The sequence below is a fragment of the Coregonus lavaretus genome (assembly GCF_964263955.1).
Source record: "Coregonus lavaretus genome assembly, chromosome: 15".
In the NCBI taxonomy this organism is placed as follows: domain Eukaryota; kingdom Metazoa; phylum Chordata; class Actinopteri; order Salmoniformes; family Salmonidae; genus Coregonus; species Coregonus lavaretus.
Genome location: NC_140002.1, coordinates 39,392,890 through 39,537,068, shown reverse-complemented (window position 1 = coordinate 39,537,068; position 144,179 = coordinate 39,392,890). Strand labels below are relative to the sequence as shown.

The following is a 144,179-nucleotide window of genomic DNA, read 5'->3' as shown; positions in this document are numbered from 1 at the left end:
ATCAAAAATCTCAAATTTGGACTCATCAGACCAAAGGACATATTTCCACCGGTCTAATGTCCATTGCTCGTGTTTCTTGGCCCAAGCAAGTCTCTTCTTCTTATTGGTGTCCTTTAGTAGTGGTTTCATTGCAGCAATTCGACCATGAAGGCCTGATTCACGCAGTCTCCTCTGAACAGTTGATGTTGAGATGTGTCTGTTACTTGAACTGTGAAGCATTTATTTGGGCTGCAATTTCTGAGGCTGGTAACTCTAATGAACTTATCCTCTGCAGCAGAGGTAACTCTGGGTCTTCCTTTCCTGTGGCGGTCCTCATGAGAGCCAGTTTCAACATTGCGCTTGATGGTTTTTGCGACTGCACTTGAATAAACGTTCAAAGTTCTTGAAACTTTCCGGATTGACTGACCTTCATGTCTTAAAGTAATGATGGACTGTCGGTTCTCTTTTCTTATTTGAGCTGTTCTTGCCATAATATGGACTTTGTCTTTTACCAAATAGGGCTATCTTCTGCATACCATCCCTTCCTTGTCACAACACAACTGATTGGTTCAAACGCATTAAGATGGAAAGAAATTCCACAAATTAACTTTTAAAAAGGCACACCTGTTAATTGAAATGCATTCCAGGTGACTATCTCATGAAGCTGGTTAAGAGAATGCCAAGAGTGTGCAAAGCTGTTATCAAGGTAAAGAGTGGCCATTTTGAAGAATCTCAAATATAAAATATGTTGATTTGTTTAACACTTTTTTGATTACTACATGATTCCATATGTATTATTTGATAGTTTATATCTTCACTATTATTCTACAATTTAAAAATAAAGAAAAACCCTTGAATGAGTAGGTGTGTCCAAACTTTTGACTGGTAGTGTGTGTGTGTGTATGTATATATGTATGTATGTGTGTGTATGTGTGTGTATATATATATATATATATATATATATATACATATATACATACACACACACACACACACACACACACACACAGGGTCCCTGCTCATCTTTCTTTTGGTGTTTTTCAGAGTCAGTAGAAAGGCCTCTTTAGTGTCCTAAGTTTTCATAACTATGACCTTAATTGCCTACCGTCTGTAAGCTGTTAGTGTCTTAACGACCGTGCCACAGGTGCATGTTCATTAATTGTTTATGGTTCATTGAACAAGCATGGGAATCAGTGTTTAAACCCTTTACAATGAAGATCTGTGAAGTTATTTGGCTTTTTACTCATTATCTTTGAAAGACAGGGTCCTGAAAAAGGGACGTTTCTTTTTTTTTCTGAGTTTAGAATGTTGTTGGGTCTGTAACCATGTTTGCCACCCATGTAATTCCAGTTGATATTGCGAGGGTTGTTTTGTTTGCGCACTGCGCGGTCTGTGTATCGGTAAAGGTCTATTGTCTAGAAAAGTGGATCCCCGTGATTTTATTTTCCTTCCTTTTTAGACCACATCAGATTAATAAAATATGTCAAATGGTAGGCTAACTGCGTGTGTTTGTGTGGTGACTTCAAGAAGAGTAAAGTTAAATTCAGCAAGATGTTGAGGTGTTATCTGAACTAACGTCTATCTGAATTTCTGTCAGTGTCCATTTTGAAAGTGAAGTCCATTCTGAATTAAGGCTTACCTCGTCGCAGCTCGTTTGCTTGCACTAGCTTATACTTAGAGCTCCGTGTTAATGATATAAGAACAAACATTATGAATCTACTGAACATAAATGTAATAATGTTTGTGTAGGGTTCAAACAAATGTATGCACTCACTAACTGTAAATCGCTCTGGATAAGAGCTTCTGCTAAATGACTAAAATGTACAAATGTAAAATGTTCAAAAGTCAACTCATGTCGGCAGTCATTATTATTGAAGGATGCGGTTTTTATCGAGTTACACAAATCCACAAGGAGTCAGTAGAAGCCATATTTATTTAAGCAAGTCAGCCATATCAGCTATGGTTTTTAAAAAGACAGAAATGAGGCTGAATTAATTGTTTCACTGCCAGATGAGGCTCCACTGATAGCCAGGTGTAGCAGTGGTAAGGATTCACTCCATGGTGCTGAAAAAAAAGCTCCGCTGTCGGGACAGCTTTATGTTGGCCCTAACAGTTTGTGGGCACCGTTTGCCACCGTTATTGTTAAATTAATTTATTGTTTAGTGTTGTGTAGTGTAGTGGCTTTGCTGGCATGCATCTAAAAAATTTTTACGTTTTCCCCACCAAGATTTACATGCTAAAATCGCCACTGATTATGACCGAATGACCAGTTACCGAGAACCTTTATGGGCCAAACACAAAAACGACCCTATCGCAAAGCTGTCTTATGTCTTTCTTTGAAATTCTATAATTTATCTTCAAAACCTTACTCTTGGGCTCCCCCAGCCTAGACAGACTCATTTATTTTCCACTGTAACATTTTTATGAGTACAGTATTGTGAGATCTAGATGGATGTAGTACAGCCATTGGTGTATTGGCTTGTTAATGAACAGGATTTGTGAAATTAAATGTTTACATGGTGCATCAGCCTAATTGCCAATGTTTATTTTATTTGCATGTTTGAATGTATTACCATCTTGGACGTAGGCTATTAGTCATGCTGTTGGGAACCTGTTTATCCTTTACATGTAAATGCTGTTGAGAGAAGTATTGACTACTTCAGATCTATGGATAGACTATTGGACGGATTAGCGAGTGTCCTCAGTTGTTGTCTACCCTAGGTGGATGAGGAACGGATGGAGGCTGGGGAATGCGATCGTGGGCCCCCCATAGTGCTGATGCTCAAAATCCCTTCCATACAAGCTTGTTTCAACTCCTGTCACTCACAGGATCATTGTGCTGCAATCAACCATGTCAGTTAAGCTAAGCCATGCCAATATAACTACCAGTATTATTGTTCTTATCAGATGTGCAGGTCTTGATGCAACATTCCTCTTTTAAACCTAAAGTACAGACTTTAGTCTGCTGTTGAGATAAAAGGCATATAGCCTTCAGGTTTTTACCTTTCTGTTTCTGCCTATTCTTTTTTGTGTGGTTGTATCAACTCGAGCACCTCTTCATATTTCAATATTGCTCTCAGCCTCTTCAGCAGGATTCATTTGATCTGCCCAATGAAGATTAATGTTATGACATCTCAATATTCACACTTGTTTTTTTTTGTTTAAGGTTGAATATGAAAGTGCCAATGTGTTGTCGTTAGTCCACACAGCTAATTGAAACACATTGATGAGATGGACCAAAATTAATGCCATGATCTACCTGCCGGCTTAGGCTACTTGAGGACAGTGATTTCCTCCTTGTTTGGGTTTTGTATGGAGTGTTTGAATTGCTGGGCTGTTTTTATAGTGCTTCAATAAATTGTCCTATGGGCAATTCCACGTTAACGGACTCAGGTTTTTCACTTAAAATGTATGCCAATCAAAAACCATTGATTTCAAAGTGCAACAAACCATACAACTATACACAAGGACTACTTTTAACTCAGGGCTCTACAGTGGCAACATTTAACTCGCAATAGCGCCTAAATATGTTGCTGTTCGACCTGGATTTTTAATTTAGAAGCACCAGTATGCCTAGGAAAAGTAAGGATTCTAGCTTTAATACCTCAAATATTGTCTTTGTTATTTTGTGTGCGCCTACATTTTTCAAATTAAGCACACGTGCTCCTTGTAAAAAAAGGTAAGCGTAGAGCCCTGTAACAATTTACACTGTAGTGGAACAGGTTGAGATCTTCAAGTTCCTTGGTGTCCACATCACCAACGAACTATCATGGTCCAAACACACCAAGACAGTCGTGAAGAGGGCACGACAAAGCCTATTCCCCCTCAGGAGACTGAAAAGATTTGGCATGGGTCCTCAGATCCTCAAAATGTTATACAGCTGGACCATCGAGAGCATCCTGACTGGTTGCATCACCGCCTGGTATGGCAACTGCTCGGCCTCTGACCGCAAGGCACTACAGAGGGTAGTGCGTACGGCCCAGTACATCACTGGGGCCAAGCTTCCTGCCATCCATTTACATTTACATTTTAGTCATTTAGCAGACGCTCTTAACCAGAGCGACTTACAGGAGCAATTAGGGTTAAGTGCCTTGCTCAAGGGCACATTAACGTCATTTAGCAGACGCTCTTAGCCAGAGCGACTCACAAATTGGTGCGTTCACCCTATAGCCAGTGGGATAACCACTTTACAATTTGGGGGGGGGGGGGGGGGGGGGGGGGGGGGGAACCTATACCAGGCGGTGTCAGAGGAAGGCCCTCAAAATTGTCAAATACTCCAGCCACCCTAGTCATAGACTTCTCTCTGCTACCGCACGGCAAGCGGTACCGGAGCGCCAAGTCTAGGTCCAAAAGGCTTCTCAACAGCTTCTACCCCCAAGCCATAAGACTCCTGAACAGCTAATCATGGCTACCCGGACTATTTGCACCCCCACCCCATCTTTTTACGCTGCTGCTACTCTGTTAATTATTTATGCATAGTCACTTTAACTCTACCCACGTGTACATATTACCTCAACTACCTCAACTAGCCGGTGCCCCTGCGCATTGACTCTGCACCGGAACCCCTCCTGTATGTAGCCTCCCTACTGTTACTTTATTTTACTTCTGCTCTTTTTTTCTCAACACTTTTTTTGTTTGTTTTATTTTACTTTTTTATTAAGAAATAAATGCATTGTTGGTTAAGGGCTGTAAGTAAGCATTTCACGGTAATGTCTACACCTGTTGTATTCGGCGCATGTGGCAAATAAAAATGTATTTGATTTGAAATATACCGATGCAAACCTTGATAACTGAATTTCGGTAAAATCTTCCTCAGTTTATGTGACCACGTTTTCCAAAAACTCTATCTGCTCCGAATTAAGATTCACCGATTTGGCTGAAATAATGGGGTGTCCGCTATGACATGACACCTTAAATTTGGAAAAAATCTATTTTGCAGTGTTTTCCACAAGTACGTAGAATAGCCAGCCAAACAGAAAAGGTAGCAAGCCAGGCGAATGCACTCTATTTTGGTGGATTCTGATACATTCTAATGCCTTGATTCCATCTGAAATACACAGCGAAATTGTTGTGGTATTGTCTAGAAAGACATGACTTTACAATTTAAATGACTGAACATGTATGAATTCAGTGTATTGTTAGTTATTTTGGATATCGTCTAGGCCTATATTATCTGGGCCCGATCCATAAAGCATCTCAGTTTAGGAGTGCTGGACTAGGATCAGGTCCACATCTGTCCATATAAGCGTATTCATTATGATCAAAAATTTTAACTGATCCTTGATCAGCACTTCTACTCTGAAACACTTTGTGGAAATGGGCCCAGGACTATTTTCTAAGGAACCTTTTACATTTAACCTCTCTTCTCTTGAGATTAAAGTCTTATTTACAGTTTTACTGCACGATATGAATTGCCACTGTTTGTTGTTCAAATTTTTTATTTTATTAAAACAGAAACATGAAGTAAATAGCCCACATTATCATGGAAAATAAATAAACGTTTATATAGAAAATATTAAAAGTTATATCAGTCTTAAGTATTTTCTTTCTGATTTTACATAGCCCAAATTAATTAAGTATTGTTAGGTAGGCCCTGTAAAATCCGTATTTTTGTTTTGCCTGATTCAGTTTTGTTCTTTCCCCAAAAAAATTTTTTCCTCTCAATCACTTTATTTTAAATAGTAAAGAAACAAAATAGGATGTTTTAAGTCCACAACCATTCTTAAACCACGTCAGGAGACCACATGAGGTCTGGGAAACATCTGAGAAATGTTCCTTTTGGGGTGTAATTACCATTTAATTCAAGTGTGCACCTAGCAAGAGGCTGTTGTTAAGCTGTTTATTTGTAGCGCACGTGTGATGGTAGAGTTTGCAAAACAAATACCCACTGGATTAATGAAAATAATCATATCATTCTGCCAGGTAAGCATAGGCTACTTTTGTAGTTAGTATTTAATTGAGAAGGTTTTTGGGAAAGACTATCCATCTACCAGAAGACTGTTTTTCATTAGCATCCTCACTAATGGCTACACAAAGTGGTAGACGTGCCCACCATACACACAGAAGGGGGCATTCTCGTTGCTGCTTCAGAAAGTTGCAGGAACTACGAATCACTGATTCATTCTGTTCATGTTTTATGATAAACTTGAGCAAAATAATTACATTAATGTAAAAAATAATAATACGTTTAGTTGATTCCCTAAGGTCAATACATTTTTGAATATTGTTGAATTCCGTTTTAATAACTGGATTTCTTGAAGGCCCTAATGACCATATTTGGACCAGAATGAGGCTCTCCACAATCTTCATAGAATGTTTTCCTAAGTTATCTGCAGATAATCGCCAAAAGCCTAGGCCTACCAGTGACATATGCAAATTAGGTAGCCAAATGAACATCTCTCTCAACGATTCGGTAGTATACACTGACTGACGAGTCACTCACTTTAGCGTCACTGTCAGGCAAACCCCGACATGCGAAACCATGGACATACATTACATGCTCTCTCTCCCTCCTCTGTGTGAAAAAATTTGACTGCAACCAACCACAGCGCACAAATTTTACCGGGAGGCGGGACAGACGGCAGACTGCCTTACCCTGTCATCACTCGCTTTGTGACAGACAGGTGCCTATGCTATCAATAGATCTCTAGAAGATGCATATTGTTCATTCTAGCGGAAGGGGGCTCGACGGACTAGAGAATTGAAACTTTTAAGTTAAAAGTAACCTAGTTAATATTAAGTGGAAAAATTAGCCGGCTAAAAATGAGTCTGTAACCGGCTGATTGAACTACAGCCAATTCTATTGCAGAAATTCTGTTACCGATTTTTCTGAAATTCTGTTAGATTTGATAACAGAATTTCGAGTTTTAATCACTTAGGGAATTCCGACCCGAGTTAAGCAAGTGTAAATTGAACGTAAACCACTAATTCCTTTTAATATACAGTGTTAAATAACACTATGTGAGAACAATATTTTTGGGAGAATCTGTTGCAGCTCAAGTCGACTACAAAATTCACAATGCAATGCTCTCTCTATGGGCGGGCTGGCTGGCTAGCTAGCAAACGTAGCTACACACAATAATACCAAAGACAATATCAGCATGTAACGTAGCTAGTTAGCAGTAAACTCACCTAAACAAACTGCACTATCAATTTAGGAGTCTAAAATCTCCCCATCTTCAAACTGCAGATCGATTTGCCTCAGAGTGGAGTCATTCGCAGATATACTTTTGAGGAGATAGGAAACGTTGCCCATGCCATGTCAATGGGACGTGCGGTGCATTCTGGGCAATTCTGGGACAAGGAGCGCTCTCCTTCAAGGAGTGAATGGAAGTCTATTGGGCGCTAGCTCAAAACCCAATATTAGCACGAATTTCGTCAACAAGTAGTACAACATTTACAAATATTTTCTAAGATGTGAGATAATGAATGAACTTGCTATCTATAGTATCTTATATCTTTGGAATCGTGACATTACGCACTTTCCTCGACATATACACTGACTTTGAGAAAGGATTGTGTGACGCAGCATGACGACGTGAACGCGATTGGTCGACAGTCTGCTGGGTGTGGCTTTATACATGCATTCATTTATTTGATTCCTATCTCTATTTGGATGTTGTTTTTTTACCCACTTTTTCTCCCAATTTCAATTACAATCTTGTCTCATCGCTGCAACTCCCCAACGGGCTCGGGAGAGGCGAAGATCGAGTCATGCGTCCTCCGAAACATGACCCGCCAAACCGCGCTCCTTAACACCCACCCACTTAACCCGGAAGCCAGCTGCACCAATGTGATGGAGGGAACACCGTTCAACTGACGACCGAAGTCAGCCTGCAGGCGTCCGGCCCGCCACAAGGAGTCGCTAGAGCGCTAAAGCCCCCCCGGCCAAACCCTCCCCTAACCCGGACAACGCTGGATCAATTGTGCGCCGCCCTATGGGACTCCCGGTCACAGCCGGTTGTGACACAGCCTGTCGGCTCCAAGTGAAACATCTTTATTTTTTCCGATAGAAATAACACCATTCTCCATGCGCTGTAATTTACAAATCGGTAAGAGCTAGGTTTTAATTATATACCTGGAGTCTTCACTATATTTTTTACAATTTGTATGGTGTCAAATATTAGCCACTCTCGGTAGCCACCGTCAGTTACTGTATACCTACATACACTGAGTGTACACTGAGTGCTCTTTCCATGACATAGACTGACCAGGTGAAAGCTATAATCCCTTATTGATGTCACTTGTTAAAACAACTTAATGTATGGGTATGGTAGTAGGTGCCAGGCGCACCGGTTTGTGTCAAGAACTGCAACGCTGCTGGGTTTTTCATGCTCAACAGTTTCCTGTGTTTATCAAGAATGGTCCAGTACCCAAAGGACATCCAGTCAACTTGACACAACTGTGGGAAGCATTGGAGTCAACATGGGCCAGCATCCCTGTGGAACAATTTCGACACCTTGTAGAGTCCATGCCCTGACGAATTGAAGCTGTTCTGAGGGCAAAAGGGGGGGTGCAACTCAATATTAGGAAGGTTTTCTTAATGTTTTGTACACATTTACAGTACCAGTCAAAAGTTTGGACACACCTACTCATTGAAGGATTTTTCTTTTATTGTTACTATTTTCTACATTGTAGTAATAGTAGTGATGACATCAAAACTATGAAATAACATATGGAATCATGTAGTAACCAAAGAAGTGTTAAACAAATCAAAATATGTTATAGAGTTGAAGTCGGAAGTTTACATACACCTTAGCCAAATACATTTAAACTCAGTTTTTCTCAATTCCTGACATTTAATCCTAGTAAAAATTCCCTGTCTTAGGTCAGTTAGAATCACCACTTTATTTTAAGAATGTGAAATGTCAGAATAATAGTAGAGAGAGTGATTTTATTTCAGCCTTTATTTATTTCATCACATTCCCAGTGGATCAGAAGTTTACATACACTCAATTAGTATTTGGTAGCATTGCCTTTTAAACTATTTAACTTGGGTCAAACGTTTCGGGTAGCCTTCCACAAGCTTCCCACAATAAGTTGTGTGAATTTTGGCCCATTCCTCCTGACAGAGCTGGTGTAACTGAGTCAGGTTTGTAGGCCTCCTTGCTCGCACACGCTTTTTCAGTTCTGCCCACACATTTTCTATAGGATTGAGGTCAGGGCTTTGTGATTGACACTCCAATACCTTGACTTTGTTGTCCTTAAGCCATTTTGCCACAACATTGGAAGTATGCTTGGAGTCATTGTCCATTTGGAAGACCCATTTGCGACCAAGCTTTAACTTCCTGACTGAAGTCGTGAGATGTTTCTTCAATATATCCACATAATTTTCCTTCCTCATGATGCCATCTATTTTGTGAAGTGCACCAGTCCATCCTACAGCAAACACCCCCACAGCATGATGCTGCCACCCCCGTGCTTCACAGTTGGGATTGTGTTCTTTGGCTTGCAATTTCCCCTTCTTTCCTTCAAACCTAACTATGGTCATTATGGCCAAACAGTTCTATTTTTGTTTCATCAGACCAGAGGACATTTCTCCAAAAAGTACGATCTTTGTCCCCATGTGCAGTCTGGCTTTTTTATGGCGGTTTTGGAGCAGTGGCTTCTTCCTTGCTGAGCAGCCTTTCAGGTTATGTCGATATAGGACTTGTTTTACTGTGGATATAGATACTGTTGTATCTGTTTCCTCCAGCATCTTCACAAGGTCCTTTGCTGTTGTTCTGGGATTGATTTGCACTTTTCGCACCAAAGTACGTTCATCTCTAGAAGACAGAACGCGTATCCTTCCTGAGCGGTATGACGGCTGCATGGTCCCATGGTGTTTATACTTGCGTACTATTATTTGTACAGATGAACGTGGTACCTTCAGGCGTTTGGAAATTGCTCCCAAGGATGAACCAGACTTGTGGAGGTCTTGGCTGATTTCTTTTGATTTTTCCATGATGTCAAGAAAAGAGGCACTGAGTTTGAAGGTAGGCCTTGAAATACATCCACAGGTACACCTCCAATTGACTCAAATAATGTCAATTAGCCTATCAGAAGCTTCTAAAGCCATGACATCATTTTCTGGAATTTTCCAAGCTGTTTAAAGGCACAGTCAACTTAGTGTATGTAAACTTCTGACCCACTGGAATTGTGATACAGTGAATTATAAGTGAAATAATCTGTCTGTAAACAATTGTTGGAAAAAATTACTTGTGTCATGCACAAAGTGGATGTCCTAACCGACTTGCCAAAACTATAGTTTGTTAACAAGAAATATGTTGTGGTTGAAAAACGAGTTTTAATGACTCCAACCTCAGTGTATGTAAACTTCCGACTTCAACTGTATTTGAGATTCTTCAAAGTAGCCACCCTTTGCCTTGATGACAGCTTTGCACACTCCAAACGTTTGACTGGTACTGTATAACTGTCACTGACTTTAGTGTTAGTTTCATTACATTTTGTATCATTCCATTACATCGTTAGTTTACGTTTCTTTCCTTTGTCACGTCCGTGTGGTTGTCCTGAGGATCGTTAGCAATAGTGGATCATGTTAGTCTAACGTATTGGGACATGTAGCCTATTTTAATCATTATGGAACGCAGACCATACGTAGCAGTTTAAATCTCGAGCCTGGTGCACGTTCACGACGACTGGACCGTTGTCATCACAGTTCCATGATTAGTAAGGATTATTAGGGAAGATTTATAGGACTACTGTTCAACCCCTATTGTACACTTTTCTCATCTTCCAATATTTCATGGATTGAAGAATTGAATATGGCAACTTCCAGGATGAATCAAACCACTGTATTTTTGATTGACCAATATATTTTGTGCGTAAAGGCGCTCCAAACCTGTTTTTTATTATTATTCATAAATACTTTTCTAACCCTAAATAATATACAAGATCAGATTATTTCAAAAACTACCAATTGGTGCTGAAAAGGAGACGAATATGCATGTATTTACATAGCTTTCTTTCACTGATCCCTAATATTCTGAATCATCTCTCCGTATATTCTAGTGAGTCTCTCAAATTCTAACCAAATTGAAAAGGATGGCCTCAGATAAATGTACTGAAAACCATATTGAATGAAAACTCCAAGAGAAAATCTGTTAGTCAGCAAGTGGGAGGGTTTTCAGCGGTTGAATTAAATGTATTCAGCACGCGCAATGGAACCACGCCTGCAAAGCCCGTTATGCACCTGCATAAGGTAAGTCTGAATATCAACTACTGAGATGTGCATAGGAAAGGCTAACATAGGAAATGTACACCTTTCCTAAGTCTGAATCGGGCCCTTAATAATTAATAAACAAAATTGATATCAGTAAAAACACTAACTAATTGATAGGTTACCTTTTACTTGTTACTTTTTCCAACTTTCATTATCTTGTCTCAAGAGGGTGAGAAATTAGGATATATCTTAAAGATATGTCGGTTTTTGGTAACCGAATTTAAAGGCACAAGGCAATGTTTCTTAAACTTACAGGAGGCAGAAAAAATTATCCTAAACTCAAACCTATTAGTTGGCATGGGTCTTTACTTCAACATTAGTGTTTTGTATTTCTAATAGCCTACCTTAAGACTTTTTCAGGTAGATGTTTTCTAAAACCCCTTTTACATCTGTTTGACAATAAATCAAAGCCTTTGCTTATTCCTAATTTTTAAGATGGAAAATGGTATTTAAAAAATGTGACACCCAACTTGACATGATCCTATGAACTTGGGACCTTTTACATGGAAATGACCCTATACTACTTGTCTATGCGACATGATGCTCATTGACCAAGACCCTTGGTACCTACTGTAGCCACATGGCTGTTCCATGGTCTATCATAGAGAAGCCTATGTTTGGTCTCATTATAGGCTGTGAGTGAGATCCTCCTTTCTTTAATTAGTAGTGCTGAAACACAACTTCTCTTGAAGGCTGCTGCTGTAGGGGAGGTAGCAGGTATGGGCTGTTATTATAGCAACTCAGTGTTTAGCTTGGCTGTAGTGGGAAATGCAGTTTGCTTTGTTTTTGAGATGGTGGTAAGTTTGTGTCCCCCACATCATCCGTCCAGGTATCCAAGGCAGCCAGGAGTTTTTCCACCCAGGATAGAGGGGGTGGGGGATCGGGGTTGAGTTTTTTGCAAGTTGTGGACACATCCGTTTGCCCTCACGCCTCCTCTGACATTGTGTCCCACGTTTGAACAAGTGTTCCTTATTTTTCCCTGTGGAGTTGATGCTGGGCTTGTGGAATTCTTCCTAAATCCCCCCCAGGTTTACTGCTGCTTAGAGAATGGCCTTCACACAAGTCCGCCAGAGCTCCTTTTGAGTCATCTCAAGTAAAGAAGCAACAATCTGTCCAACTGATCGGGTGTCCATCCATTGCCTTAAATGGAGAAGGGCCTGAGGTTCAGAGGTGGTACATGTTGTATCCAGAGCTTAGGCTGGGAATGATTGACTGTAGGGAAATCTGCTGAATGAACCCATATTGGGATCTGTGATGTTCTCAGTGACCTTGATTAGGCTGAAGGTCTGTTGCCCAAAAGCCGACCCTGACCTTCCTCCTACGCCTCATGACCCAGGCCCCGTGGGTCGCATTTGTGCTGCAGGTCACAAGAGTGCAATGGAGCACATTGGATGTCTCACTTCTGCCAATTTGGCTAAATTACAAATTCAAACCGAGCACAATAAAAGGAGGAGAATGGAGAGGATGAAAGTAATTGAGCTCTTAGCTTCACACTAAACTTGACTCTTGTATTGGAATGTAGCCTAGATGGATATAACACACAGAAGTTTCCCTTATTCCTAGCCAGTAAAGCCATAATTAACCTATTGCACAGTCATGCCATTTCTGTTACCCAGTCGTGGTCAAGTTTTGAGAATGACACACATACTAATTTTCACAAAGTCTGCTGCCTCCAGTTTTGATGATGGCAATTTGCATATACTCCAGAATGTCATGAAGAGTGATCAGATGAATTGCGAAGTTCTTCTTTGCCATGAAAATGAACTTCATCCCCAAAAAAAACATTTCAGGCCTGCCACAAAAGGACCAGCTGCCATCATGTCAGTGATTCTCTCGTTAACACAGGTGAGAGTGTTGACGAGGACAAGGCTGGAGATCACTCTGTCATGCTGATTGAGTTAGAATAACAGACTGGAAGGTTTAAAAGGAGGGTGGTGCATGAAATCATTGTTCTTCCTCTGTTAACCATGGTTACCTGCAAGGAAACACGTGCCGTCATCATTGCTTTGCACAAAAAGAGCTTCACAGGCAAGGATATTGCTGCTAGTAAGATTGCACCTAAATCAACCATTTATCGGATCATCAAGAACTTCAAGGAGAGAGGTTCAATTGTTGGGAAGAAGGCTTCAGGGCGCCCAAGAAAGTCCAGCAAGCGCCAGGACCGTCTCCTAAAGTTGATTCAGCTGCGGGATCGGGGCACCACCAGTGCAGAGCTTGCTCAGGAATGGCAGCAGGCAGGTGTGAGTGCGTCTGCACGCACAGTGAGGCGAAGACTTTTGGAGGATGGCCTGGTGTCAAGAAGGGCAGCAAAGAAGCCACTTCTCTCCAGGAAAAACATCAGGGACAGACTGATATTCTGAAAAAGGTACAGGGATTGGACTGCTGAGGACTGAGGTAAAGTCATTTTCTCTGATGAATCCCCTTTCCGATTGTTTGGGGCATCCTGAAAACACCTTGTCCGGAGAAGACAAGGTGAGCGCTACCATCAGTCCTGTGTCATGCCAACAGTAAAGCATCCTGAGACCATTCATGTGTGGGGTTGCTTCTCAGCCAAGGGAGTGGGCTCACTCACAATTTTGCCTAAGAACACAGCCATGAATAAAGAATGGTACCAACACATCCTCCGAGAGCAACTTCTCCCAATTGTCCAATAACAGTTTGGTGACGACCAATGCCTTTTCCAGCATGATGGAGCACCTTGCCATAAGGCAAAAGTGATAACTAAGTGGCTCGGGGAACAAAACATCGACATTTTGGGTCCATGGCCAGGAAACTCCCCAGACCTTAATCCCGTTGAGAACTTGTGGTCGATCCTCAAGAGGCAGGTGGACAAACAAAAACCCACCACTTCTGACAAACTCCAAGCATTGATTATACAAGAATGGGCTGCCATCAGTCAGGATGTGGCCCAGAAGTTAATTGACAGCATGCCAGGGCGGATTGCAGAGGTCTTGAAAAAGAAGGGTCAACACTACAAAAATCTTTGCATAAACTTAATGTAATTGTCAATAAAAGCCTTTTACACTTATGGAATGCTTGTAATTATACTTCAGTATACCATAGTAACATCTGACAAAAATATCTCATAACACTGAAGCAGCGAACTTTGTGAAGACCAATACTTGTGTCATTCTCAAACTTTTGACCACGACTGTAGAGTAATGAAACCTAGCTTTAGTGTAGTGTTCTTATTGGTTGTCCATTGTGGAGAAATGGCTTGAGGGATTATCTATGTATAGCCAGGCCCGTCCTGTACAATATTGATTTGCTCCGGTCTCTGGGCATTTAAAAAATTGCAGTTGATGTTCTGTGGCTGTAGCCGTCATGGTCTTTCACATTTGTGACTCGTTTCAGGAAACTAGGCGTAAGTCGCAGATCACTACTTCACAGGTGCGCCATTTGAACGTAAACTTTTTTTAATCTAAATGCGTTTTTTGGCAGAAATGCCTTCTGGAACATGTGAACTTTCATGTGCCTTAATAACAAACTTGTATGCCATCTGTAAATACGAATAAAATGGTTAAATTACGAGCCTAGTTGATTTAGCCACGGAAAAAAACGGCAACCTTCCCGCTAGCCATGATTGGCTGAGATAATGAGTAGGCTGGACATGCCGAGATATGAGTTTGGATTGGTCTGCCATGTAGTGCGGTTCTGTCTATAACATGAGCTGGTCAGTATGTGTAGGTAATCCTTTCTAACATAGCTTTTTTGAAAGATATCACATAGGAGAACTGCATAAGTTTTGCTCTCCACTTTCTGGAGGACCGAGTTTTGAATTCAATGGAATTAGAGTATGATAGCTAAGGAGATGGAGGAAATTCTGGCGTTTGATTGCAAATATGCAGACGGAGTCGAAAAGAGAACACACAGAAGGCTGTTGTATAAAACACCTGTCTCTGGATTACATCTTCAAACTAAGGGCAACCATGGCATCCGTGACAGAGAGGGAGAAGCGTCCATCCATGTATATGGGTAAGATAGTCTAGCTAGCTACATTTTCAGATATTACACGTTTCTAATTTTGTCAGTTGTTTTCATTTCAAATTAGTGTACTGTTAGCTAGCTAGCTAACGTTAGCTGGCTGGCTAGCTAGCTAACGTTACGTTTATGATCTGTGTAGTAATATTATTCGTATCTCAGAGCCATTTGCATTGCTAGTTATAGCCTAATGTTAGCTAGCTAACATTGAACCTGGTTGGTTAGCTACCTGCAGATTCATGCAGGGTAGTAACGTTATGAGTTGGGATTATGGTTCATTGTTTAGCTAGCTAGCTAGCTAGCTACATGTCTGAACAAAAGACTCCACTATGCAAGTAACTATTTCAATAGAATGTTTATGATGTCACTGTGACAACTGTTTATAGACATAGCTGGTAAATTCGCTCTGGCTATCTACTCCGATTTCAGAGCACTCTCGTCTTAAGTGTGCCAGAGCGCAGAATAACTGACAAATTTACGAACGCTCAACACCCATTGAATATGGCTGGTGTCAGTAAACGTTGGCAAAAAAGCGTAATTAAATTGTTGCCAGCAGCACAGTTGCAGTCACCAACGCTCTGGATAACATAAAAACAGCCTAACCAGCTCTGCTAGGGCGAGTAAAATGGTCAGAGTGAGCTGTTCTCTCATTTGTGTCTGGAAATAGCTAGCAAGCTAGCCAATGTTAGCCAGTTAGCTTGGGTGCTTGACTACTGCTGTTAGGTCAGAACGCTCGCATCAATCCTACTCCTCGGCCAGAGCGTCCAGTGTGCGCTCTGAGCGCTTCGAGAGCGAAATGCTCTGAATTTACGAACGGACAATCTGACAACACTCTTGAGTTTACGAACGCCCAGAGCACACTCTGGCACTCCAGATTAAATTGGTCACACCCGTAGTATAAGCCAGCCTTTAGTCTTGAAATATTTGGTTATTTAGTACATGGCCTCACATGTGAATTCTTAAAGAAATGTGTGGGGCTAAAGCTTAAGAGGGTGTGAACGATGCTGAATGGGTGTAGACAAAGAAGAGCTCTCCAGTAGGTACCAAAACAGGGGCCATTTTCTCAAAAGTGAGGTTACAAGTTTATCAACTTTCAAAGCAGAATTACTTTCCGATTGTGCCTCAACTGTAGTGTATGATATACCAGTTTCTAGCTCTGAGTCTCTACTTTCATCCAATGTAAAAAACACCATTTGAAATGTTGCTACATAAGACCGAATACATGCTGGTCTGTCACATTCTTGCTAAAAGGTGTTCCATTCTAAACACAATTACTTTGAGCTAGCCACGAATGAGAGAATAGGCCTAAACTGACGAGTCTCTGGTGTGTCACATTACATGTATGCCTATAAGAATCTGTCTTTAGTGAGTCTGTGTGTGTGAAGCTATGTCTGTCTGTCTGTGAGTGTTCCACTAGATTAACCATGTAGTAGATTGTTCCTGTAGAGGTTTGTGTGGGTGTTTTTATATGGATAAAGGCCTTGAGCGCCTGGTAGCGTGTTCCGCGGGTGAATACATGACGTGGGTGAGAGCAGCAACGGCATGATGAGTGTTGTTGTATGAGTGAATCAATCTGGCTAATGAGAGTGGGTTTGAATGGCCACTGATGGGGAAAACGAAACAGATGTTTGATGGAGAGATGTGTGGGTGGTAGAGGTGTTGAAGTGATGTAGAGAAATATTAGAGTATGTCATGTAGAGGGCGATCTCTCTGGAGGACCCCGTGTTGGTGTTGGGAGCATGCCGGGTTTGGGGGGGGGGGGGGGGGGGGGGGGCGAGCCAGCCCTGGGCGCTGGAGTGTTTGATGAATACGACGCTACAGGCTGACAAAGGGCCGCCGCTGTTCTATTCACCAGGGCATTCAGGGCTGGATCAGCGCCTCTGTGAGTGACCCTCTGATACATGTGTGTCTCTGGCCACCTAATTTCTGCAAACAGGAAAGGCGCAAGCTGTTGGCCCCTTGCTCTGCTGACTCCTCCATTGTGTCGGGCCACTGGCGGGACGGGCTTTGTGCTGGGCTTTTTAGGGATCTCACCCCTACTCCTGTCCTGCCCCATCTGAGCTTGACAGACAGTAGGACATGGCGCCAGAGAGGTGTTACCCCCCCAGGAGAGGATGTCAGCTGGTGTGAAGTGGGTAGAGTGATTAGCATTCCTGATTGTTAGCATATAGCCCTACAACTCAACTCTGGATCTCGAAGACAGTTTCACTGCATTTTTTCATTGTGCCCCTCTAATCAGGGACTGATTTAGACCTGGGACACCAGGGGAGTGCAATTAATTATCAGGTAGAACAGAAAACCAGCAGGCTCCGGACCTCATAGGGTAAGAATTGAATACCCCTGGCATATAGTCATAGAGAAATAAATCATCCAGTGCTGTGGGGGGTTTGTCTGGGCGGTCATGCAGCCTCCATCCTTATTTTCCACAGTTCAGCTCTGGGACTGGCAGAACAAAATGATTTGATCAGCAGTGTGTGTGGGTCCTATAAGACTATATTCTCTGTCTGACAAAGCGAGCTTAAGTATTGTTGTGGTGGGTGGTGTTGGGGGATCTGATGCATGGCCAGGCTTATAGCCCCGGTCTGTCTGTCTGGGTGAGGGAGTGAAGTGTGGCCCCATCCCCCTGGCTTAGGGTGGCGCGTGTGCTCGTCTGGCATGTTGTGCGCTGGGGTAATTCCCTCCTGGCGAGTGTGCTGGGCTCCATTTCTCCCTCTCCCTTATTAACTGGTACAGTGAAAAACAGACCAGCTAGAGAAGAGGAAAGCAGGTCAGGCAGGGGAGGAGGGGAGAATGGAGAGTGAGAAAGAGGGGTGGTGGTGATGCTTCCTGTGATGCTGCTTGCTCTGTCCTGCTTTCCCTCATTCTTCCGAGCTCCCATCGTTCTCCTGAAAGTGATGCCCTCTCCGCGGCTCGTCCTCGTGTCTGGCTGGACAGTTTTGGTGCCCTGTGCAGAATATCCACCAACACTAGTCTTCCATATCGCGACAAATTGCCTGAATTGATGCGATAATGATAAATACAACCATACGTTTATAACATTAATGTGCACAAGTATTTTTACTACTATTAATTTGATGATTGTAACCATCAATTGTCCCATTAACAATCACCCATATTAGCAAACTTATTTCATTTCAAACATCACATTTCTCTAGTATAGGCTACTTATCGTAATGAGCGATATCAGCAAAATGCCTGCGACAAGTGATCAGTATGGTCGGTGTCGATAATCTTCGGTTTATCGTCCCAGCTCTACCTTCCTCCAATTCTAGAACGAATAGCCTGTCCTAGATCTAGCTAGTAGCTAATGTAAGAGAACAGTTGTTGTTCTGTCACTTCCTCTTTGCATCATCATAGCATTCCAAAATAGTATCCTTTCCTTCTAACTGTTAAAGCAGGGTTTTTAATTTGGGGATGACCTTGCTGGCAGCAGAGCAGGATGAGAGGTTTGGGAAGCGTTCCTCCCTAATTTCGTGCTTCATTTGCACTTCTCCACTCAGATGAAATATATTTGCTCTAGTCATTGGATCACCAGACAGCGCTCTGACCTGATGTAGGCTACTTTTCTCCGGGAATTTCCTCTGGTGTAGTTGTTCTCCAGTAGAAAGTTAACTTCAAGCAAAACATTAGGAAATGTAGCTGGCTACATTTTTTTAAATGATAAATTTTGTAAATATGATTTTATTTTAAGCTAATTTACTTGTGTGGCTGCTAGCCAAATAGTGTTGCCCTTCTGTCTGATGAAAATGATTTTCTGTCGAATGTGTTGCACTAATGTATTTTGTGTGAAGAAAACTATAGTTGCACGCCCCTTATCTCTTGAAGCAAAAAAAACCCCACTGACTTTCAATATAAAATGCAGGTGAAATGGTTTAAAACGCAGATTTTGATGGTCTGCGTTTTGAAAATGCTGATTTCTTAAAGCCAACGCGACCCCTGCATTTGGGGTCACATTACAAAAGGATTTTAGAATAGAACGCTAATGTCTCTATCATAAGTTGAATGCACCAATTTGTAAGTCGCTCTGGATAAGAGCGTCTGCTAAATGATGTAAATGTAAATGAGGTCTCCCTAAAGTAACCAAGACGTCATGTTAATCTGTAGTGACCTGGAGACACACTGATCCTTTGTGATCCCTCACTCACTCTCTCTTTCACTCACACACCCTTGAGACAAAAGCCTGGTTGACAGTTTTTCATGGTGATGAATGGCGTGTATAGGAAGAGAGCTCTACAGCGCTCAGTATCTAGGCACTCCACCATTTTAGCACCCCATTCTAGCTGTGACATCTTGTTGGTTTGATTATGACCACCACACTTTCTGTTTTGTTTTCCCTTTGTCTCTGTTAAAGAGTCACAAGGCGATTATCCAGGACAACCGTGACACATTTAGTAAATCATCCATTGTGGCTTTTTGGGGTTGAGGGTCATAGGTTTGTCCCATAAGTCCACTGCAGCAGCTCAGCAGACGTAAACATGCTCTGGCAACATAATGGCTGTCAATGACGGGGAGAGGAGAGGGGGGCCAGGGGAGGGGGGCAATAAAGCTGAACTGATTACGACAGGGTCGGCTGCACTGCAGGGAGGGGATTCACCCAAATCCTCTATACATTAGAGCTGTACAACCTATATTAAGGGTGATAAGGGAGGTCGTAGCCCTTTACACCCATTTACGGGTTGAAAATGGCAGAGTTGGACACTGATAAGCGCCTAAATTGGAACGCAGTGGCTGTACAGTAATGTGCTATACATGACGTCAGAGCTCAGCGTCTCCGCTTCCCAACTCTGTATGGGTTTTGACTGACACCCGTTCTGAAGTTGAGCACTGTGCGACGAGAAGTTGCCCCCATCCCTCCCACTAATTTAGCAAATGTTTTGTTGTCTGAGTGAGGGAAATGCTATTCATTACAAGGACTCTAATAAATACTGCTTTGACGTCATACAAGCAAGTCAAACACCTGTGAGTCCAATGTTGCACTTCACATTTACATATCATAAAACTAATGTAATATACAGTGTCAAGATGACATGGTGTTATACCCTGGGTTGTCCTGAACGAGCCCATTTGATGTCTTGTGAAGAAAATGTGCAGCTGACCATGCATCTGAAGGCACTCATGACTCCATTCTATGTGCACCAAAATTACGATCTGCTTTTCTGAATTACCTAGTGAAAGAACGTATTGTATAATTTAGCTAGTCATGTTGGCAATAGAACAAGCTTTCACATTATTCCCACCTCCTCCAGATTGCGATTTATAATAGAACATTTTTGGATTGCGTAAACAACAACAGTAATTGTGTAAAGGCGGGAATTCAGGGCTGTTCCAAAGAAAAGAACTACAAGTGTGCTTGCACTAGTTCCTCAACGGCACAGCTAGGAGAGTTCAAAAAGCTCCTTGTAGTTCATTATTATTATTATTAAGACTCTTCTTTGAGTCATAAAAGTGCTTTGAAATTACTTAGGAACTGTGCACACTTTGGAGAGGTGTGTAGCCACTTGGAAACACCAGTTACACCTCTCACTCAAACCCTTGTCATCGTTTTTGTCTTATGTTACACCTACCCCAAATTTTCCAAGAATGTTCTTATGTTACTCAATGTAGTATTTTCAGATTTCGTTAACAACAAATGCGGCGATTTCGTTAACAACAAAATCTAATTATTCATTGTCCTATCATGATGGAAAGATCCCTAACCCTATAACCTGGACACCCACCTGAGCGACCCATACACCAAAGAGAAGTTCCCATCTATTTTATGGACCTGCTGTGAATATGCAGCCTAAATAGAGAAATAAATGCGGTCAGAGACCTACTTGAGCAGCACCGCCCCCTCAAGATTCTGAGCCTGCCTGGCAGGGTTGGTCCTACAAAGCCAGAGCCCCCTGATGGGAGAGCATAATATACAAGGAAATTCTCAAAGCTGCTAATGAGAACCTTGACGACCTTTTACCTAGCCGGTGGGGATTCCGGTGGGGTACGCCCACCCAGGTAGTGGCAGTGCTGGCAACACTGGCTGCAGTAACCCATGGGGAGGGGGTCACACTCGGACAATCAGAGAGGGGGTTTATCATTGTGGCCCAGGTGGCACAAAATAATCAAAGGTCTGACCGCATGGAGATGCTTGGGAAAATGGTTACAACAGGGGATCAGAGTGTTTGTGTCTCAGGTGAAGAGGGTGGATCTGATCTCCATCACCTAGGACTTGACATAGATTAAGTAGATTAATCAAATCTCACATTGTTGTCAATTTCTGCTCAATTTGCATGCTTTCTCAATCAGCTTTAACTGTATGTGCACTCGTAGATCAAGTTATTTCTCGAGTTGGGCTCTGGGATATAACAGCCGTTGAGTATCGGATTTTATGGTGGATTGTGGAGGAGGGGGGTTGAGTGTGTTGGAGTATGTGAGTGTGCGTGTGTGCTGGTCTGGCATCTGTTGTGGGGGGGGTGGGGATGTTGGGGGGGGGTATGGGATGGACCGCGGGAATTATTTGCTAGGATAATAATTGCTTGTCAATGAATTAAATGTAATACAATGGCAATCCTGGTTATATGTTAGAATCCTATGCGTGAACTGCCGACATTATTACGCATATTAATTGATAATGATGGAAAATAGGATATGCATAATAAAAAATAAAAAAATTGTTATATAGATATATATATATATATATATATAGAGGTGAAAGCATTGGAAATGCTTTTGGCGGTTAACCTGCTTCTGTTTTGTGGGTGGCACTGTGTGCTGTTTTCGATGGATGGGTCCTGGCCTCTCGGGGCCTTAGGGATACGGAGGGACGTGGGGGGGATGCTGATCACTGGGATGACGGCTCAACTTGGGATGGGGAGGGGCTTTAGCGGGGGAATTAGTGGAGAACAATTGAAGGGTTACTCCGTAGCAATGCAAATATCACGGTACAGCTATATGGACACTCAATCATTACGCTATTTTTTATTGGTAAATTTACAAACATATATAATGATAAATAGACTTGAAACTTGTATCTCCTTATGGTGTATGGTGAAATAAGTATAGCCAGTTATAATTGTAATGGCTTAGCTGATAATAACAAAAGAAGAACAATATTTACATGGCTCAAAGAGAAGGAATATAATATCTATTGTATACAGGAAACTCATTCAACAATTCGAGATGAAGTAGCGTGGAAAATAGAATGGGGGGGGGGAAATATACTTCTCCCATGGGCAAAGAAATTCAAAAGGGGTGATGATATTAATGAATAGTAATTTCGATCCGAATGTGCAAATTGTCCAAATAGATACGCAAGGTAGATGGATTATTTTAAATATGGTATTGGACCATAAACAGATATGGCTCATTAACCTTTACGGACCAAATAATGATGATCCACAATTCTTTGACAATATATATAATAAATTATCAAGCCTGCAAGCAACTAAAGACAATATTATTATGGTGGGGGATTATAATACTGTTTTAAATAGCTCAATGGACCGAAAAGGAAATCACACCACAAACAATCACCCACATGCTCTTAAGGAAATTGTGGATGTCATGGATACATTAGAACTAGTAGATATATGGAGGCTTAAATATGCTGATCTAGTGAGATATACATGGCGGAGACTGAATCAAGCTAGTCGTCTTGACTTCTTTCTTATCTCATTCTCGTTGGCACCAAAAGTAAAAAAAAGTTGTTGATAGGGGACAGAATGCGGTCGGACCATCATATAATAGGCATATACATTACTCTGACTGAATTTCCACGTGGGCGAGGATATTGGAAATTTAATCAAAGCCTATTAGATGATAATTTATTTATAATTAGAACAAAGGAATTTATAACTGACTTTTTCCAACATAACATAGGTACAGCGAATCCCCTTATTGTATGGGACACCTTTAAATGTGCCTTTAGAGGCCATGCAATTCAGTACTCATCTCGAAAACAAAAGCAATTTAGGTCAAAAGAGTTTATACTAATAAAGGAAATAGAAAGTCTAACAGTACAGATAGATGGCAATAAAAACTGTAACATAGAGGCTCAGAATAAATTAGAGGAAAAACAAAAAGAAATGGAAAAACTTATTCAAGAAAGATCAAGTGTAATATATTATAAAAATAAAGCAAACTGGATGGAATATGGGGAAAAATGCACAAAATTCTTTTTTAATCTTCAACATAGGAATGCTAACAACAAGAACTTAATGAAACTGGTTACAATTGACGGAGTCACCCATAATTCACCTAATGATATTTTTGAAGGAAGAAACAAAGTATTTTAAGCATATGTTTTCTTTTCAGTCGCCTCCATCTCCTCTAACTGAAGCTAATTGTAGAGATTTTTTTCCTATTGATAATGTCAAATTAACAGCCACACAGAAAGACTCATGTGAAGGTGAAATTACAGAGGAGGAACTTCTGGATGCAATTAAAGACTTTAAGTCCGGGAAAACTCCAGGGTTGGATGGCATACCAATCGAGGTATACCAAACCTTTTTTGATATACTAAGAGGACCGTTATTAGCATGTTTTAACCACTCCTATGTAAATGGTAGATTATCTGACACTCAAGAAGAAGGTCTGATCTCATTATTACTGAAACAGGATACAAGTGGAAAATATAAAGATCCAGTCCATTTACAAAATTGGAGGCCCCTTACACTTCAGTGTTGTGATGCAAAAATCCTAGCAAAATGTATAGCGCATAGAATTAAAAAGGTATTGTCGGATATTATTCATTCTAATCAGACAGGTTTTTTACATGGAAGATACATTGGAGATAATATAAGGCAAGTATTGGAAACAATAGAACACTATGGAAAATATGGGAAACCAGGCCTGCTATTCATAGCAGACTTCGAAAAGGCATTTGATAAAGTTCGACTGGAATTTATATATAAATGCCTGGAGCATTTCAATTTTGGAGAATCTCTTATAAAATGGGTCAAAATCATGTATAGTAACCCTAGGTGTAAAATAGTAAATAATGGCTATTTCTCAGAAAGTTTCAAACTGTCAAGAGGAGTGAAACAAGGTTGTCCACTATCGGCATATCTATTTATTGTGGCCATCGAGATGTTAGCTATTAAAATCAGATCCAATAATAATATCAGAGGATTAGAAATACAGGGCTTAAAAACAAAGGTGTCATTGTACGCAGATGATTCATGTTTTCTTTTAGATCCACAACTAGAATCCCTCCACAGCCTCATAGAGGATCTAGATACATTTTCTAACCTCTCTGGATTAAAACCAAATTATGACAAATGTACTATATTACGTATTGGATCACTAAAAAATAAAATTTTTACATTACCATGTAGTTTACCAATAAAATGGTCTGATGGTGATGTGGATATACTCGGAATACATATCCCAAAGGAAATAAATGATCTCACTTCAATAAATTTTAATAGAAAGTTAGCAAAAATAGATAAGATCTTACTACCATGGAAAGGAAAATACCTGTCAATTTGTGGAAAAATCACCCTGATTAACTCTTTAGTATTATCCCAGTTTACCTATTTGCTTATGGTCTTGCCTACGCCTAGCAAACAGTTTTTTAAATTATATGAGAAAAAAATATTCAATTTTATTTGGAACGGCAAGCCAGACAAAATTAAAAGAGCATATTTATATAATGAATATGAATTCGGAGGACAGAAATTATTAAATATTAAAGCATTAGACCTATCACTAAAATCTTCAGTCATCCAAAAGTTATACTTAAATCCGAACTGGTTCTCAAGCAAATTAGTAAGATTGTCTCACCCACTGTTCAAGAAAGGCCTTTTTCCCTTTATTCAGATTACAACCTCTCACTTTCAGTTATTTGAAAAGGAAATAATCTCCCAAATGTCACTATTTCTAAAACAAGCCATAGAAAGTTGGTTGCAATTTCAATTTAATCCTCCAGAAACGACAGAACAAATAATGCAACAAATATTGTGGTTAAATTCAAATATACTAATTGACAAAAAACCTTTATTTTTTGACAGAATGTTTAAAAAAGGTATAATCTTCGTAAATGATATCATCGGTAGGACTGGTGGAGTTATGTCGCACATGCAGCTAACAAAAACATATGGAAATGTCTGCTCTACCCAAAATTACAACCAAATAATTGCAGCCTTACCGCAAAAGTGGAAGAGGAAAGTTGAAGGGGGAGAAAGTAAGGAACTTGTCTGTCGGCCTTGCATTAAAGAACATAATTGGTTAAGGAAAACTGTGATAAATAAAAAAGTATATCAGTTTCACTTAAGGACCAAAGGATTGACAGCAGTCCCATATAGATTGCAAAATAGTTGGGAAGAGATCTTTGACGTACCGATCCCATGGCATAGTGTTTATGAACTGACACGCAAAACGACACCGGATTCAAAAATTAGAATCTTTCAATTTAAATTATTATATAAAATTCTTGCTACCAATAGAATGTTATTTATATGGGGGATACAATCTTCCCAGCTCTGCAGATTTTGCTGTGAAGAGATAGAATCATTAGATCATTTGTTTTGGTTCTGTCCATTTGTAGCTTGTTTTTGGACACAGGTCCAGGAATGGCTAAAGGATTGCAATATTTACCTGGAACTAACCTTGCAGATAGCATTACTGGGTGATCTGAAAAGTCATAGTCAATCAATCAATAATATAATAATACTTTTAGCAAAAATGTTTATTTTTAATTCACAATCTGTAGAAGCAATGAGAATAGAAAGGTTCAGAACTTTTGTAAAACATCACAGTATGGTTGAAATATATATGGCAAATAGAAATCCTATATGGATGGTGTTAAGAGATAGATGGGAGGTATTGAATAGAGTTGAAGGATGGGACTAATAACAAATAACAACAAATAATAACAAAGATAGCTAATAATGTAAGCATACTGTGTCCATAATAAGTATATAGGTTGTATGTTGGGAGCTTTTGGGAAAGAGCACAGTTAGAAAGATATGGCATTTAGAAGCAAACCGGATGGACATCATGAAAATGATCGGAGAGGTTGAGAGTAGAAGTAGTTCAGGAGCAAAAAAAATAAATAAATATATATATATATATATATATATATATATATATATATATATATATATATAGATATAGATATAGATATAGAATTATTGTAAAATTAACTCTGTCCATAAGGTGTAGATAGTAAGTATAGACCGGAAGTAGAGGCCTGGGCGTTGTTGTTCACTAATTTACTCCAAGTAGGGAAAGGATGGTGGGGTTGAAAAGTAATAAAGGGGAATATATATATAAAAAATTTAAAAAACATGGGGGATTGGAAGTGATGCAGATAATTACATTAATAGAAGATACAATCTATCTGCAATATTAAGCTGATCCATCCCCCCGAAAAGAGAAAAAAAAAAAAAAAAAAAAAATGCGGCGAAAAGTACAGTAAATGTAAAATGCTCATAAAATCAACATTGTAATGTTTGTCCTCACCTTTAGTTTAATTTTCCCATAATCTCCAAACTGTTCCCTTTTAATTGCTACCATGGGTATTGGTTTATTTGGATCCCCATTAGCTGTTGATTTATTTCCCTTCCAATTCATCACCTTATCAGTGACCAGGGGAATATTGTAATTAACTAGTCATTAGATATCAGACAAGTAAGGCCATTTAAACTGTAGTTTTTTACATTAAGAATTGTGCTTTTCTAAGGCACACTCTGTTGATATGACGAATGGGATGACGCAGGATGTGTTTTGGGGGATAGTGGTGGTGGTGACAGCCAGGTATCATGATGAAAAATGGCAGACATAAAGGTCTTCTTTTTGCCTCATTAACTTTGTAGAACAAAATAGTGGGATGCTGTTTCGGAGGAGACTGTGTCGTAGGCTGTGTTCAGAGGTTGGCTCAGAGTGGGAGGCTGGCTAGGTTCTATGCTGTGTCTATTGGCTAGGTTGGAAGCTGTGTCAGACGGAGGCTGTGTGTCGTAGGCTACGTCATAGCCTTTGTTGTAGGCTGGGTGTATCGTAGCCTGTGTCCTGTATTGGAGGCTGTGGGAGTGTGAGGGTCTGTGTCATTGTGGGTCAGGGGATTGTGTGTCTGATCCAATCAGGAGTGACTAGTCCAGACACTGAGCCCCAGCTCCTCCTAGCCATAACAGGGATTAAACCCTTACTCCCCCAGTCCCCTAGTACCATCTACTTCCCCCCATTGCCCTCTCCAACCCCCCCCCCCCCCCCCCATCACCATTCCCGTCATACCCCTGCTCCAAGTACAGGAAGTGGTGGTCGCCATGGTCACCCGTTTGTCCGGGGAACGCTGTGTCCTCCTCTTGTTGCGTTTGATCCAGGCACCAAGGACCAAAGCTCTACCAGGGGCCTGGTGTGTCAGTCATCCCCAGAGGGCCCATCATGGCTGCCTGTCTGTCTGTGGGGAGGTAACGGCAGGTCGCTGGGGCAGAGTGGACTGGAGGGAGGGAGGCGTTGCCGACTGTTCCTCATTTCTTGCTTTAATCCAAGGATAATGACTAGGTTTCTATTTTGAGCCACTTCCTAATCTGACTAATGGGATTTACCCTGCTTCTTCTCTTTGTTTTGATATTTACATGTGTGAGGAGCGGAATGACGCGCACGCTTGTGTTATGTGTTGTAGCAAGGTGTCTGTGTGTGTTCCATCCCCTTGTAGGCTGACACATTGATTTCCTGATTTGATTTAGAAATGTGATTTCACCATAAGGCCCCTGATTAGGCACATTTAGGCAGTGGAATAGATGATCCTGTGAGATGTTATTACAGATCGCTTTATTCAGTCTCATCAATCTCTGTCACAAAGACTCACAGCCCTGCTCCATGTTTATCGAACATATTACATCACCAGGTAGCTAACTAGAGTCCCATGAATGCATAACCTTACTGGATGGACTGTATTGGCTGGCCCTCTACGACACAATTTCTTCCTCCTCCACCTCACTAGTGCCGCATTTCCATGGAGACTTACCCCCACATCAGTGTGTTGCCAGTGTTTTTAAGTTAATATAAACTCTAGTGTTATTGTGTTTCCATTAGGAGTGTGACACTAAAGCATGAAACACAGAGAATCACACTGCAGATAGACTGCCGATAGGTATTATCACAGTGGGAGGCCGGTCCTTCTAATGCTAGAACAAAAGCGGTACCCGTGCGTGCCGACCCGGTAGCGATGAACCTGCCGTTTCTACTTGTAGAATCGCAATGCTCGTCAGTGGCCAACAACTTGACAGTGAGCCAATCAGAGAGCACAGATCTCCACGTTGGGGAGCCAACAGGAGTGACAACAAAAAGGAAAAAAGAGGGCATTTTCTCTGTACACCAACGATTAAAGGGATACTTCAGGATTTTGGCAATGAGACCCTTTATCTATACTGAACAAAAATATAAACGCAACATGGAAAGTGTTGGTCCATGGTTTCATGAGCTGAAATAAAATATCCCAGAAATGTTCCAAATGTACAAAAGCTTATTTCTCTCAAATTTTATGCGCACATTTGTTTACATCCCTGTTAGTGACCATTTCTCCTTTGCTAAGGTAATCCATCCACCTGACAGGTGTGGCATATCAAGAAGCTGATTAAACAGCATGATCATTACACAGGTGCACCTTGTGCTGGGGACAATAAAAAGCCACTTTTAAAATGTGCAGTTATGTCACACAACACAATGCCACAGATGTCTCAAGTTTTCAGGGAGCGTGCAGTTGGCATTCTGACTACAGGAATGTCCATCAGAGCTGTTGCCAGATAATTTAATGTTCAGTTCTCTATAATAAGCTGCCTCCAACGTAGCTTTAGAGAATTTGGCAGTACATCCAACGGGCCTCACAACTGCAGACCATGTATAACCACGCCAGCTCAGGACCTCCACATCCGGCTTCTTCACCTGCGGGATCGTCGGAGAAGGGGGGGTGCTGAGGAGTATTTCTGTCTGTAATAAAGCCCTTTTGTGGGGAAAAACTAATACTGATTGGCTGGGCCTGACTCCCCAGTGGGTGGGCCTATGCTTTCCCAGGACCACCCATGGCTGCACCCCTGCCCAGTCATGTGAAGTCCATAGATTAGGGCCTAATTAATTGATTTCAATTGACTGATTTCCTTATATGAACTGTAACTCAGTAAAATCTTTGAAATTGTTGCATTTATATTTTTGTTCAGTATACTTCCCCAGAGTCAGAAACTCGTGGATACCATTTTTATGTCTCTGTCCAGTATGAAGGAAGATGGGGGTAGTTTCACATTAGCACAATGACTGGAAGTCTATGGGTATCTACTATCATGCTAGCAGATACCCATAGACTTCCAGTCACTGCCAATCACACTTCATATGCAATGTAGGCCATGGGATGGTAGCTAGCTAAGTGCACAGACGCAATGCACACAACACTAAATACTTCCTCCAAGCTAGCTAACCACTATAGCTAGTATTGACATTATAATTAAATCACAATGGATTAGTGTTGTCATGATATCAGAATTTGGACTTCGATACCAGGTTTAGTATCACAATACTCGATACCATCACCATACTCGATACCAAAACGATGCCACACAAAAAAAGGCGTATTAGCCAAAGTCACAGAATGGCACTTGATCTAGACATGAAGTCAGCTACTGCTCTGTTCAATCGTTGGGCATCTTTTGAGTGAAATATTATTACATTTGAATATTTATGTAAATTTATTTTTACAGCCATGTATGCATTAATTGAATCAATTATACAACCATACAATCAATTTGACTTGGGTAAAAACAATCTAACTACAAAACAACAATGGTAATCATTTATTTGAATGGTCAATCTATTGATAAACTGGGTAAATCAAGGTCTATTCACAATAGGGGGCGGCAGGTAGCTTAGTGGTTAAGAGCGTTGTGCCAGTAAACGAAAGGTCGCTGGTTCTAATCCCCGAGCCGACTAGGTGAAAAATCAGTCGATGTGCCCTTGAGCAAGGCACTTAACCCTAATTGCTCCTGTAAGTCGCTCTGGATAAGAGCGTCTGCTAAATGACTAAAATATAAATGTAAATACAGCTTATGCATATTATTCAATAGGATTGTGTGCATGCATTGAGCTTGTTTTAGCTGATTGTATGGGGCTACAGATGACAAACAATCCCTTCCATTTAGGATTTAGTTTATTGGCAACTGCTAAGAGAACATTTTATTTTACTGATTACCAACATTTACATAGAAGCAATCTCTTCTTTTATAAAAGTGTGCACTGTCTCTAAGAAATTAATGACGTCATTTGCGAGGCAGAATGTGGCTGTGGAATCTGAATTTGTTGCTATAGAATATAGTGGAAACCAGATGGAAGGCAAAGGAAGACTAAGAAGTGAATTCGTTTTTGGTGGCGAGGGAGACTAAGTGAATCAATAACGTTTTTGGTGACAATCAGCTTTGAAATCAGCATATTTTGCTGCACTATAAAGGGGCTGCGCTGATAGTTTGGTTATCGCTAGTTACCACAGCAACAAAGTCAAAATTGGCTATATCGTAACATTTGATAACAAACTTTTTGGGTTTTAATGTAAGGTTGGGGTTAGGCATAATGTTAGCAGTGTGGCTAGGGTTGGGTTTAAAATCAGATTTTAAGAAGATTGTATAAATAGGCGGTATTAGCCTAAACAGGTAATTTTTTTTCTGTATCGAAAAAGTAGAGAAGTTTCGATTTACAGTGCAACAATGGATTCGTTTCCATGAAACAGCTGCCTGTGTTAGCTGCTGAATTAGTGCAGTGTCCTTCACTAGCTAGCCAAAGTAACCCCCCCCCCCCCCGCCCTATCTCACATGCACGATCTCTTGTTTTAACACCCCATCCTCCTTCCATCCTCCACAAGTTGTCCCCTTATATGAACTCTTTCCATTCTCTCCATCATTCCTGGCCTCTGTCTATTGTCAGTTCATTTGGAGGAGGGACTGGGAATGACATATGTTCTTGCATTGGAATATGTCCACATTTCTTACCATGATGCTTCCTGCTTATTAGAGGGAACCTTTTATATAGCTGAGGGAAGACCAACTCTGGAGAAGAGACTGTGAATGCTCAATACTGCAAGACATCACATTCTGCTGGATCTGCTGAATATATGTTTTTTTTTTTTTTTCTCAGTTTTATCCTGTCGCTCAGACACTGATCCGCCTGTGTATCTGTGTGTCTGTGTATTAAAGGGCTCATTCTTGGAGTATGGATTTAGCTAGGCCTAATTGATATGTTTAAATTAGGGGGTGAGTCAGTGTGTGTGCGTACTTGCCTGCATCCATATTTACCACTATTTGAAAATAGCTCTCACAGCAGGTCAACTCTCCTCTGGCAAGTCTACTCTTCCCTGTTTCCCAGTACATGTGGTAGCGTAGTGCTGACACTAGCTCAGCGGAGCAGCAGGAGCTGTCTATCCTGGTGGAGGGAGGGAGGCAACATACTCTGCCCCAGCTCTCTGGATTAAGACAGCCTCCTGTCACTTCTAGGCAAATCCCTGCCTTATTTTAGCTCATTGGTCACCATAGCAACACCCACCCGTAGTATGCGTTCCAGCAGGTATATCTCACTGGTCATCCCCAAAGCCAACACCTCCTTTGGTCGCCATTCCTTCCAGTTCTCTGCTGCAAATGACTGGAATGAACTGCAAAAATCTCTGAAGCTGGAGACTCTTATCTCCCTCATTAACTTTAAGCATCAGTTGTCAGAGCAGCTTACTGATCACTGTACCTGTACACAGCCCATCTGTAATTAGCCCACCCAACTACCTCATCCCTATATTGTTATTTATTTTGCTCATTTGCACCCCAGTATCTCTATTTGCACATCATCTTCTGCACATCTATCACTCCAGTGTTAATACTAAATTATAATTGTAATTATTTTGCACTATGGCCTATTTATTGCCTTACCTCCATAACTTACTACATTTGCACACACTGTATATAGATTTTCTATTGTATTTTTGACTGTACGTTTTGTTTATTCCATATGTAACTCTGTGTTGTTGTTGTTTTTATCGCACTGCTTTGCTTTATCTTGGCCAGGTCGCACTTGTAAATGAGAACTTGTTCTCAACTGGCTTACCTGGTTAAATAAAGGTTCAAAAAAAAATTTATATAAAAAAGGCAGGGGGAGCCTGGAGCAGGGGGCCTGATTGAGGACAGGGGGAGCAGCCTCACTGTCGCTCCGCCGTAAAGAGCCCCAGCCTTAAGGTGTCCGCATGCTTCCCATCTGAAACAGTTCGGAACAGTTTGTGCATATATTATGACTACATTTTGTGACGTTTTTGTTCATTTTGGCCTTCAGCAAGGTTTTTTTTCAGCTTAGTCTACGCCTATTTGTCGGTGATTGGTCAACAGTAGGGATTCTTCAATTAAGTGTTTGTCATTCAACGATAGACGGCTCATTTTCATGCACATTTTTCACTTGCACCAAACATCGTAGTTAGATGTAAAATTACGTAACTAAGATCTCCTCTGCAAAAACATACAAATGTATGACCGACTTCTTGCGTTATCTATGGCGTCTCAAGATTGACAAACAGTACCATTGCAGCTTTTTTCTTGTTTTTCAAGCAAAGCCAGCCGAACTGAAGCCTATGGATGCCTTTAGCACAGCAGCCCTACTACTCTACCCCCACCCCTAGATCCCACTAAGAGCCTTATGACAGACACAAAGCCAGACACAACAGAACAAACAAACAGGCCTTGACAATAGATCCGATCTGTTATCTGTCCTCATAAACAAACAGGCCGTGTCAGCTAATGGGCCTTTTAGTTATCTGTCTGTGGGTTTCAATCTGAATAGATCCCCCCTGAATAGATCCCCACGGGGAGGGGAGGTGACATGGACCAGGCCATATAGCTGTCAGAGCAGATAGAGGAGAGGGGTGGGGGGGGGGGGGGTCACTTTAGCCAGGGAGAAACTGGCAAGCTCTCTGACACCCCCACCCCCCCTTCCTATCTCCATGGTGGGGCCTTAACTCTTACTATGCCACAGCTCAGTCGGAACACAGGGGAAGGAAGGAGAGGTTCTGGGAAGGATCAGTGCATGACCGTGGCACGTCGCTGTCCTCTCCTGGCTCCTGAGTTCAGTCATTCCCCTGAGATCTGCTTCGGGCCAGTACATGGACGAGTCAGTCTAGTGCACCCACCCACAACCTCAGCTGCCTTGTGATTAGTGTCCGCCCTGAGATTGAAAGGTTGGGAGTTAGATCCTCGTCCGAGTCGTACCAAAGACTGTAAAACTGGGACCTGATGTGTCTCTGCTTGACACTCAGCGTTACGAAGATAGATTTGGTGTAAGGCACTGCAATAGACCAGCATACCCCATCCCGCTGTATCAAACACGTCTGGATTTCAGATGAGCAGTTCTTCACACATGGATTCTAAAGCTGATGGTGATGGCCAGAGATGTTCTGCAGAGACATATTGGAGTCGGGTCAGGTGACATTAGAGCTGGGCGATATAGACAAAAATCCATATTATGATAAATTGACCTTATTCTTCCTATAACGATAAATCAGCAATAAATTACGAAAATTTATTTTTGGGGGAGGTGCTAGAGCTGGGCGATATGGACAAAGTTATATTGTGATAAATGTAACTATTTTGCTCGAACAATAAATACAATCATTTAAAAAAAATGTTTTATGGGCAGTTACTTTACATTAGTGGTAGGGCTCTAGAATAGTTTTCCTCCAGTGTCAAGTAAGACAACTGAGATGGTAGCCTATGATTTAAAATATAAAAAGTAAGCTATTTCATCAAACATCCAGAGAATGCATGATTGATATTTTTGATGTGCTACCTGTCAAAATAGGATCCAGAATGATCCGATTTTATTTTTGGCTCATCAGAGAATTTGACGACATCTTTGTACATGTTGGCCTATAGACTATGTTATTCACCACCTGAGGAAATGGTAACTCAAAACACGTCGCTAGATCGCTAACTGTAAATATGTTATATAGCCATGTAGGCTAATTGATTAATCAATCAGTAAATGTAGGCTTATGTCCTACAAAAACCTTCCAGCGCTAGGCCTAGGCTTTTTGTAGGTCTATTCACTGCAAATGTCGCGCATCAAAACCATACTACGGCCTACTCCGGTTGTAAAGTGGTGCCATGAACTCAATATTAAGAGGTGAGAAATAAATGATATACTCACAGAAAGCCATGACTCTCCCCTCTTTAACTAGAACCACAGTAGTTGCTTTGAAAACTGTATTTTTCACGCAATTGCATTTTGAGCAATGGTCATATGCTTGTGCTTCTCAGAATGCATCTCCCCCTTTTCCGTGGGGAGAGGGAGTGGGAGTGGCTCGCTCACACAGCAGGCGACAGCAAAAAGGGGAAAGGCAGATACTTTCATAGCAGGAATCAACATAATGCATCGGCTGTTACTGTTGACCAAATAATGGTTTTAGAACAATCTACAGGAACGTTGTGTAGCAAAATTACCAAAAATTACCTACGTACGCAAAATGCTTTGGTAAGAGGAAGGCGGAGCCGGTAATTTCCGGTTTACTGTCCCAGCTCTAGGTGACATTGACCCTTGGCACCAGGCCAGAGTGGCATCAGAAATTGATGTGTGTGTGTGTGCGTGTGTTTGTGAGGCGTGTGTGTCCTTTTTAATGAAGCAGTTTTGCCAGCGTCCTTCAAACAGATTTCACTGTGAGAGACATCATGGTTATACAAGTATCTGCTGCTCACGCTATCCATTTGCGTACGTGTGTGGGTGTGTAAGTTTTGTGCACATATGAAACCATAGGACTTTCTCATGAAGCTACTCCTCTTGCCAAGTCTAGGTAATACAATTAGTTTTTCTGATATATGAGAGCAATAACATTGAAATATTTGCCTAAGTAAACGGCCAGTCTCCGCTTGGCTTCATTTTCACTATCTGTTCCAGCTGATATTTGCATCGGTCTTGTCATATCATGCTAGAAAATGTGCCAAATTAAAGTGTGAGACTATCAGACTGCAGCTTACTGACGGAGGTGTTCGAGGTAGAATTAAGGGTTCTCCAAAGTCAACTTTGGACTACGAGGGACGGACAGATCTAAAAATCACTTGTTAGGGTTTGAAAGTAACTCCACGCGGTTTCAAGGCAGTCAACTGACCTTCTCCCCCCTGGCGTCTCTCTCTGTTCCCCAGCAGGTTGGATGGTTTTTCCCCTACCCCGGTCACCATGAGCACCATCTCTCCCACCGATTTCGACAGCCTGGAGATCCAGCAGCAGTACAATGACATCAACAACCGCTGGGACCTGGCAGCAGAGACAGACTGGGACAATGAGAACAGCTCGGCACGCCTCTTTGAGCGCTCGCGCATCAAAGCTCTGGCAGGTAGGACAGGCCCCATGTGTTAGCGTGGGCATCTGCATGTGTATGTATTGTGCCCGTGTGCGTACGTGGTGTGTGAATGTCGGGGTATATGACTAGTGTGTGTGTTCCCAGTACACCCTCCTGTTGTGGAACATGACCAGCCATGCAGGTTGCAGTAATGTGGAGGCCCAGCAGAGGGAAGCATCAGGCAGCCCTGCAGCTAGAGGCAGCAGCATCAGGCACCTCCATTCTCACTCTACCATTTAAACATACACAACCTCTCTGTGGTCACACACACCCTTACCCCACCACTCAACACTGGAGGGAGAGAAACTGACACCACAACTTCAAACTGTGGTATGTGATAGTATAGTACTGAAGCGAAAGCGCTGTTAAAAGTTTAGCCATATCACACATTGAAAAGCAGCCATTCTCCTTTTGGTAACAGACCCATTCAGACTGTGTTGGCTGTTTGTCATCTACTCTGCATGACTTCACACCTCTGCAGTAGATTACACTGAACTAACAAACTAGTGTGACCTTAGTAGTGGAGGTGTGTGTGTGGTTGGTTAGGGAAGGTGTGTGTGTGTGTGTGTGTGTGGTAGGTTAGGGGAGGTGTGTGTGGTAGGTTAGGGGAGGTGTGTGTGGTTGGTTAGGGGAGGTGTGTGTGTGGTTGGTTAGGGGAGGTGTGTGTGGTTGGTTGGGGGAGGTGTGTGTGTTGGTTGGGGGAGGTGTGTGTGGTTGGTTAGGGGAGGTGTGTGTGGTTGGTTAGGGGAGGTGTGTGTGTTTGGTTGGGGGAGGTGTGTGTGGTTGGTTAGGAAAAGTGTGTGTGGTTGGTTAGGGGAAGTGTGTGTGTGGTTGGTTAGGGGAGGTATGTGTGGTTGGTTAGGGGAAGTGTGTGTATGTGTGGTTGGTTAGGGGAGGTGTGTGTGTGTGGTTGGTTAAGGGAGGTGTGTGTGGTTGGTTAAGGGAGGTGTGTGTGGTTGGTTAGGGGAGGTGTGTGTGTGTGGTTGGTTAGGGGAGGTGTGTGTGTGTGGTTGGTTAGGGGAGGTGTGTGTGTGTGGTTGGTTAGGGGAGGTGTGTGTGTGTGGTTGGTTAGGGGAGGTGTGTGTGTGTGGTTGGTTAGGGGAAGTGTGTGTGTGTGGTTGGTTAGGGGAAGTGTGTGTGTGTGGTTGGTTAGGGGAAGTGTGTGTGTGTGGTTGGTTAGGGGAAGTGTGTGTGTGTGGTTGGTTAGGGGAAGTGTGTGTGTGTGGTTGGTTAGGGGAAGTGTGTGTGTGTGGTTGGTTAGGGGAAGTGTGTATGGTTGGTTAGGGGAGGTGTGTGTGGTTGGTTAGGGGAGGTGTGTGTGGTTGGTTGGTTGGGGGAGGTGTGTGTGGTTGGTTGGTTGGGGGAGGTGTGTGTGTGGTTGGTTGGTTAGGGGAGGTGTGTGTGGTTGGTTGGGGGAGGTGTGTGTGTGTGGTTGTTTGGTTAGGGGAGGTGTGTGTGGTTGGTTAGGATAGGTGTGGGTGTGTGTGGTTGGTTAGGGGAGGTGTGAGTGTGGTTGGTTAGGGGAGGTGTGAGTGTGGTTGGTTAGGGGAGGTGTGAGTGTGGTTGGTTAGGGGAGGTGTGAGTGTGTGGTTGGTTAAGGGAGGTGTGAGTGTGTGGTTGGTTAGGGGAGTTATGTGTGGTTGGTTGGGGGAGGTGTGTGTGTGTGGTTGGTTAGGGGAGGTATGTGTGGTTGGTTAGGGGAAGTGTGTGTATGTGTGGTTGGTTAGGGGAAGTGTGTGTATGTGTGGTTGGTTAGGGGAGGTGTGTGTGGTTGGTTAGGGGAGGTGTGTGTGTGGTTGGTTAGGGAAAGTGTGAGTGTGGTTGGTTGGTTAGGGGAAGTGTGTGTGTGGTTGGTTGGTTAGGGGAAGTGTGTGTGTGGTTGGTTGGTTAGGGGAAGTGTGTGGTTGGTTGGTTAGGGGAGGTGTATGTGTGGTTGGTTAGTTAGGGGAGGTGTGTGTGTGGTTGGTTAGGGGAGGTGTGAGTGGTTGGTTAGGGGAGGTGTGAGTGTGTGGTTGGTTAGGGGAGGTGTGAGTGTGTGGTTGGTTAGGGGAGGTGTGAGTGTGTGGTTGGTTAGGGGAAGTGTGTGTGTGGTTGGTTAGGGGAGGTGTGTGTGTGGTTGGTTAGGGGAGGTGTGGGTGTGCTCTTTACTCATCTCCTGGGAATGCCACTGATACCATCTCCTTTTGGCAAGTAGGAGCTTGATGTGCACATTCTTTGACATGCTGCAACAGTTATCCCCCAGTCTCTCTCTCTCTCGCTCTCCCAGCTCCTCCCCACTCTGTCAGCACCCTGCATTTCTTCTACACTTCTGTTCTTTCCTTCTCTCACTCTTCATTCATAGGATTCCCTTCTGTGTTCCTATCTATTGGGTCTCAGAATCAGTGACTCATCTCGCTTTTCATCCCCTGCTTCCCCTCCACAGTGAAGGAGGTGGTATCATCCCCTGCTTCCCCTCCACAGTGAAGGCGGTGGTATCATCCTCTGCTTCCCCTCCACAGTGAAGGAGGTGGTATCATCCTCTGCTTCCCCTCCACAGTGAAGGAGGTGGTATCATCCTCTGCTTCCCCTCCACAGTGAAGGAGGTGGTATCATCCCCTGTGCTCAGGCTCATTTGCATGGGTTTCTAATTGTCATGTCTAGGCCTCCGTAGTCTGAGGAGGATTAGAGTCCTATATATCATGTATAGCCTGTATCCAGGAACTACCAGAGCACAACAGCACTGTGACTTCCATCAGCAGCACTCTGGTTACCTGTCTGTTTCCTGCCATGGCCTAGGAGTGCCTCCTTCCCTCAGCTGTTCATTTAAATACTTCCTTCTTGTGTTTGTGTGTGTTGGTGTGACTCATCCAACTGTGTGTGTGGCCTAGTAAGATCTGACGTCCCGCGACGTCTTCACACACCTGACTGGAGTGTGAAATGCCTGGAAGGTAACATGGCAGGTAGGAACCAAGGTACAACACGACACACTGACAGAGGGACGGGGAGAAGGGAACACGGAGGGTGTGAAAGTGCATGTAATGAGGCCCTCAGTGAGCCTGAACACTGATGCCGCATTTCCACTGACGATTTACCCAAAAGGCCTAGACTTTTCTGTTTCCATCTATGCTGGCCGGCACCCGTGTCTCACTGGGCCATGGCTCCGGCGGACCTGCTCTAACTTGGAACCAAGGCAAGGCCCTGGGTACTTTTCAGCTGGCATTTACATAACAATGGCTGACTGAACTAGATCACTTTCTCACAAAGCAAGTCTTGAATGATGCAGATGTTGTTGATTCTGCTCGCCTCAAGTCTTTAGTGTCACACTCCTGATGTAAACACAATAACACTAGAGCCACATTAACATAAAACACTGGTGTGGGGTTAAGTTTCATTGGAAAAGCACCATGACAGCCTCAACTCTAACATGATGCCTCTCTCTGGCCTGCAGAGTGCGGTTGTTCTTTCTGTATCTCTTGCCCTCCCTCCCCCCATATCTCCTCACTGACTGGAAGCCCGGAATGTTCAGTCTGTTCTGTGTTCTTGAGCAGAGAGGAATGTGCAGAAGACTAACAGAGTAGACCCTCTAACAGCATCACAGTGGACAGGCCTGTCTGAGTGATACTCTACATCCTCCTCTATCCTCCCTTCTGGGGTTTTAGTATGAGCTCTGTGCCTTTGCAGGGGCAGGAGTGTGCTGAGCTGCGTGTGGGGAATGTCCCTGGGCCTCTCTCCCTGCCTGGGTCTTTGCGGAGGAGTTGCAGGATGTGGAGATGTGTTTACTCTCAGCCCTGTCAGTGGATCGCTCCTCTCTTCCCCTCTCACATGGTTCACTCCCCCTCTCCTCTGCTCTCTGCTCCACTGTCTTGCTCATGTCTGTAGACCGGGCCATTATCTGTAATTGCAGCATGCTTCATACAGGAGCTCCTGCCAAATGCTTCCTTGTATACTTTTCCCCTCCTTTGTTTTCACAAGTTGCAGAAAATTGAAGTTGATCCAGCCATCTGTACAGCAAGTGGACAAGCTGTTTATAGAGGAAGGAAGCTTCTTTATCCCAAGGCGTGAGCACACACAGACACACACAGTTTGTTACAACTAACCTTGTGGTGATACACAATTCAGTCCCATTCAAAATCCTATTTCCCCAAACCCTAACCAGAAAACCTTACCTTAACCCTAGCTCCTAACCCTAACCCGAAAACTAACCCTAGCTCCTAACCCTAAACCTAATTATAACCCTAACACTAATTCTAACCTTAACCCTAAACCCCCTAGAAATAGCATTTGACCTTGTGGGGACCAACAAAATGTCCCCAGTTGGTCCAGTTTTTGTTAGTTTACTATTCTTGTGGGGACTTCTGCGCTCCTCTCATCACCCCTGGCGACGGCGACAGAACCCCTTACCCCCCAGTGAGAGGCCTGCATCTGTTCTCTGGGCCTCATTAGGCCACTTCCTTCTATAAAGACCTGGTCACTCTAAAGACCATGGCCCCCTAGATCTTCTAATGAGAGCAGCCTGCAGGTCTCCTGCACTGTACCGCCTTAACAGGCCAAACACAAAGCAGCCCAAACACAGCCTATAAAACAACAGATCTGAACACGTGCCCCCTGGACAGGGCAGGGCAGGCTGTACCATTCTGTACATTAGCACACATGCACTCACGCACGCACACACACACACACACACATTCATGCTACACACACATCACAACTGCTGCTACCAGACTCTTATTATGATTGCTAAATACTGCACAATTATAAATTGTGCCTTCCTGTATTATACTTATGCTAAAAATTTTCTTCTATTCTACTGAGCCATTTACTTTATGTTCGTATTCTTATCTTATTCTTATTGTTTTTGCATTGTCGAGAAGGAACCTGCATACCATGTGTATCCCGTACATATGACTAATACTAACTTGAAACTTGTATTCTAGGGGCTCCTGTATGATTAGCACAGCATCTGGCTCTGACCTGACTTGTGTGAAACAGAGAAGGGTTTACTTCACTGATTGCTCAGTGAAACATGCGCGCGCGCGCACACACACACACACACACACACACACACACTGTCACTCATCACTCTCCCCTGCTCGGGCAGGAAAGAGCGTGTTGCTGCTGCTGACAGTTTCTCAACTACTTCCTTCCGGTCTTAATACCTTATTTTAGTTCTAGGCGGTGGAGCCGATAGAGAATAGAGAGATCAGATGTGAGATGGAGACAGAGGATGGGAGAACAAGAACAGTATTAGCTGGCTTGTGTGACACCTCACTGGCTGACCACACCTCCTACACTACCACCATGGCATTTTAAAGGATTGGAATGATCCATCTTCTGCCTCTCCCTACTGTACGTTGCAGAATGGTTAAGTCCACCTCTCCACTTCTCCACCCCCCCCCCCCCTTCTCTCAGGCTCCTCCCTAAAACACACCTTAGGCAAATGCCCCAGCTTTCAGAGAGCAGCAGGCTCTGTTTACACAGCCAATCGACCACAGCCAGTTCTCCTGCTGTGCTCAAACAAGGTGTGTGTAGTGTGTGTGTGAGGCTGAATGCACGCTCAAAGTTTGTAGGGAAGAGCCAGTGTTCATTTGAGGGTGGGTGCGAGTGTGAATGTGAAGACAACTTCTACTGCTCTAAAGGTTTCTACGTTGCTCAGAGACAAGGCGTGTGGCACAGATTCCAGAAGAGGTGAAAGAAAAGAAAATATAACATTTTGTTCTTAGTTTTGTTGAAAAACTTCTTCACCCCTGCATAAGTGAAAGGGGGAGAGAAAACACAGGAGGAATTTTTTTTTAAGTGGAGGATAGCATGGCGAGCTCTGCTCATAAATTCTGCTAGAGGAGAAGGACTGGGATTTTACGAGGGAAAACTATCCATAAAAAGCACATTTTGGATCTTACAGAATTTTCTTCAACTAAAACCTGTAGCTTCTTTAGTAGAATCTATAGGTAGCTCCTGTCCTGGGGACAGCCCTGCTGGCCCTGTGCTATGCTGGAGTGTCCACTGGCCCAGGCACACTGCAGCGCTCCATACCTGAGGTGATTTAGGCTGAGAGAGCGAGCGAGCGCTCCAACATGGAGTTGGACCACCAGCGAGACAGGGAGCCCTGTCTCTCCCCGGCGGCGTTTGTTAACCAGGTGCAGTACTCCAACATCCTGGAGGGGAGGTTCAAACAACTGCAAGGTAAGAGCTAACTAATAGTCTGGCGCTGTGCTGCCCTGGCAGGGAGGCTGGATTAACAATGGAATAAGAATAGAAAATATCTTTAGAGCTTTTTGGCTCCTGATGTAATATATGTTATGTTGGGCTGTTGCAGAAAGTCCATCCAATATTCCCCAGTTCAGAGATACTGAGAAGGAAGAAATTAGTCCCCGAAAAGCTTTTTTTGATTTATTCCTGGTGTGCGTGGTCACCTCTGGCCCCACACATTGTCTCCGTTTGTGCGGGCTGTGTTTCAGAGTGTAGCGCAGGGGTCTGTGTAGCTCCAGGCTCCTGTCCCAGGTCTGGCCTGTTCAGGGGAGTTAGAGACACTGACTGGCTGACCGACAGATCAGCTCCAACTGATCACCAGGCCACCTGGCCCTCCATATCCAATTACAGGCCTTCGTCAGTGGCCTAAGCCATGCGAGGTCCTGGGCACGGAAGTCACTGTTGCCATAGTAAGGAAGATAGTCAGACAAATACAACCCAATAGCTGGTTTCAATTTTTCATGGTAAAGGTTTTACATCTTTACCCAGAAATGATTCATTCCATGGGGCATCCCCTTAAGTAGATCTGTTATTCCCCTTTTTCAATAGGGCCATAATAGGGTTGCGGTACTGTAGAAGACTAGCGGTAAGGAGCAGTGTAGGTATGCATTACTGTGTATTTTCTTTGTTGATTTTGTCTATCTGGGTTGTGTGTGTGACCAGGTGTGCCTGGCTTCTTTTAGCTGCACACCTCCCTAGCATCGGCCATTAGCCAGGGTAAGATTAGCAGAAGTGTTATGCAGTCAGTCAATGAAGTTATCACTAAAGAGCACTATGCTTCATCAGTTTTCTCTGCCTCCTCGCTGTCTTAAAGATTTAAGAAACGTTGTCTGGAATAGAGCATTTTCAAAGAGTTGACTTGTGGGGCAAGTCCACACACCCTACATGTTTGAAATTCTTTGTGCGTTCTAATGATATTTCACCTCCTGGATTGGGCAATCTGTCCAGTGTCACAAAGGCAGACGGGCAGGGTTTCAGTTTATTTTACTCCTTTAAATCCCCCAGGGTGTCATAACCTCCTTGACCTCCTCCCTCCACAGTTCAGTCCTGTGTGTCTGTCTGAGCTCACCCCCTCCCTTTTACCAGCCAGTAGGATCTTTTGTCCATGATAAACCCCTCACTTGAGATCCTATCTGTTAGCTTCCCATGTGTTCAAAGAAAGTATTTTTTTTGTTGGTGTGTATGTCTGTGACACACTCATTACATCTGCTGGTAGGGGCTGACGTACCCAAGCTAAGCTGTAGATACAGGGGCTACACAATGACTTGGAGATAAAATAGCTATGTAGTTCATGGTGGGGTTATACTATCTTACATGTCCCTCCACTTGAAAAGAGAGCCTAAATCCCACCAATCAGTGTGAAGTTCAGAGTTAAGGAGTGGTAGCTCTGCACTTAGCAGGTACTCTTTTTCAGATGGCTTGTGTAAAGTCTCAAATCTGCCTTAGTCTGACCTTATCAATCATCTAATCTCAAAACAGAAGCTCCATCTACTGATGCCAGACGAGATGTACACATCACTCACATACTGCTCACATTCACTTCACTCACATATCCAAAGATATGAGATGACAGCGTTTAAGTCAAGTGTTGACAAACATTTATTCTCTTAACAGAGTAGCCTACAGTATAGGCCTATAGCAAGGCTGATCAGCCACCCCTGTCTTTCTGACAAGTTGAATGAATGGGTTTTCTGCCTTGTCCCGATCCTTCCCACTCTGCCTCCCTATCCCACCTCAGCAGTCCTGTCTGTGTGCGTGTGTTCCTGTCATCGCCACCACCCACCCCCTGTAGAGACACACTTAGCCACCACACTAGTCATTCCGGTCTGACTGCACTTCTTCTCTCTGCCTCTGTTCTTCTCTGACTGAGGACAGGAAACCGGCCTGTCTGCTGGGACCGCAGCAGTGTGATAAGACCATACTGATATATTATAGTGACACCTCTAAACATACAGGTATCGTATGAGTAAGGCGTCACTGAAGTGAGGGGTTAGTATGATAAATAAATGGGACGTTTCCTCATTCTTGCGGTGTCACCGTCCCTCAGGCTGTGTGTTTGGTTTGAACATGGTAATCAGTAGGCCATAGGTCACACAGGACAGGAATGTTCTAACCAGTGATAGCCTTCTCCTGATTAGCCATTCATTTGAGACTTCTTTGTGGCACCCTCGCCGTTAGCCAATGTAGCAGGGTACATATAAACACACACGTTTCTTTATCTCAAATTGTTAACGGAGCCTCCAACTGCTGTTTGGAGATCAGTTACATGTCTTGACCTTTTTTCCCATTGGCATAACATACTCAACATGGTAAAGAATAAACCACCACCACTGGGTGAATGTGTAACGGTGGCAGGTTGAAGGTACTGTTGCTGTGGGATTGTTTAGGGCCCTATGAAATCAGCTTTGCAGAAGGAATCACGGAATCCTGACATTAAAACGGAATTCGAAAATATTCAAAAATGTAGGAAATCAACTAAATGTATTGAACTTATTAGAAAATTCATTAATTTGCCCAAGTTACTCATAAGACATGAACAAAATGCATCTGTGATTCATATTTTCCTGCAGCTTTCTGAAACGGCACAGGAATGCCCCTATCTGTGTGTGTGTAGCCTCTGCTGGGTCCCCAACAACCAGATGTTCTGGTTTTCAGGGGAACATCTTAACTCCTTCTCCACATTTACTGGATTTATTGAACAGTGCAGAGAGGAACCTCGCTCTACAGTTTTTTTTCTTTCTCGTCAAGACCAGTATGTAGAGGATGTAGTTTCAGTCATTTATTTTACACCTGCTACGTTAGGTGTGTGTGTGTGTGTGTGTGTGTGCGCGATGCATGTGTATCTGTACACTGTGTAACTGTTAGCGATGATGCTAATGATAACCTTCTTCTGGTAAAAACCTTCTTAATGAAATGTTAACAACAAAGTAGCCTATGCTTACCTGGCAGAATGATGTCATGATTATTTGCATCAATCCAGTGGCTATTTGTTCTTGCAAACTCTGCAGTCACATGAGCACTACAGAAACATCGCTAACCAAACAACAGTCTCTTGTTGGTGCAAATTTGCATTAAAGTGTAACTACACTTCTAGACTTCTTCGATTTTTCCCAGATCTCAAAAGTGGTCTGCTGATGTGGTTTAAGCATTGTTGTGGACTTAGAACCTCAAATGTTGTTGTTTTTCTATACAAAAGGAGAAAACGGAATCAGGTAAAAAATGTACCTGATTTTTATAGGGCCCTATTTGTTGTTGTTTCTTGGGGGAATGCTGTCCCACTCACCACAGTACAGTACAAATCAGGTTAACTGTTTGTTCAAAATAACAATTTACATGGCAAACACTTCTTTACTTGGCAAACAAAATCATCCACTTCAAAGCCGTACTGTAACCAGCAGTAAGTCAGTTGTCAGAGCAGCTTACCGATCACTGCACCTGTACACAGCTTACCCAACTACCTCATCCCCATATTGTTATTTATTTTGCTAATTTGCACCCCAGTATCTCTATTTGCACATCATCTTCTGCACATCTATCACTCCAGTGTTAATACTAAATTGTAATTATTTTGCACTATGGCCTATTTATTGCCTTACCTCCATAACTTACTACATTTGCACACACTGTATATAGATTTTCTATTGTGTTATTGACTGTACGTTTTGTTTATTCCATATGTAACTCTGTGTTGTTGTTTTTATCGCACTGCTTTGCTTTATCTTGGCCAGGTCGCAGTTGTAAATGAGAACTTGTTCTCAACTGGCTTACCTGGTTAAAGAAAGGTGAAATAAAAATAAAATGAATAAAATAAAGTCAGCCATTAGCTCTGTTCAACTGGAGATGCCAGTCTGGTGATCGAATGGTTCAACACAAACACACAGGCTTAATGATACAATCAATCATCACTGTCTATCACATGTTGCCATGGTGATAGGCATGGTGAAATTGGTTAGGTAGTGTGTTCGGGTGCAAAGGGTCACTATCCCTTGTGCCAGTCACCTCTGCCTGCACTTCTGTCTGAGTAACACTGATGTGATGTGTGCTTTAGGAGGGACAGCTCAATAGCCATTAGTAGAGTGACTATTCAAGCAGAAGAAAAATAACATGAACACTCAACCATTTTAGACACCAAGACACATCTGTTGTTTTCGGGGGCTTATCAAAAGATATAATGTGACAGATTTGGTACCAGACAGAGTTTTCAGAATGAGATCAACAACAGCACACGCTAATATAGACTGGAGCTAGCCTACCTGATTTTAAACACAAATGAGCCACACGTCAGGCAGACGGTATCGGAGCATGAGGTCTGATACCAACAGGCTCAGAGACTGTTTCTATCTATAAGCCATCAGACTGCTGAACACTTGAACTGGACTGACCACCTGCTCTGATTCACCACACACACACTCATTCATTCATTAATTCTACACACACAAAAACTGCTGCTACCAGACTCTTATTATTATTGCTAAATACTGTACAATTTAACCACTTGCCCCTCAATCCCCCTTCCTCAAAACATGTGTAAATATTGGACTATAATTTGTGCCTTCCTGTATTATACTTATGCAAAAATGTTTCTTCTATTCTACTGAGCCATTTTATGTTCATATTCTTATCTTTTATAATTTCTTATTGTTTCGTTGTCGAGAAGGAACCAGTAAATATGCATTTCATTGGACGTGTATACCATCCTTGAAAACCATTGATTAGGCTTAACCTCATCTGCTCAGCTGTTGACCAGATACGTGAAATCAGAGTGTCAGTTTCTTAGACGGGTGATAAGGGCCATTCCAATGGTCTTTGAGTGCAATATAAGATAATAGCGGTATGCTAGTTCCTGTAGGGTAGAATGTAATGGTTAACCCCCTAGAGTCTAAGCCCTGTCTAAATCTGGTGTGTGGGGGGGGGGGGTGTTTTAAGGTCATACCAAGGATCATTTAGCTATTTGATTTGGAATTTTAAGACCCCTTGAAGTATAAAAAAATATATTACAAAAATAATTTGATGAAACATTGAATTTAGCTATACTGCTAGTAGCCCATACAAACGCATTGAAAAAGTGATTCACTACATGGATCAACAGTCCCCCCCAAAAAATAATCTAAAAACAATTCTGAATAAGTATCTGGCCTATATCTGAGAGATATAAGAAAGTTTACTTTCCTGATCGATCTCCATTCATTTTTTAAAACTGGTACCGGGGCACCTTCAGACAAGTCTTGTGAGGCTTGTGGGCATCCTAGAGCAAAACAACCTGTACGTGTTTGTGAGAGTCATCTTTCCATAGAGGAGTCATAATAGTTTGTAGGCCAAACCGTTCGGATGCTACATACGTTTTTGCGAGAAGACCGATTTTTGGGATGTCTCATGGTCTAACAAACACCGCTCTAGTGCTGCCTCCTTTCACCGGAGATGCGGAAGTGCGAAATGTAGTGGATTGAGACTTATCCAATGCAAAAAATCTATAGCTTAAACTGACAGATTGTTTTATTATGCTAATTAATGGCCACGGACATCAACTCTAGGGGGTTAAACTGATAGCATGGTCCAGTATGCAGATTTGACTAAGTAAAAACAGCAGGCAAACCAAGGGTCACAGCACAGGGGCAGGTTTTTTAAAAATCTTCTTCAATTCGGATTGGCTTCCTTAGCATAATTGAAGTTGGTAGTAGGGGTTTAATTGGGATCCTTAACGTTAAGAAAATCCCAAACCGTTGCTAGTGTGTTTGTTCTCAGAAGTACGGCAACTAATCAGTCTCCTCCGTAGCAAAAATACTGAATCTTAGCGGAATCTAATCTTGAAATAGAAGTGGGAGTTGACACGCAAGAATCGAGGAATCAATTCACAGAATCACATAGAATTTTCTAAATGTTCTTATTGTTTTAACGGAAAAACAAAAAAATATGGTATTTTAAATGTTTTACAAAATTGTCGATTTGTCACATCCCTAGTTGGTAGGGCATAGAGTAGCCATTGTGGCTTACTTTGTTCACAGACAACCTGTTGCACTGTAGTAGTGTAATTCTAATTTTGATACAGATCAAGTTGTTGTCACCCAATAGTGATTGTGCCCATTTGGAGTGTTGGAGCCCTGTGGAGTAGGTGTAAGACTTGGTCCAGTCTTCCTTCCTCAGGTCATTGACACGCTTGGGATCCATTTCCTCAGCATTTTGTTCCTTTACTTTATTTAAGAAGTGAATAGACACGTGAGGAGATCCATTTCCCATTTTTTGGTCACATTACCGGTGTAGTAGCAGGCTCTATAGTAGGCCTAACTCTCGATTACTAAACCTTCTAGTCCTAGAGGCTTCCAGCTTAGACTCACATTTCCAAGGTTGGGATTTACCCTACACACACATATGATACCTTAACAAGGACGCTTTTGTTGACAATTTGTATTTTTATTTACAGTTCCTACTTGGGAAAGTAGCAGAAGAGTACAGTTTTGGGGTCTTGAGGGATATTAGCTGCTGCCTGCCTGTTGATGCCCATTCTGTGTCCAGATGTTATGACTGAGGCGTGTCTGCTCAACCTCCATCCCCTCTTTTCCCCGGAGCAGCTGCACATGGCAGAGAGCGAGAGAGGCCTTGACCTGGGCAGGGTCCATACCTCCACCTTCCACAGTCAGCGAGAGGCAGGCTTAGAGACCCATCCATATGTTACCGGGTTACCCACTGATAGAAGTCAAAAGTTTTCTCTTTTACTCTAAATGGCTCTTTCTGTTTCTCTCTTTCAGTGTATTTATTGGTGTTTACATGGATAGAGCTGGCACCAGATCAGGCGACACACTCCATTTGTTTTTATGCCTGTGTCCACAAGCTGTAAAGAATACAAAATAACCGGCGTCACACGTGGCTAGTCTGTGGTGGAGCAGCACTGAGGGCTGGGTCACATCTCAGCCCTACTCTCTGAAGTCTTCAGCTGTTTGGGCGGTGGTGTTATTGTAGAGGAAAGGAAGTGTGCATGTTTGTGTCCTGTGTTTGTCCTTCAGCTCGCTATCCTTCTGCAGACATCTTTTAGTCTGCTGTCATGTCAGGAGCAGTCCTTGCCCTAGTAGGATAAATATGACAGCAGCCATCTTGCTGTGCTGTCCTTGGCTAACCCACAGAGGACAGGTGAGCTGTGGCTAACAAAGATGTAGCACTGTACTGACGGGCTACTATAAATGGTTGCTGAAGAAACATGCCATCTGTTGAATTGATCCCCTGTACCAATTCAATGGCTTTTGGATTTGTTACAACCAATGCCATGGCCACATCGGTCTTGCTCAGAGACTCTATGTTTTGGTGTCGCCTGTGTGGAAGCTGTGTGTTTCCCTCTGAAGCTGTGGGTAGTGGTGGCTGTGGGTAGTGGTGTGTGTGGTCTAACCTGCATTTGCTCTGACATCTTTGTGGGATGCAAATTTCAGTCAATTTTGCTGCCGACTAACCAAATCACATTAACCGGTCAACAAACAGTAAAATGACGTGAACAACAGAAAATACTATATGCATGCATGCATATAATGAACTGACATTTTTCATTAAAAGCTTAATGAAAACATTCAACAATAGCAAGCCTATCTTCTTACAGTCAAACTGCTATAGCCTATTATTGAACATGCAACTGCTGTGATGAAGCAGCTAATAAAACATCATTTTCAAATGGGTAGTGGCCGGTTTTAGCGGCCCTCTTGGCAGCAGACAGCATTTTGCAGTTTTAAAGCTAATTTTCTGCAATTTTACACATTTTGTCATGGGGCAGAGAGAACATTGTACAGTTTTTTTTAAAGGGTAACTCTCAATCCCAATTGTATTCTTAACTGGTTATGCCAGGGGTGTCAAACTCATTTTAGCTCAGGGGCCACACGGAGGAAAATCTATTCCCAAGTGGGCCGGACCGGAAAAATCATGGTATATATAACTTAAAAACAACAACTTCAGATTGTTTTCTTTGTTTTAATACGATCAACATACAACATAAAGCTGGAGCCTGAGGACAGTGTGTCCAAAATAGTACAAGCACAACATCACTATTAATCATAAAACACGTCAAGTTTATTTGAAAATTCTAAAGAAAAAGAACACACAAACACACAATGCCTCAGTGATTAACAGAACTGTTTCACAGATCACAGAACTATATCAGGGTGTCATTTCTCAGGCAGAAATGTAGATAAAAATAATGAAATCCTGTTCCCCAAACAAGTGCAAGAACCACAGAGTCAAGAATAGGTTAAATATACAAATAAAATAAAATCAATTAAAAACAATAGCACATCAACATAAAAACATATAAACATAAATCTGAAAGCATTGCTCAAACTCCCGTAACAGTCCCGTTATTTTATCTTTGAACCGCTTCATGTCTGCCACATGTTGGGTCGCGCACACATTTTTCAGACAGGGGAAGTGAGCTGCATCACCACCGGCAAGTTGCGTCTCCCACAATGACAGCTTCAACTTGAAAGAACGTATGCTGTCATAATACTGCGTGACAACTTTGTTGCGCCCTTGCAGCTGTTTGTTCAAGTTATTCAGGTGCTCTGTAACATCCACCATAAATGCAAGGTCCTGCATCCATTCTGCGGAATGAAATTCTAACACTGGTTTGCCCTTTTCTTCCATGAACTGTTCAATTTCTTCTCGTAAATCAAAGAAACGCCTCAGCACAGCACCTCGGCTTAACCATCTTACCTCAGTGTGGTATGGCAGGCCATAGATGTGGTCTTTCTCTCTGAGAAGGCTGTCAAACTGACGGTGATTCAGGCTTCTGGATCGGATGAAATTAACAGTTTGGATGACCACCTTCATGACGTTATCCATCTTTAATGACTTGCAACACAAAGCCTCCTGGTGCAAAATACAGTGAAAAGTCAAAAAATCACGTCCTCCATTTGCAGATTGCACTTTCTCTCTGAACTTTGTCACAACGCCTGCTTTTTTCCCGATCATTGAGGGCGCACCATCTGTAGCCAGGCTGACAGCGCGGGACCAGTCCACTCCGACCCTGTCCAGCGCGCCGACGAGTGCGGTAAAAATATCAGCTGCTGTCGTTGTATCTGTCATCGGCACCAACTCCACGAACTCCTCGGTGACGGTCAATGTGTCATCAACTCCGCGGATGAAAATGGCCAGTTGTGCAACATCTGTAATGTCCGTGCTTTCATCAATTGCAACCGAAAACGCAATAAATGACTTTACTTTTTGCTTCAACTGGCTGTCCAAATCCACTGAAAGATCGGAAATCCTGTCTGCAACTGTGTTTCTTGTCAGGCTGATATTTGCAAAAGCCTGCCGCTTTTCAGGGCACACAATCTCCGCTGCCTTCATCATGCATGTTTTTACAAATTCACCCTCACTAAATGGTTTTGAAGCCACTGCGATTTCATTAGCAATGAGGTAGCTAGCTTTCACTGCAGCGTCACTGATGTCTCGGCTGTGAGTAAACACAGACTGCTGTTTCTTCAGACCCGCCAACAGTTCATTCACCTTCTCTCATCTCCACTGTCCTTGAAAGTTGTCATATTTGTCGGCATGAAGACTCACATAGTGGCGACGAAGGTTATATTCTTTCAGCATAAATTGGATGACAATTTTTCTTGGAACACTCTGCACTCTGCGTCCACTTTTCTCTTTTTTGACAGAGACATATTGGGGCAATGAGGGTGCCAAAGCACATAATGTTAAAAGTAGAAGTCGTAATAAATATCGCGGGCAAAACAAAGTAGCTCATTGGCTGCACGTGCTTGACCTACTTGCTCTGCCCCGGTATAAACAGTTTGCTTGCTTAACACAATTGCTATTGCGCCATCCAGTGGACGCAATTGGAACAGCAGTTTATTTTATAGAAAAATTGCAGCGCATTTTTATACTTTACAAAATTATTATTACATTGTTTTTTTTTTTTTTTTTTTTCAAAATCATCTCGCGGGCCGGATTAAACCAGTTTGCGGGCCTGATCCGGCCCGCGGGCCGGACGTTTGACACCCCTGGGTTATGCGAACCAAACCGTTGCTCAACCTAACTTTGCATTTTCAAACGTGTTTCCACTTCACAGCCTTTCTTTTTTTGTGTAACATTCCATGTTTTTATAGGTGTAGAATTAAAATACTTTCCAATGACAAAATATTATAATGATGGTTACATCTGTTAGATAAGGAAGTGAGAGATACTAGACACCTGTGTGTTGGTGTCATCATGCATGACGAATTTCTATATACATTCAGGTCAAAAATGATTGTCACCCTTGACAAAGATGAGCAAAACATTTAAATAACGCTCTTTGGCGTCGACATAAGGATGCATAAGCAGAAAATAACCCCATACCTACTGTAAAATATGGTGGTGGATCTTTGATGTTATGAGGCAATTTTGGTCAATGGGATCATGAACTTTACCTAGTACCAGGACATTTTAGGCGAAAACCAGGTTGCCTCTGCCAGGAGGCTGGAACTTGGCCACAAGTGGATCTTCCAGCAAGACAATAACCCCAATCACAAATCAAAATCCACAAAGAAATGGTTAATTGACCACAAAATCAACATTTTTCAATGGCCATCTCTGTCTCCGGACTTGAACCCCATTTGAAAACCTGTGGTTTGAATTGAAGTGTGCAGCCTACTGTATATGCGCTAGGGCTGTGCCGAGTAGTCGGACAAAACGAGTATCGTTTTGATCAGTAGTTTTTTGTTTATCGTGATAAAAAATTAAATAATAATCAGGTGCCAGCGCGCATCTTTCAATCAAGTGCGAGGTGCTACGTGTTCAAAGTAACTCAACTGGCTAGTTTGCCTGTGTGTATAGAGAAGGGTGGGCTGTACGTTAACCCTGCTGATCTGATTGGATAGAGCAAAGCTGTATTTCTCCGTCCACTCGCTTTGCTTCATTCACCCGATCACTTATCCTTGCATGTTTTCGGTCGGATCATTTAGATTGCTGCTGGCTCCAGTTAGCCTGCTACTATGATAAATAAAATGCTGAGGACGTTTGCTACAAGGTATCAATGTGCATAGCATTTAACACGCGGGCCGAGTGTAGGGTAAAAAATATGAATTGCTGATGCGCATTCTGACTCAGTGACAGCAAACTTGTCTGCCAGCTGCAAGTTGATGACACGGTCTCTCACACACACACACACACACACACACACACACACACACACACACACACACACTTTGCGCGCTGCTCCTATTCTGCAGCTTTTTTGGTCTATGAACGTGCAGTATTTTGCCAACATCTAGCCTACTTAGGCATATTAAAACACTATGGTGTTTTCCGATCCAATCCGACTATCAACTGTCAATCTACGGATACGATTACGAATATAAGTATGGCCAGGTAGGCACACCCCTAATATGCGCAGATGAAGGATATCAAGGATCCTTCTGTTTGGAAGAATGGTCTAACTCAAGATCCCTCCAAATGTATTCTCAGGGGTTAAAGACCTCGGATTTCTGTTATATTAATTCTGGAGAGGTCGTTGTTGAGATCAGTAGAGGGGGCGGGCTGGTTTGGAGATACAGACAGAAGCATGTCTGTTCTATGAAATACAGAGTGTACAAAACATTAAGAACACCTTCCTAATAGGGCGGCAGGTAGCCTAGCAGTTAGAGCATTGGGTCAGTAACAAAGGTTGCAGGTTCGAATACCTGAGTCGACAAGGCTCTGTCGATGTGCCCTTAAGCAAGGCGCTTAACCCTAATTTCCTACTACGGCTCACCCTGTAAAATAACACATTTCACTGCACCTAACTGTGACAATAAAAATATATATTTTGCCCTCGGAACAGCCTGAATTCGTCAGGCATGGACTCTAAAAGGTGTCGAAAGCATTCCACAAGGATGCTGGCCCATGTTGACTCCAAAGCTTCCCACAGTTGTGTCAAGTTGGCTGGATGTCCTTTGGGTGGTGGACCATTCTTGATACACACAGGGAACTGTTGAGTGTGAAAAACCCAGCAGCGTTTCAGTTCTTGACACAAACCGGTGCGCCTGGCACCTACTACCATACCCTGTTCAAAGGCACTTAAATATTTTGTCTTTCCCATTCACCCTCTGAATGGCAAACATACACAATCCATGTCTCAATTGTCTCAAGGCTTAAAAATCCTTATTGAACCCATCTCCTCCCCTTCATCTACACTGATTTGAAGTGGATTTAACAAGTGATATCAATAAGGGATCATACTGTAGCGTTCACCTGGTCGGTCTGACATGGAAATTGCAGGTGTTACCTATTTACCCAGTCGGCTTGTTGTTGTGTGTTCTATGCCAGATAAAAAAAAAAACATGCTTCAGGCTATGTACAGTGGGGAGAACAAGTATTTGATACACTGCCGATTTTGCAGGTTTTCCTACTTACAAAGCATGTAGAGGTCAAATTTTTTATCATAGGTACACTTCAACTGTGAGAGACGGAATCTAAAACAAAAATCCAGAAAATCACATTGTATGATTTTTAAGTAATTAATTTGCATTTTATTGCATGACATAAGTATTTGATACATCAGAAAAGCAGAACTTAATATTTGGTACAGAAACCTTTGTTTGCAATTACAGAGATCATACGTTTCCTGTAGGTCTTGACCAGGTTTGCACACACTGCAGCAGGGATTTTGGCCCACTCCTCCATACAGACCTTCTCCAGATCCTTCAGGTTTCGGGGCTGTCGCTGGGCAATACAGACTTTCAGCTCCCTCCAAAGATTTTCTATTGCGTTCAGGTCTGGAGACTGGCTAGGCCACTCCAGGACCTTGAGATGCTTCTTACGTAGCCACTCCTTAGTTGCCCTGGCTGTGTGTTTCGGGTCGTTGTCATGCTGGAAGACCCAGCCACGACCCATCTTCAATGCTCTTACTGAGGGAAGGAGGTTGTTGGACAAGATCTTGCGATACATGGCCCCATCCATCCTCCCCTCAATACGATGCAGTCGTCCTGTCCCCTTTGCAGAAAAGCATCCCCAAAGAATGATGTTTCCACCTCCATGCTTCACGGTTGGGATGGTGTTCTTGGGGTTGTACTCATCCTTCTTCTTCCTCCAAACACGGCGAGTGGAGTTTAGACCAAAAAGCTCTATTTTTGTCTCATCAGACCACATGACCTTCTCCCATTCCTCCTCTGGATCATCCAGATGGTCATTGGCAAACTTCAGACGGGCCTGGACATGCGCTGGCTTGAGCAGGGGGACCTTGCGTGCGCTGCAGGATTTTAATCCATGACGGCGTAGTGTGTTACTAATGGTTTTCTTTGAGACTGTGGTCCCAGCACTCTTCAGGTCATTGACCAGGTCCTGCCGTGTAGTTCTGGGCTGATCCTTCACCTTCCTCATGATCATTGATGCCCCACGAGGTGAGATCTTGCATGGAGCCCCAGACCGAGGGTGATTGACCGTCATCTTGAACTTCTTCCATTTTCTAATAATTGCGCCAACAGTTGTTGCCTTCTCACCAAGCTGCTTGCCTATTGTCCTGTAGCCCATCCCAGCCTTGTGCAGGTCTACAATTGTATCCCTGATGTCCTTACACAGCTCTCTGGTCTTGGCCATTGTGGAGAGGTTGGAGTCTGTTTGATTGAGTGTGTGGACAGGTGTCTTTTATACAGGTAACGAGTTCAAACAGGTGCAGTTAATACAGGTAATGAGTGGAGAAGAGGAGGGCTTCTTAAAGAAAAACTAACAGGTCTGTGAGAGCCGGAATTCTTACTGGTTGGTAGGTGATCAAATACTTATGTCATGCAATAAAATGCAAATTAATTACTTAAAAATCATACAATGTGATTTTTCTAGATTTTTGTTTTAGATTCCGTCTCTCACAGTTGAAGTGTACCTATGATAAAAATTACAGACCTCTACATGCTTTGTAAGTAGGAAAACCTGCAAAATCGGCAGTGTATCAAATACTTGTTCTCCCCACTGTACATTTAAATGGACACTTTGCTTCATCAGTTGGGCTACAGGTGATAATGGTTATTGCTAATAGCACATCTGATAATATAGACCATGCATAGGCTATATGCATGGTCCAATATGTTAAAATTATTGTACATCATTTTGACCAATATGTTATTGGGCCCATTTCTGGAGCTGGAAATTATATTTTTGATGGTGTCAACATCATTTTATTTAAATTAATTTGGGAGTAGAATGTCGTTTTAAAAAGTCACCAGAACTGAGATTCTCAGTCCTTTACATAAACTTTTTCCCAGGGAGGACCCCGGACCCCCTAAGCAAGGGGACTGGAATTTGTCAAATTCGTAGTTTAATACATGTACAAAATGATTCTCTTTTCCCAAAAGCATTATGGTCATGACTTTCTTACATTAGACAAGTTTCAGTCATGGGATTTTTGTTGTTGCTTTAACCCCTGTGTTCTCCAGTCTCCATAAAATATTTTAGAAAAGGGCTCAGTGCCTTTATCCTCGCAGGTGCGGTATTGAAAACAGGGGTGGCAATAATTTTGACCCGTATCTTTTTGAGAGAAAAAAAGATGACTTGTTAAACAAAATCATTATCTCAGCAGTTGTATTAGTATAAAATAATTTATACCATTGCATTGTTGAATACTTGTTTCTGATTGGCTTGAAGGGCATTCTAGCGCGTGCATCATTTCCTTTTATACCACAGCATTGTTGAATACTCGTTTCTGATTGGCTAGAAGGGCATTCTAGAAAGGACAATAAAACCAGATAACGGGACAGTTGGAAAAGATATTGGGACACCTTGTAATCATGATGTAATATGCGCCTGCACATGCATACGGTACTTGCTACAAAGTTACTGAAAGCTAAACCAACAACCACACAAACTGAAATTGGTTACATTGTAAACACAGGTCCAATGAGGAAAAACGTAGCTAGCTGGCATTGATTTGTTTTTGCAGACATATTTTTTGGGAGCATCTGATAACCTAATATCGTGAGGGATGGACATTAATTTCTCCGGGCCCTGTGTTGCAGTAATGACGCAAGTGGTGCAATGCTGTCAAATCCTCCCACATGTTTCTAGTTCGACCAGCTGTTTTAAGCAACTGGTATTTTTGAATTAATTTGCCATACTGGCAGGTATGCTAGCAACAAACTATTTAGCTAGGTTCTAGCCTAGCGTTTGAAATGCAATGTGATCTCCTTGTAATGAACAGTATCGAGTGTCCTGACGAGGTAAAACTTTTCTATCTATGCCAGGCAAAATTGGGCATCATCAGCTCATTGTTATGGATGTATCCAAATGAATGTCAATAGAAAACAGCCTGAACAAATGCAAATGCAGCTACTTTGCTGTTATTATGGCTGTTTGCCGTAGCTAGTTGGCTAGCTAGCAAGGAAGTGACAAGAACGTTGCCAGCGAGCATGGCAACGGAACATATAGAACGTACATATAGTCTCTAGGAATCAAAAGATGAGAAAGTGTGAATTCTCTCATAAAAATGAAAATATCAAAAACATTTTATTTCTACCAGTAAATGTGTGCTTTAGTATTGTTTTCTTTGGCAACTGTGGTATAAGCGGGGTAAACGCCTCCGTTCTGTACATTACCTTGCCTTCGGCGTCCATTATTACCAAGGTAATCTACAAAACGTCTGCGTTTATCCCTTACTTATACCATGGCATTGTTGAATACTCGTTTCTGATTGGCTTGAAGGGCATTCTAGAGCATGCATTATTTCCGTATAACACACAGTATATTTGCATGGTAGAATTCAATGGCTATAGTTCATTCTTACATGTTCTATGTTTGCGCTGCTTTTGAAAGCAAAAGTCGAATTGAAAACATTATTGGCATTGTTGAATTCGATTTTCATAATAGCAAGTTAGGACTGATGGTTTAGTTGTTTGGTTACGAAGGCAACTACTGTCACTATCTAGTATAAACTTGCTAGCTACTTCAGTGGACGTTGAGCAAATTTCTAGCGGCAAATGAACACATTTCTAGTGGCAATGTGTTTAAGTTATAGCCATGGTATAAAAGGGATAGTCAACTTGTGGCTATGCGTTCTCTGGAAAATAATGCAACTCTGTGGAAGGTCAGTTCCACTCTGCTAGCTTGTCTTGGAACACACCTTCCACATCATTCATAATTTTCCATAGAACGCATAGCCTCTTGTTGATTATCCCTTACTTATTTTAGAAGTTTTTGCTAATCTTTATCAAGGTTGTCAATAATTTTGGACCTGACTGTATATGTCTGTTTTATGTTTGACCATATCTTCTGGCGTTTGCTTCCTGCGTGTGCATGTGGGAGGGTGGGTGGGTGCTAATGAGTACCCTGGCTGTAGCCTCTAATCACAGGCTGTATTGTAGCTGCTTGAGGGAGCTGGCTGAGAAATTGATCCTTAAGCCCAGTTCAGCGTTCAATTACAGAGTTGAAGGCGCAGCGTCTGACTGCACTAATAATGGCCTTCTGATGAGGGGATTATTCACCCACACATACTCACATGCAGCGCAGGCATACACACTTATAAACAAACCAACAAATCAAATCAAATTGTATTTGTCACATATGCCGAATACAACAGGTGTAGACCTCCTGGCCCAATAAAAACTCATCCAACAGTAGGTATTCATCACGTTTATGCTCCGCCTACATTACACTGTTATCCAGAGCAGATTACAAGTCAAGGTACATTTTCATTCTGAGTTGAACATCCGCATGAAAACAGAATAACAAGCAAACGCATCAAAAAGTAAATGTCGCTACACCAAACAGCATTACAATAAACAGAATTGAAAAGCACTCACTACAATTCAAATAAATGCCACCAGAATAAAGCCTCTAGCAAACCGATGTCTTCAGTGTAACATTATGTTGTGGTCTTATCTGTCTACAAAAATAATAGACAGATTCTTTCTCTCTAGGTACTAGAGCTACATTTATAAGTCAGGCTCAGAGAGGGCTGTCAGGTGGTGAGGGCCTTTGTAGTGCCCTTGGGGAGGATTCCCATAATAATCCTGTATCAGTGGGGAGTGTGTTACAAAAGGCTGTAAAGGCAGACTGACTGATTGATGCTGATAGTTTCCTCATTCTTTCTCAGGACGAGGTGACTGGAGGTGCTGGTTACACAAGCAGGCAGCCCAGTGGTGGTGATACGAGGGAGGGCAGACTTTACGGGGTCAGGGGTAGGGCTGTGGCGGTCACGAAATTTCGTCAGCCAGTGATTGTCAAGCAAATAACTGTCGGTCTCACGGTAATTGACCGTTAATTAACATAAACACATTTAGCATCTCCTGGCTTCCACACATAGCCTACAAGCCACTGATGCAGACCTTTGGAACATTTACATTAAAAAAAAAAGTCAAATAAATCCATGTAATATAGCCTACACCTTCACAATAAATCCTTTATTTATTTTAGACCGGTCTAAAGAAGCATGATATGAAGAAAATGTAGTCTATTTCAGAGTTGTCCTGATCTGGCTATGCCAAATGGCTGTGGGCTACACTAGTTCATTTAGCAGACAAGATTTGCTTAGAATTCCGTGGCATTATTTTATAGTATGAAGAATTACAATTGAACAAAGAAACGATTTGAGGGAGTGCGAACATGCGGCTATTCTGTATTGAGCGGTTAACAAAGAAATAGGTATTCCTATATGCTTAATTTAGAATTACATTTTCATTTTAGTCATTTAGCAGACGCTCTTATCCAGAGCGACTTACAGTTAGTGAGTGCATACATTTTATTTTATTAATGTAACTTTAGTTGTTCTACAAACGTTGGGCTATATATTTAGATTTTTAATACATTGTAAGGCTGCATGATGCGACTCCAATGATGATTTTGAAAAAGCTCCGCTTAGTTTTTTGTACAGGCTGTACACACTTCATCAGTCTCTCAATCATTCACAATTTGAGAAGCACTTGATAATGCCTTGAATTACACGACGGCATCCCCTTTGTGTGGCCAGTGGCCGTTGTGCCCTTGGCCCGGAGTGCTGCGTTGTGCCCTCCTCCCTGAGTGCTGCACACTCCGAAGCACCTCTCACTCACATGGCTCGCCATCACGTGATCGGGTCTTTCTCCAGGCTACAAGTGAAGACAGACACATCGGGGACGCAACTGTGCGCATCCTTATCCAATTCCGAGGTGCATATTGAAGATATTGGAAGAACTGTCTACATTTACTTATCGTCAGCCAACAAGATGAGTAGGCCTAACGAACAGCAAAAGCACTAGCCTATGTCAATCTACTACCCCCATAGGACAAAAGTCGACCTATTCTGTGCGAGGAAATAAATATTCCAAACATAGTCTGGGACAGTTGTGGGATGCGATAGATCCCAAATGAATACAACCACTAGCATCAAAAAATCACATTGTATGATTTTTAAGTAATTAATTTGCATTTTATTGCATGACATAAGTATTTGATACATCAGAAAAGCAGAACTTAATATTTGGTACAGAAACCTTTGTTTGCAATTACAGAGATCATACGTTTCCTGTAGGTCTTGACCAGGTTTGCACACACTGCAGCAGGGATTTTGGCCCACTCCTCCATACAGACCTTCTCCAGATCCTTCAGGTTTCGGGGCTGTCGCTGGGCAATACGGACTTTCAGCTCCCTCCAAAGATTTTCTATTGCATTCAGGTCTGGAGACTGGCTAGGCCACTCCAGGACCTTGAGATGCTTCTTACGGAGCCACTCCTTAGTTGCCCTGGCTGTGTGTTTCGGGTCGTTGTCATGCTGGAAGACCCAGCCACGACCCATCTTCAATGCTCTTACTGAGGGAAGGAGGTTGTTGGCCAAGATCTCGCGATACATGGCCCCATCCATCCTCCCCTCAATACGGTGCAGTCGTCCTGTCCCCTTTGCAGAAAAGCATCCCCAAAGAATGATGTTTCCACCTCCATGCTTCACGGTTGGGATGGTGTTCTTGGGGTTGTACTCATCCTTCTTCTTCCTCCAAACACGGCGAGTGGAGTTTAGACCAAAAAGCTCTATTTTTGTCTCTTCAGACCACATGACCTTCTCCCATTCCTCCTCTGGATCATCCAGATGGTCATTGGCAAACTTCAGACAGGCCTGGACATGCGCTGGCTTGAGCAGGGGGACCTTGCGTGCGCTGCAGGATTTTAATCCATGACGGCGTAGTGTGTTACTAATGGTTTTCTTTGAGACTGTGGTCCCAGCTCTCTTCAGGTCATTGACCAGGTCCTGCCGTGTAGTTCTGGGCCGATCCCTCACCTTCCTCATGATCATTGATGCCCCACGAGGTGCGATCTTGCATGGAGCCCCAGACCAAGGGTGATTGACCGTCATCTTGAACTTCTTACATTTTCTAGTAATTGCGCCAACAGTTGTTGCCTTCTCACCAAGCTGCTTGCCTATTGTCCTGTAGCCCATCCCAGCCTTGTGCAGGTCTACAATTTTATCCCTGATGTCCTTACACAGCTCTCTGGTCTTGGCCATTGTGGAGAGGTTGGAGTCTGTTTGATTGAGTGTGTGGACAGGTGTCTTTTATACAGGTAACGAGTTCAAACAGGTGCAGTTAATACAGGTCATGAGTGGAGAACAGGAGGGCTTCTTAAAGAAAAACTAACAGGTCTGTGAGAACCGGAATTCTTACTGGTTGGTAGGTGATCAAATACTTATGTCATGCAATAAAATGTAAATTAATTACTTAAAAATCATACAATGTGATTTTCTGGATTTTTGTAAGTAGGAAAACCTGCAAAATCGGCAGTGTATCAAATACTTGTTCTCCCCACTGTATATGTAATAATCACCTCTTCCTTCCAGGAAAACTCGATTCAGCTTTCAGGCTGTGGCAGAGGAATGGCCTTACTAAGTTTAATGACCTTTATATTGATGGCACCTTTGCCAATTTCGAAGACCTCGCTATCAAATTTAATGTACCCCATTCAAGTTTATTTAGGTATTTCCAAATCTGCCAGTTTATTCGCACTCAAAGCTCAACCATTCCAATTCTATCACCCATATCGGGTCTGGATGCCCTTTTGAAAACACCATTTCAACATAAGGGACTCATATCCTGTATTTCTGAGATAATCATGTCCCTTGATAACCCGTCACTCAATAAAATCAGATCTGAGTGGGAACGGGAACTTGGTGGAGAGATCTCTGATGAAGTCTGGAATGGCACCTTACCTAGGGTAAATGGAAGCTCCTCTTGTGCCCGGCTCAGCCTTATCAAGTTTAAGGTACTTCACCGTATCCATTTCAGTAAGGCCAGATTGTCCAACTTCTACCCAAATATTGATGGTACATGTGACAGGTGTAAAGGCTCCTTGGGGGACTTGACCCACATGTTCTGGTCCCTGTCTGGCAGATTATTGGTCCACTATATTTAAAACCCTTTCTGAAGCATTTGATATAAAGTTGCAGCCTAGTGCAGAAATTGCTATTTTTGGAGTACCAAACAACAATCCTTCTCTGACCAATGGACAGCTGGATGCCATTGCCTTTGTCTCCCTGTTAGCCCACAGAATTATTTTATTGGATTGGAAATCTATCAATCCTCAGCCTCTCTTTGGCTCAAAGATCTGATGCTGTTCCTAAAATTAGAAAAAATTAAGTATACCATTCGAGGGTCAACCAACTCATTATATTCCACCTGGGACCTGATGATATCCTATTTTGAACAGCTCCAAACACTTCCTCCAGATTAGTACTCTTGGCCCCACCCCTTGAGATTACTACTATAGGCCTATAAAATCACCTAATCACCTGAAATTGTTAGGCTATTACATTTTTGCTTGTATTGAAGTAACATTGTTGTATACTTTTGTTTTGTTTTCTGACATGTAACTCAATTACTTTTCCTTTCTTTTTAAATGTGTTTGGAGGCATTCTGGGGGGGGGGAGGTCAAAGGGCGACCAAAAAGGGGAAAAAATGTACAATGTCTTTAAATGTTATCTTTCATTCATTGTGAATAAAAATATTATATAAAAAAAGAAAGAAAAAAAAAAAGAACACAGAACAAGACGACTAGGTAAATTAGGGCTGACCACATTTAGTCGACTGGTCGATTTGTTTGGTCGATAGGCTGTTGGTCGACAGAGATTTCTTTAGTTGAGCAGTCGTATTTATAAAAAATTAATTAATGGTGCACAAAGACACCTGCCTGATTCGCGCCTGTCTCAGTGGACTAATCCATTGCGGAGTCCACGGGGATGGCACAGTCCATCACTCTAAGACGTGATACTGAAATTGTAAATGGTTATATTATGTAAAAATAATGATGCAACACTAATAAATCTAATATTATTTTATAAAAAATTGCGCTTTCTCCCGCATTGGATACGGTCGATGTCCACGGTTCTGAAACATAATCTTCAGTGTGCCGTAGAATTGGCGCCTTTCCTTATGTTGCTATGTGCATAATAGGAACGTAAACCAGCATATTGGGATTGAGAACAATGCGGCGGAGGCAGCAGCAGCAGAGATGAGGAAACAGCCCTTGCCTTAGCCTAATTATCTAAGAGAATTGCGGAGAGAGGAACCCCAACTTAATTAGGTCTAATCGATAGCCTAACTGTTAAATGTGCCTGGCTTTATAAATCATTCATATATATCTACAGAAATAAGACAGACTTCTGTTGCCTGTTTGAGTGTTTGTTTAATAGCCTACTGATTCCGTGAGCACGAAGCCTCATGCAACGGCAAATGCCTGATAAAGCAATTTCACAGATTTGGCTGTTTTTAATCTTTGCTATGCTGTAATAAATTTCGTTAGAACAGACTGGTTTTACTTATAATATATTTAGTGTTGTTTACATTGTTCCAAACAGATAATCTAACAGCACCTGTTTTTTAAATGTCCTTTTTCTTGATCTCCTTCTTGTTATTATTACAATTATTATTATGATCATCATTATAATAATAAGTAATGTCGTTATCATTAGTAGGCTTAGTATAGCAGCCTTGTATAACCGCCATCGAGCTGTAGGCCTAAGAGCGCGTCCTGTTTAGTCTTAATACCGTAACTTACTTAGGCCTATATTTCAATATATAGGCTACTGTATCAATCATTATTTCGTTCATGCCTTCACACAGCAGACGAGACATTCATGCTTTGAAATGCAATCAAACGTTTTAGTTTTTAAATTAAATGACAAAGGGAGCTTTGAATAATTAGCCTAAACAATAAATAAACCGCAATTCACGAATGCATGCAACTGTTTTTAGTCAGCTGTATTAAAGGCTTTATATATTTATTTCTTTTTTGAACAGACTCTCTTACTTATTTTACACTGTTCCAAATGTTCAGAAAAAATAATCATATTGTAATCTAACAGCAACTGTTTGGCACACATAATACTCACGCAACGCTTGCTCCTATACCCTACTTTTTCTTGATCTCCAGTAGTTTCCACAACTAAGTCAAATGTCTTCCACAGATCTGACTTCCCCTTTCCCTCCTGAGCAACCAGTAAACATCTGCGATGCTTACATGTTTCACGTAAAGAGAGCAAGGGTTGAGGGAATAGGGAAAGTTTTTCCTAAACAAATTAGGGATTTCGGTAACATAACTTTTTAGTCAGAAACAAGTAAGAAACTAAATGGCTGAAATGATGTTGCAGCTTCAGCACGGACAGCGCAATAAACACTTGCTGTGCTGTGGTGCCTTTTCTCTGCAGTAGGGAGGAGAGCGAGACAACGTGCACCAGTCACACAGGCACTCACTGTCATTTATTTAAACACAGTGTGACCGTCGGGCTCTTTCTTTAGTCATTTTTGTGTCTTAATTATTTAATCAAACAGTATGCTTAAAGCATCAGACAAGCTCAGTGCATATGTAGTTGATTTTATTCAAACACATAAGGTGTCTGTCTACATATGGAAAAATAAGTTTAAACATTTCAAACAATCAATTTGTCGAAAGAACAGGATGATTCGGTCGACCAATATTTTTTAAATAGTCAGGGACAGCCCTAAGGCAAATAGATAAAACTATTATACTATGGGGTTCTCTGAATTTTTTTCCTATTCATAATTCGTTTTGTTTGCAGAGGAAAAGTAAATGTGGACTGTTCCACCATTTTAAAAGTGCGCCTAGTTAGAAATATTTTTTTTGCATGGCAGCAATGAATTTGCCGTGGAGCATTGCCACAGCTATATGACTGAAACACTAGAGAGGGGAAGAGATGACAGGAGCAGGAGATGAAAGGAGGAGAAGAGGACTCGAGAGGAATGATTAGCAGACGGCCAATACCAGGCAGCCTGGCCAGATAGTGGTAGGAGGAAATGGGTGTACCCAGGAAACACACACACACAGGGATGTGTTCAGTTCTGATAATGCTCCTAATATCTATTGTGTCTAGAGATCTATTGCACTACCTTAGTAATCCTACGTCTCCCTCAGGCCAAAGCCCATTCTGTGTCCTGTCCTCAAGTCAGCCCTGTGGGAGCCATGGAGTGGTGAGAGGTGCCAGGCTTGGAGCAACACATCAGTCAGCAGAGCTACCTGGCACAGGACTGTACCACTATATGTTCTACTGCACCTGCCACTGCATGACAGACAGACTGGAGAGACTAGAACTGATAAGCCATGATATGGATCAGACTGTAGAATACAGGAGGATACAGTAGGAAGGGACAAAGGTGGACATGTTCAATTCGAGGCACAAGGGAAATAAACACGTCAATCATCTCTCTCTGTCTCTGGTAGACATGATGTAATCATCAGTACTGGCACAGGGCTAAAGGACTGTTCTGACATTATTGTGTTGGGCCACAGAGAGCGTGTTGTGTATACAGTGCCTCAAGTTTGCTGTCAATATGGTGTGAAGGGCATGGAACTTTTCTCTGAAATGATATACCGTATCAGTGCAGTCAAGGATCATGAGGTTTTCAAGTGGACCCACTTCCTCAACAAGCCATCATAGGACCTGATGCCCTCATCTATAACCGTCCACTTTTCTTGTCACGGCTTGTCATTATTTCCCGCTTCCACCATTGTTCTGACAGTAGATGGCTAAACTGTATGTTATGTAGGCCACATGTTACAATGCAGTCTACTGTAGCTACCTGCCAGGAAGGTTCACTATCTGCCCATCTGAGAGATAGTGCTCAGCCTGCATGGGCCTCACAGACACAGGATTAGCAATGGCTGCATTTCTGGCTGGATTACCTTCAGATCACTGTTTTTATCAGTGTTTCAGCACAGATGCCATCGGGTGTTGTTGGGGTTAAATTGGAGGGTAGCAGGTTGGACTCAAGCATTTTGTTTTTGTATGACAAGATGGTGCCGACAGACAAGATCGCCCTGTTTTTAGCTCTTAGACAACTTTGCAGCACACTGAGTATACCAAACATTAGGAGCACCTTCCTGTCATACACATGTAAAGTGTTGGTCCCATGTTTCATGAGCTGAAATAAAAGAACACAGAAATGTTCCATACAAACAAAAAATTTGTGCAAAAATTTGTTTACATCCCTGTTAATCAGCATTTCTCCTTTGCCAAGATAATCCATCCACCTGACAGGTGTGGCATATCAAGAAGCTGATTAAACGGCATGATCATTATACAGATGCTGGGGACAATGCAGTTTTGTCACACAACACAATGCCACAGATGTCTCAAGTTTTGAGAGAGCGTGCAATTGGCATGCTGACTGCAGCGACCAGAGCTGTTGTCAGAGAATTTGTTAATTCCTCTACCTTAAGCCGCCTCCAACATCGTTTTAGAGAATTTGGCAGTATGTCCAACCGGCCTCACAACCACGTGTAACCACACCAGCCCAGGACCTCCACATCCGGCTTCTTCACCTGCGGGGTTTGGTCTGAGACCAGTCACCTGGACAGCTGATGAAGCTGAGTGGGTTTGTATAACCAAAGAAGTTCTGCACAAACTGTCTCAGGAAAACTCCTCTGCATTCTTGTCATCCTCACCAGCGTCTTGACCTGACCGCAGTTCCACTTCAGTGGGGAAATGCTCACCTTCGATGGCCACTGGCACGCTGGAGAAGTGTGCTCTTCACGGATGAATCCTGGTTTCAACTGTACTGGGTAGATTGCAGACAGCGTGTATGGCGTCGTGTGGGTGAGCGGTTTGCTGATGTCAATGTTGTGAACAGAGTGCCCCATGGTGGCGTTGGGGTTATGGTATGGGCAGGCATAAGCTACGGACAACGAACACAATTTTGTGTATCCTTCTGACCGGGCCTGCTATTAGAAGTGGGGCAGGGAAGGGTTGAGCCTGGATTCTGTTAGCACCTTGTTACCACCACCTCCTCCTCCTTAGGGCTGGGTGCTGTCACAACACGACCGGCATCAGGAGGAATGTGCACCCCCTACCCCCCTCCACCCTCCCTCCCCAGCATTGTAATCCACCTCAGGTGGTTCATTGACCAGGCTCCCTCTGCAGCTCCCCAGCTTACCTCTGGAAAGGTAACCGCACGCTCAGCTCTGAAGGAAACCCACACGCTATTGTCTGGCACTTGTTGTGTGCGAGAGATAAAGGAGCGAGAGTGAAGAGGCTATTATTACCTGTTTGTTTTTGGGAGTGCCAGGGCAGGTATGATGCCCAGAGGGGGGGGGGGGATGTGACATGGCAGATGTTCTCACAAAGACCCAGGACAAACAAGGACTGTCAGTGAGGCTGTGGCGTCCTATGAGGAGAAAATTATATTTCCCAACATCTTCTCTGGCCTGTGGAAGCCATAGAGCCGTTATTGTGGTGTAATGCCATATTTTCCCATCCTATCACAGTGTTTACCTTGGGAGTCATTAGGAAGTGTGTGTGTCCATGACAACTGGGAGGTTTAAGAACCTTGTGGCTGGGCCTTGAGGAAGACCTCTCTATACCTGACTCCCCAAGTCTCCCAGGACAGCTAGTATCTGCTCAACCTTATCTGTTTCCTTGAGTCAGAATAGTGTCGGGAGATAAGTTTTTCTGTTCCTAATGCTAATATGTGACTTTCCAGATTCTCTCTTTATGTGCTCTTCGTGATTTCAATCCTATGTGTCTGTGTGATAGGTTGATTTGATTAAATCGTTGGATGACTTATCACCACTGAGTTCAGAGGTGTTTCTTTGACTTTGTCGCTGCACTATGTTTGCGCCTGGCTGGCTCTATTCAGAGAACAGTGTGGTTTGGTTAAGAACAAGGGTGGGTCTGTGACTGTTTTTAGATTCCATTCAAGTTCTGCATTTGTGCGTAGATGCATACGTGTCTAAGTGCACGCACAAATGCTGGTCCATGTGTTCGTGTGTCAAGTCGGGTCATAACCGTCCTTAAGCCGCAGATGGGCTGCTGCTGACTGTCTGACTGTCACACACAGCCAAGCCGATCTGTCCTACTCCTCTCAATCTTTGTCTTCAGACACACAAAAGGCCTGGGGGAGAGAGAGGGAGACGGAGCAGGCGAGTAACTTATACCACCATTGTTACACAAGCCTATGAAACCCAACACTCATGCACCCAGGGCCAGGGGCTTCTCAAGGGTTAGGAAAAGGAGAGGAAAGAAAATTAAAATGTCACCTCGAAATGTAATCATTCACACCTGAATTAGAGTGAGGTAAAGCAGACGGAATGATTATAGACTGATGTGTAGCCGTGGACATGTCTCATAGTCTGCCTGCCTGTCTGTCGTTCCTCTGTCTTTGCTTCTGGTGCCCGGGGAGGTAAGGAGGCAGTGGACGTGATGACTGTTTAGCATTTATAATGCTTTTTATCCAGACTCAATCCCAGACGTATCACACTCCTGTTACTCGGCCTTGTCATTGTTATTCTGGCTGGGTACTATAGAATAGTCAATTCAAGTATAGAGCTTATTTTACCACCAAATATTTTTTTTGGGGGGGGGTGTGCTCACAAGACACTAATGTGTTACCGGCTATCTGTCTCTGAAATCTAGCTTAAGGGTGTGATTGCCACTGAAGCCACACAGTGTCACTTACCTGTGTGCTCTTGCTGCTTGTTTTGAGTGTGTTGTGTATCCTATCACACAGACACATAGGATTGAAATCCTGAAGAGCACATAAAGAGAGAATCTGGAAAGTCATGAGCTCCTCCAGTGTTTGTTGGAAGATGGTGATGATGACTCATGATTTCTGTCATTGTCCCTTCAGCTTGTTTATTGCAAAGTCTGCAACGCAAGAAAAGGTGCGATTTCCTTTCACAACAGCAACGGTCTCGCTTCATTCAGTATAGAGCCTTGACAAGAACCTACTCAGTCCTTCCAGGATTCTGCGATCGCATTTGTGTGTGCAAAATCAACAATTCACTGCACTGTAACCGCATAAGAGTCAAATTATCGCAATATTATCGCATAAAACGGACCCATCACCACAGTCCAAAAAGAGGGCTCGCAATTTCAATCACTGCACATTTACCGCATAATATGGTTTAGTTAAGCCATACGTCAACAAGCTTTTCCCTTGTCAGCTAGGTGCTGAAAACAAATTGGCTCACTATTTAAAAAGAAGATTGACAACAAGCTATTAAGGAAAAATACTGGAGTTTTGGTGCAGGTACAGCTGACTAGCGCAAAAAATATGTTGCGGTATTGTCAAAAATAATATTTAGATTTATCGTCCAGAATAATATCTCTATGTAAGGTCATGGCTTAGATGTAGTGGTTTGTATACAGGTGTGTCTCTAGGTATGTTTGCTGTGCATCGCAGTGCTTGAGGCGTCACTACAGACCCGGGAGTCCCGTAGGGCGGCACACAATTGGCACAGCGTCGTACAGGTTAGGGGAGGGTTTGGCCCGGGGGGGGTGGTTTACTTGGCTCATCACCTGCAGGCTGCCTTCGGTCCTCAGTTGAACAGTGTTTCCTCCGACACATTGGTGCGGCTGGCTTCCGGGTTAACCGGGCGGGTGTTAAGAAGCGCGGTTTGGCGGGTCATGTTTCAGAGGACGCATGACTCGACCTTCGCCTCTCCCGAGCCCGTTGGGGAATTGCAGTGATGAGACAAGATTGAAATTTAAAAAAGGGCTCATCCTCACTTTGTTTGGAGGTGATTGGCTTATGAGGACCATTTATTTTAACTGATTGGTCCCTCTGAGTGTGTGTGTATGGTACTGTGCCCAGTTTCTAGCTGCTGAAAGCTACACACCATTTGCATTGCAAAGCAGCTCTATCCTGATGAAACAGGTCACCACTGGCACTGCATTGCACACTTGGCCCTCCTCTCTCTCTCTGTGCTCCGACTCTGTGCTTTCTGCGCCCACCTGACCGTTGTATTTCACAGTGACCTTGTTTAGATCTCTCTGTAGAGTACATTCATTTTCACCTTTCAAGTTTTCAGCTTCTGAGCTGTGGATTGTTTGTTCTATCAACACGTATCATGGGGATTTATAGGAATGGCACTTAGAACAGCTGATCATCATGTACTGAGGTGAAGTTCAGGCCACTGTCTGTCTGCTCCACTCCAGCCAGGCTTGGCCGGGACCCTGAAGCTGTCAAGGTTGCCAGATCCAAGCACAGACTCAGTCCAGGAGGGGGAGGTTATCCTCCCCTTTTTGTGCTAGATAACAACCACTGGTTATGGTCACACACACTCGAGCCTCCCGAAGACCTTTTTCCCGAGTCCCAGAGAACCTGGCAAGTGTTTTGTTGCTAAACCCAGTCATGAGCAGCCAGATTCACAGCCATGGAATTCCATTTATTTGGTAATTGCTCTCTTTATCTAATGTTTAACAATTTATAGCCGTCAAACATCCCATTATAATTACAGCCCGTCAAGCAGTGACATACTGCAGTGCATCCCCTGTACCCCCTAGCAGTGTTTCTAGAGGGAGAAATAACATTTCAGTCCTCCTTGTCAGATGTAGTAGAGGGGTACAGGAGAGGTCAGAGCTGCTTCACGGGTCACAGGTCAAGCTCAGAGGGGTTTAGGGGAATTGAATTGGGGTGAGCTGGAGCAGATTTCCTCGTCAACAACCGAATGGCAGTGTTCACACTGGTGAATTTGGGTTATTACTTTGTAGTGAAAGAAAAATTGAGTGATATTCCAGAATGGGTCCATTTGTATTTGGTGTCTGGGTTCACGTTGACGTGGGACAGCTGACGTTTTAGTCGTGTGTTGTCATGCATCACTTCAGGGTGTCAACTCGCTGAACTGGTTTCTTACTGATCTCCGCCACTCAGATAAGACGTTTAGCATGTCATCATGGGACGTGCTCATTAAATAGGGGTTCAGTTAGATTTAATGGTCCTACATTATCGCCTGGGCTTTCCTGTATCTGGTCTGATAAGAGCAAACCTCAGTCCATCTCATTAGAAGTAATCCCGCTTACTGTAGAACCCAACAATTTCATCCAACAATAGGCTGCTGCTTAGACTGGCGAGGAGCATTATACTCCACGGTAGACCCTCTGGGCATGTATTAATTAGCTATCTGCTATGACATGGTTTAAAAGTTACGTTTTGGAATGTTTGAAGTTAGTTTGTAAGTGTGTAGCCTTTCTTCTGGTCTAGCAGCAGAAGCCCTGCAAAAAAAAACATGTTTGTAGAGCTAGCAAGGCCTAACTCATTATGACGACCTCCTCCTAGACCCTACGTAAATAAAACAGCTGCCACAGCAGTCTCTGAGTTGGTATTTGATAAATACATGTAGAGCGTTTTTAAAGTTGAAAACCCACCTCCCTCCCTGATAGGGCACACCCATGTCAAAGCAAGGGATCGACACCAATACTATTCCCCCACGTCTCACTCCATCTTAGTGTCACCCAAAGAGAGCTGTGAAGTCTGCAGGCTGTCATCTCGGAGTGACCTGCTGCTGGCCCTCTCTGCCTGCCCGTCACTGTCCCTCCCTCCCCCAGCCACCCTCCTCTCCTGAAAAAAACCATTAGCGTTTGATTGAAAGGATCCTCAGCAGGAAGAGGGGTGCTTCCTTAAACCTTGTAAAGTGGCCACCTAATCCTTCAAGGACTGCCATAAATCAGCTCAGGATTACCAACGTTCTGCCATGCAGCCAGCTGCTCCCCGGCCCAGTCGCTGTGCCTGTCATCGGGCAGGGCACCAGCAGGCCACTGGCCAGGTGATGTGGTGTGGTGCTGCCTATCTCTGTCCCTGGACCCAGTGTAGGAGCTGTTAGCCTGGACCCAGGTGGGGCACGGCTCAGCCTAATAGACCTCCTGCTCCAGGGGTGGGTGAGGCATGAGACAGATGGAGTTTCCTAGTCATTTAGCCCTAGTCACTCTGTGACGCAACTTTGCCTTGAGGAGAGATTTTCTGCCAGACAACCTGAGCCTAGGTCACAAGGAACATAGCCCATTAGCATGAGGAGTGTAGCGTATATCACAATACAGGTACTAAATAGTGGTTCTGGCCCAATTTTGACGAAACTTGGGTGAATGATGCATCTTTCCATAGAGATCTGGCATTTACAAAATTGCACTGATTGGCCCAAGGCGGGAGCTATAGTAATTAACTGAAATGTGTTAGTCACTAGCAATATCTGTTGGCCCAAGGGGGAGGGGCTGCATCATTTGTAGGGATGACATGTTTACTGTTGCCTTGTTTATTATGTGTGTGGTCCCATTGAGGTCTCCTTGTTTAGAGGCAGGTGTAGCGTCTCACTCCTCTGCTCCATATCTCTGCCACTGCTTCATGGTGTACCCTTTATCTTCCTGGAACATTATAGTGAAGTGTTCTCCTTTAAACGCAACGCATTTCATCCTGTCTTCCTGCGATATTGCATCATTGATTTTCACCCAGGGCTTGTGTTTGTTAGCATCATTGTGAGCCGTTAGCGTGGCTATTCAAGGCTGGTCGCCCATCCAGACTCTCAGGCGACTGGCGGAAGCCGCGTCAGCAGCCCAGTCACAGGTTCAGTTAGGGGCCTAAAGAACCCTCTGCTAAGTTGTCTGTCAATTCAATGATTCCAATGACCTAATGGCATAGCTTATCTGTGAAATGAAGTGCTGTGTACCGGAGCTCAGGTCACCGTGATTTACTGACTCTGTCATCAGTCTCAGTCTGAGGGGTGATTCAGGCTTTTTAATGGCCGTATAAGACTACATCAGTGTTTGTCTCGAGCAAAATTGCATCCCCTCTATATTTATTTTGCTGACAGTATTGGACGGGGAGTAGGTTATTACAAAGCAATGAATGACTTCACACTTGCCAGCAAGTCACAATGAGCTGGCTTATGATTGGTTTACCCTCGCTGTAACCCACCTTCCCCTCTGCTCTCCACTCCAGATGAGCGTGAAGCAGTACAGAAGAAGACCTTCACTAAGTGGGTGAACTCTCACCTGGGCCGTGTGACGTGCCGCATCGGGGACCTGTACACTGACCTGAGAGATGGACGCATGCTCATCCGCCTGCTGGAGGTGCTGTCAGGAGAACAGCTGGTCAGTAACTCACACTCTGTCCTCCTAACTCTGACTCCTGACTCTAACCCTGACCTTAACCCTGACAACCCTGACCCATCACTCATGACTCACCTTGTCGGTCCTGAACAAACCCCTCTCTCATTCCTGCATTCATGTCCTCCACCCTGCTTAACATGACATCGGTCTTCATTCCTATACCCCCTTCCTCTCCCTCTGTTATCCATGTCTCTTTCCATCACTCACTCACACAAACCTGACTTCCCCCTTCTCTCTCCAGCCAAAGCCCACCAAGGGGCGTATGCGTATCCACTGCCTGGAGAACGTGGACAAGGCCCTGCAGTTCCTCAAGGAGCAGAAGGTCCACCTGGAGAACATGGGCTCTCATGACATCGTGGACGGAAACCACCGCCTCACCCTGGGTCTCATCTGGACCATCATCCTCCGCTTCCAGGTAGCGTGTGACTCCTTGCAATGTTCTGTACAATGCCTTTCTGTATGCCTTCCTAGTAGAGGGTGCTCGTGAATATTACCCTGCCCAGTCCTGTCCCATTCCTCACTTCCACCTGGGTCACTCCACCCTACCCAGTCCTGTGCCATTCCTCAACCCCACCTGGGTCACCCCACCCACTCCAAGCCCAGTCCTGTCCCATTCCTCAACCCCATCTGGGTCACCCAACCATGCCCAGTCCTGTCCTATTCCTCACCCCCTACTCCTACTCTGTTATCTCATCACTCAGCCTGGCTCTGGGACATCAGGTCTCAGCATGTTCCTGCCCCTAGGCAAAACTAATGGGAATAGAAGCAATTACCACTCTTACTCTTCTCTATTTTTACTAATGATTTGCCACTTGTCTTACAAGAAGCTAAAATAACTATGTGTGCTGATGATTGCACACTCTACACATCAGCACCTACAGCCAGTGAACTTACTGAGACTCTTAGCAAGGAGTTACAGTCAATGTTAGAATGGGTAATTAAGAATAAACTGGTCTTAAATGCATCTAAAACCAAAGCATTCTCTTAGACCTAAACCTCAACTGGAGTTGTGCATAAAGGGTGTGACCATTGAACCAGTTGAAGAAGCTGAACTCCTAGGAGTAACATTGGATGGTCAGTTATCATGGTCAAGTCATATTGACAAAGTTGTTGTGAAGATAGGGAGAGGTATGTCTGTTATGTTCTGTGTTTTTTACACAACAATTGTACTAGTTGTTCAGGTCTTGTCCAAGCTTGATTACTGTCTGGTAATATGGTCAGGTGCAGCAAAGAAAGACCTAGCAAAGCTTCAGCTGGCTCAAAACAAAGCAGCACGCCTTGCCCTTAACTGCACACACAGAACTAACATCAACAACATGCATGATAGTCTTTCATGGTTGAGAAGAAATTGACTACTTATTTTCTAGTCTTTTTAAGAAACATTTGTGTGTTGTGTGTCTCCTGAGTGGCGCAGTGGTCTAAGGCACTGCTTCGCAGTGCTAACTGTGCCACTAGAGATCCTGGTTCGAATCCAGGCTCTGTCGCAGCCGGCCGCGACCGGGAGACTCATGGGCGGCGCACAATTGGCCCAGCGTCGTCCAGGATAGGGGAGGGAATGGCCGGCAGGGATGTAGCTCAGTTGATAGAGCATGGCGTTTGCAACGCCAGGGTTGTGGGTTCGATTCCCACGGGGGGCCAGTATAAAAAAAAAATGTATTCACTAACTGTAAGTCGCTCTGGATAAGAGCGTCTGCTAAATGACTAAAATGTAAATGTAATGTAAATGTTGAAAATGCCTAACCACTTGTATAATCTAAACTCAGCAAAAAAAGAAACATCCTCTCACTGTCAACTGCGTTTATTTTCAGCAAACTTAACATATTTGTATGAACATAACAAGATTCAACAACTGAGACATAAACAGAACAAGTTCCACAGACATGTGACTAACAGAAATTGAATAATGTGTCCCTGAACAAAGGGGGGCGGCGGGGGGGGGGGGGGGTAACAGTCAGTATCTGGTGTGGCCACCAGCTGCATTAAGTACTGCAGTGCATCTCCTCCTCATGGACTGCACCAGATTTGCCAGTTCTTGCTGTGAGATGTTACCCCACTCTTCCACCAAGGCACCTGCAAGTTCCTGGACATTTCTGGGCGGAATGGCCCTAGCCCTCACCCTCCGATCCAACAGGTCCCAGACGTACTCGATTGCGATCCGGGCTCTTCGCTGGCCATGGCAGAACACTGACATTCCTGTCTTGCAGGAAATCACACACAGAACAAGCAGTATGGCTGGTGGCATTGTCATGCTGGAGGGTCATGTCAGGATGAGCCTGCAGGAAGGGCACCACATGAGGGAGGAGGATGTCTTCCCTGTAACGCACAGCGTTGAGATTGCCTGCAATGACAACAAGCTCAGTCCGACGATGCTGTGACACACCGCCCCAGACCATGACGGACCCTCCACCTCCAAATCGATCCCGCCCCAGAGTAAAGGCCTCGGTGTAACGCTCATTCCTTCGACGATCAACGCGAATCCGACCATCACCCCTGGTGAGACAAAACCGCGACTCGTCAGTGAAGAGCACTTTTTGCCAGTCCTGTCTGGTCCAGCGAAGGGTGGGTTTGTGCCCATAGGCGACGTTGTTGCCGGTGATGTCTGGTGAGGACCTGCCTTACAACAGGCCTACAAGCCCTCAGTCCAGTCTCTCTGTCTATTGCGGACAGTCTGAGCACTTATGGAGGGATTGTGCATTCCTGGTGTAACTCAGGCAGTTGTTGTTGCCATCCTGTACCTGTCCCGCAGCTGTGATGTTCGGATGTACCGATCCTGTGCAGGTGTTGTTACACATGGTCTGCCACTGCGAGGACGATCAGCTGTCCGTCCTGTCTCCCTGTAGCGCTGTCTTATGCGTCTCACAGTACGGACATTGCAATTTATTGCCCTGGCCACATCTGCAGTCCTCATGCCTCCTTGCAGCATGCCTAAGGCACGTTCACACAGATGAGCAGGGACCCTGGGCATCTTTCTTTTGGTGTTTTTCAGAATCAGTAGAAAGGCCTCTTTAGTGTCCTAAGTTTTCATAACTGTGACCTTAATTGCCTACCGTCTGTAAGCTGTTAGTGTCTTAACGACCGTTCCACAGGTGCATGTTCATTAATTGTTTATGGTTCATTGAACAAGCATAGGAATCAGCGTTTAAATCAGAAGTTATTTGGCTTTTTACAAATTATCTTTGAAAGACAGGGTCCTGAAAAAGGGACATTTCTTTTTTTGCTGAGTTTATTTGCATACACTTCAAACAGACATACATACCCCACCAGACATACTGTACATACCCCACCAGACACACCACTATGGGTTTCTTCACGGTACCCAAACCAAAAACAGATTTTATGCGTTGCTCAGTTATGTATAGAGCCATGTCATCGTGGAATGCTCTGCGACCAAAGGTTACTCAGGCAAAAAGCAAGTTTAACTTTAAAAAATGGATGAACACAGCGCCTCTCCTCTTTCTAAAGATTTAATTTAACTGTACTGTAAATAAGAATATGAATGTGTAAATTGTATTTTTGTCTCTTGGTGTCTTTCCTTTATATAACTATTTTTTATTGAATGTAATCTTATGTTCTTGTCTATTACTGTTCAGGACTTTCATGTATTTGTATGTTTTATGTGGAGCTAATGGGGATCCTAAGAAACGGAACTAAACCACTGTTCTATGGTATTCTGGGACGATTGTGGTTTCAGAGAATGTAAATATTGTAATGATATTTCAGTGTTAAATAATTTCCTCCTTTTTTAATGACATAATTGCAACAACAAAAAACTCAAAACGAATCGGTGCTAATCTCTGCTCTCTTGTTAGACTGAATAGATTGGGATTTATCATCAAACCTAATAAAAAGCTGCATGTAAGACCGATTTCAGTGAAGTCTTAATTACCCAGAGAGAGAGAGAGCTGGGTGAAGTTTTAAGTAGGCAGTGGGTCTGACTAAGAGGGTACTCTGTTCTGCTAACAGATCCAGGACATTAGTGTGGAGACTGAGGATAACAAGGAGAAGAAGTCTGCCAAAGAGGCCCTGCTTCTCTGGTGCCAGATGAAGACCGCTGGGTGAGAAAGGGGAGAGAAACTGGGGAGAGTGAGAGGGGGGAGAGAGACATGTTCAAGGATGTGCAAGCAATGTGGATGTATGATATAAATTATATGTGAAATGATTAGAGATTTTATTTTAAGAGCTTCCAGTGTTTTGAGAGTTTGGGACTATAATGTTCTATCTGCATTTATTTCAGAATGTAGATATTGACACAGCCTTGTTTTGTTCAATGTTGTCCACTTATATTGTACTCTAACTATCCCAATTCATGTTAAGTTCAAAAGAATAGGAGATAACAATTGCTGACACCATTCAAACCAATTAGGGTTCGGAGATTTAAAGCCAATTATCACAGAATAATATTTTAGCAGATAGAACCTTACAGTCCCAAGCTCTCGGTTTGTCAACATCCAAAATAACCTGGGTACTGTGTTGAGGTAATGATTAATGAGCTGTGACCTTGTCTTTGCAGGTACCCCAACGTCAATGTTCACAACTTCACCACCAGCTGGAGAGATGGCCTGGCGTTCAACGCCATCGTGCACAAACACAGGTCAACGACCTTCCCCTCTGTCCATGTTGTCTGTCACACTGTATGAAATGCTGCAGTCACTCATTTCAACAGTAGGCGCTGACTTTGTCCATCACCTGACACGCTTTCTGTGTGACGTGATATATTCAGTCTGTCCAATACCGTGGCCTGTTGTACTTGCAGTGCGTTTGCGAAATAGGCTACCTGTTATGACACACAACCTCCCTGGGGTGACTGTATCCCCGTTCTCTATTTGGGTTTGACCCTTTTTCTAAACCCTCTACAGTTTGGATAAGTGGATACAAATAAATTGGAGTAAGTTGACCTAGATAACAGAAATAAAACCCACTTGTTTAGCATGCAAGGCCATGCCTGGTGACTCACCGCTGCCCTCTGCTGGTGTCTCATACTGCATTACAGTGGGAGAAGGGCCTCAATTGCATCTGATTTTAACATTTAACATTTTTTACATTTTTAGTCATTTAGCAGACGCTCTTATCCAGAGCGACTTACAGTTAGTGCATACATTACATTATTATTTGTACTTTTTATTTATTTTTATATATATATATATATATATATATATATATATATATATATATATATATATATATATATATATTTTTTTTTTCATACCCCCCGTGGGAATCGAACCCACAACCCTGGCGTTGCAAACGCCATGCTCTACAAACTGAGCTACATCCCCTGCCGGCCATTCCCTCCCCTACCGCCCCATGGGTCTTGACATGACAACAACTCTATAACAAATGGATTATTCTCATCATCTACTCTATATTTCTCACCTGAGGCTCAAAGTACGAGTAGATTGCAATGTGCTCTGAATGAGCTACAAGGCAATCATGTAAATTCTGTCACTGCCGTTTTCCTTATCTGATCCTATTCAAAGTGGAGCTGAGGGAATGGAAGGGATGATTAGAATGGGATTGCTCTGAATAAACGGAACAATGTTGAAGTTGACATGGCCCACACTTACTGATGAAATGCTATCTTTACCATATATATACAGTTGAAGTCGGAAGTTTACATACACTTCGTTTTTCAACCACTCCACAAATGTATTGTTAACAAACTATAGTTTTGGCAAGTCAGTTAGGACATCTACTTTGTGCATGACACAAGTACTTTTTCCAACAATTGTTTACAGACAGATTATTTCACTTATAATTCACTGTATCACAATTCCAGTGGGTCAGAGGTTTACATAGACTAAGTTGACTGTGCCTTTAAACAGCTTTGAAAATTCCAGAAAATGATGTCATGGCTTTAGAAGCTTCTGATAGGCTAATTGACATCATTTGAGTCAATTGGAGGTGTACCTGTGGATGTATTTCAAGGCCTACCTTCATACTCAGTGCCTCTTTGCTTGACATCATGGGAAAATCAAAATAAATCAGCCAAGACCTCAGAAAAAAAAATTGTAGACCTCCACAAGTCTGGTTCATCCTTGGGAGTAATTTCCAAACGCCTGAAGGTGCCACGTTCATCTGTACAAACAATAGTATGCGAGTATAAACACCATGGGACCATGCAGCCGTCATACCGCTCAGGAAGGAGACTTAGGTGCAAAAAGTGCAAATCAATCCCAGAACAACAGCAAAGGACCTTGTGAAAATGCTGGAGGAAACAGGTACAAAAGTATCTATATCCACAGTAAAACGAGTCCTATATCGACATAACCTGAAAGGCCGCTCAGCAAGGAAGAAGCCACTGCTCCAAAACCGCCATAAAAAAGCCAGACTACAGTTTGCAACTGCACATGGGGACAAATATCATACTTTTGGACTAATGTCTTCTGGTCTGAAAATAGAACTGTTTGGCCATAATGACCATCGTTATGTTTGGAGGAAAAAGGGGGGAGCTTGCAAGCCGAAGAACACCATCCCAACCGTGAAGCACGGGGGTGGCAGCATCATGCTGTTGGAGTGCTTTGCTGTAGGAGGGACTGGTGCACTTCACAAAATAGATGGCATCATGAGGAAGGAAAATTATGTGGATATTTTGAAGCAACATCTGAAGACATCAGTCAGGAAGTTAAAGCTTTGTCGCAAATGGGTCTTCCAAATGGACAATGACCCCAAGCATTCTTCCAAAGTTGTGGCAAAATGGCTCAAGGACAACAAAGTCAAGGTATTGGAGTGGCCATCACAAAGCCCTGACCTCAATCCTATAGAACATTTGTGGGCAGAACTGAAAAAGCGTGTGCGAGCAAGGAGGCCTACAAACCTGACTCAGTTACACCAGCTCTGTCAGGAGGAATGGGCCAAAATTCACCCAACTTATTGTGGGAAGCTTGTGGAAGGCTACTCAAAACGTTTGACCCAAGTTAAACAATTTAAAGGCAATCCTACCAAATACTAATTGAGTGTATGTAAACTTCTGACCCACTGGGAATGTGATGAAAGAAATAAAAGCTGAAATAAATAATTATCTCTACTATTATTATGACATTTCACATTCTTAAAATGAAGTGGTGATCCTAACTGACCTAAGTCAGGGAATTTTTACTAGGATTAAATGTCAGGAATTGTGAAAAACTGAGTTTACAGTGGGGAAAAAAAGTATTTAGTCAGCCACCAATTGTGCAAGTTCTCCGACTTAAAAAGATGAGAGAGGTCTGTAATTTTCATCATAGGTACACGTCAACTATGACAGACAAATTGAGAAAAAAAAATCCAGAAAATCACATTGTAGGATTTTTAATGAATTTATTTGCAAATTATGGTGGAAAATAAGTATTTGGTCACCTACAAACAAGCAAGATTTCTGGCTCTCACAGACCTGTAACTTCTTCTTTAAGAGGCTCCTCTGTCCTCCACTCGTTACCTGTATTAATGGCACCTGTTTGAACTTGTTATCAGTATAAAAGACACCTGTCCACAACCTCAAACAGTCACACTCCAAACTCCACTATGGCCAAGACCAAAGAGCTGTCAAAGGCCACCAGATACAAAATTGTAGACCTGCACCAGGCTGGGAAGACTGAATCTGCAATAGGTAAGCAGCTTGGTTTGAAGAAATCAACTGTGGGAGCAATTATTAGGAAATGGAAGACATACAAGACCACTGATAATCTCCCTCGATCTGGGGCTCCACGCAAGATCTCACCCCGTGGGGTCAAAATGATCACAAGAACGCTGAGCAAAAATCCCAGAACCACACGGGGGGACCTAGTAAATGACCTGCAGAGAGCTGGGACCAAAGTAACAAAGCCTACAATCAGTAACACACTACGCCGCCAGGGACTCAAATCCTGCAGTGCAAGACGTGTCACCCTGCTTAAGCCAGTACATGTCCAGGCCCGTCTGAAGTTTGCTAGAGTGCATTTGGATGATCCAGAAGAGGATTGGAAGAATGTCATATGGTCAGATGAAACCAAAATAGAACGTTTTCTGTAAAAACTCAACTCGTCGTGTTTGGAGGACAAAGAATGCTGAGTTGCATCCAAAGAACACCATACCTACTGTGAAGCATGGGGGTGGAAACATCATGCTTTGGGGCTGTTTTTCTGCAAAGGGACCAGGACGACTGATCCGTGTAAAGGAAATAATGAATGGGGCCATGTATCGTGAGATTTTGAGTGAAAACCTCCTTCCATCAGCAAGGGCATTGAAGATGAAACGTGGCTGGGTCTTTCAGTATGACAATGATCCCAAACACACCGCCCGGGCAATGAAGGAGTAGCTTCGTAAGAAGCATTTCAAGGTCCTGGAGTGGCCTAGCCAGTCTCCAGATCTCAACCCCATAGAAAATCTTTGGAGGGAGTTGAAAGTCAGTGTTGCCCAGCGACAGCCCCAAAACATCACTGCTCTAGAGGAGATCTGCATGGAGGAATGGGCCAAAATACCAGCAACAGTGTGTGAAAACCTTGTGAAGACTTACAGAAAACGTTTGACCTGTGTCATTGCCAACAAAGGTTATATAACAAAATATTGAGAAACTTTTGTTATTGACCAAATACTTATTTTCCACCATAATTTGCAAATAAATTCATTAAAAATCCTACAATGTGATTTTATGGATTTTTTTTTCTCAATTTGTCTGTCATAGTTGACCTGTACCTATGATGAAAATTACAGGCCTCTCTCATCTTTTTAAGTGGGAGAACTTGCACAATTGGTGGCTGACTAAATACTTTTTTTCCCCACTGTAAATGTATTTGGCTAAGGTGTATGTAAACTTCTGACTTCAACTGTATACATACACACACAGTACCGGTCAAAAGTTTTAGAACACCTACTCATTCAAGGGTTTTTCTTTATTTTTACTATTTTCTACATTGTAGAATAATAGTGAAGACATCAAAAATATGAAATAACACATATGGAACCAAAAAGTGTTAAACAAATCAAAATATATTTTATGTTTGAGATGATTAAAATAGCCTTCATGACAGCTTTGCACACTCTTGGCATTTTCTCAACCAGCTTCACCTGGAATGCTTTTCCAACAGTCTTGAAGGAGTTCCCACATATGCTGAGCACTTGTTGGCTGCTTTTCCTTCACTCTCCGGTCCGACTCATCCCAACCATCTCAATTTGGTTGAGGTCGGGGGATTGTGGAGGCCAGGTCATCTGATGTAGCACTCCATCGCTCTCCTTCTTGGTGAAATAGCCCTTACACAGCCTGGAGGTGGGTCATTGTCCTGTTGAAAAACAAATGATAGTCCCACTAAGCCCAAACCAGATGGGATGACATATCACTGCAGAATGCTGTGGTAGCCATGCTGGTTAAGTGTGCCTTGAATTCTAAATCAATCACAGACAGTGTCACCAGCAAAGCACCCCCACACCATAACACCACCTCCTCCATGCTTTACGGTGGGAAATACACATGTGGAGATCATCCGTTCACCCACAAAGCGTCTCAAAAAGACACGGCGGTTGGAACCAAAGATTGCCAATTTGGACTCCAGACCAAAGGACACATTTCCACCGGTCTAATGTCCATTGCTCGTGTTTCTTGGCCCAAGCAAGTCTCTTCTTATTATTGGTGTCCTTTAGTAGTCGTTTCTTTGCAGCAATTCGACCATGAAGGCCTGATTCACACAATCTCCTCTGAACAGTTGATGTTGAGATGTGTCTGTGAAGCATTTATTTGGGCTGCAATTTCTGAGGCTGGTAACTCTAATGAACTTATCCTCTGCAGCAGAGGTAACTCTGGGTCTTCAATTTCTGTGGTGCTCCTCATGAGAGCCAGTTTCATCATAGCGCTTCATGGTTTTTGCGACTGCACTTGAAGAAACTTTCAAAGTTCTTGAAATTTTCCGGATTGACTGACCTTCATGTCTTAAAGTAATGATGGATTGTCATTTCTCTTTGCTTATTTGAGCTGTTCTTGCCATAATATGGACTTGGTGTTTTACCAAATAGGGCCATCTTCTGTATACCACCCCTGCCTTGTCACAACACAACTGATTGGCTGAAGGATTTGAAGGAAATAAATTCCACAAATTAACTTTTAAGAAGGCACACCTGTTAATTGAAATGCATTCCTGGTGATATATTTGGATTTGTTTAACACTTTTTTTGGTTACTACATGATTCCATATGTGTTATTTAATAGTGTTGATGTCTTCACTATTATTGTACAATGTAGAAAATAGTAAAAATAAAGAAAAACCCTTGAATGAGTAGATGTTCTAAAACTTTTGACCGGTAGTGTGTATGTGTATATATGTGTGTATGTATGTGTGTATATATATATATATATATATATATATATATATATACACTGAACAAAAACATAAACTCCACATGCTAAATTTCTAAGATTTTACTGAGTTACAGTTCATAGAAGGAAATCTATGAATTTCACATGACTGGGCAGTGGTGCAGCCTTGGCGGGCAGCCAGGCCCACCCACTGGGGAGCCAGGACCAGCCAATCAGAATGAGTTTTTCTCCACAAAAGGGCTTTATTACAGACAGAGATACTCCTCAGGAACCCCCCCCCCCCCCCAGACGATCCCGCAGTTGAAGAAGCCGAATGTGAGGGCTGGTGTGGTTACACGTGGCCTGCGGTTGTGAGGCCGGTTGGACGTACTGCCAAATTCTCTAAAATGATGTTGCACCTGTGCCTCAGCTAATGGTAGAGAAATGAACATTCAATTGTCTGGCAACAGCTCTGGTGGACATTCCTGCAGTCAGCGTGCCAATTGCATGCTCCCTCAACTTGAGACATCTGTGGCATTGTGTTGTGTGACAAAACTGCACATTTTAAAGATGCCTTTTATTGTCCCCAGCACAAGGTGCACCTGTGTAATGATCATGCTGTTTAATCAGTTTTTTGATATGCCACACCTGTCAGGTGGATGGATTTTCTTGGCAAAGGAGAAATGCTCACTAACAGGGATGTAAACAAATTTGTGCACAACATTTGAGAGAAATAAGCTTTTTGTGCGCATGGAAAATTTATGAGATGATTTATTTCAGCTCATGAAACATGGGACCAACACTTGTTTCGTTTTTATTTTTGTTAAGTGTATATATGATTCCTTTAATTAAACTCAACACCTGTGTCCCCATCCCCCTCCAGACCGGACGTGATTGAGTTTGACAGCCTGAAGCGGTCCAACGCCCACTACAATCTCCAGAATGCCTTCAACACAGCAGAGAATAAGCTGGGCCTCACCAAACTCCTGGACCCAGAAGGTGAGTGTGGTCAGAGCTCTGAGACAGGAAATGGGTTGGGTTGTGTGTGCCCTCTGCCCTCCCCAAAATGGCTAGTGGCCACCAAGACTGTGCTCCTGTCCTGTACTGGGCTAGCTGGACGCGGTGTGTGTGGAGGGAGGGAGGATTACTGGAATTAATTTAAGTTTAAGCGAGAATAAGGGCCGTGTGGTCTGGCTGGGCATGGGGTAGGGCTTAATGATGCACTCTGACATCACAGAGGAAGTCCATACATGGTGAGGGGTTAGCACCGCTCCGGGGCCATCAATCAGGGCAGATTTAGAGAAGAGCACTGTGTGTTTTAAGTTTAATTGACTGGGTTGAGATGGGAGTTTATGTGGGCGACTATGGGTGTGTATGGTGGGCAACTGAGTGTGTGTGTGTGTATCTGTGGGTGTCTCTGTGTCTCTGTGTGTGTGTGTGTGTGTGTGTGTGTGTGCCGGTGTGGAGAGAAAATGATGATCAAGTATAAATTAACTTCAGTGTTGAAGTTGTCCCGGTCTCTCTTTCCAGATGTCAACGTTGACCAGCCAGATGAGAAGTCCATCATCACCTACGTTGCCACCTACTACCACTACTTCTCCAAGATGAAGGCCCTGGCTGTGGAGGGCAAGAGGGTTGGCAAGGTGGGGTACAACGGCTGTTGGCTATTTGTGTGTGTACGCGTGTGCCTGTTACTGTCCCTGGAGCCCATCTTACCCCTTCTCTCCCTCCCAGGTGCTGGACTATGCCATTGAGGCTGACCAGCTGGTTGGGAACTATGAGAGCCTGGCGTCAGAGCTGCTGCAGTGGATAGAGCAGACCATTCTGACCCTGAACGACCGGCAGCTGGCCAACTCCCTGAGCGCCGTGCAGAACCAGCTGCAGGCCTTCAACACCTACCGCACCGTGGAGAAGCCCCCTAAGTAAGTCAGGGATACACCGCTGGGGGGAATTTAAGAACTGGAATGATGTTCTAGATTAGAACATAAATCTCAAGTTAACAGATATACATTTTCCAGCAGGTTGGAGTCATAACTGCAAATATTCCATGGTAGGTAGGTGTCTGACCTGGCTGTGTGTGTTGGTGTTCCTCAGGTTCACAGAGAAAGGCAACCTGGAGGTGCTGCTGTTCACCATCCAGAGCAAGATGAGAGCCAACAACCAGAAGGTGTACATGCCCAGGGAGGGCAAGCTCATCTCTGACATCAACAAGGTATCACTGTCACTCTATTGTACACCCACGGGGGGGCGGGACAAATTCAGTTAGGTTCCTCCCCATTTATTCCATTTGCTTCCGTTTGGGGTTCTGTTTGGTTCATAGTGAACACACCCTCTGGTGACACTGATGATGCCTTATATCACGTGTTTGAGTTACTCCCTGTTTAAATGCATGACTAGAGTAGAGCTTTAATAAACACCAGTTGACCCTACAGGCCTATAGGATCATGAATAACACCCCTGGTTTAAGGGACCGCTCTGACTTGCTGTGTTGTGATTGGCTCTGCAGGCGTGGGAACGCCTGGAGAAGGCGGAGCATGAGCGGGAGCTGGCACTGAGGAACGAGCTGATTCGCCAGGAGAAGCTGGAGATGCTCGCCGCTCGTTTCGACCGCAAGGCCGCCATGAGGGAGACCTGGCTGAGCGAGAACCAGCGGCTCGTCTCTCAGGTAACACAAACACATACCAATTCACACCCCTGCCCTTGAACTGGTAATATATTCAAAATGGGAAGACAGGCGAGGAAGGATGGCAGTTATATTGTCTGTCTCCCAGTTGTCCACAGCCCAGAGATGACAGTAATCATAAGTGATGGTTGTGATGACTTTATTTTGATGGAGTGGACAGGCTGTCCTGCAGACAAGCCATTCTAATTATCTCAGTAATGCAGGGGGGAGGGATTATCTAAATGAACACAGATACAACCATGATTTATTCAGTAGCTTATCACTGTCATAATTGCTACTGTCATGATGTTATTTAATAGGCTACCATTGTATGCATTTGAACACGCTGACCCTTTCTATCACAGATCATTTCATGACCAATGCACACATTGTTGTCCTTTTTCTTTTGACCTCAAACTGTCCTCTTGTCCCTCAGGACAACTTTGGCGTGGACCTGGGAGCGGTGGACGCTGCGACTCGTAAACACGAGGCCATCGAGACAGACATCGGGGCGTACGGGGAGCGTGTGGCGGCCGTGGAGGCGGTAGCCAGGGAGCTGGAGGCGGAGAACTATCATGACGTGCGCCGTGTGCTGGCGAGGAGGGACAACGTGCTGCGGCTTTGGGAGTACCTGAAGGAGCTGTTAGCCGCTCGCAGGGAGAGACTCAACGCACACCGAGACCTGCAGAGACTGCTGCAGGAGATGAGATACATCATGGACTGGATGGGAGACATGAAGGTACTGAAACATATCCACATGCCAACTCTGCAAACCCAATATTCTCCCAGTGTAGAATATGTACACTTGGTCATGGTCAACCGTCTGTAATCCTGTACATTTCACACTATCAACCCTGCATGCCAGTCCAAACTCAACTGACTCCTTTCAAAATGGCTACTACTCCTGGGTGTAATGGGTTTACAGAGGTTGACTGAGGTAGTCCTGACTGGGAGAGTCTGGCAGAATACAGTCTGACAGTGTGTTCTTAGCTCTTGGCCTCAGCTGATTCCCTTTACCCTGCCTACCTTAAAGGGGATACTTCGGAATTTTGGCAATGAGGCCCTTCATCTACTCCCCCAGAGTCAGATGAACTTTGGATACCATGGATACCATTTGTGTGTCTCTGTGTCCAGTATGAAGGAAGTTAGAGGTATTTTCCCAAGCCAATGCTAACTAGCCAAGCATTAGCGCAGTGACTGGAAGTCTATGGGTATCTACTAGCATTCTAGCAGATACCCATGGACTTCCAGTCATTGCGCTTCAGAGAGATGTTATTGTGATTCAGAGTGCCTTACCTCATCAATACCAAAGATAGATAAAGTCTCACTTATCAGTCAGCACAAAAGCTGGCCCCTTATTTACGATATTGACGCCTTGACTTAATCTATCTCTCTTAGTGACTGCTGCAACTATGTATTTTACTAATGTTCCCTACCATTAGCATCTCATTTGCATCTAATTAGCGGCATGTATGAACTACTTGCAATCCAGACATGGTGAATGAATGTGTTTCTAACCTCTTCCTGCTCCGTGCTCTCTCAGGGTCGTCTGCAGTCCCAGGACAGTGGGAAGCACCTGCATGATGTGGAGGACCTGCTGCAGACTCACAACCTGGTGGAGGCAGACATCTCAGCCCAGGCAGAGGGTGTCCGCGGGGTACAGGGAGCCGCTCAGCGCTTCAGCTCCGACGAACAGGGTGAGAACAGACCTGCGCACACTCACTAATATACACTTGACAGTTAGTTACTGTGTAAGTATGATTATGGTAACGATTACATTCAACGACTATATGCAGCTTTCATGCATCACATAACTTATGAGTAGGACGGAATGTATTAATTTATTTGGATGCCTCTTCACTGATAACCATTTAGCTAATTCTCCTTATCTCTCTCAGTCTACAAACCGTGTGAGCCGGCGCTGGTGGGAGAGAAGGTGTCTCAGCTGGGCCGGGCCTATGAGGAGCTGGGCCAGCTGGCTGGGGAGCGGAGGGTGCGCCTCGAGGATTCACGGCGCCTCTGGCAGTTCCTGTGGGAGCTGGGAGAGGAGGCGGCCTGGATCAGAGAGCAGGAGCAGATCCTGTCTGGAGGAGACTGTGGCCGCGACCTCACCTCCGCCCTGCACCTCCTCAGTAAGCACGAGGCCTTCAGGGACGAGATGGCAGCCCGCTACGGCCCTCTGGGCCACAGCATCGCCGCCGGACAGACCCTGGTGGAGGAGGGACACTTTGGAGCCCCAGAGTGCACTGAGAGGATCAGGGACGTCCGCGCTCAGTGGGCACACCTGGAGGAGGTGAGCAGGAATGGGAAAGGAGTCTGGAGAGAAGAAATGGATTGATCAATTTCAGAAGTTGTTCCTCCTGTTTATATACTGATTCCTTCTCTCCCCCTCCATCCCCAGACGTCCCAGCTGAGGGAGCAGCAGCTGAAGGAGGCGGTGGCCTTGCACCAGTTCCAGACGGACGCCAATGACATGGAGGCCTGGATCCTGGAGACGCTGCGCCAGGTATCCAGCCAGGAGGTGGGCCACGACGAGTTCTCCACACAGACCTTGGCCCGCAAGCAGAGGGAGGTGGAGGAGGAGATCCAGAGCCACCGCACCCTCATCGACTCCCTGCACGAGCAGGCCCTCGGCCTGCCCCTGGTCCATGCAAACTCCCCTCAGGTCAGTTACCCCTGGAACAGCATAACAACACTCACTACACTAGGCTAGTGCACCATGCTGTTTCTCCCTCTATTGCTCTCTCTCTCACTCTCACACAAACAAACACTGGCCATACATATTACATAGACTCTCAATGTCTCCCATTTAAGTGAGACATATTCTATTTATCGCTCCGGTTTTGTATTCCTTGCCTTGTTATTGACTCTACTCGGAGGAGCGTCTTCTAACTGAGTGGTTGCGGCTGTGTGTAGGTAGAGGGTCGTCTGCCTGCCATACAACAGCGTTACCAGGAGCTGGAGTCTCTGTCCGCGTCACGGCGACAGGCCCTGGAGGGGGCGCTGGCCCTCTACCGCATGTACAGCGAGGCGGGCGCCTGCCAGCTGTGGGTGGGGGAGAAGGAACAGTGGCTGGACGGCATGCAGATCCCCACCAAACTGGAAGACCTGGAGGTGGTGCAGCAGAGGTGAGCTGAATATGGGAGGCGTGTTTTGCATGGTAGGATAGGAAGAAAGAGGTGCTCTGATTTTAAATAGCCTTTTAATTATTCATATTGATCTTTGTACTCTGATCATTGTGCTTCGTTAAGTGGAGTGGATATCAAACTGAATCTCTCTCTCCTTTTTGCAGTACAGATGTAAAATCAGGTCGGTTTTTTTGTGGAATGTCAGAACAGCGTTTGAGTGATAGAAGCTCTTCCTATGATAATATTTCCCTTCTAATCTCCATTGTAGAGACAAAGCGATGGAAATATGAGTGGGAATATGAGACAGAGTGTTTGATGTACATCTGTGTGTGGCTGCAGGTTCGAGACCCTAGAGCCTGAGATGAACAACCTGGGGACTCGTATCGCTGATGTCAACCAGGTGGCCCAGCAGCTGCTGGGATCAGACAACCGCAGCAAAGAGCAGATCCACCAGACACAGGACCAGCTCAATAACAGGTTAGTAGTACTCAACATCATGCCTCTCAGACATGCAAATACACTGTGTATTTGAGTATCTGATATTTAATATAATTTGAGTATTTTCAAATACACAGCCCAAAACAAGTACTTTTATTTGAGTATTTGAATGGTTATTTGTAAGAACCAAATAGTCTACCAAATTGTATTTTAGAGAATTTTCAAATACCTGGGTGAAATGCATTGGTGTGTGTTTGAGTCAGTGTATTTGAGTATTTTCAAATACATTAAAATGTTCAACTACTATCTGAATACTTTGAGATATTTGAACCCAGGTCTGATACACTCGCATGAAAAACCCTCTGATACATAGCCAATACACTGTATGAAGTGAGCACTGGGAACAGGTAATTGAGACTTCCCATTGCTCTGGTCCTCAGGTGGAAGGAGTTCCAGCGTCTGGCGGACCAGAGGAAACATGCCCTGGAGTCGGCCCTCAACATCCAGAACTACCACCTGGAGTGTAACGAGATCCAGACCTGGATGAGAGAGAAGACCAAGGTGATAGAGTCCACCGAGAGCCTGGGCAACGACCTGGCTGGTGTCATGGCCCTGCAGCGCAAACTCACCGGCATGGAGAGAGACCTGGAGGCCATTCAGGTACGGCAGGGGCAGGGAGACGGGTCAAAGGTTATGGAGGTGGACAAAGGTAAACCACAGCATCAGATAATGTTTTATAGGGATGATCAGTTGAGTCATTAATTGGTTCACATCAATACTTTGTATCATTTTATGCCATATGATGTTGCTGACACCATTGTTTATTTTCTATATCTTTTCAGGGTAAGTTGGACGACCTGAGGAAGGAGGCAGAGAAGCTGGCTGAGGAGCACCCGGACCAGGCAGAGGAGATCCTTGCCCACCTGGGGGAGATCCAGGAGGTGTGGCAGGAGCTCAACGCCACCATGAAGCGGCGTGAGGAGTCTCTGGGCGAGGCCAGCAAGCTGCAGGGCTTCCTCAGGGACCTGGATGACTTCCAGTCCTGGCTGTCCCGCACCCAGACTGCCGTGGCCTCCGAGGACATCCCCACCTCACTGCCAGAGGCTGAGTGCCTGCTCACCCAGCACGAGAGCATCAAGAACGAGGTGGACAACTATAAGGAGGACTATGAGAAGATGCGGGCAGTAGGCGATGAGGTGACCCAGGGCCAGACGGACGCCCAGTACATGTTCCTGGCCCAGAGGCTGCAGGCGCTGGACACCGGCTGGCACGAGCTGCGCCGGATGTGGGAGAACCGCCACAGCCTACTGGCCCAAGCCTTCGACTTCCAGACCTTCCTGAGGGACGTCAAGCAGGCTGAGGGCTTCCTCAACAGCCAGGTGAGGACCAGGACACCAGTGAAGAAGAATCAAACACATCTATTGTCTATCTTGATGATGTTACTAATAGTTCTCTCTCCCTCTCTCCCTCTCTCCCTCTGTAGGAGTATGTGCTGTCCCACACTGAGATGCCCTCCAGCCTGCAGGGGGCAGAGGAGGCCATCAAGAAGCACGAGGACTTCCTGACCACCATGGAGGCCAGCGAGGAGAAGATCACAGGCGTGGTGGAGGCCGGACGCCGCCTGGTCAAAGACCTTAATGCCAACTCTGACAAGATCCAGGAGAAGGCCGACTCCATCCAGGAGAGACATCAGAAGAATAGGGAAGATGCAAATGAACTCCTGTCTAAACTGAAGGACAACCGTGAACTTCAGCACTTCCTGCAGGACGGACAGGAGGTACGAATCGCCAACTAACTTGTTCTATAATAATGGTGGTGTGATTCACTGTTTGTCTTGTAGTCAGAAGAAGAAAACAAATCAGTATTCAAAGGAATTCACCTGAGGCACATGCATTGAGTAAAATCATTCTCCTCTCTCTCTCTGCAGCTGACTCTGTGGATCAATGAGAAGATGCTGACAGCTCAGGACATGTCGTACGACGAGGCCAGGAACCTCCACAGCAAGTGGCAGAAACACCAGGCCTTCATGGCTGAGCTGGCCTCCAACAAAGACTGGCTGGATAAGATTGATAAGGTATGATCATAAAACGATTATTCTATGAAAAGAATAAGTGGAAAAAGAAGTCAGAAAGATGTGGGTGCCAGTATTCTGACCCCTTTCCCCATGCCCCTGTTAGGAGGGCCTGGCCCTAGTGACAGAGAAGCCGGAGCTGCAGCCTGTAGTCCAGCAAACTCTGGAGGGCCTGCAGAGCCAATGGGAAGAGCTAGAGAACACGACACGCACCAAGGCTCAGTGCCTCTTCGATGCCAACAGGGCGGAGCTCTTCACCCAGAGCTGCTCTGCCCTGGACGTGTGGCTGAAGAACCTGTCAGGACAGCTGCAGAGCGACGACTTCGGCAAGGACCTGACCTCCGTCAACATCCTGCTCAAGAAGCACCAGGTGAGTGACAATATACTGTCTAAGCCAAGCACCATTTTTATCACCAAGTTCTCAGTTGTCATACTCCTTTGTGACCATTTGAAAGGAGAAGTGTCCCTATCAAAATAAAAGAGCACATGCTTACCTCCTCGTCCCTGTGTAGATGCTGGAGCACCAGATGGAGGTGCGTGAGAAGGAGGTGCAGTCGCTGCAGTCCCAGGCCCTGGTGCTGTCCCAGGAGGATGCTGGTGTGGCTGTGGTGGAGGTGGACAGCCAGCAGAGACGTGTCACTGACAGCTTCTCCCAGCTCCAGGACCCCCTCAACCAGAGGAGGCAGCAACTGCTGGCATCCAAGGAGGCCCACCAGTTCAACAGAGACCTGGAGGATGAGATTGTGAGTGGGACCACCTGACTCTAAATACAGAGATGTTGTACAGAATCGTCATCGTCTTTTAATGCACTTTTTCCTCCGGTCTGTCTGTCAATTAGCTATGGGTGAAGGAGAGGATGCCCCTGGCCACATCTACAGACCATGGGAAGGACCTGCCCAGTGTGCAGCTGCTCATCAAGAAAAACCAGGTACACAGATGAGGGAGGAATTTAGGGAAGAGTCTGGACAGTAGGAGGGAAAATAATGGAACCCTGGAAAGGAGATGTTGCATTTGGCTAAACCTTTGTTTTGTCTCCCAGACTTTGCAGAAGGAGATCCAGGGCCACCAGCCCCGTATTGATGACATCCAGACCCACCGCCGGGGGATGTCCCCAGGGCAGGAGGAGGTGGACGGGGAGAGGCAGTCTGCTCTGGAGCGCCGTCTGGTGGAGCTCCGGGACTCCTGGGCCCAGCTCATCGCTGAGACAGACGAGCGCCATGCCCGGCTGGTGGAGGCTAACCGCGCCCAGCAGTTCTACACTGACGCTGCCGAGGCCGAGGCCTGGATGGGAGAGCAGGAGCTACACATGATGTCAGAGGAGAAGGCCAAGGTGGGAGGAGAGACAGGCGGAAGTTAAGCGCTATCTGTGTTAATGATGATGCTAAAGATGTCCATTCTGCACACATTCTGGCTTAATGGTGCTAACTCCATCTCTGTAACGTGTGTGACCCAGGATGAGCAGAGTGCTCTGGTGATGGTGAAGAAGCACCAGACGCTAGAACAGGCCCTGGAGGACTACGCCCAGACCATCCACCAGCTGGCCAACAGCAGCCGTACCATGATGACCAGTGAACACCCAGAGAGGTGAAGGGCACAGGGGTTAACGTGGGGGTGGGGGGCAGTTAATAACTAAATACATCAAACTAATGCCACTTCACAATATTATTTAACTACAGTCACAATGTCTCTGTCATTACAACTGGCCTGACTCTCTCTTTCATTCCCCACTATTAGCGAGCGTATTAACCTACGGCAAGCCCAGGTGGACAAGCTGTATGCAGGGCTGAAGGACCTGGCTGAGGAGCGTCGTGGGCGTCTGCAGGAGAGGCTGAGGCTGACCCAGCTGAAGAGAGAGGTGGACGACCTGGAGCAGTGGATCGCTGAGAGGGAGGTGGTGGCTGGATCCCATGAGCTGGGACAGGACTACGAACATGTCACCGTGAGTGGCCTTCCTTTTACTTACTCATACATTCAAACACATACACACTTAGTAAAACAACACACACAGGCACTAATTGCTCACCAACAATTGTTTTCTTCTGTCAGCTACCTTCAGGAAGTATGATAATAACCTGTGATTGTTATCCATAAATGAATCCTCTCTCCTCTCAGATGCTGCGGGACAAGTTCCGTGAGTTTGCTCGGGACACCAGCAACATCGGCCAGGAGCGCGTGGACGGCGTTAACGGTCTGGCCGATGACCTCATCGAGTCGGGTCACCCTGAGAACGCCAGCGTGGCGGAGTGGAAGGACGGTCTGAACGAGGCGTGGGCCGACCTGCTGGAGCTGATCGACACACGCACCCAGATGCTGGCCGCCTCCTACGAGCTGCACCGCTTCCACCAGGACGCCCGCGAGGCTCTGGGGAGGGTCCGGGAGAAGAAGGAGGCGCTGCCATCTGACCTGGGCCGTGACCTCAACACCGTCCAGCACCTCCACCGACAGCACACCGCTTACGAGCACGACATCCAGGCCCTCAGCGGACAGGTATGCTGCTGCTCTTTTAAACTCCTGGCTGCACAATGAATTCCCCTTTGGGACAATAAAGATATTGCATTAAATTGGAATTCCCCTTTGGGACAATAAAGATATTGCATTAAATTGGAATTCCCCTTTGGGACAATAAAGATATTGCATTAAATTGGATTAACTTGGCACCATACCACGAGAGTACAGGGATACTTACAGAAACACCAGTGGGAGAAATAATGTTATTATACGCACTTTTGCACACCATCCCAAAGTAGAATATTAGAATTAATGCATTGTAAGGGCTGCTTTTCAGACTCATACTGGGGGTATCAGAAATGTGTCAGGGCACATAAGGTGGCAAGTTAATGGTTTTCAGGATCCGTTCTGACCCGTCTGCCCCCTCCACCCCCAGGTGAACCAGGTGCAGGATGACGCAGCGCGGCTGCAGAAGGCCTACGCTGGGGAGAAGGCTGAGGAGATCCACCGGAGCGAGCACTCTGTCACTGAGGCCTGGGAGGGTTTGCTGGGGGCCAGCCAGGCTCGCCGACACCTCCTGCTGGACACCGTGGAGAAGTTCCGCTTCGTCAACATGGTGCGTGACCTCATGCTGTGGATGGACGGGGTCAACCTGCAGATCGACGCCCACGACAGCCCGAGGTGAGACCTGACCATATCTCTGTTATGCCATTGTTCTCCAATGTTGGTTTTATTAAGGTTTAACACTGTCTTCCCCCCCACCCTCCCCATCCTCTCTCTCTCTGTCAGGGACGTGTCCTCTGCAGGGCTGGTCATAGCCAACCATCAGGACATCAAGTCCGAGATCGAGACCCGGGCAGACAGCTTCACCACCTGCAATGAGATGGGACACTCTCTCATCAACAACAACCACTATGCAGCTGATGAGGTATGGGCCATGTCACCGTTACATCACATACTGTACACACACTCCAATCAATCACACACAATTGGATTTAGTCAAGGGATTAGGACAAAAGCTCATGTAAAAGGTGTGTTTATGTAAAAGGTGTGTTTATGCAAATCCAATTTTGTCACATGCTACGTAAACAACAGGTGTAGACTAACGGTGAAATGCTTACTTACGGACCCTTCCCAACAATGCAGAAAGAAAAATATAGAAAAATAATAACATAAATACACAATGAGTAACGATAACATGGTTATATACACAGGGTACCAGTACCGAGTCGATGTGCAGGGGTACGAGGTAATGGAGGTAGATATGTACATATAGGTAGGGATAAAGTGACTAGGAAACAGGATAGATAATAAACCGTAGCAGCAGCATATGTGGTGAGTAAAAAGAGTTAGCAGAGAGCACAGTCTATGGCTTGGGTGGTTGGAGTCTTTAACGATTTTCTGGGCCTTTTCACACAGTCTGATATAGAGGTCCTGGATGGCAGGGAGCTCGGCCCCAGTGATGTACTGGGCTGTCTGCACCACCCTCTGTAGCGCCATGCGATCCAGGGCGGTGCTGTTGCCATACTAAGCAGTAATGCAGCCAGTCAAAATGCTCTCAATGGTACAGCTGTAGATCTTTTTGAGGATTTGAGGGCCCATGCCAAACCTGTTCAACCTCCTGATGTTGTCGCGCCTGCTTCATGGGCGGGTGTGTGGACCATTTTAAGTTCTTAGTCTTACTGACATTGAGGGAGAGGTTGTTGTTCCGGCCCCACACTGCCAGGTCACTGACGACCTCCCTGTAGGCTGTCTCATCGTCGCCGGTGGGCATTGTCCCCGAGTGTGTATTGTGGCTTATGCAGCTTGTTCATGTGATGTTATTGACGTGCCTGTTGACTATCCCATAGATCCGGGAGAAACTGGACCAGCTGCAGGGCAAGAGGGACGAGATCAACAACAAGTGGCAGGACAAGATGGACCACCTCCAGATAGGTATGTGGACTTCAGGGTGTGTTGTTTTTTGTTCATTTGTTTGTGTTAGTATGTTTTAGCACGTGAGTGTTAGTTAGGGTGTTTGGTATGTGTTTCAGCTGTGTTTTGTGTTTTTCATGGTTACTCATTCTGTTCTCTGTCTCAGTTTTGGAGGTGCTGCAGTTTGGCCGGGATGCGTACGTGGCAGAGACATGGCTGGCAGGCCAGGAGCCCCTGGTGCGGGGGGCAGAGCTGGGCTCAAACGTGGACGAGGTGGAGAGCCTGATCAAACGCCACGAGGCCTTGGAGAAGCTGGCCGTCGGCTGGGAGGAACGCTTCACCCTGCTGGAGAAACTCACCACGGTGAGGGGGACAGGGACAGGGGGGGGCAGATGGGAAGGTGGTGGGTTGGACCTTGGCAGGAGTTGGGAGAATGCATGGACTTGGCATTGTTAGGAAGGTAGGGTAATGTCTCCTCCAAACAGCCACTAACCTGGGCTTCCATTTCAGCTGGAGGAGCAGGAGATCCAGAGGAGGAGGGAGGAGGAGGAGATCCAGAGGAGGGAGGAGGAGGAGAGGACGAGACGAACCCCCACACCACCCCTGACAGAAGAGGTGGCCCCGTCTGAGGCCGAAACACATGATGCCAGGTAAGACTGGAGGGAATCCTAGTAACCAGAGATATTTGATGCCCCCCCCCCCCCCTCAATGTCGTTCTCAAGCTCATTCCCCCTTCTGTGTAACCCAGGACCAGCCTAGACCAGACCACACTGAACCAGTCAGTATCAGTGAATGGAGTCCACAGCGACCAAGACACCTCACAGGTGAGAGGGAACATTGAGAGAGAGCTTATCTATATTGAGTCATACTGTATCTAATCAAAGGTTCTTACCTCCTGTTTAATACACTCAAATTAAACTACTGACTGAAATATTTCCAGATTTTCACCTCAGTATAAAATGTTTTTTCATGTTTTATGTCATGTTCCTCTTCATGTTGTCCTGTCCATATATGTTTGAGGAGATTTGAATGAAAGATTTTAAATGTTCTATGTGTGAGAATGTAATGTATTTGACACAACTGAAGCCAAACCTGTAAGTACATGTTAGACGTGAGTCACAGTTTTCCCGTTTATGATATATATGTGTGTCCCTTTGTCGTGTGTGTGTCAGGGTCTGTTTCAAAAACATTAGCATAGGGTAGCATGCTATCTCCTAGCATAAGGACTTCTTAACAATTACTTGTTGCGTCTTTACCTGCAGTCATTATCAGTATCATCAGTGTCAGTGGAAAAGAAAGAGAAACGTGAGCCTGTCTCTAAACCTGTGTCTAAGCCAAAGCATCCGCTGCGTGTGAGTACCTATCCTAGCCTAGCTTCCTCATCCCACCCCCCATCACTGCCTGCGCTCAGCTCCTGCGCTACTGCAGTACCTCCGCATGACCTACTAGAGGGCGCCATCGTCCTCTGGCACTGCTGTGCCATTGCTTTATTTGATTTTGAGAACACACACAGTCCCATTGCTGTTGAGGCATTCATGTCTCACACAGATTCATGATATAATTTGGTGTCTACAGAAGCATCAATGGCTTTCAAGCCTTTCTGGGTGCTGTTCCATTTGTACCCATCTTCAAAATGACCAGGACATGAGTGTTTGTAAGAGGACCAGTAGTTTCAGTTCTAAGCCATTTGTTAGTATGATGTGATGATTGTTGTCCCTAGATAGCAGGTCCCTTGGTGGGGTGTGCCTAGCTTGGTGGGGTTGTTTTGTTTTTGTTTTTGGGTGTTAGTAGGAAAAGGGTTTTGGACGAGAGGAAATGTTGATTTCCTTTCAAATTGAATTTGTTGTTTTGCCAGGAAACAAAGAAAACAATGCCACACCCCCTCTATAAACGTTTGAGCACAAAGCAAGCATGTATCATAGCAACATTATGAGAACGCTTTCTGCTGCATTTGTCATGTTCCAGTAAGGATGTGAGTTGACCCTCCATCTGTGGGGTTGGAGCTGTTCTCCATGTGTCTGTCGTCTGTTAGATTGTCTCTGTGTAGTCCTGTATGTGTTTTCTACATCCTGTTCAAAGCTACCATATAATGCATATGGATATGGCCATTTAGCAGTTGTCTCTAAAGCGTTGATCATTTTGTCAAGTTCAGACAGACAGTCAATGACTGGTATTACGCCGTATTAGACCGCAGCGGTCTAAGTCACTGCATCTCAGTGCTTGAGGTGTCACTACAGACCCCCTGGTTCGATTCCAGGCTGTATCACAACCGGCCGTGATTGGGAGTCCCATAGGGCGGCGCACAATTGGCCCAGTGTCGTCCGTGTTGCCGGTGTAGGCCGTCATTGTAAATAAGAATTTGTGCTTAACTGACTTGCCTAGTTAAATAAAGGTAAAACAAAAAATAATAATTTAGAATCGTTGTGTTCATGTGTCCTGACTGCCATGTGTCTTGGATGACAGGGTTCTGAGTCTGACTCTGTGAATGGTCCGGGGAGAGACAGCGGGCTGGCGTCTTCACGACTGGACCCGTCTGCCACGCTACACAGCAAGGGAGATGACACCGGCACAGACGCCATGGAGGGCATGCTCTACCGCAAGCAGGAGATGGAGTCGCATGCCAAGAAGGCAGCTAGTAGGTGAGACATCGGGACGGCAGTGGGGCAGGGGGCATGGAGGGGCATCTTGGAGTGAGAGTGGGAGTACCCTGAAGGGTAAATGGTGAGCCCTAGTTTATATAGACTCATCTGTTGAAGGATAGGATTAATATAAGCAAAGGAAATGTCAACATAAGAAGTTAAATAGATGTAGGATTTTTGGAATGTGTATTCTATTGATTAAGAAAATAGTATTTTGTGTGTCGCCATGAACTCTTTGATGTCTCTAACCTATTCAGGCGCATGCCTGCGTGCCTTCCGCCAACAGCTTCTCTCTCTCTTCCCATAGGTCCTGGCAGAATGTGTACTGCGTTCTGCGTAAGGGCAGCCTTGGCTTCTACAAGGACCAGAAGAGCGCCTCCAACGGGATCCCCTACCACGGAGAGGTCCCCATCAGCCTGGGAGAGGCTGTATGTGAGGTGGCACACGACTACAAGAAGAGGAAACACGTCTTCAAGCTACGGTGAGAGGAGAGGGAGAGGAAACATGACGGTTTGAATAGAGAATAGTCTTGTAAACTAAACTAAATATCAAGGGATTGTGATGTGCATCTATACTGACCCAACTTTTCTCTTCAATGTTGTGTGTGCAGGCTAGGGGACGGTAAGGAGTTCCTGTTCCAAGCTAAAGATGAGGTGAGTGTCACATTTCAAACCAAACCAGATTCTGATGCTCCTCTGGTGTTTTCCCCCTAGTGAGGACTAACCCTGTGTTGTCTGTCCCAGCCGGAGATGGCCTTGTGGATCCGCTCCATTCATAGCTCCATCCCAGCAGGGTCAGGAGACCGCTCCCCTGGAGGCCCCAGGGCCCTGAGCCGAGCCATGACCATGCCCCCCATCTCCCCCAGCTCAGCCGAGGCTGCAGGGGTCACCATGCGCAACAAGGAGGGCAAAGAGAAGGACCGCGAAAAGAGGTTCAGCTTCTTTGGCAAGAAGAAATAAAACATTTGGAGAACAACAACATCAAGGAAAATGATATTTGTCGAAATTCCAACAAACTGAAACGGGCAGAAAGGAAGCACTCTTGTCGCATAAACACATCGCTCTCAGCCTTGGTCCTAAGGAGTTTGTCAACAACTATGTGGCTCACACAGAGCTTGCTCTTTCCCTCTCTTTTTCAGTTTGTCTTCTCTTTCCCTTTCATATCTCTCTTTCCATTTCTCACATTTGGCTTCATCCTACCAATGTAAGCCCTTGTCCATAGCTTTAATGGCATTTTCAGACAATAAGCTGGGTTTGTTGATCAGTCACTAATAAGAACTCTGACCTCATCGCTGGGGGAACCAAGATGTTTTGGGGAGATGAGAGGCAGGGGTGGTTAGCATTAGCAGAGCCAAGAGGCTATGAGGCCTCTAAGAGTAAATTATCTTCCATTCACCCACATTGGATTCTGTTTTAAAATGAGTTCTGCCTCAACCAGTTTTTAGATGAGCTATCTGCTCTAATGCTGTTTTACCAATAAAAGTGAAACCATGGACCATGGTAGAGGGTGCTATCCCCACGTCCCCTCTCCCAGACTCTCTCTCCTCTCTCTCTCTCCCCCCTCCCCCTTGGGAAGGACCACATCATTTGTTGGCTATTGGCGTTAACATTACCAATATTATTGCTGTTATTATAATTATTATTTATCTTTTTGCTGTTGCAAGCTTGAGGGGGGAAAAAATAAATTATTTAAAGAGTATGTCAGTAGATGTATTGAGTCATGTTGCAAAACAACAATTTGGTTTAATTAACGGGACCATGTTGGTCTTGTTTCTGTTTGTATCATTTTCAGTTTGAGGTGTTTTTTTAAGAAAGCTCAGTAAATTTTAGCAGTGTGCAGTTAAGTGATTTTCACCAGTGCAAAATGATATATATTTAAAGTGGTTTTATTTTAACTTGGAATTTTACCTGTATTTGATTTTGTTCTTCTGCGGGATTATTTCTGCTTTGATTGTGAGTTTCACTGTTTCTTTTTGAATCAGAGAGATGTAGTTTTCTAGTGAGGGTGAGAGTTGTGGTGCTGTGGGTTTCTGTTCTAAATCAGACGTGTCCAGTTGGATGCTGCTTTTTTGACTTAACACACACAGATACACACACTCAAAGAAGTTGTTGGGATGGCTTTCTATAAGGATTCTTGTTTGTTTTTTGGGGGGTTTAATATTGGATAGCTAATTAATAAATTAAACGTTTCTCCTAGATGATTTTCAGACTTCCGTTTCACTCTTCACTCACTTCCTCCTGCTCTGTCTGTTGTTTTGGTATGTGATGACTGGGGCAAGTTAACACTATTTAACGCTGCCAGTGCCCAACATTAGAGAGGATTGTAAGCAGAAACACATCCATGTGGCATGGGGTCGGGGGTGGTCTAGTAGGTAGAGGGGGGTGGAGGGATCATTACAGGTGGGTTAGGGTCGGGGCACTGAAGGGGAGGATGGGTTTAGAGGACCAGGATGTGATGTGCTGGATGAGGGAGAGGAGGAGTAATGAGCCTTACTGCAGACCCACTTTTTAACCCTTTATTAGTCTAGTCATTCCTTGAATAGCGCTTAATCACAAAGGAAGCTTTTTCGCTCGCGTCACAAATCTCAGAAGAATGTTTCAAATGTGCCCCTTGGCATTGACACAGTGTATGTATATGGATTCTGTACCCGGGTACCATAGGGCAGATACAGACAGGCCCAGCCGCAGCAGCAATTGAAGGACGTGAAATGCAGGCAAAACTCTGTTGGATTGGAAGAGGCATAACCATGGATCGCTTTCCTCACTTGATGGTAAACGATAGAGAGAATAGTCTGGAGAGCTTTGAGCTCCTCCATGTGTGGCATGACTTCATGTAGGATTGTACTTGTATGTGTCTCCTCCTTCTTGTTGTCTCCAATTCTCATCTACTTTGATGTTCTAGGTACATGAGATTTCAGCGTAAGCGATATATAGCATGGCATGACACCATGAAGCCCATGCTGTGGAGGGTGGAGTATTACACAGGAATGCTCAGGTGTATCATTAGCAGTTTGGAAAGAATTCACATAGGGCAAAAAGAAAAATTGTTAAATGAGATTAAATTACAGTGAAGATGACATTGATATATAGACAGCGAGTCCTGGCACAGTGAGAGATGTATTTTCTTGTCAGACGAGTGGAAGGTTTCTGTATAAGACGGCTCTAAACATGGCAGAATCTTGGAGCCTCATTTCTTGTGGACACTGGTATCTGTTACTCAGTGGTAGGCTTGTCTGGGGTGAGGGTGTGGCGTATCAAAGCCCTGTTAGGTTATTATATGACCAATGGCTCACCCTAAACCAGAGATGGAAAGAACAAGTGGCTAAGTGTCAGAAATGTGCAGCTTTCCAACAGGCAAGACTATTGAACTATTGGCCTTTCAGTCCAATACAGTTGGTGTGATTTGGGGTAAATAAGCAGGAGGTGGCCCATAATACTTGAGGTTGTAGAATAGGCAGTTGACTGCTTTTGTCTGCCTTGGTTTGTATCCTGAGTTGACTGTCTGGCTCTTTAATCACAGTTCGAAGCCCGCTGACCTGTTCAATGAGGCAACAAAGTCAGCAATGCTCAGAGTAGAACGGAGTGAGCGTTGCTCTGTCAGTATTCACTGTGACAAACTACTACCAGGGCAGTCAGTTCTGGATCGGCCACAGCCCTTCTAAAAGTAGCTTGTGTAGCCCTCTACTGGCTGAACTGCTCCCACAGTGACCCAGTTCAAGACACGAGCAGGTTCCCCAGGCCCATTGAAGTCTCTGAAGATGAGTCTAGCACTGTACATTCTAGTATGACTTCTTATGAATGTTAATGGCTCTTAAGGTGAGTTGGCCAAATTGGCCATGTGATACAAAAGGACATGTTACTTGGAGCCACTATTTCACATTCTTTACACACACACACACTACCTTTCTCTCCTTCTCTCCATCTCTTTCTCTCGCTCACACACACACACACTCCGATATACTAAGGTAGAATGACTCTGGTCTTCCAGCCAAGCAGAAATATGTGGAGCTGGTTGTGATTTGGTTCCAGACTTGGGTTGATGATGTTCAGTCTGTGTGCTACTGGTGAGCGTTGACCGGAAAATTATTGTATTATTGATGATGATGAGAGAGCCTAAAAGGGTTTTGAGGTTTTTGTTTTTAAAAGTTAGTGGAACACCTAAAATGGTCTCTTGGTCTCTTATTAGAAGAGGAAAATAAATACAGTATACATTAAGGAGAGGACTGATGGCAAATTGGAGCTTCCTTTTTCTAGATTTACACAGGAGATGTGCTGTCTCACGGGGGCTTGTATTTCCTCATGCAGTGGTCTGATCTGTTTTGCATCATTTGATTAGCCTATCCACCCACTCTCATTTCTAATTTTTTTGAAGAATGTAAGTTCCTTCTGTGACTTAACTAATTCTGAGTTGTTAATACCACTACTATGATTAATTATTATTATTATTATTGCTACTGTTATTACTACTACTACTGTTACTGCTGGAACTTATTACTACAACTATAACTGCTGTCCATTTTCAGGTATGTCTAATACCAGACCCTTCCACAAGATGTCAGTGTGCTGTGGAGCGTTTTCATTACAGATCGAAAATAATGTTTGTTGACTTGTGTATCTTCATATTAGGAATAATAAAACATGGTTTAAAAGAAAACAACTGGAAGTACAGCTGTGGTGTTATTTATTACGCTGTCAGTTGTTGTCGGTGATCGTTACGGTGTTTTGATGGTAGTAGATTTCTCTAAAGTTATCCATGTATAGAATACATTTGGTTTTTTACACAATTGTGTTCCTGGAGTTCTAGTCCTGACGTTTTCAGTGACCAGCCTATGTGGAAAGGATGTGGAAAGGGGACTCTTGTGGACAGGGTCTGCGGGGGGATGCATGGTGCCCAGGTGAGGCTGACAACTTCCATCACTGAAACAACAGTACTTTTTGATTGTGTGTGGATTCTGTGCTATATACGAGCTCCAAACGTATTGGGCCAGTGACCAACAACATTTTTTTATTGTTGTGGCTCTGTACTTCAGCACATTATACCCCCAAGACATGCTAACCTCTCATAGTTACAATAACGGGAGGTTAGCATTTTTTGTGCGTCTAACTTTGTCACTCATCATTATTCACGATTCATTCAGGATGATCCATAATCATGGTAGCATCCACATTAATGTAGAAGTGTTTAGAAACATTATATTCTTATTTACAATATAAGTCACTACAAAATGACTACATTATTTACCATTTATTTCTATTGGGCAAAAAATAATCTGAAACGCAACCAAAACAAACTGCAAAAAGTGTGGTAATTTTTAAACAGTTCACCCGATATGGATGTAAATACCCTCACATTAAAGCTGACAGTCTGCACTTCAACCTCCTAGTCATTGTATAATTTCAAATCCAAAGTACTGGAGTAGAAAGCCAAAACTACTGTAAAGAAAATAAATAATGGGTCACTCTCCCAATACCATATATTTCTTCTGATTGGACATTAGTAAAACCAAAGTTGTCCGTGTGCGTTCAAGGTGCAGACCTGGAAAAATACAGTCTCAAGCTTATGACGCAGAGGGTGGAAAGGGATTTGGGATATATCCTGTTTTACGTTGGCTGGACTGGAACAAACAGCTCTGAAAAAAGTACTTATTCTTGATTTTCTTTAACTTGGCTGCACATGCCCTGATCTGTGTACTCTTGTAGTGGTGTCTGAAGCACTCTCAGATCATTTTAAAATCTACATCAAAGGCCCAGGTTACAGGTCTTTCATTATTTATCAACTGAACTATTGATCTTCGCGGTCTTCTCCACAAAAACCTCCAGAAGCAACATCCTACTGCAGTCTGCAGGTGTTTGTGGGGAAGAGCAGGAACAGACTTTGTTTGATCACCATTACAGTACACTACCGGTCAAACGTTTTAGAACCCCTACTCATTCAAGGGTTTTTCTTTATGTTTACTATTTTCTACATTGTAGAATAATAGTGAAGACATCAAAACTATGAAATAACACATATGGAATCATGTAGTACCCAAAAAAGTGTTAAACAAATCAAAATATATTTTATATTTGAGATTCTTCAAATAGACACCCTTTGCCTTGATGACAGCTTTGCACACTCTTGGCATTCTCTCAACCAGCTTCATGAGGTAGTCACCTGGAATGCATTTCAATTAACAGGTGTGCCTTCTTAAAAGTTAATTTGTGGAATTGATTTCCTCCTTAATGCGTTTGAGCCAATCAGTTGTGTTGTGACAAGGTAGGGGGGGTATACAGAAGATAGCCCTATTTGGTAAAAGACCAAGTCCATATTATGGCAAGAACAGCTCAAATAAGCAAAGAGAAACGACAGTCCATCATTACTTTAAGGCATGAAGGTCAGTCAATCTGGAAAATGTCAAGAATTTTGAAAGTTTCTTCAAGTGCAGTCGCAAAAACCATCAAGAGCTATGATGAAACTGGCTCCCATGAGGACCGCCACAGGAATGGAAGACCCAGAGTTACCTCTGCTGCAGAGGATAAGTTCATTAGAGTTACCAGCCTCAGAAATTGCAGCCCAAATAAATGCTTCACAGTTCAAGTAACAGACACATCTCAACATCAACTGTTCAGAGGAGACTGTGTGAATCAGGCCTTCATGGTCGAATTGCTGCAATGAAACCACTACTAAAGGACACCAATAAGAAGAAAAGACTTGCTTGGGCCAAGAAACACGAGCAATGGACATTAGACCGGTGGACATGTGTCCTTTGGTCTGGAGTCCAAATTGGCGATTTTTGGTTCCAACCGCCGTGTCTTTGTGAGTTGCGGTGTGGGTGAACGGATGATCTCTGCATGTGTATTTCCCACCGTAAAGCATGGAGGAAGAGGTGTTATGGTGTGGGGGTGCTTTGCTGGTGACACTATCTGTGATTGATTTAGAATTCAAGGTACACTTAACCAGCATGGCTACCACAGCATTCTGCAGTGATACGCCATCCCATCTGGTTTGGGCTTAGTGGGACTATCATTTGTTTTTCAACAGGACAATGACCCAACACACCTCCAGGCTGTGTAAGGGCTATTTTACCAAGAAGGAGAGTGATGGAGTGCTGCATCAGATGACCTGGCTTCCACAATCCCCCAACCTCAACCCAAATTGAGATGGTTTGGGATGAGTCGGACCACAGAGTGAAGGAAAAGCAGCCAACAAGTGTTCAGCATACGTGGTAACTCCTTCAAGGCTGTTGGAAAAGCATTCCAGGTGAAGCTGGTTGAGAGAATGCCAAGAGTGTGCAAAGCTGTCATCAAGGCAAAGGGTGGCTATTTGAAAAATATCAAATATATTTTGATTTGTTTAACACTTTTTTGGTTACTACATGATTCCATATGTGTTATTTCATAGTTTTGATGTCTTAACTATTATTCTACAATGTAGAAAATAGTAAAAATAAAGAAAAACCAATGAATGAGTAGGTGTTCTAAAACTTTTGACCAGTAGTGTAGTATTAGGGGTCTATATAATATTTCAGCTTGCTCAGTTGATATCTTATTTAACTCTACCAATAGATGGAGTACATTAATCAGCGTTCGTTAATTGGACGATTTCTATTTTGAGTAAGCAAATGAAGCCCCCTCATTCTCCGCTTCATAACTCTAATGCAAAGAGGAGGCTTAGTGGCATTTACATGGTGTTGTAAGAGCTTGTAGGCATGATATAAACTAATCTAAATAGTAACGGTCACTTTTCCATCTTCATTCTTTCCGTTAAAGATGATGCAATGGCCATAACGACCTCGAATAATCAAGTGTCTTGGAAACCTTGGCAACTAGCTACATTATATTGAGGGAAATTTAAAAGCGCACAGCCCCCCTTCTTTTAGCTCCCCACTTTATTAACCTATCAATAGCCTGTTACCCAGCGACCGTTAAAGCTCCTAGAGAAAAGACAAGGAGGTCACAGTGCTGTTGAAGCATTCAGCTCTCCCAAGCAAATTGTCTTTGGCATGGTAGCCTACTGATCAGCCTAATATCAACATTTAAAAACTGTAACCTGATTAGAAAAGAAAACGGGAGACATGTTGTATAATGGAGCTAAAAAAGGAGTAAGTTCAGTAGGTTGTCTAACTCTTGTTTTTCATACCTTCATGAAATGTTGATGACGATATGAACGTGTCCACTCTGACCTGGTTTTGAACACTCAGGATCCTATTCAATTAAACTGGTAGCCAAGTTCATAAGGTGAATCATACATAATGTTCCTTGAGTGCTTTGAGAAAGCATATGTGATTTATGCAGTTCGTTTTTCGTATCATCTCACACTGAAAACATTGTTTTCTTGAGTATAAATGGATTTATGCATTCTTGCAGTGATAAAAAATGTGTTTTGATTTACCAGAAACCTAGTGAATGGCTTTGGTTAAATTGGGTCCTTAATCACTCATACTTTATCTCTAGTAAGCAAAAAGCTGTGGGCATGCGTTGCAAGACAATTTTGACAGAAAAGCAAGTACTGGGTTGGGGGCCTGAGCACAGTCTGAACACAGTGGAGCTGAAAGTGCACTTGTCTTTTTTCGGCTTAACAAATCAAAGGACATGGTGAGAAAGGGACTAAAAGGATATATCCTAAGAGGACTAAAGCTCAGGCTACCTCATGAACACAGATTGGTGAACATTCCTAACATCTGGGCTGTATTTAGCGCTATATGGAAAGGAGGAAGGGGAAAATACAATAGGTAGTCGGCCCTTATCCGGCACAGATCTGTTCCCTCTCTACAGCCTTGTTAGTAAGCCTCTTCTCAGAATGTGCTTTAACCAAACCATGTGTAGGCTACACTCAGATTGTATGGACAGCTTTGTTTTTACAGGTTATGAAATCTTTTTTTTAAATGACCTGCACATGCTTTGGTAGAAGTTCAGATCTCATTCAAATTCATGAGTGTAAAAGGGCTATTGCATTTTTTGAAATGCTACCGTCATTGTACTAAGCGCCTCTCTTATGTTCATCACGTTTGCTGTCCTTTCTAAAAGAGTTCAGAGTATTGATCACTTTTCTTTTCTTATTACATTCACATTACATTTTAGTCATTTAGCAGACGCTCTTATCCAGAGCGACTTACAGTTAGTGCATACATTTTCATACTGGCCCCCGTGGGAAACGAATGCACAACCCTGGCGTTGGAAGCGCCATGCTCTACCAACTGCTTATATCATGGACAATGTATTGTTTACCTGTCACATGCAGGTAGCACATACCCCTGAGAGAGACGTTTTAAAGAAGTTTAAAATTGGCTCTATTGATGTATTTACCTTATCATAACCAATCGTTGGGTTGCATAGGCCTATATTGGGTTGAGATTCAGAGGGAGCAGGTTGCTCGTTTACTCAGGTGGGAGCCTAGATGTTGGCATAATCAGATGAGCTGCTTTATAATCAAAGACATTTTATAATTTAAGGCCTGTTTGACTAAATATTACCTTATGTTAACAATAGAAGCGCCGATGCAGAAATGTTGAGTGCATTAGAATTGAGTTATCTCTGCCAATTATTAAAGTCATGCCCCCCTCTGTCCTTGACTTTTCATAAATAAGTATATTTAACACACATCTCGCTGGGCACACACTGGTTGAATCAACATTGTTTCCATGTCATTTCGTCTGTGCCCAGTGGGATATGTTGTTAGAATTCGAGTTATAAGCAGTTTGAAGAGGACATCTCATTCCCCCCCCCCCCCCCTCTGCCCCTCATTCACAGCACTTCTGATGATGGCCCATCAAATCGAAGCTAGGCCTACACCTAAACTATTGAAACAAATGTCACACATATAATAATAGAGTTAGTCTAAATAATAGATTAAATTGACAATAGTCAATTGTGAAATCGTATATGAAGAGATGGGCCAGCGCAGCTTGGAACAGACACAGACGAAGGGGAAACGAATCACCAAAAAGTGACTTCTTCAAATCTTCCTACAGAGTCACATGCAGGTAAGACGTTTTGATTTCTATATAGTATCAGAAAGAGCAGATTCTGAGGTTTCCAAAACACTTACCTTTTGCCAAACAGGCCTAACTCTCAAAATTCAAGAGATGATTTCAAAATGTAACTTTTTCCAAGAATAACTGCTGTTCCATGCGCCCCACAAGTGATGAGCACACAGCAGTATATAGCCCTGGCTACTAAGCAAAGAAACATAATACAACTTAAAATATGCTATTCTGTTCTTTTGAAATACATTTTCTTAGTCCATAATGTTTCTTAAAACCTGCCAAAACTAAATTATAATGGATTTATTTGTGATGGATTTAACACTTAAATAGTTTTTAATTATTATTATTATTTTTATATATATATATATATATATATATATATATATATATATATATATATATATATATATATATATTTACAGATAGCCTACAGTAACATAAACTAATGAAAATGCTATTGTGTTCGTTCAAAAAAAATAAGTGTATTCTAATGTTACCCATGATCTTCATAAACACAACCAAATTATTATTTTTGCAAAGCACATATGAAATGTAGGCTATTTATTAGACTGTTATAATGTCAAAATGATTGGTCATTGATTCAGAACGGGATGGCTCGAGGCCAGGCTTTTCTAGGAACATCTTAGCTGCTGACCACATAAGGTTTTAGAATGATGCCCATTGTTGGGGTTGCATGGCAGTCTTTTATGGTTTCATGTGTGCCATGTATGATTGGCACAGGCAGTGCCATTTCTAGGCATAAGCTACATAAGCAGCCGCTTAGGGCCCTGCAGCCGCTAGGGGGCCCCCAACCCCAAAAAATAAAAGTCAGTCGGGGTCTCAACTTACTGTTAGTGTGGATAGTAGAATACACAACGTGCAATTTCGAAATTTGGTTGTCCATCAGCAGTTTTCCTCTTGTTATGTCAGTCACTGACAGTCACTCAATTAGCCCATGTTAGCTAACATTTTATAGATAGCTGGCTAGACTAACTTACCTAGCAATCTAAACATTGTAGTAATCATGGCACACAAGGCATGTGCCCAGGGACCTTGACCTCTAGGGAGTGCCGGTTGATTTAGTTAGTCACTCTCACTCAGATATCATATGAACATGGCATAAGTCATGGCAAAATGTGTACAATTGCGGGAAATTAGCTTTAAAACTTAAATGTTCTCTCCATCTCTTGGCAAAATGTGTAGAACGGCAGGAAATTAGCTTTAAAACTGCACATTTTTCTCTCAACCCCTTGGCAAAATGTGTAGGATAGCAGGAAATTAGCTTTAAAACTGCTAAATTCTTGTAGAATGGCAGAAAACTTGCTTTAAAATTGCAACATTTTCTCTACGCCCCATTGCAAATATGTAGAATTGCAGGACATTAAAGATACAGTCTGTGATCTTAAGCACTTACAAATTCGTAAAATATTGTACAAATTGGAATTCATAACATATCATACAAAATGGATGACATAGTAGGCCTACACAATTGTGAACAATTTTCAGGGACCTGTTTGGCCCTTCAGCACTACTTCCAGAACTACTGGCTGAAATTATACAAAACCTCAGTAGCATCACTAACTTTAAAGCTGCACATTTCTCTCCACAGCCAATAGGGGTGCCACTAAAATGTTTTGCCTGCGAGGTGAAGGTGCCCCCCAACCAAATCTCGCTTAGGGCCCGGCCCCAAAAAAGCTAGAGACGGCCCTGGGCACATATGTGATCATTAATAGCTCTCCAAAGCCAACTCCCCTCTGCCAGAAAGGGGTGTGTGGTTCCATTGATAATCACAGGGTGTAACGGTGAGTCAGTGTGCACGCCCATGTGAACGGCGACGGAATCGCATTTGATGTGTTGGAATTTGCAGCAACAAAGTCGCCATATAATCCAGCAGAGACGTATAAACACTGGCTGGAGTACAGCTCTTTCGAGGATTGTTCTCTGAGAACTTTAACTTTTTAAATAATCGGCAATTTGATAAGGTGATATGCGCACGGCGGGCCCCTGGGGCATAGGCTATCCCTTAGCCCAAAGGCCAGCAGATGGCGATATTCAGTCGTGTCCATTTTACCGTCCAAACGCGTTGTATGCATCTGACAATACACTCTTATCCCCCGTGGACCGGTTCATACCTAAAACATTATCCATTCAGCTGCAAAGGCATCAATTTCCTCCGTAACTATATTTAATGGCGAGAAGGAAAAAACCTGTGAAAATATGCATACTTTCTTAATGAAACACAATTTCCCACCACCATGCTAGTGGCTAATGCCTAGGAATTCTAGTCCCAGATGTTGGGTATGGCCTTCAGCTAATCAGGTTGCAGCAATCTTGTTTACCCCTGGTTTAATGCAGGGCACAACATCAGGAAGTAGCATTAGCTACTACTGGTGGTGGAAAATTGTGTTTCATAAAGAAAGTACACATATTTCACAGTTATTTTCTGCCTTCTCGCCATTAAATCTAGTTAAGGAGGAAATCGAGGCCTTGCAGCCTGAATGGAGAATGTTTTAAGTACGAACCGGTCCACGGGGGTTAGGAGTGTATTGCCTGCTGTATACAATGTGTTTGGACGGTAAGATAAAACCAACAATACCAGCTCAATATCTCCATCTGCCGGCATTTGGGCTAGCTATCCCTCAAAATTGTAATACGCGAAATCTTGTGCCGGAGTTTCTAGCTCTTCACGACTAATTGAATGCACTCAAAGCAAAGTAAGAAAACGAGAACAAGAAGGGGTGTAGCGTATCTCTCTGATTCTACCATATCAGCACATTGTCGCAGTAGCAGCCAATGGAACACGCTGTCAAGTGAAGTGGTTATGTTTTGTGATGCAGGCACCTACGCGTCGCCAAGCACTGGGACTTCTGGTAATAGGCTATTTACGCAACCTCGAATAACCGAGTCCTGCTCTGGGCAGATGACGAGGGATATTTTTGGTGAAAGTCAGGGCTGTCATAACGGATATCGGGAAGCTGGGAGGTAAGCGGGTCTTTGGATCTATTCTACCTTCTTGAATGTTTCGCACAGCGCCTATAATACACCTATTATATAAAATGTAGCCTAAGGTATCCTAGAAGTAGGTTAATAGGAGTACTGCGGAAAACCGTCGCTCGACAGTCTATCTCATCTTGCCTGGAAACCAGACGTTGAATTGCATAGAATTCTACGTCGGGCAAAAATGAGCGTTTGAATCAGGAAAGTTTCCTCTCACGACCTCTACAAGTCAGAATGTTGAATAAAATGATATTTCAACGTACTTTACCCTTTGTCAATGCGGTTTGTCCATTTGGCGGTAGGAATGTGAGACAATATATCCACAGGAAAGTATAACTAGGCTACATCAACTTTTCAAAGCACTGGTAGTACAGTGCACAATATAAAAAATACATGCGCAGATGCATGTGTACATGTTTACTTGGTTCTGCTTCAGGTGATATAATTCTAAATGCACTAAGACCACTTTTAAAAGTGTATGTAATTATACTTTCCTGTGGATATATTGTCTCACATTCCTACCGCCAAAAGGACCAACTGCACTGACAACCGGTAAAGTACCATAAAATATAATTTTATGTAACACTCTGGCTTGTAGAGGTCATGAGAGGGAACTTTCTGGATTCAAACGCTCATTTACATTTCTGCCCGATGTAGACTTCTATGCAATTTAACGTCGGGTTTCCAGGCAATATCTCATCAACTAAGTGGCCTATCAGTTTTACTGACAATGTTTAATCTGACCAAATGGGAGGACTCATCTTATTATGAGGATTCCACCTTTCAGTTAGCCCAATTAGTCATCCCGTTTGGGAGTGTGTGATTAGGGAACATTTCTAACAATATAGGAAGTCATGAATGTGTTGGGGGATGAAACATTGAGAATCTCGATCCTGTTCCCTTTCTCTTCTCTCTCTGATCTTGGGACAGAGGTGGATTTTTGGTAATGTGCTACAATCCTCCAAAATCAATTAGTTGTATATGTTTATGCAAATTCTGCTGCTCCAATATTGTTTACCAAACCTCACACTTTCACACTACTGTCCAGCCCTAGCGGAGTATTCCCTCATTTCTCCATAATAGGTGAGGATTTTTGAAATAATTTTTGGCAGGGTTCTGTTTGTATCATGAGAAAGGAATCTAAAATACCATCCAAAAATCCTTCAGCTCCACTTTCCTTGAGAGTCTCATGAAAGGAGATGTTTTATCTGACGCCTCGATCACACCGACAGTGTGGTTGCGTTTGAGTACACCAGAAGTACATTCATTTCCAATGGGACGCTGCGTTTGCCTTGCAGCATTGCGTTGCAGAGGCAGTTGCAGTGCATTCTGTGTGGCGCATACGTTGGATTTATCGAACGTCTGCATCAAATTATATGTGTAGACGGTTTGACAGAAATGGTAGCAGAAGGTGAATGTTTAACTTTTGTTGCACACACATCCAGATGATGCTGCATACCACTTTGTGCAATGATGCTGTCGGTGTGATCGAGATGTAACACCTGACTTCTTTCAAGTAGACCACAATTCTCCAGCCCTGCGGCAGTGAAATTCTTTCAAACGCAGAATGACGTTATCATCCCTTCAGCCGTTGAGGCCTGTTGTCTTTCACTGGCCTCCTGTGACAGAACAGTTTGAATGGTGACACTGAGCATTGTTCCAAAAAGTGCTTGGTTGCGGTCAACAGTATGTGCTGGGTGAACAATGTCCTCCTTAGACCTCTGACAGTGCTCTTTGTGTGAGCTCTCATTGGCAGCCTGGGCCAAAAATGTTGTGACAGTATGTTCCATGCATTATCTAACAAATGAACAAGCTTTAAGGGCTTCACCAAGTGTTATGCTATCTCAGCTACGGCAGTTAAAAACTGTCTGATAAGGCCTGGTCATTTAATGGATTAAGATCACATCTTGTGTGTTGAGGAAACAAGTTGAGACTCAAGAAGCTACATTTTTGGATAATATGAAAGGGGCATGTCAAAACAGACCCTTCTGATTCCTATGTTGATGTTTCCTGTGTATTTTTGAACCTGCTTGAAAGTGAACGTGATTATTCCGTTTCTCAACTGGAACTGAACTTGGAAAATACAATACATGATAAAATGGCAGGAAACAAAGATTCATATGTCAACATATTGTACAACACCTGTCAAACTCATTCCACGGTGCGCCAACTGTCTGTGGGTTTTTGCTCCTCTCTTGTACTTGATTGAATTAAGGTACCCTCACCTGGTTGTCTAGGTCTTAATTGAAAGGAAAAACCAGGAGACACTAGGCCCTCCATGGAATGAGTTTGACACCCCTGTTGTACAATGACCCAGCTTCTGACAATGACCCAGCCCATGATTTGGACATGAGGCACCTCGTTGCTCAAATTCTGGCTGCTTTTCAGAGACAACCAAGGCATATCACAAGATTGTCTCCACAACCTTGGCTCCTATCAACTTGATAAGTGGCGTCCCACACAACTCAGATGGCCAATGTGTCTGAAGTAACGGCTCAGGGAAGCTGTCCCTTAGCTTAGACCTTAGCTGTGCCAGTTGCTGTATCTGTAGTTGGGGTTTATAATGGTCAGCCTGCCCTCTAGACGGTTGCAGTTGAGCAGTCGTCTCACTTTGTCTGAACCGGAACAAAATAACCTAATTTAATATCATGTGACCAGTATCTTTAAACCCAGGGGTCTGCCAAGGTCTTGGCCCCTTTGTTATGTAGGCAAAGCATTCATTAAAATGTGCTTAACACTCCAGTTTGGAGAAGGACAGGCCTTGGAAACTGCTTACAATATACAAGAGCTCTCTCTCTGTGAATGTGTGTGCGTGTGTTTGAGGGAATATGCCTAAATGAAAGGGAAAGAGCGAATGTGTGTTTGAGCATGTTAAATGTACATTAAGTTTAAACGCAGTATGTGTAAGTCATGATAACCTGCTGTTACCAGGGTTAAATACTATTGACCTGCGATAATGGTGATCTGTTAACTCTGACAAATTGATTTTATGGAGGCAAAGGTATTTCATTAGTCAGGCAGGCTAATGTATCCATCTCATTACAATATTTTGTCCAAACCTTTTCAGTGATTAGATAGTATCCTACTACATTATTACATTATATAATCATCCAGATGCTTCTTTTACCCTTCTAATTTGAATTAGCTAGATTGACCGTGTGCTTTAGACCGTTGCAAAGTATTCACGTACACAGTCTGGGTTCACAATGGCAGCCCTGAGAGAGGCTCCCTAACTATGGCCAAACCAAGCAGAGTGCAGATAGATGAGGCGGTGCTCTCTCCCCCTCTTTCTCAATGTCAGTCATTATCTCCACAGACCAGTGATTCAGTTGGCACTGCTACCCTCTCTCTCTCTCTCTCCCTCTCCCCTCCTTTCTTTTTCCCTCTCTCTCTCTCTTTCTATCTGTTAGTTAACAATGTGTGTCTGCGCTATTGTGAGAGGCATCTGTCACCACCCAGAATGCACTATTTTCATGCTCAGTAGAGCCCCGATCAAGTTGGTTGGACCAGCGCCTCTCGCTCTGCAACCCTGACATCATGTGACATTATATTGTTCCCCCTGGTTCCTTTTGTGGCTTTAATTCAGTATTACTCTACCATTGTTTACTTTGTATGCACGTTGAGGTCAGTTATTGTGTTCCGTACACTGGCAGAAGGGAGGCGTTGTTTTGTTTTTGTTGTAGAGTGATCTATGCACAGTAGCTGACAGCAAATGTTAAAGTAAATCCTCTGTGAGTTACTGATGCTCAGGCTCCTTCTGTGCATGCAGTGGTGCAAGTTCATGTCAGCGGCATGAAAGTCGTGCCCTCTCTCTCATACCCAGGTTCTCCTGCTCTGCTTGGCCAAGCCCTGTCTATCTCCTGTGCCCTCAGGGCCAAGGCCCTCACTGAGCAGCAGCACTTTCATCTGCCTCTATCAGACTTGCTGTCTGCCAGCCTGACACACAAACACACCTGCCTCACTAAAGCTCCCTAAATAGGTTTAAACCAGGTTAACCTCTCTCTCGTCCTCTAGGCATGCTACTAAAAGTGTCCTCCCTTATTCATACCCTCACACTCACATATCTCTCTATCACTCCTCAGCAGTGGATCAGGATGAATTCATTCCGGGATTCATCAAAACTAGAAAAGCGTTTTTCCCACGCTGCATTGCCAACAACAATAGACTGAGTAATTATTTTATGTCCTTTCCTCAAATTATACGATGGAAATATGGGTTTATTTTATCTCAACCTATTAAACTCTATGTGTTTGGTCAGTGTAAATAACTTTTTCAGAGATGCTAATCAAATTAGACCGAAGGGGTCCCTGGATTTTTACATATCAGTTGTTTTATGCTAGAGTTTTCCCCTCCTGTATCAACGCTTGAGTATTTATTTTCCCTAGAAATTATGTTTCAGAACATAAGAAGTGATGTTATGTCATGGCAGAGGATTATTCCTCCATGTTTATACAGCATGCATTTTATAACAAAGGTTTTGTAATAGTTTTCTATTCTAATGGCTTTCTTCTGCTTCTTTCTGCAGTTGGAGGTGATTAACACTGTGGACATAATCATTTGACCTCACTAAGAAACCTCCTCAGCAGCCAAAGTGTCAACCATACATCCTGCTCACTAAAGCGCTATTCCAAGAGAGTGATGTGGACTTTCATTTTGGGACTGTTTGGGACTATTCATCAGTAAAGCTGACTGTAGAAGTAGCAGTCCTCCCTGATCACCAGACCTGATTTGACTATTAATAGTTTAGCCCAGCCAGCCAGCCTGGTTCCTTCTCCCTGTGTCTGATTCAGAGAGGAGCTCTGCCCAGCCTCTTCTCCCCACCACCTCCCCTCACGTTGTTGCAAGAGCTGAGTCTCTGCTGCCCAGGGAGGGCTCCCGACATGTCCACCAAGGCGCCCATCTATCTGAAGAGGCGGAGCAGGAAGGGGAAGAAGGAGAAGCTGCGGGACATCCTCTCCTCGGACATGATCAGTCCTCCGCTGGGGGACTTCCGCCACACCATCCACATCGGCAGCGGCGGGGGGGAGGACGACCTGTTTGGGGACCTGTCCTTTCTGCAGGGGAAGTTCCACCTTCTCCCTGGGCAGCAGGGCCACAGCCTGTCCCAGCGCTCCTCCATGTATGCAGAGCCCTTCCAGTTCAGCCGTGCTGCCAGCGTCAGCGGATACACGGCCTCCTCAGAGAGCTCCCCCCTGCTGAAGAACGCCCTCTCTCTGCCAGTCATCGAAGGAGTGCAGGCCATCACCCTACCAGTCACCTTTGCACCCTCTTCCGCCCGCCCCCATCCGCCTCAGAACGCGCCCCCTCCACCCAAACCTCCCCGACTGCACCTGGATGACAAGATCCTGATGTCCCATCACCCAGGCCTGGACTCCTCTTCTCCCTCGGCACAGTCTCCCAGCAGGACGTCCCAGTTCTGCCCGCCCTCCCCCAGGTTGTCATCAGACGAGGATGTGTGTATCCAGGACCCCTATCTGGATGATGGGGGCCAGGAGCGCCCCTACCTGTCCCACGCAGGCTCCCTGCTCTCCCTGCACCTGGACCTGGGCCCCTCCATCCTGGACGACGTGCTGCAGATTATGGACAGCCAGCGCCTCAGTGGCTTCAACGGAACCTGTCTGCAGGGCGCGCGGCAGGAGCTCTACACCTGACCATGGGAAGCCCTCGGCCCTCTGTCCCTTTACTGACCTTCTTAGTGTATAAGAGGAGGTTCTGACCTCAACCAAGCCTTGCTGGATTACAAGGCTGGGTTTGTACAGTAGTACGCTCATATGAAGTGCTTTTTTCTGGAACTTAACTTCAGTTGCTGTTTAATTGATATTGAATATCTTTCTACACTTTTCCATGTGAATTACTTAATATAGTAAGTAAGAAATTAAGTGACATGACATGAGCCAAAAGCTGACACTGTTAAATCTCCTCTACCCTTCCTCCAAAGAGGAAATGAAGAAACTGGTGAAAGAATATACTGCTGGACAGGAACTGCGGTCAGCATGTATCTGACTGGGATCATATTTCTCAGTGGGAGTGATATGGTATTGTAAAACCTGAAGGTTGCTGTTTGATCTTTTTTTTTTACTGCACCTGAGCTGTAGACTACTGTCCGTGCTCCTGAGATCACAGTTTGGTGTCTGTGTCACACAGATTTATCCAGCTTACAAAGCTATTCTGGAACTGACATTCTATTCAGACCCTACTTGGTTTGGTTGGGGACATATGATCAAAGACACATTTATGGAAAGATGAACTATACAACAGTGAGGGTGTCATATCTTCAAGGACAAAGAGCCAGAGTGGTAGAGGAGGTCACCTCCCTGAGTCAGCTGTCTCATTTTCCAGCTTTTGTTATTTTTAATGCAAGAATGTGAAAGCTGTAACTTTGTATCAGGAGAGACAATGAGTGTTGGAGAGTTCAGTTCCATATCTGTTGACTTTCAAGCAGATCTACAGAGAGCTGCTTTTACTGGCCTTCATGCTCTGGTAATTGAGATGTTGGACACGTTTGGAGTAGTGTTACGTTTTCATTCTCAACCTGAGACCGCTCATAAGGAGATTATCTCACCGCTGTAGCCCTCCAAGTTTCCTTGTGTTGCTCAAACTATCTCTGTAACAACACAGAGAAGTTCAGAATCAGACTTTTACCAATGTTATTTGGAATTATTGTTAAAAGATACAGATATAGGATTTTAATTTGAGCCAATTTGCTGCAACAGGAAATGTGAATTATTATGTGGATCATAATTCATGGACATTCTTGTAGGGGTTGATACATTTTTCAAGTCTGAAATTTCTAAGTGGAAATTACAAACTAATACAATACAAGGTAGAGTTGCCAGATCACCATGTGCTTCAATTTTTCAATTTCAATATTATATTAATTAGAATGTAGCAATCAACTGGATAATAATGGGTTATGATTCTTCATAAACCCAATAATAAATGCATGATTATTTGCACCCAGAGGTGCATGGATTCACTTTAACATTGTAGAAAATATTTTGGATGTGAAACAATAGATAATATAATTTAGAACATACATTGGTTCTTTGATAACGGTGGACCAATGATGGTCAGGTTTACCTTGAGGATGGACCAATGGCACAAAACGTTGGATTCCCCGTTAAGACATTATACCAAGCAGAGATACCATATTGTAGGAAAACAGACTACATTTATGCATAAAGCTTAACAATATAATTATAGTCTCATATTAGATTACATTTCTTGATACTTTACATTGACAAACTCACTAAAGCACTATAAACCCATTCCTGCACAATAAAATGTTAACATTTACAATAAATCTGTTGGCAAGCATTGTAACAGCATAGTTCCATGAATTACACCTTTTAAACTGCTCTATCATTTATATGTTTACTTTTGGATATCAACTCATCAGGCCATATCTATCAACATATAATGTTATTACTCCATAAAATCCACCCTGTGCATGGTTTATGTGATTTCTAAATCAGCTGGAAAAGCACTTGGACTCCATAGCTGACATGTTGGGAAGAGGACTGTATTAATAGACATATGCTTCAACTCAGAGAGAGAGGATCTACTGCAGCGGAGTCTGTCCTGAGCCCGAGCCTGGTCCAGACACTGGAGCTGTCCTGCTGACCGTGGCCAGGCCAGGATGGTGTTACGTAAGGCTGTGTCTGTTTACTCTGGAGCTCTGCTGACAGACATGCAGCCAGCCCCTCAGTACAGTACACCAGCCTCTCCTGCATCGTGGAGGACTGTTGACGGACTGATGTTGACACTAATAACCTTCCCTGGCTCCTCCAACTGCTATTAATCATGATTTTTACAATCTAGTTAGTCGTATACTGTACATAATGACTTTATGTGAACATACTTTGGTCTTCCTTTTTTAAGCTGTGATATATGGTATGCCTCCTACGTTAATTGAACTCAAGTTATTTTGGCATGTTTCACATTGTATCTATCTACTTGTCCTGACCTCCAAGTAGCTGTTGGTTGTTTTAGAAAGGGGTTGCAGCATACAGAACCAAACACACTCCTGAATTTGTCTTCTTCATTACGTTTATCATAGTTGTTATGGCACTGGCTTTGCTAATATCGGAATCACCAGATATGAGGCTACACGCAGGGAACTATAGGCATCAAACTTATCAAAGTTTTGTAGACGTCTATTACATCATAACCTTTGCTAATCTTCAATTTTTGCACAATAATTATGTGTTTGATGATGACTTATCGTGCTGCTACGAATTGGCGTATTTTACGTGCTGGGACAAATTATTTACTGGCATCACAAAAATGATTACAAGCTGTAAAGGAATAAATGCAATATTATGGTTAGAATAAAATTGAATTCCTTGTTTTGTCTTTTCTGTTGTGCTTTTGCCATGGCCCATCAAGTTTTTTGAATAGCCCTGGGAACACCACTGAGACGGGCCCTGAAGGGGGAGGCTCTCCGAGGGAAGGGAGACGGGGGGTGAAACAGCTGGGGAAGGTGAGGAGAGGGAGAGACCAAAGATATTTATTTGTAACCTTTTCTCTCAAGTGGTGTATTTCTGATCAGAGCAAATACTTAAGCAGACAAGTTAAAAACAACACTGTTTCAAGTGTGTTTTCATCTTGAGATGTATTTCTTTGAGCTGGTCATCAAGGAACTTCAGAGATGGAAAGATAGGCTAGTGCAGGGATCACATGGTCACATGTTATTTGACCTTCGTTATACTGTAATCTTAAAAAAACAACAAAAAAACATGAGAGGAGTTGGGTTTGATGGAGTGGAGCAAACAGGCCGCTTTAGTGCCATTCTGGGAATGACTGGATATCCCTATATGCACCAATCCAGATCTTCTACACAAGCTCTTCAGTTTCTCTAGAGATAAAGCGAAAAACAGCGCTTGGTGCACCAGCAAAGACATGCCAGGAGATTTCCAAGGTGACCTCCAGAATGTACTTGTGTTGATTGTGCGGTTCAAGAATCTATTCCTCTCTAAATTAATCATACTCAACACCTCACTGGCCTGGGTAAATTATTTAACTGCTAAACAAAAACACCAGTGACATTCAAAGGAGACCCCTGGTAAGTTTCACAATCAAACAAATGTGTTGTTTTTCACCTTCTCCCTCATTGGCTGGGAACACCAGCTGTCTGTCTAGGTCTAGAAGCATGGTATACAGAGATGTATTGAGGGGATAGGGAGGATGGAAAGGCCTGCCCAGGCCTGAGTTTGGAGCTCCACTGGGGTGGTATAGCGGGATGAGGTTGTCATGAGTAAGGGAAAGGTTTTAACCTGAAAGTTGCAATATGGGGGGCACTGACAGGGCTGAAAGTGGGTAGCATTCAGTGAGTTTGACAGTTTACATGTCAGAAGAGCTACCTGAAATCCATGCCCAGAATGATCCCTTCCTTCCACTTGGTTACATCTCCATCTGCTGGACATTTTTGTATATCACTAGAAGTAGAACATTAATCAGTTATAATAGCAACACTAAAGTCTCAATTACATTCTCATATAATATATTTTCCAAGGAAGTAATGAAGACATGATTTAATCATGTTGCCCTGAATTTGTATAGCGCCTAAAACACATAGCTGGCTTTTGTACTACCACCCCCCGCTCTTGCGCAGGTGCAAACTATCCACGGCAAAGCAAACCAAGATGGCGGCTGTTGTTGAAAATGTTGTGAAACTGTAAGTACTGTTCTTTTCCACCTAGTTAAAGTACGCGGATGTGTTTTACGTTTAAATATAATAAAGGTCGGTGATAACACAAACATATACATTTATATGTTATGGTAAATTGCCGAAGATGTTCTGTAAAGGAACCGAGTAACTCAGTTATCAAACTGAGTAGTTGAGCTTTGCTGACTGTAGGAAATGGTTAGCCTGGAGTGTAATCATTACGCCGATTCTCTTGCGAAACGTTTTCTCTGTTGCAACAGAAACCGTTTACTCCAAACGGAAAACGCAAACGAGAGTTTATATTGGACAAATTCAGGTAGGTCCCTCCCCCGTTTCATTTGCTCTCGTTTGGTTCTTAAATGGTAAACGTTATCCGTAATGAATAAACCCCAGCTAGCTAGCAAGCTGTGTCAGTCAGTGTGTCAACACTCATCAATTAGCTATGTCAACAGTTTTAAAAAAACTAAATTGTTAATGAACACATTGAAAGGAACCAAATCTCACCATTATATAATCAAACGTCGGGTACAAGTTAACAAATGTACATGAAGAACTGCTGTCATTGTGGTAGCTAGCTAATGTTGCTACCTAACTAGCCAAATGATTGTAAACTAGATAGCTAGCGTGTCACTATCCCAGTTTACTCTTACCGTGGATGTGTTTTCAAACTCCCCTTGGAATTAGTCGGATTACGCGGATAGGGATTTGCGGATATCCAGTTGGCAACTTGGTTGTTACGTTTAGCTACTTAGTTGGAGTGCACAGAGGCTGTTGTTGTTTTAGAATGTAACGTTAGGCCTACTAGTTAGAAATTAGTCCAGGTCTTGTTGTACAATCAGCGTTCTGAATTTATCTGCTGAAACCGTCTGCAGATGTGTTCCTGGCATGCTTTTATGTGGAATGCATGTTTTGTTGAGCTTTCCAACAGGAAATCCATGTGTCACCACAATGCATTAGTCACTATAAAGGAAATGTCCTTGGGGCAGTGTTAAAAATAACTTTTGCCGAAGGAGTTCGGTAATATTAATTAGATGTGGTTTTCTTCAAGACAAAATTCTACCAATTTCAAAAAATTATCATGGAACAAATGTAGTTTCTAACACGAACAGTTATTAGGCATCTTTTCCTGAAGCCTTTGTATCACTTTGCCTAAAATTGATTTAAGATGATAGTACTACGAAGCTTTCAGGACACTCCACAGAGCATTTAGGTAAGTAAAAAAACGGGTTTCACTCATGATTCGTGTTGAAAATCTGAACCAGCAGAGTCTGCGCTCCATACCAGGCAGACCGCTGTTGCCAAGCCAACAAAAGAGCACCTGCTGACACAGTCCAGGGACACAATTACATAGTTTGCTTGCCTACTGCACCGAGGTGCCATGATAAAAGTGACAAAAAGGTTTTTAGCTGAGGCTGTGATAAAGGCTTTGAAGTGAATTATTTTAAGCCTCTTTTACAGCATAGTAGAGAGGTAGCCTAGAATTCAGACAGCATGATTTGGCTTAAATAGATGGTAGGACCACATACCACACCTACCCCCTATGGTAGAGATACACACCAGGTACTGTCAGTTGTTGAACTAATGTATGAATGTATCATTCTTATCACAGTATACACAGGCAGTCTGTTTCCTAGTGCTAACTTGTCCCTGGCTGCTCCTCTCTGTGTGTGGGTGCAGGCTGGGAGAGCAGTACTACAGAGATGCCATGGAGCAATGCCATAACTACAACGCCCGGCTATGTGCCGAGAGGAGTGTTCGAATGCCCTTCCTGGACTCTCAGACTGGAGTGGCGCAGAGCAACTGTTACATTTGGATGGAGAAGAGACACAGGGGACCAGGTTAGAGATACAGTACACATGCACACAAACTGAAGTCACATATGATTTTGCTTTCAGAACTACTGAGTTCACAGCTTCGAGTAGTAGGCTGTGTCATTCATCACCTTCTCATGTTCTGGAGATGAGAACAAAAGAGAGCCCTGTAGTTCAAGCCCTCAGGAGAACTTCGGTTCACCTATGTAAGCTGAAACATTAAACAAAGTATTTTAGATGTAAAGTGACAGTTAATGCCTTTTGATAGGTCCACATTAAAGTCTAGAACGTATTTATTTATAAGTGCACTTCAAATCAAATTTTAATTGTCACATGCTTCGTAAACAACAGCTATAGACTAACAGTGAAATGCTTACTTACGAGCCCTTCCCAACAATGCAGTATACAATTTTAAAAAAGTATAGAGAAAAAATAGAGCTCAGGAGCAGGTTTTCATCAAGGATCTCTCTGTACTTTGCTCCGTTCATCTTTCCCTCGATCCTGACTAGTCTCCCAGTCCCTGCCGCTGAAAAACATCCCCACAGCATGATGCTGCCACCACCATGCTTCACCGTAGGGATGGTGCCAGGTTTCCTCCAGACGTGACGCTTGGCATTCAGGCCAAAGAGTTCAATCTTGGTTTAATCAGACCAGAGAGTCTTGTTTTTCATGGTCTGAGAGTCCTTCTGTGGCTTCTGTCTGGCCACTCTACCATAAAGGCCTGATTGTTGGAGTGCTGCAGAGATGGTTGTCCTTCTGGAAGGTTCTCCCATCTCCACAGTGGAACTCGGGAGCTCTGTCATTGACCATCGGGTTCTTGGTCACGTCCCTGACCAAGGCCCTTCTCCCCCGATTACTCAGCTTGGCCGGGCGGCCAGCTCTAGGAAGAGTCTTGGTAGTTCCAAACTTCTTCCATTTAAGAATGATTGAGTCCACTATGTTCTTTTGACCTTCTATGCTACAGACATGTTTTGGTACCCTTCCCCAGATCTGTGCCTCGACACAATCCTGTCTCGGAGCTCTACGGACAATTCCTTCGACCTCATGGCTTGGTTTTTGCTCTGACATGCATTGTCAACTGTTTGACCTTATTTAGACACGTGTGTGCCTTTCCAAATCATGTCCAATCAATTGAATTTACCACAGGTGGACTCCAATCAAGTTGTAGAAACATCTCAAGGATGATCAATGGAAACAGGATGCACCTGAGCTCAATTTCGAATCTCATAGCAAAGGTTCTGAATACTTATGTAAATAAGGTATTTCATTGTTTTATTTTTAATACATTTGCAAACATTTCTAAAAAACTTTTTTCACTTTGTCATTATGGGGTATTGTGTGTCGATTGATGAGGGGAAAAAATTATTTAATCCATTTTAGAATAAGGCTGTAATGTAACAATTTGGAAAAAGTCAAGGGGTCTGAATACTTTCCGAATGCGCTGTATGTGTGAGTGTGTGGGTGGACTCCAGTGTGTGTGCATAGAGTCAAAAAGAGTTAGTGCAAAAAGGGTCAATGCAGATAGTCCGGGTAGCTATTTGGTTAAAAATGCTCTTGCAGAAATCGCTCCGCCAAATCCTGGTTGCTACAATTCTAATAATTTCAGTTTATGTGACCAAACAAGCAAGTATAGTGTAGAGAATCATTGTACCATCTAAATCACTGTGAAATATATTTTCCATAACTAAAAATATTGTATTTTCAGCTGTTTGAAGCTGCTGTACAAAACCGAAAGTAAAAGATGCAAAAATGAAACTTAATAACAGGAAGCATAGTAATAGCGCACATAGAACATATCTACTGCGTCTTAGACTTGCTTTCAATGAGAATGACAGATCTATAACACACATTTCTATGTGAATTTGGTCTGGTCGCCCAAAAAGTTACATATTGCAGCTTTAACTATTTAGCAGTCTTATAGCTTGTGGGTAGAAGATGTTCAGGATCCTTTTGGTCCCAGAATTAGGGCTCCGGTAATGCCTGCATTGCGGTAGCAGAAAGAACAGTCTATGACTTGGGTGGCTGGTGTCTTTGACAATTTTTAGGACCTTCCTCTGACACCGCCTGGTATAGAGGTCCTGGATGGCAGGGAGTTTGGCCGCAGTGATGTACTAGGCCGTATGCACTACCCTTTGTAGTGCCTTGCGGTCGGATGCCGAGCAGTTGCCATACCACGCGGTGATGCAGCCAGTCAAGATGCTCTCAGTGGTTCTTTTTGAGGATCTGAGGGCCCTTGCCAAATCTTTTCAGCTTTCTGAGGGTGAAGAGGCATTGTCATGCCCTCTTCATGACTATGTTGGTGTGTTTGGACCATGATAGGACACAGAGGAACTTAAAGCTCTCGACCCGCTTCACTACAGCCCTGTTGATGTGAATGGGGGCTTGTTCGGCCCTCCGTTTCCTGTAGCCCACGATAAGCGCCTTTGTCTTGCCCACATTGAGGGATAGGTTGTTGTCCTGGCACCACACTGCAAGGTTTCTGATGTCCTCACTATAGGCTGTCTCATCGTCGTTGGTGATCAGGACCACCACAAACTTGATAATGGTGTAGGGAGTCGTGGGTGAACAGGGAGTACAGGAGGGGAGTAAGCACACACCCTTGAGGGGCGCCCGTGTTGAGGGTCAGCATGGCATATGTGTTGTTGCCTACCCTTACCACCTGGGGGCGGCCCATCAGGAAGTCCAGGATCCAGTTGCAGAGGGAGGTGTTCAGCCCAGGGACCTTAGCTTAGTGATGAGCTTGGAGGGCACTATGGTGTTGAACGTGGAGCGGTAGTCTATGAACAGCATTCTCACGTAGGTGTTCCTTTTGTCCAGGTGGGAAAGGGCAGTGTGGAGTGCAATAGAGATTGCGTCATCTGTGGATCTGTTTGTGCAGTATGCGTATTGTAGTGGGTCCAGGATTTCTGGGATTATGGTGTAGATGTGAGCCATGACCAGCCTTTCAAATAATTTAATTGCTACAGATGTCAGTGTTACGGGGCGGTAGTCATTTAGAAAGATTACCTTGGCGTTCTTGGGCACAGGGACTATGGTGGTCTGCTTGAAACATGTAGGTATTACAAACTGGGTCAGGGAGAGGTTGAAAATGTCAGTGAAGATACTTGCCAGCTGGTCAGCGCATGCTCTGAGTACACGTCCTGGTAATCCGCCTGGCCCTGCGGCCTTGTGAATGTTAACCTGTTTAAAGGTCTTACTCACATCGGCTACGGAGAGTGTGATCATACAGTCGTCGGGAACAGCTGGTGCTCTCACCCACGGTTCAGTGTTGCTTGACTCGGAGCAAGCATAGAAGGCATTTAGCTCGTCTGGTAGGCTCGCGTAACTGGGCAGCTCTCGGCTGGCTTTCCCTTTCTAATCCGTGATAGTTTGCAAGCGCTGCCATATCCAACGAGCATCAGAGCCGGTGTAGTAGGATTTGATCTTAGTCCTATATTGACGTTTTGCCTGTTTGATGTTTTGTCGGAGGGTGTAGCGGGATTTCTTATAAGTGTCCGGATTAGTGACCCGCTCCTTGAAAGCTGCAGCTCTAGCCTTTAGCTCAGTGCGGATGTTTCCTGTAATCCATGGCTTCTGGTTTGGATATGTACGTACTGTCACTGTTGGGTCTTAGTTGTATGTTAGTGAGCACCCGATCTGTCCTCTCTCAGGCGTGGCCCCAGGACAGTTGTACACCTACCCATCCCGCAGGTGGAGGAAGAAACGACGAGCCCACCCCCCAGAAGATCCCCGGCTCGTCTTCCCTCCTCTGAAGTCAGGTACGTCCTTATCATGGGATACTGCTCATCTTAATAATACTAAAGCTGTGTTGACATGTTTGTGTGCCCCTCTGCACAATTTTTCTGTTTGTTCTTTACTCATTTGTAAAGGTTGTTTGTGGTTCTCCCTGTCTGTAGAGCTGGACCTGGGGTTGAAGAAGGATTCCCTGTCATCATCTGATGGCAGCAGTCTGGAGGCCCTTCTGAAGGGAGAACCCCTGGACAAGCGGGGTCCTCCGGAGCTCCGAGGCCCTGAGGAGGAGTCCAGTCTGGCAGACTACACTGAAGGGGCAGTCACCCCTGCAGCACGTGTCAGAAAGGTACCATAGCCTTCTGTGGTTGGAGGGACTGTGTGTGATACCTAGCTTGTTTATTAGTCCTCCAATGACATTAGCTACTGCAGTTACATGCATTCTTCTGTCTATACAGAGAGTCCTGGAGCCAGATGACTTCCTGGATGACTTGGAAGATGAGGACTATGAGGAGGACACCCCGAAAAGAAGAGGCAAAGGAAAGGGAAAAGTGAGAGAAGCTATTCTAAACAAATAATTGTTAGTAATGTTAAGGGCATGTCATCTGAAATGGTGTCCAATGCGGCAACATGACTGTACCTATGATATTAGGGATGAGGATGATGTATTATGATGGCGTGTTTGTCCACAGGGTCGTGGAGTGAGCAGTGCCAAGAAGAAGCTGGATGCTGCGGCGGCTGCGCTGGATGACAAGGACAAGCCCTATTCCTGTGACAGTGAGTCCCAGGGGGGTGCAGCAGAGCCTGGGAGGGGAAAGTGGGAGTACAGATGGGCTTTGCAGGGGGGGCTACTCTCTCTACTCCCTAGGAGCTCTCTTGCTGGGAAGTCTGTTGTTTTTAGCTCCTGAAATTGTCATCTCTTGCAGCTGAAACTCAGACACTCGGGTGCATTGTTGATGCCTTTCTGATTCTCTGTCAGTCTGTGAGCGTACTTCTCTGAGTCTTTCAGTCTATGCTCTCTCTCCCTTTTCTCTCTTTCAGACACTTTGAAACAAAAGCATATTTCAAAACCTTCTGGACGAGGTACATTTCTGTCATTCCTGTTTCCTCTGCCTCCAGTCCAGTCTGCTTACTGCCTGTTTGTTTCTCTCTCTGTGTGTGTGTTGGCTAAAATGTAGAACACTTTGAGGTTAGTAGAACCCATAGACTAGGCTAAATGTTGCTGCCTCCCCCTCATCCACTGAATGGCTCTCATTTTCAAGGTAAAATTCAATTGACTTGAAGTCAAAGTTAACTTGATAGGGTGGATTGTGAATGTGTAGTGTAGAGATGCATTCTCTGTGCTTAATTTCCACCTCACAGTTTAAGTAGCAGTGTCAATTTGTATTATTTGATCCTAAATGACATTTAGGCTACTCAACAGTAGTTTGTCTTCAGGAATATCTTGGCTCTGTATTGCACACTTACTATTGCATACACTACAGCCAATGAACTGTTGGCGATATGTTGGTCATAATCGGGCTTTGTGTCTTGTCTCTTAATTTAGTATGTCTCATTTGCATTTCTTAGCTCCATTACTTTTTCTTATCTCATCTGCATCCTGTCCTGTCTCGTCCTCCTCACCTGTTTCTTTAGAGTAAAATAGTGCCTCTGCTTTTGTTTTGAACCACCAACTTGGGGCTGTGTGGATCTTGGTGTGAGACTGCCTATGCAATGCCTGTGGGGGGGAGGAATGTTGTTGAGAGCCTTGTCCATCCAGAAGAATACTAACCTGGGTTCTGCACCATGACCTTTGTGGCAGTCTGGGCTGCGAAAGGGGCAGGGAGCTGGGGCTGGGAGCTGACCTAGTCAGTAATCTTGCACCTCTAGGTATCAGCTGTAGAAATGAGAGAGGGTGATTGCATGGGTGGAGGGATTAAGAGAGTGTGGGAGAGAGGTAGGGAGGAAGTGTTTGGTCTGCTGGTCCATCTTATGCTAGACCTCACACAGGCCCTGAGGCTTGGGTAAAACACTGACATCTTTGTTTCCATGACTCTGACAATCCCACCACAAATCCATCTATTTATAACCCTGGGTATTAGGCTAGTCTAGACTCCCCATACCATTCCCAAAGCACCATAGTTCTAGTCTGGCACAGGAGGTCATCTTTATTAAAGTTATTAGTACTAATCTAAGCTGTTTGGTCCATTTATTAAAACAGACTCCATCAAGCTAAAATGTAGGGTTTTGTCTGCTGAAAAGATTCCTTCCAAGAAACAGATCTAGCCTTCTCTGCTCCAGTTGAAATTGAATTGCACAATTGTCATTCAGGGCCACAGATGGTCTATCGCCTCCAGCTATTGAGTGCAAATTGAAAAGTCTGGAAACTAAATATGCTCTCATCACTCTTCCAAGATGAGCCAGTGCAGACTGAAGGATGGGGTTAAGAGGGTAGAGGTGGACAGCAGTGTTGTGGACGTGCTGAAACTGGTTGACTAAGTGGGAGGATGGACCAAACAGCAGGCCATTGCAGAGGACAGGAGTGCATGAATATGATTTTCAGCATCAGTAAATGTCACGGCAAGGTCAGATCCGAGCGATTTAGGAAACAATGTACTCTGACCTCGTATGAAGGCTACTTAATTGTTTACGTATGTTTTGTTTTCACACGTGTTGTGTTTGGGGGTTTCTCTGGCAGTCTGTGGGAAGCGTTACAAGAACCGTCCGGGCTTGAGTTACCACTACACCCACTCCCACCTGGCTGAGGAGGAGGGAGAGGACAAGGAGGAGCCTGAGGTCCACACCCCCACTCCGCCCCAGCCTGAGGAGCCAAAGAGTAAGTGACCAGTCATTGGTGACCAGTGAGGTCATTTATAGGTCATTGGTTAGCCGTAGTAAGTCGATGGCTGTCTTGCCTACTACTTACTAAAAATACATACTGTGTATTAATCGTACTACATACTATTTAGAACATACTGTTTAGTAAAAAATAATGCAGTAAGCAACCACTATCAACATACTAGGCTTTCCCATCCTGAGAATGCGTCTTCTAATACGCAATTGTGTTGATTCCCGCCATTCGTTCATTTGGGTACATTGCGTGCCCTTATCTCATTATCAGCTGTTGTCAAACACACGCAAGTCTGGAAAGAATATTCTCTTTCTCAAAAGTGTGCAGCAAATTTTACTAGATGAAAAGCCGAAATGAGTATAAATGACATCCTGGCATTTAAAGCATACTCGATTTTCAAAATTCCACATACTATAAAACGTCCTATTTTCGCATACCTAAAATGCCTGCTACTTAGGTATTTTGACACGGCCAATGACCCTGGATCCTTGTGCGATTCCGGACCCTTGTTAATCAATAACCTTTGAATGCATGCTTATACATTGTTTTATTCTGTGTCTCTCCCTCACAGCACCCAAGAAAGGTCCAGATGGTTTGGCGATACCCAATAACTACTGTGACTTCTGCCTGGGAGACTCTGCCCTCAACCAGAAGACGGGCCAGTCAGAGGAGCTGCAGTCCTGCTCAGACTGTGGACGTTCAGGTAACCACTCCACCCCTGGCCTTTACCCTGAGAGACGGGGCTAACCTCGGCATTTGAGCCGATTTGTATGAGCGTGCGTGAGTGGTAGACTTTACTTTAGGATCCGTATTGAGTGTGTTCAGACGCATGATGGCATAGTTCCAAAGACCAGTAGTAATGACAGTGGCAGACAGGGTTTGTCCTGTGAGACCCACTCTCTGTGTCCAACCCAGGCCACCCATCCTGCCTGCAGTTCACCCCCGTGATGATGGCTGCAGTGAAGACCTACCGCTGGCAGTGCATCGAGTGCAAGTGCTGCAACATATGTGGCACCTCAGAGAATGACGTGAGTTCACCTGCAGGCTTCATACTTATTACTGTGGGATAAATTAAGTGTACTGTATGTTTGAAATAAGGTGGTACACTGAAAACTGCATTGTATAATGAGCCTGTTGTCTTTTGTCCAGGACCAGCTTCTGTTCTGTGATGACTGTGATAGAGGCTATCACATGTACTGTCTCAGCCCCCCTATGACTGAACCTCCAGAAGGTAAGAGCAGGATGTGCATGTGGATGTGTCTGTTCCATGATGTTGGCTGAAATGTGCTTTTTCACAGCCACTGCCCAATTTGCCTGTCTAATAAGGGAGGTTTGAGTCAACAGCTCTTGACATTTTGGTAACGAGTGTTGTGGTTTTCTCTCCGTAGGGAGACAGATTTATCTCAGTACATTTGGCAGAGCAGTGTCCAAGTAGAGCTCTCAGGCAGCGTAGCCAGACAACGATAGCATGGCCAGGTGTTTTACTGATGAATCACCTCTTTCAGCACTTTGCTAGCATTTGAAATGCTTATTCAGTGCAAAGTATTAGAGCACAAAATAGCCTCTACCTTTAGACCCCATGGAAGAAAGAGCATATTTATTGGACTAAAAGTATGTGAGTCATTCACCACTCTGTTTCCTTGTGTCCTCTAACAGGGAGCTGGAGCTGCCATCTGTGTCTGGACCTATTGAAAGACAAGGCGTCCATATACCAGACCCGTAATGCCCCTCCGTCGTGATGGACCCCCATCCTCACACACACAACCCTCCATCCACAGTGAGGTTCTCTCTCAGTGGTCAGCAGAGAGGATGGGGTGGGACAGATGACCTGTGAAAAGGGAAGTGTACCTTACCAGCCCCCTGCTGAAACACGCCTAGGTTTGGTTGTTATATGACTGTTACACAGTTCCAAGCTCAAGTAACCCATAGGCTTTTGTTTTCAACTATTTGTCAATATATCAAACTCAATGTGTCAATACCCTGAACTTGACAATACATCAAGTATGTTTCCTTAAAAGTGGCTTAAACCACAAACGCAGCTTTTACCAGCCAAAATACCTGAACACAAAGTACACACAATCTCACATACAGACACACATACAGTGCATTCGGAAAGTATTCAGACCCCTTCAATCTTTCCACATTTTGGTACGTTACAGCCTTATTCTAAAATTGATTAAAAATAAATCGTCCTCATCAATCTACATTTTTGCAAGTTTATTAAAAATAAAGAACTGAAATACCTTATTCAGACCCTTTGCTATGAGACTCGAAATTGAGCTCAGGTGCATCCTGTTTCCATTGATCATGCTTGAGATGTTCCTCAACTTGATTGAAATCCACCTGTGGTAAATTCAATTGATTGGACATGATTATGAAAGGCACACACCTGTCTATATAAGGTCCCACAGTTGACAGTGCATGTCAGAGCACAAACCAAGCCATGAGGTCGAAGGAATTGTCCGTAGAGCTCCGAGACAGGATTGTGTCGAGGCACAGATCTGGGGAAGGGTACCAAAAAATGTCTGCAGCATTGAAGGTCCCCAAAAACACAATGGCCTCCATCATTCTTAAATGGAAGAAGTTTGGAACCACCAAGAATCTTCTTAGAGCTGGCCGCCCGGCCAAACTGAGCAATCGGGGGAGAAGGGCCTTGGTCAGGGAGGTGACCAGGAACCCGATGGTCACTCTGACAAAGCTCCAGAGTTCCTCTGTGGAGATTGGAGAACCTTCCAGAAGGACAGCCATCTCTGCAGCACCAATCAGGCCTTTATGGCAGAGTGGCCAGACGGAAGCCACTCCTCAGTAAAAGGCACATGACAGGCTGCTTGGAGTTTGCCAAAAGGCACCTAAAGGACTCTCAGACCATGGGAAACAAGATTCTCTGGTCTGATGAAACCAAGATTGAACTCTTTGGCCTGAATGCCAAGCGTCACATCTGGATGAAACCAGGCACCACTCATCACCTGGCCAATACCATCCCTACGGTGAAGCATAGTGGTGGCAGCATCATGCTGTGGGGATGTTTTCAGCGGCAAGGACTGGGATCGAGGGAAAGATGAATGGAGCAAAGATCCCTTGATGAAAACCTGCTCCAGAGCACTCAGGACCTCAGACTGGGGCGAAGGTTCACCTTCCAACAGGACAACGACCCTAAGCAGACAGCCAAGACAACACAGGAGTGGCTTCGGGACAAGTCTCTGAATGTCCGTAAGTGGCCCAGCCAGAGCCCAGACTTGAACCCGATCGAACATCTCTGGAGAGACCTGAAAATAGCTGTGCAGCGATGCTCCCCATCCAACCTGACATGGCTTGAGAGGATCTGTAGAGAAGAATGGGAGAAACTCCCCAAATACAGGTGTGCCAAGCTTGTAGCGTCATACCCAAGAAGACTCTAGGCTGTAATCACTGCCAAAGGTGCTTCAACAAAGTACTGAGTTAAAGGGTCTGAATACGTATGTAAATGTCCTATTTCTAAAAACCTGTTTTTGCTTTGTCATTATGGGATATTGTGTGTAGATCGATGAGGGAAAAAATACAATTGAATACATTTTAGAATAAGGCTGTAACGTTACAAAATGTGGAAAAAGTGAAATGGTCTGAATACTTTCCGAATGCACTGTACATGCACACGACTGCTCCGAATGATCCTACTTTTATTCTGCAAAATATCTGTTTTGCGTGTAGAGGAAATAAATAGTTGAAATCAATTAGCATGCCAATGCTTGTTCATAATAAGAAAATGTTTAAGGTTTTGTATATTTCTATATTTCTATAGCATATTAAAGGTGTGAATTATTTAAAAGCTGCAATAATAGGTTGGTTCTGAAATGATCTTTGTGTAATGCCCATCGTCAATATCAATGAAAAATCCTCCATCTCCTGATGTGGAGGCAACACTGAGAGTTGGGAAACCACAGGGCATAGAGAGGGCCTTACCATTACTTAGTACACTTCCATCTCTATACCTCAGAGAGAGGAACAGGACATTGGCGTAACTGTTTAAGGAATTGATATTGAGTGTTCGCTGCATTGAAGGAAAGTGAATCAGTGGTTGCTGGTTGGCGTGATTAAGGGAATTTGAGTGTATCCTATGCCTACAGCCAGCCTTTTACCAAAAATATTGACCTATTCCATTGGTAGGCAACACTGGTCCTGGAGAGCTGCAGTAGGTAGCAGCAGTAGTCCTGACCTGGACCCCTTTTTGACCCATTGTTGTTATGTGTTGGGAGATCATTTAAAAACAGACAACTACCGAGCACAGGACTTTGTGTTTCCCTGCCCATACCGGCTCGGATGTCTCACTCCACCCTGCTCCAACCTGCTCTACTGGGGCCTCACGTGACTGTCACGATCTACACTTATAGCCACAGGAGGGCAGTAATGAGCAATACAAGTGCTGCTGGGACTGTGGGGAGATGAAATAATATTATTGGGATGATGGGGAGCCATCAGAGGATCTAGTCAGACAGTGGTGTGTTACCACAAACTGCAGACTGGTGTGTGCACCTGGATTTGCTATACTGTAGTATTTTCCTTGGAGTAAAAATGATTTGACATTGTCATATATAGGTCTACATTTCTATTATTCGCAAGATGGGCAGAAAGGGATTCTAAGGTGAACCTTAAAGGCACATTTCTGAATCAATTGCATGTCTGACTTCTTCTCTTTGTTTCATGTAAAGGGAACACCAGTTTTTTTCCCTTGCATTTTCTCAATATGTGCTTCTCCCCCAAAGCTGGGCGCAATGCTCTCCACAGGTCTGGCACACATATTACACAAATTACAATTAGCTAAAATGACTGTATCTCAACTTGAAAAAAACACAGGATACATTGACAGACATGGTAAAAAGGCAAAAACAGTCAAGCAAGTGCATGATAATGTGTGCCCTCACACATGTGTGCTAATGGTATACTCAGATTTGAATTCATCAAAGTGTAAGGAAGTTGTGTAATATAATTTAGCTATACTATCATGTTATATCAATAGCCAACTAACAAATACTAAAGTGTTAAACAAGTATTTCATGCATTTTTTTGGATGTTTGTTTTAGAGGCAGTTTCCATTTGGATCATTACGGTTTTGGTTTCATATTCAGCAATTATATTGATTCAGTTGATGTAAAACAGTTTTGGGACTTTATTTGAGTTGTGAATGAATGTTTCCTTTATGGTAGAAGGTTTTGTCTTTTTCCAGGAAAATAAAATATTTGGCACTGACTGTATTTGGTGCCATGTCCTCTTTTCTCTATTACAGCAATTGGCATTCAGGATTACATTTACATTTACATCATTTAGCAGACGCTCTTATCCAGAGCGACTTACAGGATCTTTGAAGCACTATTGTATCAGTGATGAAATCTGTGTCCGTGGAACCAAAACATTGGAAATTAATTATTGTTTACCTTTATATTACAAAGCCTGTTCTTGGTGATGATTTAACATTAAGGCAAATGGACCAATTAATAACCCTATTGTTTCAATAAACATGTCATAAACAGAAGCCATTTCCTAAGGGCTCTGGACTGAAGTCAAAACGGGCAGACCAACTTCTCCATAGAGAGGAACTGAAGGGTGAGGAAGGAAGACTGCATGATTATCATAGATGTATGTAATGTTCTTAAGAAAGACTGTACTTTTAGGCAATACCCTGGGTAGGTTTTCTGCTATTGACTTAAGAATGTCAATGCACATCATATTTAGCATGTTAGTTCCTTTTAGTTATCTAACAGTCAAAAAGCAATTCCTCTGCCTTCTATAGAATTGTCCCCCTGCAAGTGCTTGGCCTGTCTTTAATTAGGGCAGGTCTGACTCTTAAGCTAGAGGGTAGTGTCTAGCTTTGAAAAAGTTCAGACAGTACTGCTGGTCTTGTGTGTCCTGAACGAGGCATGGTTGACATTATAAGCCCTTCCCCAGTTCCTCTGTCCCGGGCGGCAGAGCAGCAATGTCTTGAAGGTGACTCTGAAGTGCTCGTTGCAGAGGGCGTAGCAGACTGGGTTGACTGTGCTGTTGATGTAGCATAGCCAGTAGCCCAGCTGCCACAGCGTCTCAGGCACGCAATAGAAGATGGACACCAGCACCATGATGTTGTAGGGTGTCCAGGTCAGGATGAAGGCCAGCAGGATGGCACACAGGGTCCTGGCTGCCTTCTTCTCCCTGATGATCATGTTCTTCCTCTTGGCTTTGGGCTGCTTGCAGCGTCTGGAGTCTGATGTGGAGCCCTTTAGGGGGGACTGCCTGCCCTGTGGCCCTGCGGCACTGTCCTCTGCCCTAGAGGTCAGGGGTTTGTTGGCCCCTACAGTGTCCCTGCCCTGGATGTCTCTGAGTGGGATCATGGCTTTCGGGCTTGTCTTAGCGCTCGCCCCCTGCTGCTTCTGCTCTAGTTCTTCATCTGAGGAGGAGAGTGAGACCGTAGGCTCTTCCTCATCTACATTACAGGTGCTGTCTCTGCAGCCCTCCCTGTAGCCCCCCTTGGTGGGAGACAATGACAATGTTGCTATTCTCCTCCCACTGCTCTGTTTAGGCTCCTCTCTCACAGGGAAGCAGCCCTGGGACCCCTCACTGCTCTGCTCCCTGCCCACAGGCACCTCTCTGGAGCTGCTGACACTGCTCTTGGTGCTGCTGGAGTAGACAGACCTTCCCACAGACGCCTGGGAGGGCCCTCCACTGCTCCCAGACCCCATTAGCCCCTCCAGACCCTGGGCTCGCTTCTCGATCTCCCAGTAGATCTTCCAGTACAGGATGCCCATGATGGTGACAGGAAGGTAGAAGGCAGCAATGGCCGTGCCGAATGTGAGAGCAGGCTCGGTCAGGAACGGGACAGAGCATTTACCCGCGTCCTGTGACGCCCTGCCCACTACATGGGGCCAGAACAGGATGGCCGGCCCCCACAGGATGAAGGACACGGCCCAGGCCAGGCCGATGGCTGCGGCTGCCCGGCCTGTGGTGCGCTTGGCCCGGTAGGTGAGCGGTCTGGTGATGGAGTAGAAGCGGTCGAAGCTGATGACCAGCAGGTTCATGACGGAGGCATTGCTGGCCACATAATCCACAGCCAGCCAGACGTCACAGGCCAGGCTGCCCAGGGTCCAGCGTCCCATGATAATATAAACAGCATAGAGGTTCATAGAGACTGCCCCCAGGATCAGGTCCGCCACCGCCAGGCTCAGCAGGAAGTAGTTGCTGAAGGTGCGTAGCTGCCTGTTGACCCGGAAGGAGATCACCACCAGCAGGTTGCCTATGATAGTGACCAGAGAGAGAGGCCCTGTGATGAGTACAATCACCACCACCTCCCATATCTCATGGCCCCCCAGTGGATCTGCTGTCACATTGGTGGTGTCTTTAGTCTGGGAGACACAGGATTCGTTCATCTTCCACAGAGCGATGCAGAGTGAAGTGGTGGAGCAAAAGTCATTCTTCTTCACAACAGGGAATCACTGATGTTGACATCTGGCATGGAGTTACCATCTCAGGGCCAACTGCAGAACAAGAGAACAGTCATGAGCTGGACCATGTTGCTAACAACCATGACCTTTATACACATATTTTGTCAATAATTTAGATAATTTGTTTAACTGGTCCATTGATATAATTAGAAAAACGTCATCTCAGTAAATTACATTGTCATATCTCCAGTAAGGGCAGTTCTGAGAAACTCATTAATTTTATCCACCATGTTCAGTTTACCCAACATGTTCAGTTTACCCAACATGTTTGATGTCCTGCCTTTCTGTTGACTCTCACAGACTAGGTGACATGCTGTAACTAAGATACATTTATTTTTCATAACTTTTAGTGCTTGATGAGTTTACTGCTGTATGCAAACAAGAGGATATATACTGAACAAAAATGAATGTAACATGCAACAATTTCAAAGATTTTACTGAGTTACAATTCATATAAGGAAATCAGTCAATTGAATTAAATTCATTAGGCCCTAATCTATGGATTTCACATGACTGGGAATACAGATATGTGACATCTGTTGGTCACAGATACCTTTAAAAAAAAAAAAATAGGGGCGTGGATCAGAAAATCAGTCAGTATCTGATGTGACCACCATTTGCCTCATGCAGCGTGACATCTCCTTTGCATAGAGTTGTTCAGGCTGTTGATCGTGGCTTGTGGAATGTTGTCCCACTCCTCTTCAATGGCTGTGCGAACTTGCTGGATATTGGAGGGAACTAGAACACGCTGTTGTACACGTCGATCCAGAGCGTCCCAAACATGCTCAATGGGTGACATGTCTGGTGAGTATGCTGGCCATGGAAGAACTGGGACATTTTCAGCTTCCAGGAATTGTGTGAAGGTCCTTGCGACATGGGGCCGTTCATTATCATGCTGAAACATGAGCTGATAACGGCGGATGAATGGCACGATGATGGGCCTCAGGATCTCATTCACGGTATCTCTGTGCATTCAAATTGCCAACGATAAAATGCAATTGTGTTTGTTGTCCGTAGCTTATGCCTGCCCATACCATAACCCCACCGCCACTGTGGGGCGCACTGTTCACAACATTGACATCAGCAAACCGCTCGCCCACACGCGGTCTGCGGTTGTGAGGCCGGTTGGACGTACTGCCAAATTCTCTAAAACAACGTTGGAGGCGGCTTATGGTAGAAAAATGAACCTTCAATTCTCTGGCAACAGCTCTGGTGGACATTCCTGCAGTCAGCATGCCAATTGCACGCTCCCTCAAAACTTGAGACATCTGTGGCATTGTGTTGTGTGACAAAACTGCACATTTTAGAGTGGCCTTTTATTGTCCCCAGCACAAGGTGTACCTGTGTAATGATCATGCTGTTTAATCAGTTTATTGATATGTCACACCTGTCAGGTGAATGGATTATCTTGGCAAAGGATACTCACTAACAGGGATGTAAACAAATGTGTGCACAATATTTAAGAAAAATAAGCTTTTTGTTCCATGTTTTGTATGGAACATTTCTGGGATCTTTTATTTCAGCTCATGAAACATGGGACCAACACTTTACATATTGCGTTTATATTTTTGTTCAGTGTAGATTCAAAGGGAGAGAAATGTGTTACTGATGGATTGTACAAAAATAATGTGTTGAAATTGAGAATCCGTCTACATAGATAATGTAATTAAACAGTGCTATTAAACAGTATGGTGGCAATTGTCATAGTTGTGACTACTTTGAGTTGCAGTGATTGTCGGTAGGGCTACTGCAACTCTCATGGTAAAATCAATAGTGAGAAATCTCCCAGTAAGCAAAATGACGTTGAAAATACGTATTTTAGATGTCTTTTTCAGACAACATCATGTGCATTTCAGGTGCTGAATGAAAGGTTAGAAGATGTATTTTCCGGATGTGGAAAATACATCTTATACAGACGTCAAAAATACGTTGAACGTACAGTACCAGTCAAAAGTTTGGACACACCTACTCATTCAAGGGTTTTTCTTTATTTGTACTATTATTCTACAATGTAAAAATAAAGAAAAACCCTTGAATGAGTAGGTGTGTCCAAACTTTTGACTGGTAGTATACATACAGTGGGGAGAACAAGTATTTGATACACTGCCGATTTTGCAGGTTTTCCTACTTACAAAGCATGTAGAGGTCTGTAATTTTTATCATAGACTTCAACTGTGAGTGACGGAATCTAAAACAAAAATCCAGAAAATCACATTGTATGATTTTTAAGTAATTAATTTGCATTTTATTGCATGACATAAGTATTTGATACATCAGAAAAGCAGAACTTAATATTTGGTACAGAAACCTTTGTTTGCAATTACAGAGATCATACGTTTCCTGTAGGTCTTGACCAGGTTTGCACACACTGCAGCAGGGATTTTGGCCCACTCCTCCATACAGACCTTCTCCAGATCCTTCAGGTTTCGGGGCTGTCGTTGGGCAATACGGACTTTCAGCTCCCTCCAAAGATTTTCTATTGGGTTCAGGTCTGGTGACTGGCTAGGCCACTCCAGGACCTTGAGATGCTTCTTACGGAGCCACTCCTTAGTTGCCCTGGCTGTGTGTTTCGGGTCGTTGTCATGCTGGAAGACCCAGCCACGACCCATCTTCAATGCTCTTACTGAGGGAAGGAGGTTGTTGGCCAAGATCTCGCGATACATGGCCCCATCCATCCTCCCCTCAATACGGTGCAGTCGTCCTGTCCCCTTTGCAGAAAAGCATCCCCAAAGAATGATGTTTCCACCTCCATGCTTCACGGTTGGGATGGTGTTCTTGGGGTTGTACTCATCCTTCTTCTTCCTCCAAACACGGCGAGTGGAGTTTAGACCAAAAAGCTCAATTTTTGTCTCATCAGACCACATGACCTTCTCCCATTCCTCCTCTGGATCATCCAGATGGTCATTGGCAAACTTCAGACGGGCCTGGACATGCGCTGGCTTGAGCAGGGGGACCTTGCGTGCGCTGCAGGATTTTAATCCATGACGGCGTAGTGTGTTACTAATGGTTTTCTTTGAGACTGTGGTCCCAGCTCTCTTCAGGTCATTGACCAGGTCCTGCCATGTAGTTCTGGACTGATCCCTCACCTTCCTCATGATCATTGATGCCCCACGAGGTGAGATCTTGCATGGAGCCCCAGACCGAGGGTGATTGACCGTCATCTTGAACTTCTTCCATTTTCTAATAATTGCGCCAACAGTTGTTGCCTTCTCACCAAGCTGCTTGCCTATTGTCCTGTAGCCCATCCCAGCTTTGTGCAGGTCTACAATTTTATCCCGGATGTCCTTACACAGCTCTCTGGTCTTGGCCATTGTGGAGAGGTTGGAGTCTGTTTGATTGAGTGTGTGGACAGGTGTCTTTTATACAGGTAACGAGTTCAAACAGGTGCAGTTAATACAGGTAATGAGTGGAGAACAGGAGGGCTTCTTAAAGAAAAACGAACAGGTCTGTGAGAGCCGGAATTCTTACTGGTTGGTAGGTGATCAAATACTTATGTCATGCAATAAAATGCAAATTAATTACTTAAAAATCATACAATGTGATTTTCTGGATTTTTGTTTTAGATTCCGTCTCCCACAGTTGAAGTGTACCTATGATAAAAATTACAGACCTCTACAGGCTTTGTAAGTAGGAAAACCTGCAAAATCGGCAGTGTATCAAATACTTGTTCTCCCCACTGTATTTTCCGGACTTTGAAATCAGGTGCATTTTTTGGTGCTAAATTAAAGGTAAAAGTACGTATTTTCTGGACGTTGAAAGTATGTAATTTACAGACATTGAAAATACATATTGTTCGGTCATTGATTCTATGGCTAAATGTCAACTGCTATACATTCTCAATTAAGAAAGCATTATATCACAATAATAATTTGTCAACTGAAGATTAAAAGATGGCCCTGACAGATATGGTCGCCCTGTTCCTAGCTCCTAGCAGACTTTGCAGTATTTCTTTTGTGTGTAATTTCTTACATTATTTGCTCTTAATTCCTTTCTTTATACTTGTGGGATTTGTGTGTATTGTTGTGTATTGTTAAGTATTACTGCACTGTTGGAGCTAGAAACATAAACATGTTGCTGCACCTGCGATAACATCTGCAAAATATGTGTACGCGACCAATACCATTTGATTTGAGATTACAACTAATATGTATTATTCCTCCCATCTATCACATGCACTTATGATAGCTTTTTCAAAAGCTTTAAAACTGGCAGTGATTTTTAAAGTAGTCCAACATACAGAATAAACCAACAGACCACTTCAACTACAATAACATTCTGAGTAACGGTTACATATGAGAGTACGACCCTGCCTTACACAGGAAGCGGCACAGGTCCTAATCCAGGCACTTGTCATCTCCCGTCTGGATTACTGCAACTCGCTGTTGGCTGGGCTCCCTGCCTGTGCCATTAAACCCCTACAACTCATCCAGAATGCCGCAGCCCGTCTGGTGTTCAACCTTCCCAAGTTCTCTCACGTCACCCCCCTCCTCCGCACACTCCACTGGCTTCCAGTTGAAGCTCGCATCCGTTACAAGACCATGGTGCTTGCCTATGGAGCAGTGAGGGGAACGGCACCTCCGTACCTTCAGGCTCTGATCAGTCCCTACACCCAAACGAGGGCATTGCGTTCATCCACCTCTGGCCTGCTGGCTCCCCTTCCTCTGCGGAAGCATAGTTCCCGCTCAGCCCAGTCCAAACTGTTCGCTGCTCTGGCACCCCAATGGTGGAACAAGCTCCCTCACGACGCCAGGACAGCGGAGTCACTCACCACCTTCCGGAGACATTTGAAACCCCACCTCTTTAAGGAATACCTGGAATACCCCCCCCCCCCCCCCCAAAAAAAAAAAAATGTAAAGTGGTTATCCCACTGGCTATAGGGTGAATGCACCAATTTGTAAGTCGCTCTGGATAAGAGCGTCTGCTAAATGACGTAAATGTATATGTTTTTTTCTTGCTATGACTGTGATATGTTGTTGTTTATCTACCTACGTTGAATGCAGTAACTGTAAGTCACTCTGGATAACAGTAGAACACAGACGAGTACAATAAGGTAAGGTATGGTACAGTAGAGTTTAATTCAGTACAGTACAGTCAGAGTACAGTATGGTACAATACCGTTTAAATAATTAGAGTAGAGTACATTAGAGTACAGTAAAGTATAGTTTAGTGCAGTACAGTACAGTACATTATAGTTTAATTCATTAGAGTAGAGTACAGTACAGTAGAGTTTAATTCAGTAGAGTACAGTATGGTAAAGTACAGTTTAATTAATTAGAGTAGAGTACATTAGACCACAGTAAAGTACAGTATAGTTTAATTTAGTACAGTACAGTAGAGTTTCATTTAGTAGATTAGAGTACAGTAGAGTACACTCCAGCACAGTAGAGTTTAATTCAGTAGAGTACAGTACAGTTTAGTTCTGTAGAGTATAGTACATTAGAGTAAAGTAGGGTACAATACAGTACACTATAAGCTACTTTTCTTTACTCTGTAGTGTACTGTAATGTACTGTACTCTGTTGTGCTCTATTGTACTGCTGTGCTGTGCTGTACTGTGATGTCAAACTTGTGAAACATAGATGTCTATGATTGGTTCAGATTTGGTCCGGTCCGCACCAAAAATCAACGACTGTGGAAGTTGAAATCAAGGCCGGTACGCGAAAAAAAAAGACCAAAAAAAGAAGTCCAAAAGATGTCACCTGACGTCAAATACTTAGTGAGCTGCTGCTCAATTGCACACTCTAATAATGTATCCATCTATGCAACAACACACCTTGTAAAGAAACTATTTATGGTCACGATCGCTGCCACAATAATTAATAACATTTACGACACTGCTTGAAACAACAGTTTATAGTACATGCATCAACACTTACCAACTCGTCTTGGATGCTGTCCATGTGCCCATAATAAAAACAACAGGTTTCCCCATCATTAACGGTACATTCTAGTGGCAATGAAAAGTTCATGCGATGGTCCATCCATGTAGCTGATGTCGTAAAGTTACAGTAAGAAAAAACAGTTACTCATCATGGGTCATCCAATGAGAGAAACTTAGCCGCCGGTGTCTCTTTTGTTCAAACTTACTATATTGTCCGCTGTTCGTGCGGGTAGTTGAATTTATTATGCATATTAATTATTGCTCCTCGTATGGCTTAGTCATAAGGTGCGACATGGTGTGTTCTTCGAAGAGAAAAACGCAATAGGAGGACAGAAACAAATGAAACCAGGGCTCCTGCCATAACTGGTGTAAATAATGTCAGGCAGGCTACTGTACAAACTCAAGCAGCTGACATTCAGCTACCACCTCCCCAATCATTTCCTTCAACTTATTTCCTGTACTATACTCCAGTAATTGAACACATTTAGATAAACATTTCTCAATGTTTACATATGGCAATAAGGCATTAATTAAACTGAAGGACAAAGTAATCACCCAGGACATCTTAATTGGGTTCACACACTGACACACTATGAGAACAAACAGAGCATTATATTTAGAACTATTATATTTAGAATATTTAGCATATTTGGGTTAAACTGTAGGTCTAAATAGTTATGTTCTCTCTCACACACAAGCACACACACCCACACACATACACACTCTATCTGCCTGTCCACCTGCCTGAGTGTCAGTCTTTCAGAATTTCATTCCAAACCACCTATCTCTCCTTGTCTTTTGCAGTGTGGTTTGCAACACTATGTTCTTACAGTTGTTATACAGTATATTGTTGAGAGCCGTGAGTGCTGGCACAGTGGGCATGGATTGGCTGTTATATAACGGAGCCACAGCAGGGACTGGCCCTTATGACAGAGATTGAATGACTTTTACAACACTTTCAGCTACTGTTTCGTGCCCACTGTGCCAGCACTCACAGCTCTCAACAATATACTGTATAACAACTGTAAGAACATAGTGTTGCAAACTCACTGTTCAATGTTAACATTGAACAGTGAGTTGTACTGTTGTACAGTAGGCCTATCCTACAATAGATTTACATATTCTCACATTTCTTTCCTACGCACGCCTTTCCTATTCAGACTTACACTATATATACAAAGGTATGTGGACACCCCTTCAAATTAGTGGATTCGGCTATTTCAGCCACACCCGTTGCTGACAGGTGTATAAAATCAAGCACACAGCCATGCAATATCCATAGACAAGCATTGGCAGTAGAATGGCCTTATTGAAGAGCTCAGTGACT

At 43.8% G+C, this 144,179-nt stretch overlaps 4 protein-coding genes across 7 annotated transcripts; 3 read left to right on the top strand and 1 right to left on the bottom strand.

Annotated features, from left to right (window-relative positions):
* Window positions 1–40,959: 40,959 nt before the first annotated feature.
* On the top strand, window positions 40,960–100,737 carry LOC311143215 (spectrin beta chain, non-erythrocytic 1-like). 3 transcript variants are annotated; one of them, XM_084179018.1, is made up of 38 exons: window positions 40,960–41,654; window positions 72,820–72,971; window positions 73,231–73,404; window positions 76,953–77,044; window positions 77,500–77,580; window positions 84,113–84,228; window positions 84,760–84,872; window positions 84,964–85,151; window positions 85,324–85,441; window positions 85,736–85,894; window positions 86,328–86,630; window positions 87,435–87,588; window positions 87,790–88,184; window positions 88,293–88,556; window positions 88,808–89,019; window positions 89,359–89,496; window positions 89,898–90,117; window positions 90,300–90,836; window positions 90,941–91,234; window positions 91,385–91,531; window positions 91,635–91,898; window positions 92,041–92,271; window positions 92,367–92,456; window positions 92,568–92,858; window positions 92,982–93,112; window positions 93,263–93,467; window positions 93,641–94,015; window positions 94,413–94,657; window positions 94,766–94,904; window positions 95,827–95,911; window positions 96,057–96,253; window positions 96,401–96,540; window positions 96,639–96,714; window positions 97,153–97,242; window positions 98,354–98,529; window positions 98,837–99,010; window positions 99,140–99,182; window positions 99,273–100,737. In XM_084179018.1, the coding sequence occupies exons 1-38, from the start codon at window positions 41,546–41,548 to the stop codon at window positions 99,486–99,488; spliced, it is 7,134 nt and encodes a 2,377-aa protein (XP_084035144.1). In that variant the 5' UTR covers window positions 40,960–41,545; the 3' UTR covers window positions 99,489–100,737. The 3 variants fall into 3 exon arrangements, with proteins under 3 accessions (XP_084035144.1, XP_084035143.1, XP_084035142.1); XM_084179017.1 differs by lacking the exon at window positions 97,153–97,242; XM_084179016.1 differs by lacking the exon at window positions 97,153–97,242 and having other exon boundaries at window positions 98,816–99,010.
* A 10,612-nt stretch (window positions 100,738–111,349) lies between these two features.
* Window positions 111,350–118,848, top strand: LOC311143222 (cdc42 effector protein 2-like). 2 transcript variants are annotated; one of them, XM_084179027.1, is made up of 3 exons: window positions 111,451–111,475; window positions 115,573–115,659; window positions 116,016–118,848. In XM_084179027.1, the coding sequence occupies exon 3, from the start codon at window positions 116,371–116,373 to the stop codon at window positions 117,139–117,141; it is 771 nt and encodes a 256-aa protein (XP_084035153.1). In that variant the 5' UTR covers window positions 111,451–111,475; window positions 115,573–115,659; window positions 116,016–116,370; the 3' UTR covers window positions 117,142–118,848. The 2 variants fall into 2 exon arrangements, with proteins under 2 accessions (XP_084035152.1, XP_084035153.1); XM_084179026.1 differs by lacking the exon at window positions 115,573–115,659 and having other exon boundaries at window positions 111,350–111,475.
* A 2,281-nt stretch (window positions 118,849–121,129) lies between these two features.
* LOC311143220 (zinc finger protein ubi-d4-like) lies at window positions 121,130–134,755 on the top strand. Its single transcript, XM_084179024.1, has 11 exons — window positions 121,130–121,166; window positions 122,835–122,995; window positions 126,619–126,726; window positions 126,865–127,046; window positions 127,156–127,248; window positions 127,390–127,474; window positions 129,375–129,512; window positions 130,099–130,230; window positions 130,443–130,555; window positions 130,677–130,758; window positions 131,184–134,755. The coding sequence occupies exons 1-11, from the start codon at window positions 121,135–121,137 to the stop codon at window positions 131,264–131,266; spliced, it is 1,209 nt and encodes a 402-aa protein (XP_084035150.1). The 5' UTR covers window positions 121,130–121,134; the 3' UTR covers window positions 131,267–134,755.
* A 624-nt stretch (window positions 134,756–135,379) lies between these two features.
* Window positions 135,380–136,897, bottom strand: chrm1b (cholinergic receptor, muscarinic 1b; the record flags this gene model as incomplete). The annotated part of the gene is made up of 1 exon (XM_084178943.1): window positions 135,380–136,897. One exon carries the CDS (start codon window positions 136,895–136,897, stop codon window positions 135,380–135,382), a length of 1,518 nt encoding a protein of 505 aa, XP_084035069.1.
* Between the last annotated feature and the right edge of the window lie 7,282 nt (window positions 136,898–144,179).

Bases quoted from the DNA above. Each gene is read 5' to 3' on its own strand.
- LOC311143222 (XM_084179026.1), top strand. From the start codon at position 116,371: ATGTCCACCAAGGCGCCCATCTATCTGAAGAGGCGGAGCAGGAAGGGG.
- LOC311143215 (XM_084179018.1), top strand. From the start codon at position 41,546: ATGGAGTTGGACCACCAGCGAGACAGGGAGCCCTGTCTCTCCCCGGCG. The intron at 89,497-89,897 runs GTTAGTAGTACT...TCTGGTCCTCAG, and splicing joins CAGGACCAGCTCAATAACAG to GTGGAAGGAGTTCCAGCGTC. The intron at 96,715-97,152 runs GTGAGAGGGAAC...CTTTACCTGCAG, and splicing joins GCGACCAAGACACCTCACAG to TCATTATCAGTATCATCAGT.
- LOC311143220 (XM_084179024.1), top strand. From the start codon at position 121,135: ATGGCGGCTGTTGTTGAAAATGTTGTGAAACT. The intron at 126,727-126,864 runs GTACGTCCTTAT...CCCTGTCTGTAG, and splicing joins CTTCCCTCCTCTGAAGTCAG to AGCTGGACCTGGGGTTGAAG. The intron at 127,475-129,374 runs GTGAGTCCCAGG...TTTCTCTGGCAG, and splicing joins CAAGCCCTATTCCTGTGACA to TCTGTGGGAAGCGTTACAAG.